Source organism: Girardinichthys multiradiatus, chromosome 21 (genome assembly GCF_021462225.1).
Source record: "Girardinichthys multiradiatus isolate DD_20200921_A chromosome 21, DD_fGirMul_XY1, whole genome shotgun sequence".
Classification (NCBI taxonomy): domain Eukaryota; kingdom Metazoa; phylum Chordata; class Actinopteri; order Cyprinodontiformes; family Goodeidae; genus Girardinichthys; species Girardinichthys multiradiatus.
Genome location: NC_061813.1, coordinates 33,198,920 through 33,341,797, shown reverse-complemented (window position 1 = coordinate 33,341,797; position 142,878 = coordinate 33,198,920). Strand labels below are relative to the sequence as shown.

Below are 142,878 nucleotides of genomic sequence, written 5' to 3'. Positions count from 1 at the left end.
GGGGGGGGGGGGGGGGGGTTCAGCTGGATATCGGTTGCCGAATGTCATTCTTCCATATTCATGATAAACACCACAGAACAATGTTTAAACACATCTCGCAACACATTTTCCAAGGCTTTTCTTGTTCCAAATGAGACGAGCCCCCAGTTGGCATCTATTCATGCTCAGTGATTGATTGCACCAAATTATCATAAACCCAAAGGGCTAATAGGCAGTTTATCTCAGTGGCTGACAAGAAGGTGCCATTTCTGGCTCTTCTCTAATGTCGACTGACTAACATAATGGATTTGGCCCAAAATGAAATGTGATATTTCAGGAGATGAACTTCACAAATATTGGCCATCAATGTTGATGCTACTGTCATTGAACCCCTCAGCCTGAACTCCTCCCTTCCCTGCTGGAGCTTGTTTGATATTTCTTAGCACGACTGGATTTGTTGCGTCTTTCCATGTTTAAACACAGCAGTACCAAAGATGCAGAAAAGACGAAAAACAGATCCGCAGTAATTATCTCCTCTCACTAACAGCAGGAATATAAAAATGTGATCTTGGATGAGGAGTTTTCTGGGCACAATGTGCTAAGAAAATGTGTTGATTGAAGAATAGCTGAGTCCTGTCTGGCTGCAGTTGTCTTCTCACACTGTTGTGATCAACTCCAGCAGCCTGATGACACTTCTCTCCCAATTAGGGGACGCCTTTGGCTCAGAGGAAGCCGCTTGTCTGTGAAGTTCCCTTATTCATCCTGTCAGGCTGCCATTTGAAGACGCAAACAAAGACGCTCTGTGAAAGTGATGCTCTGGGCCTGAGTCTCTTATTCACTGTCAGACACCATATGCAATTTTGGATCATTTTAATCACTGATGTCCATTTTTTGGATTTTATCTTAAAGCGCTAAATATAATAATCTCAAATAAAATTAATCTCCTACTGTGAAATTTAGCAAATCTAAATTATTTTAGTGATTCAAAAGGACCTGAAACAGGAAATATTTGATTTAAAATCAGAAGGTAAGAAAACCGTGTCTTTTTATAAACTGTATGTGAATATCTTGTTTCAACTGTAGATCTTTTAATATACTTATGTGCATCAGAAGACCATTTGTACAAGAAGTAAGTAATTTGATGCTATATTTCTATGCAATTAATATACAGAGCTTTACAGAAATATTCATTCCTCTTGAGCTTTTCCTCATTTTGTCACATTACAACTGCAAATTTCATCGAATTTTATGTCAAAGACCAAGTTCAAGGCAGAGCATAATAGCGACGTGGAAGGAAAATGAAGCATGGTTTTCAAAATTTTGGACAAATAAAAATCTGAAAAATGTGGTGCACTACTCTGAGACCCTGAAATAAAATCCAGGGCAATTGGGAGCTTCAAGAAGTTGCCTTATTAGTAAATAGAGTCCACATGTGTGTAATTTCACCTCGACATAAATCTGTGAAGTCCTTAGGACGACAAACAGCATCACGGAGACCAAGAAACACAACAGAGATGTCAGGGAAAATGCAGGTTTAGGTTATAAAACAATACCTCAAGATATAAACATCTCACAGAAAGCCATAGAAGGTCTTTGCCACAAGCTATGTAGGGAACACAGCAAACGTGTGTAAAAGGTGGCTTCATTCAACAGAGACCAACATTTTTGTGCTGTGACCTACATCCAAAGAATTACATGTGGAGACAAACTAACACCCTGAACACACCGTGAGGCATGGTGTTGGCAGAATGCTGCTGTGGGGATGTTTTTCTTCAGCAGGGACAGGGAAGCATTCTTTATTCATGACTGAATACAAACACAAGCCACACTCTTCAGGTGATTTATTTATTAATTTATTGTAAAATATGAAGAAAATTATTTAGTTTTACAGTTTGTGTTGGTCTACATATAGATAGATAGATAGATAGATAGATAGATAGATAGATAGATAGATAGATAGATAGATAGATAGATAGATAGATAGATAGATAGATAGATAGATAGATAGATAGATAGATAGATAGATAGATAGATAGATAGATAGATAGATAGATAGATAGATAGATAGATAGATAGATAGATAGATAGATAGATAGATAGATAGATAGATAGATAGATAGATAGATAGATAGATAGATAGATAGATAGATAGATAGATAGATAGATAGATAGATAGATAGATAGATAGATAGATAGATATTTATTCTTATTCGGCATAATTTGTTTGTGATCAGCCTGGAGTTTCTGTTTTAGCTGCGGAGCGCCCTCTAGTGACGAACAAACACAGCGCCGTGATGGTTAATGACGCAGATGACGTCTGATTCGACGTTTTCTCTTCATGTTTTTGTTTTTCTCAGAAATTTGAACGCATACAAACTAAACGTTTACCTGCCTGCTGGCATTGTACCTCCGTCTGCCTCGCTATTTGTTATTTTCAACCTTTTAAAAGCCACCGAAAAGCCGAAACTTTCAAGGTAAATCTGTAAATGTTTTCAGCATCAAGTAGTGAGAACTATTTCTAGTTTTTTAGAGTTAGACGTGTTGAAATGGACTAAATGTTTAGTTTTGAAGGTCGGCAAACCTTTTAAAATTCAGTTTAAAAGTATTGGAGATGTTGATTGTGATGTGATTTATGTTTGAAGTTCTGTTTGTGGTGTATGAATGAATGCACCTGTCTGTTTAGGGTGAAAGATGGAGTTTGAGGGAATCTCACAAACACACTGTTCTCAGTGCCCAGCTCATTCTGCACTGGTGAGTAGTACAGGTAATACTGCAAATTACCACATTAACACACCCTGCCCCTCATAGGTGAGAAAAAATGTCAAAGATTTTTAATCTTTTATAAAAATGTGGTCAAATATGAACTTCTGCATCTGAAACTGTCACAGAAAATCTACCAATGGAAATCATGAGGGCATTTAGGATTTCCATAACTGCTTGATAACCTGTTGATAAGCCAATTCAGCATTGTTTTTCTCATAAAGTGTGTTCTAGGACTCTAGGCTGTATTTTTAATTATTTATTAATATTTAACTTGTTCGTGATTCTTTTATAAATCTAATTCTTTGTATGTTTAGCTCTGTTTTCCTTCACCAAAGACAGCTGGAATAAGGCAAAATGGTCAGACAAGTTTAAAAGCAAAACCCCAGATTTCATTACATTACATCACGACATTATCAATCAAAGTTGCTGAGTTGTCACTAACCCTTGTAGCTTTATTAATAAATGAACAAAAATCATTTGAATAAAGAATATTTGAAAAATCTCCAGCATATTAATCCAAGTTACTGTTGAAGAGATTAATGGTGAAATCTCCTAATAAGTTTATTCTTCTGAACCAGGTCAAGTGTCTTAGACAGACTATCATTAAAGTCATTGACATTAGAGTCGGGGTGATAAATTCAATTCAGTTCAGTTCATTTATATAGCGCCAATTCACAACACCTGTTGTCTCAAGGCACTTAACAAAGTCAATTCATTGGAATCATACAGATATCAAGTCTGGTACATACATTCCAATTGATCCTAGTTATCAAACAGTGCCGTCAAATTCAGTTTATTATTCAAATGAATTAAAAAATATTTCTGTGTAAGGAAACCCAGCAGATTGCATTGAGTCAGGGACTTGCAGCATTCACTCCTCCTGGATGAGCATGTAGAGACAGTGGACATTGACCTTGCAGCGATCCCTCATACTGAGCATGCATGTAGCGACATTGGAAAGGAAAACTCCGCTTTAGCAGGAAGAAACCTCCAGCAGAACCAGAACCAGGTTCAGAGCGGCCATCTGCCACGACCGACTGGGGATTTGAGAGAACAAAGCAGAGGGACAAAAGAACACAGAAGCACTGATCCAGGAGTACTTTCTATGGGAAAGAAAAGTAAAACGTTAAAGACAGTAGTAGCTCCTATCTTTTTATATTTAAATGTAAAGTGGTGAATATATTGGAATCACACGAATCATTAAACTGAAACTGAGTAAAAACTGCAGAGGTCAGATGCATCAGATGATCTGGGTCAACATCCAATTATTAACGGTTAGTCCTGCAAGAATTAAATGGCTCATATTCAGTTCAATTAAAAAATACTTTATTAATCCCAAAGGGAAATTAAATGTTGTTATAGCTCATATTATGAAGGTTTCTTCAAAGAGCCGTTGTAGATGCTGATGGCTGTGGGCAGGAAGGATCTCCTGTAGCGCTCCGTCTTACAGCAGATCTGAAGAAGCCTCTGACTGAAGACACTCTGTTGTTGTAGGACAGTCTCATGAAGAGGATGCTCAGGGTTCTCCATAATGTTCTTCATTTTATGAAGAATCCGTCTTTCCACAATGATCTCCAGAGGTTCCAGAGGAGTCCCCAGAACAGAGCCAGCCTTTTTTATCAGCTTGTTGAGCTTTTTTAAGTCCCTGGCTCTGATGCTGCTTCCCCAGCAGATGATGGCAGAAGAGATCACACTTTCCACAACAGACTTATAGAAGATATGCAGCATCTTGCTGCAAACACCAAAGGACCTAAGCTTCCTCAAGAAGTACAGTCTGCTCTGTCCCTTCTTGTAGATGGCTTCACAGTTGCATCTCTACTCTAGTCTGTTGTCCAGGTGAACACTGAGGTATTTATACTCCTCCACCACCTCCACTTCTTCTCCCATGATGGAAATAGTTTTTGACTTATTCCTGTTTCTCTTAAAATCTACAATCATCTCCTTTGTTTTAGTCACGTTCAAGATGAGATGATTATTTCCACACCATGCCACAAAGCGGTCCACCACCTTCCTGTACTCAGCTTCTTGTCCATCTCTGATCCACCCCACGACTGCAGAATCATCCGAATATTTCTGCAGATGACAGGAGTCTGTCTTGTACTGGAAGTCTGAGGTGTACAGAGTGAAAAGGAATGGTGAGAGTACAGTCCCTTGTGGTGCTCCTGTGCTGCTGACTACCTGGTTAGACTCACAACCCTTCAGTCTCACAACCTGTGGTCTGTTTGTCAGATAGTCTTTGATCCAGGAGATTGTTGAGGCCTCCACCTGAGTCTTCTGGAGTTTCTGACAAAGCAAATAAGGTTGGATTGTATTAAATGCACTGGAGAAATCAAAGAACATGATCCTCACAGTGCTGCTGGCTTTGTCCAGATGACAGTGGGTTTGTTGAAGCAGGTGGATGATGGGATCTTCAACTCCAACTCCACAGCGATAAGCAAACTGAAGGGGGTCCTGATGTTTTCATTGTTTGCTTACTCAGGTGGGCCAACAGGAGTCTCTCTAGGACCTTCGTGATGTGAGATGTCAGGGCAACAGGTCTATAGTCATTGAGGACTGATGGGTGAGTTTTCTTTGGTACCGGAACAAGACAGGAGGTCTTCCACAACGCCGGAACCTTCTTCTGGGCCAGACTAAGGTTGAAGAGGTACTGCAGAATCCTACAGAGCTGCTCTGCACAGCCCTTCAGGACTCTAGGGCTGACATGATCTGGACCTGCAGCCTCATTCCTATTCAGTCTCTCCAGTTGTCTCTTCACCTGACTTCTTGAGACACACAGGTGGAAGGGGGAAGCAAAAGAAGCAACAGCATCTTCTGATATGGTTGAAGGCAAACATGTAGAAGCAGAAGGGTCTAAGCCTGAGGTGGAAGATAAAAAATTTGAGGTGTTACTGGACAGCTGTGGGTCCTGTGGGTCAAAGGAGGGTGGAATGTCTGTTTGGCTGTGAGCAGGAGAGGAGGATGCGAAGCTTGTTTCTGAACTGAACCTATTGAAGAATGTGTTCAGTTCATTGGCTCTGTCCAGACCTTCATCGGTCCGATCATCCTTCTGCTTGAAACCTGTGATCTTCTTCATCCCTGTCCACACATCTCTGATATTGTTTTGCTGGAGCTTGCTCTCCAGCTTCTTCTTGTACACCTCCTTGCTGTCTCTTATCTTGACTTTAAGTTGCTTCTGTAAAATCCTCAATAATTCTCTGTCTCCCTCTCTGAAGGCTCTTTTTTTCTTGTTAAGCAGGTCCTTCAGGTCACTGGTGATCCAGGGTTTGTTATTTGGGGAAGCATCTCACGGTTCTGGTGGGGATGATGTTATCCACACAGAAGTTTATATAGGCGGTTACACACTCAGTCATGGCATTGATGTCCTCTCCATGTGGCTGGCACAGTGCGTCCCAGTCTGTAGCTTCAAAGCAACCTTGCAGAGCTTCTTCAGCTTCCTGTGACCATCTTCTCACAGTCCTCTTTATTACAGGTTGTCTCTGGACAAGGGGCTTATATTTCGAGCAGAGAAAAACAAGATTGTGATCTGATTTGCCTAGAGGAGGTCTTGCTGTAGAGGTGTATGAGTCCTTGACATTTGCATAAAACAAATACAATGTTTTATTTTCTCTGGGAGAGCAGCTGACAAACTGTTGAAACATTGGAAGTGTAGCAGAGAGTGAAGCATGGTTAAAATCACCAGAAATTGCCACAAAAGCATTGGGGTTTTGTGTCTGTAGCTTAGCAACAACGGAGCTGATGGCATCACATGCAGTGTCAGCAACAGCTAAAGGTGGAACGCATACTGTTGCCAAAATAACACTGGTGAACTCTCTGGGTAAATACTCAGTCAGTCAGTCATTTTCTACCGCTTATTCTATAGTGGGTCGCGGGGGAGCTGGTGCCTATCTCCAGCAGTCTATGGGCGAGAGGCGGGGTACACCCTGAACAGGTTGCCAGTCCATCGCAGGGCAACACACAAACAACCATGCACACACTCATTCATACACCTAAGACCAATTAACCTAACAGGCATGTCTTTGAACTGTGGGAGGAAGCCGGAGTACCCGGTGAGAACCCATGCATGCACGGGGAGAACATGCAAACTCCCTGCAGAAAGACCCCCGGGCAACAGTGCTACCAACTGCGCCACCGTGCAGCCCATCTCCAGCAGTCTATGGGCGAGAGGCGGGGTACACAATAATATGGACGAAAACTTACTGCCAACAGTTCAATATCTGGACTGCAGAGATGTCACTTCACAGTAACGTGTCCTGGATGACACCATCTGTTGTTCACAAGTACTGCCAGTCCACCTCCTTTACATTTGCCGCTCCTCTTTAAATCTCTGTCTGCTCGTATGGTTAAAAAGCCCGTCAGAGAGACGCTGGAGTCGGGGATATGATCCTGCAGCCATGTCTCAGTAAAACACAATACTGCATGCCCGGTACTCTGGCTGGGTCCTTTGTAGGGCTTGGAGTTCATCCAACTTGTTTCCCAACGATCTCACATTGCCCATCATAATCGACGGAAGAGATGGTTTGAACTTCCTCCTTCTCTCTCTTCTCTTAGCTCCTGCTCTGCATCCACGGCGTCTCCTTTTCATCTCATTAGGGATTTGGGGTTGTAGTTGAAGTATTACTTGAGCTTTTGAGATATTAATCAACTGCTCCCGGTTGTAAGAAACAACCCCGTTGCCATGGCAATGCATCATAACAAATGTCCAAAAGTAGAAAAGTATTTGGAAAAATCCTCCAAGCTGCACAGCATCCGACACCGGAGAGGACAGTTGTCCAAAAAAAATCAACTGTATCAACCACAAGAGGAATAGTTCCCAAAAAAGAATAAATCAGAATCAAAAGTAACAGAGCTACTCCAACCTGCTGCCACCATGAGCGGCGCAATTCAAGAAATGTCTTTTTTGTCATATGTCTTTTTCAAAGTGCCATTGTTTGTGGTCTATTGTGTGAAGAAGAAAAGATGAGCAATCACACCAATCTAAATTTGGAGAAAGTGAACAATATTAAGACCAGTGAGTCTACATCAGACATTTGATTTGTTTTGTTTATGGGATTTTTGTGTTGGTGAAAGGATGCTACTTTTGTCTCAAAGATGCAATGTGGCCTTTCTGTTGAGCTGCCTTCATGGTGGTGCTGGAGGCTTTGGGGGCCATGATTTGGTCCTGTAGGCCTACCAGTCTGAAGACCAGTTGAAAACTCCGCATGAGCCAGAAGCATCCAAACTGCTTAAATCTTTCACAATTTTCTGAGTATAGATAAGTTTATTCTTCCTTTTTCATGAAGGGAAACTGCCAAATGATCTTGGTGACTCTGGATGGGCTGTAGAGCTGGACAACATCCGTCCGTCCGTCCGTCTGTCTGTCTGTCTGTCTGTCCGTCCATCCATCCATTCAAGGGTTCCTGAACGTTTCTCATGTCAAAATGTCACTTTTAATTTCCAGAGTCATTTAGGCGAAACTAAAAACAGTTTAACTTTATTTAAGGTATATCAGATTCACTATAATAGATTTTAGAAGACTGAATGTTGGCATTGGATTAAAAGGTGCAGATAACTAACATTTGGCTGAGGGAGGGTACACTTATGGAATCAGGTTTTTACCGTTTTATTTGCTTTTCCATTTTGCTTTTCCATTTTGCGTTGTCACATGAAGGGTGGAAAAGGTTTTGAAATAATTTGCTGTGATCTCATTTTTTAAATCACAAAAATCCTGACATTTTAACAGAGGTGTGCACAGTTTGGAAATCCACTGTATGTTATGGTGACATTAGATGATCGGATCTCCTCAGGTCAGGAGAAATGTGGAAGTGAGACTTGTGGAGTCCAGCAACAGTAAGGCCGGACTGGCGGCATCCGGGCCCAAAGTGTCCTTGCAGCTTTCCTCTTATGTTTGCAGGGATTGTGGAGTCTGCATGTAAGTTGCATACAGTCCAATAATCCTCCTGAAATGTAGTTAGTGAATTAAGTGGATGATTTCAGGGCCCATCATTATCACGATGAGGTGGAACGTGAGGACGACGTGGTCTATGTAACAGGGGAGGACATGGAGCGGGCAAAAGATGAAGGCAGGTTCACTCTTTTGATAAGGGAACATGTTTTTACTCCAGGCATCTCTCTCACTCTCCGTCATCGTTTTGTCATCCAGCGGGGACAGCTGCCGCACAGATGCCAAAGACAAAGCCCAAGGCCAGGGCTCTGGTGAGTCACAGCCTCACCGACGTGTGTGAATGAAGTTGGTTGTGTTCCAAAGAAAAGGGAGAAAATTCTATCATTTGACATCATCACTGTTAATCACTCAATTATGGCAATTTCTAGAAGCTAAAGTCTGCGGTTTATTGGCTGTCTCTGCCTCCAGGTAGCACGCAGGCAGCTGAGTGATGGTGACGAGGCGGACTCTCTCAGGGAGATCATTCACGGTCTGTTAGTCACTTGCTCCGATTCATTTGTTCTGGAAACACCTGAATCATGAAGCCAATACAATTATCCATCCACAGTGCTGCTAAAACAAAGAGAGATGATGCCGAATGAACTACTGTGTCCTTCAGAAGCATCATAACTCTTAAACTTTTTGTCACATTATAAAAACAAAATGCAATTCTTTTTACTCGTACTCGTCATCTTCCGCTTTATCTGGGACCGGGTCGCGGGGGCAGCAGACTCAGCAGAGACACCCAGACGTCCCTCTCTCCAGACACCTCCTCCAGTTCCTCCAGGGGGAGCCCAAGGCGTTCCCAGGCCAGCCGAGAGACATAGTCCCTCCAGTGTGTCCTGGGCCTCCTCCCAGTGGGACGTGCCTGGAACACCTCCCGAGGAAGGCGTCCAGGAGGCATCCGGTATAGATGCCCGAGCCACCTCAACTAGCTCCTCTTGATGTGGAGGAGCAGCGGCTCTGAGCTCCTCCCGGATGGTCGAGCTCCTCACCCTATCTCTAAGCGAGTGCCCGGCCACCCTACAGAGGAAGTTCATTTCAGCCGTTTGTATTCGGGATCTCGTTCTTTCGGTCATGACCCAAAGTTCATGGCCATAGGTGAGGGTAGGAACGTAGACCGACCGGTAAATCAAGAGCTTTGCTTTTTGGCTCAGCTCTCTCTTCACCACAACGGACCGGCACAGCGCCCCCATTACTGCGGCAGCCGCAGCGATCCGTCTGTCGATCTCCCGCTCCATTCTTCCCTCTCTCGTGAACAAGACCCCGAGATACTTAAACTCCTCCACTTGAGGCAGGAACTCCCCTCCAACCTGAAGAGGACAAGCCACCCTTTTCCGGTCGAGAACCATGGCCTCTGACTTGGAGGAGCTGATCTTCATCCCAGCCGCTGTGTGTGCAATTCTTTTTATTCAACCCAAAATAGAGTATAATTGTTAAGCGGAAGGAAAAGCATACATGGTTTTTATATTTTTACAAATAAAAATTGGAAACGTGTGGCGTGCATTTGTAAGAAACCCCTTTTCTCTGATACCCAGAAATAAAACCCACTGCAAATGTCACCTCACTAGTAAATAGAGTCCACCAGTGTGTTATTTCATCTCGGTATAAATCCAGCTGTCTCATGAAGGCCTGAGAGGTTTGTTAGAGAAGAGGTTTTAAAGCAGGATTAGATTGTAAAACAATCTCCCAAGCTCTGAACATCTCACAGAGCTCTGCAAGCTGCAAACCCACAAAGATATGTGCACCTACCTAAATTCTGGAAATAAACCTGTTGGGGGTTTACTTATCCAATCTCATCCAATCTGAGCTTGGGGTATTTTATAGAGAACATACAGAGAAAATATTTCAGTTTCTAGAAACAAACTGCTAAAGACCTGCTGCTATAATTTCAGAGAAATTATTGACTATAGGCGGCTGAATCTGTAATTGTGATAGAAAAATTGTGTAAGATATTACCACTGAATGAGCTCTGTCATCAGGCTGAAAGTAGGTACAGAAGTCCCTGCCTCCATGGCGATGCCACCTCCTCCGCTCACACACACACACACACACAGCATAGAAATCCACTCATAGGAGGCCTGGGGGGAGACTGCTTATTGTGAGTGGGCTTTACTACAGTAGGAGCTAAATGGATAGCTGTGGCTCCCACAGAAAGCCTCCTTTTTTACTGTTGGTGGAGCCTGTCTGTGATGCAGAACAGATCTATTGATTTCTTTTTCTGTAGGAGCTTAATAGAAACCTCTCCCACAGCATGCAATAAAATAATATCTGCTAAAATGATTTTAGAAAGTGTGCTGTTAAAAATTTGTAAAGATGCCGGTTTACAGACACCATTAAGAAAAGGAGACAGAAACACATCGAATATTGTGGAGCTTCACGCCGCGCAGTGGAGATTCAATGCTTAAGTTTTTAAACGTTTAATCATGGTCGGTGAGACAACTAAAAATAGCCACAATAACGATCAATAAGTTCTGCATGACTTCTGTACAATAATTCGTTCACAAATACAGCATCCTGCACAATTATACACACCAATGGTACAGTAGTGTAAAAAACCTTAAATTTCAGTAGCATAATCTACCACTGGATGGAGTCGGACCAATTTAAACTTTAATTTTAGGACATTTATTCACTGAGGCAACATTAGGACATAATATTGCCTCAATTATTGGCCCTTTTAACAATTCCTACAAAAAATGTAACAGAGGTATTGTTTTATTTATAATAAATTTATTTCAAAGCTGATCAGAGTGTCTGGGAACTTTTAATAAGATATAAAAAAGTGACACAGAGGCCAATTTCTCTTTGCCACGCTTTAAAATGGGAACAACACACAACATGTTAACGCAGATGTGAGTTGGTCTTCATAGAGTGAGGAAATTTGCCCATACCTGTTAGAGCAATAGGACAAAAGAGGCTGGACAGGACTTATTTATCTTGGTATCGTGCCCAGAACCTGTGACCTGGGTCTGGAAGATAAACAGATACCCAAAGTTCACCGTTAGAGAAGTACTGCAAAGAGTTACATCTTGGGGTCACCAAGTCTCCGTAACAACCATTAGATGATATCTCCATGACAACTGTTTGTTTGTGAGGCATGCAGAAAAAAGCCCATTCTGTCCTACCATCACAAACATAAACGTGGAGTTTGTTAAGCACTACTGGGACTTAGGGCAAGTGACTATGTTTGGTCACTTCTGCAGGCATTTTACTGATGTCATCGCAGCACTTCACAAGTTTTTAGGGCTGCATAATGTCTCCCGGTCAATAAGCAGAGATCCAGCTTCATCACAGAATGCACCACCCACAGCATTCAACCCATCCCTGGTGGTCCGTGATGCTCTAAACTTTAGTTTGTGTCTGGATCCTGAAAATGTGGTTTTCCTGCTTGGTTTCCCCCCACACTTCCGGTCAGTTCTCAAATACCAATGATGGTTAGTTAATGAAACTCTCATATTACATGGTTGAGTAGTTGTGGTAAATAATGATAAATGTGTTGTTTGTGTTGGACTTCATGGAACTGGTAAAATAATGATACAAAACAATGCGCCATATTTGCTCATACATGGAAATGGTTTCACCGGACACATACAACCTTCTTTTGTCATCATCTCAGTCCCCTGTCCTCAATGTTGTAGAAAACCAGTGGATTGAGTTGAAAAGAAGAGGATTTAAGGGAAAACACAGGACAATCTTGAAAGATTGTGCAAACAGGAATGGACAAAGATCCCTCTCCCTGGTCCAACCTTTTCAAAATATAGAGGATTAAGTGCCATCCTAGTGGCAAAAAGGGTGTTAAGGCTACAGTTATTTATGTTCAGCAAAATGATTTCTTTACAAATGTGGTGAAATTAAAGGCTGGATTTTTCTACATATTTCAGGGTGAAATTATGCTGCTGCAATAAAATATGAATTTGTTAAGATGAAGGCTTTTTTACACATCTTTAAAACGAGTCCCAGTAAGTCCCAGTGCGGCACGTGGTGAAAATAACAGGCAAACACACTTCCACCGAACAGTATGCCTGTTTTATTTTATTGCCATGGATTTATCATTTCATTATCATGTAATTACCTCACTGATCTCTCATGATTTCTGTCACGTAACAACATAAACTTTGCTGGCAGATCTTAGAGTGACCGCAGCTGTGAAATGGGCCAACCCCAGAGGAACCTCTTCCCATCAGGCTACTACCTCTGTAAGTTTCACACTAAATCTATTTAAAGGCTATTTCCCCACAAATAAAAGGATATTTATACTGTTGACCTCCACCGGTTTAATAATATAAATAATCTTCTGTGCTGACATTTAAATATTGTCTATTTTTGCTGATTTCATGTTTACTTCATCCATATTCTTAGTTTTTTTTTTATTTATCAATAAAAACATATAAACACATATGAAACAAAAAAGAGAAAAACAACAAATCTTCACCCAAAGTACACATGAAACAGCCAAGGAGAGGGCGGCAAACACACAAAAGTACTAAAAGATGTCAAAATAAAGGTCTAGAAGCAGAGTTTAAAACACTCAGCTAAGATCTCCAGTCAGTGGCTCGTTAATTAGGCTGGATGCCACTTTATGCTGTTATGATACATGCACACACAAACTCAATGACAGAGAAACCATGATCATTTTTTCTTTTTGCTTAAGATGCTTATAAAAATGTTAAGTATGCTGTAATAATGTTTTAAAAAAAGGCTTCAGCATGTTAAATAGGTCTGCAGAAATAGAAATAGTACATCAGCAAAATATGTCATTTTGTTATTTTATCAAGTGTAACTAAAGGAGAATGGAATGAAAAGCGAATTAATATGAATTCAAAACATCTCTGAAACTGTGATGCTGTGTGATCGGCCCAAAATAAACAAAAAAGCTTTTTAATTAAGAGAAAAGAACCTTATGTTTAAAAGAATATGAATATTGATCAGTGAATAAATGAATTGTTATCTTTAAATTTTGTGACAGATGGGTGGAAAGTTAGTTTTCCCAGGGGGCCACATGACTTAATAGGAATGAGGGCTGAAATCAATTACGGTACTTAAAAAAAATAAATAGATACAGAAATGTATACAAATGCAAAAATAATGCCAGTGTGTTTGAAAGTTTGTAAAGCTCAGTATAAAAGTTTTAATTTCCATACATTCAAATACGTTGCAGATTTTATTCCAAATCTAAACAGACAAAAATTATCAAATTTGTTACCAAGCTGCAAAAATCGAAAAAATAGGGCGAATTTTTGACTGTTAAAAAATGTCAGTGTCTTCACAAGCTCAAAAATGTATGCATTGAAAAATGTTTAGATATTTGGCTTCCCTGTGAATCACTGGACTAATATTTAGTTTTGTCCCAGCCCCGGGCATGTAGACTGCGTTCCACATTTCCTCCACATTCCCTGGTTTTACAACTGAAATGACATGTTTGGCATCACCTCACAAATTTACGATTGGATTAAGGTCCAGATATTGGGCTGACCTCTCCACAGCGCTAATATTGTTGGTACCGAGGATAAATGAATGGATGGAGGCTGATTTAATTTAACATTTAATTTCCCTTTGGGATTAATAAAGTATTTTTGAATTGAATTGATTTATTCATTTTAAGCTGCAGAGACTAAATATGACCACTAGATGGAAATGTCGCTCTTTAAAATGATGCTAAAACTCAGTTAATAAATTAAGGTTAGCAGTTTGGTCTGCTCTCCTTTCTTTCTTATTTCTTTCTCTTTGTCTGTCAATCAAAAAGTTAAAGGGAATCCTGCCTGGCTTACTGAGTTTCTTACTTAAACAGTTTAAACTGAAGTCCCTGACTTTAAGGTCTCTGTAACGTCATCACTTAGATTGTAAAAAGGTGAAGGCTAACTTTATGGAGCTGTTTCAAGAAGGTACCTGTATCTTTTCCCCTACAGGACAGAACAAGTCAGGCTTACTCAGATCTTTGCAAGCAGCTGGACGATCCGAAACTACAGACTGAGAAGGAGAGAAGTAAAAATACCAAGGATGTGCATGCGGTGTGTTAAAACGTTAAAATGAGCACTACATGTAGCGTTGCTTTTTTATTAAATGTGCACACTTAATCAGAATTTATTTTACCTGTAGTGCTCTGAAACCATGCAGAGCTGCATTTGGTGGCTGCCGGGAAGCAGAGCCCCACACTGTCCCCTGGGCACCGCGAAGAGGACCAAATGCCTCCATACAGCAGGGATTTTACCACAAGAGCAGGTAACCAATGCATGCTCCGCATTTTTCTCTACAGCAAAGTCATGTTGTGCTTAGATGGCCTCATGATCACTAAAATTGACCAGTCATGTGCAAACATCTGAAAATTGAGGTGATCTTTTTAATATACATCAGATTGTTTAAGGCTAGGGTGGGGGAAATAGACAAATCAGTTTTTTTAGACAATTAAAAGTTTTCTAAATAGATTTGTAAATTCATTGGTTGTCACCTGCATTATCCTTCTAAGCTCCTTTCTCCACACATTGCATTGGGTCAGCTGGTAAACAATCCTCTGTCTGTGAATATTGACAGTAGGACTTAGTCAGGCTCCAAACAAAAGGTGTTTGAGGTCCTAACAGGAGCCTGGGTGCTTTGTCTGCATTACATTACAGTCTACAGATTCTCAATGCGTCCTTTGTTCCCTCCACAGATCCGTGTTAAAGGCTTCAGCGGTACCCCGTTCCGCCTCCCATAAAGCAAGGAAACCGACACCCCGAAACTGGGGCGCAGACTGCAAAATGCTTCTGTGTCCTTCCTCCTATAGTAATGTTAGTTTTGTTCATTTAGTAATATATATGAGTTGTTTCAGCAGCATATTATATTAGAACGTAAATAAAAAAATATATATCATAACTAAATAAGAACTTAAAGCCTGCATAAGTGTTTTAAAAATGAAAATCTGAAAAGGTGTGGCATGCGTTTGTATTTAAACCCCATTTACTGTGATACCCTAAAATAAAATCCAGTGCAACCACCCCTGTGGAATTTATCTCAATATAAATGCATCTGTTCAGTGAAGGCCTCGGAGAACATTAATGTACAGAAAAACCTGACTGAAGATATGGAAAGGTTTAAAGGGGGGTTAGGTTATAAAACAATATCTCAAGCTTTGAACATCTCAAAGCCTGCTGTGCAATTCATCATCTGCAAATGGAAGGGGGACACAAAGAAAGCTATTGTTTGAAGGAAGACATAGATTTCTCACTGGGAGTTTGCCACAAGCCATGTAGAAGAAGGTGTTCTGGTCAGATGAGACCCAAATGGACCTTTTTGACTTGCATGCAAACTATGTATGGTGAAAACTAACGCTGCACATCATCCTAAACACACTATCACCAAATGAAAACGTGGTGGCAGTGTCATGCTGTGGGCATGCTTTTCAGCGAGGACATGGAAACTGGTTAGAGTTGATGGAAAGATGGATGGAGCCAAATACAGGGCAATCTAGGGAGAAAACCTGTTGGAGACTGCAGAAGACTTGAAACTATAGGGTGGAGGTTCGGCTTTCAGCAGGACAACAAACCTGAACATACGATCAGAGCTACAATGGATTGGCTACTGGTACTAATTCAGCATACCTGAATGGGAAACTCAAATGAGGGATTTGAGTTGCAGTCAGAAATCTTAATGAATAAAATTGAACTCGCAAAGAGATGGGAATTCTCACTTTGAAAATCTAAGATTTCCCTGACAGTGAGACTGAGGAGTTTGAAGTAGAGGCTTTGAGGGACGGACTGGGTCATCTTAATTGGGTGCATGGATCTTCCAGGGTTTTGTCCAGGGTGTCTGGTAGCTTGAAACTCAGACCAACCAGGCCTGTTGAATTCACTGACCAAGTTCACTCTGTTGTCTGGTAAAAAAACAGCTGCAGGTTAGAATTGTACAATTAGAACGCACTTGATTTGGTGATGTCATTCCTGATCTGAGTTCCAACTTTTAAGGCCAGTTAAAAGCAGATGTCGTGTATCCCTAGTAAAATAAATAAACTTACAACTGAAGAAATCAAGTGAATCAAGAATGTATTGCGCTCAAAAACAAATGGCTTTTAATTAAGATTTAAAACAGATAAATAAAACATACTCAAAAGAAAAGGTTTACTTTAACATACAGTGGCTCCCAAAAGTCTACACACCCATGTTAAAATGCCAGGTTTTTGTGCTGCCACATATAGTATGACATGTTTTTTGTGCAGATCGAGTAAAAAAATCTAATGTGTTAGTTAAAGACAGTAGAACAGAAAAAGCTCTTTTGATTCAAATTCAGCTGTACTAGTAGTGTTTTCTTTTATTTTGGTCATTTCCATCCTTTAGCTACAGCTGTAGTCTGCAGATAGGTTGCAAAGAATAAAAATGATCTCATAGTGTAAAGTTTTAGTAACAAGACATGCCAAAAAATTCAATCCACAGCCTTATTTATACAACATTGCAGTGAAGGCAGTCTGCCATAAAAGGGACAAAAACTGGACATTTATCCAAACTTTATTAAAAAATGGGACAAAAACTGGGCAACACTGAAGCCCCCCTGATTGTCTTCTAGATGAGACAGCAACCTCCTAGAATCTCTATACATCTACCAAAATTAACGTGAGAAAATTATTAAACTAGATATGCATTTTTGTGGCTTAATGGTATGTTTGGGACATAAGCACATCACCTGAAGAACATTGAACCCTCTGTGAAACATGGTGGTGGCATCGTCATGCTCTGGGGTTAGTTTTCTTCAGATGTAACTGAGGTTTTTGTCAAGGTGAAGTTGTGCATAGCTCAAGATATAAGTCCGATTTTGGCCCAAAACAAGGACAAAGAGAGCTTATTTATGTATTTATTATCACTGTGAGTCCAAGCAAACATCCATATCAACAAAGAATGACTTCATCGAAGGAAAATTAAAGTTTTGCAATGGTTTACCCAGAGTCCAGAGCTAAATCTGACGGAAAATCTGTGATGTCGCCTAAAGATGGCTGTGGACAAGAGATGTCCTCACTAACTGAAGCCTCTGGAGAACTTCTTCAGGGTAGAGTTGGCAAATCAAGATGTCGATATACTCCGACTGAAGGGGGCTGAATGCTGAAATTGAGTCAAAAAGTGCTTCTAAAAGATTTCTATTTCTGGGTTTGCACACTTATTCATACGGATTTGTTCATTTATTTTTATTTATTTTTTACTGTACAAGAACACCATGTTATATGTGGAAAATGAGCTATTACATACAGTATAAATCATAATATAGTATTTTATTTTACAATTGTAAATTTCTGTATATTCATTTGATCTTTTATTCTAGTAACTCGTATAGATATGGTTGAAAAATAACGGGATAGTTGAGGGTTTCATGCTTGTGGGAACGTAACAGTTAACGGTCCGCGGTGACGTCACGCTCCGGCTCCAACTGCTTTTCGGGTCGCACTCAGAAGGGGACGAGTTTTCCCAAGAAATTAAATCCACCGCCGCCGACCGCTCCCAACTTCCGAGACCCTCCGCTACCGCCGGATAGAAGCCGCCGAAAAATGGGCAACTGTCAAGTAGGTGCCGTTTGTGATGTTTGACTCCCTGAAAACGTCCTCAGTTATCCCAGTTTTAGTGTAATCTAAACCGTCACCCTTCGGGTTTTTTGCTAGTGCGCAGAGTGACGCAACAGATTTCGAGTGTATGTTACGTTTTTACGTAAGCTGCTCGTCGCACTGAGGGCGTAAAAGAGTTTGTTTCAGATTTATTAGAAGTGATGTTTCTTTACGGGTTAAACGGCCACCGAGACACAGACGCCGTGTCGGAAACGGCCACTCCTCTGCAGACTGCGTCACAGCCCCGTTCCGTGAGTGGGGTCTGTGTATCCCACCCGTGGGTGTTTCATTTAGATCTCAGGCTTTTCCGGCCCTTTTCCACGTAGGCCTCATTAAAAAAGAAAACCTGCTATATACGTAGGAGATTTAGCTATAATTATATAAAATCATTTTGAGAATTAGATCCATAATTATAAGACTTACAACCAACCATAAGTTCATACTGAGGCGATATATAAGGTCATAATTCTAAAAACATAAAGTCATGCCTATTATATTTAAATTAATAAATATAGTAATAAAAATGAGATGTTAATTAAAATTATGGAAAACCTAGAGTTATGATAAATGAAGTTATATAAATACGAAGTAGACATAATTATGAGCAATTAGGTCAAAATTATGAGACTTAAAAAATGTTTTATTTATATATAAAGTTCTATTTATGAATTCATACATACAGGTATAATTATGAGAAATAATCTCGAGACATAAAGTCATTATTAGGATGTAAAAGCCATAATTATGAAACGTGGTTATAATTTAGAGAAGTTGTCATAATTATGAGATATAAGGTCATAATTATAGGATTTCAATTCAGACATTTGACATTTTAATACAAAATAATTGAGAATACAAATTCGTGGTTATGAAATAAAGTAAGAATGTTGAGTTCAAAACTCAAAATTCAGACTTTTTCATCATAATGGATTTAAAACTTTCCCTCATGGCATACAATGTGGCATTTTTTATTCTTTTAAGTGGTGGAAATAGGTTTTCACACTCATCCAGAAACCTTCCTAACGTCTCTAAGCCATAATTCCTCCTGTTTCATTAATATCTGTAATAAAAACAATAATAATTGTGAAAAAACAAAAGCTGAAATGTCATCCTGCATTTTCATTACAGAAAAGAAAAGTGAAACCGTTGTGTTAGTCAGTTTCTGTTGCCTTTAATTTGAAATAACAAATTCTTCTTGGCCCTCTTTTGGGTTTTAAACTGCTTTTAGCACCCAGACAGTTTTGCTTTAGTACTTTTGAGTCCGAATTCCTCAACCCAAAGTCTTAAACCACCCTCCCCCCCACCATCTGCCAGCTGCTTCATTCAGTCTTGAATCTCTGCTCAACTGATAATTAGCTTGATACAATCAGTGTCTGTTGCATAACAACCTTATTATCTTCCTGCAGCCCACGGTTTTTCCCTATGAGGATTTCGACGTGGTGGCAGACATCAAGGCCATCCGCAAAGCCTGCAAAGGGTTCGGTAGGTTGGAAATATTATAAATGTTATACAGAGCACTACTTTTTTACATTTTGGCTTGTTATAAAAACAATCTTCAAAGTTTTTTCTTCAGATTTTAGGTGATTGAGAAAACATAAGTAAGCACACTGATGTGAACTGGAAGGAAAATGATGTTCCAAAGTAAAATGTTTACACATAAAAAAAATAAAAATCTGAAATGTGTGGAGTTTTATTCAGGCCTCTGTACTCTGATACCCCTGAATAAAATCCAGTTCGACCAACTGGCTAAATAGTAGGTAGAGTCCACCTTTGTGGAATGTAACTTCAGTATAAATCCATCTGTTCTGTGAAGGCCTCAGAGTTTTAGAGAACAAGAGAAGCAGCCAAAAGGCCCGTGGTAACTGTGGAGGAGCTGCAGAGATCCATAGCTCAGATGGGAGAATGAGTTGACAGGACAACTATTTTTCACATACCTCACATTTCTGGTTTTGGTGAAGTGGCAAGAAGAAATCAGTGTTGGAAAAAGAACTGTTCTGCTTAAACTTTAAAGCAAGCCATGTAGGGAACATGTTAAGGAAGGTGTTCCGGTCAGTGAAACCAAACCTTTACATTTGGGCTTGCATATTAAAATAGCATATGTTGCAAAGACCAAAGACTACACATGACCCTGAGCATACATCCCCTCCACAATTAAACATGGTGGTGGCAGCATGATGCTGTGTGGATGCTTTTTCTTCAGCAGAGACAGAGAAGCCGGTTACAGTTAAAACGGGAAGATGGATGTAGCCAAATACAGGGAAATCCTGGAGTAAAACCAGTTGCAAAAGATTGAGACTGGGGTGGAAGTTAACCGTCCAGGAGAATAACGACCCTAAACATACAGCCGGAGCTACAATGGAATGGCCCAGTCAAAGTCCAAACTTAAATCTCATTAAGAATCTGTGGCAAGACTTGACAGTTGTAGTCACTCCTTATCAAGTGTGATTGAGCTCGAGCTGTTTTGCCAAAGTGGTTGTGAAAAAAAGTCAGTCTGTAGATGTGCAGAGCTGGTAGAGACATACCCACGAAAGACCTGCAGCTCCAACTGCAGTGAAAGTTTTTTATTTGTCAAAAAAAAAAAAGAAAATTTAACCCTGTGCCAATTTCCTTCCACCTCCCAGTTGTTCGCTACGTTGTGTTGGTCTGTTACATAAAACCTAGATAAAAAACACAGATGTTTGTGGTTATTCCAACAAAATGTGGAAATGTTTAAAGGTGCGGATCATTTTGCTCTGTAAAATGTTCCTGAGTTTTTATGATTTTCTTTCCCTGTTTTGTTGTGTGGTTTTTCTTTCAGGAACCGACGAGCAGACCATCATCGACATCCTGGCGAACCGCAGCGCAGCTCAGCGTCAGGAAATCAAGGCAGCTTATTTCGAAAAATATGACGACGTGAGAACCGTTCTATGTTGTTCCAATGCAGCCTGCTTTAAATGATAAAGGAAGTCCTCATCATTTCTGAGTTTGTTTTCAAATTGATTGATTAAAGCTTTGTTCTTTTGCATGGCAGGAACTGGTGGATGTGTTGAAGAGAGAACTGTCGGGGAATTTTGAGAATGCCATCCTCGCGATGCTTGACCCGCCCATCGTCTACGCTGTGAAGGAGCTTAGGAAGGCCATGAAAGGACCGGGAACTGATGAGGACGTCCTGGTGGAAATCCTCTGCACTGCCACCAACGCTGTAAGTTGGCAATTTAAATTTTACAATGACTCCTACACACCTTTGTTGAAATGGCTGTTTTGTTATGCAACATATTTTCAAAACCTGTCGCACCTTCAGTGCGGCACTATCTAAAGATTTGGATGTGTGGTGGGGTTCAACATGATCCTCTGAAGCATTCAAGCAAATACTTGAAGGTTTTGGATCAAAACTGCGGTATTTGGAACAGTTCAATCTGAAGAAAAAATGTTGCTTCCACTTCTATGTTTCACAACAGTGAAACATGGTGGTGTGTGTTGATGCGCTGTGGTATTTTTGTGTCCTTTCTTCACACCTTGGAAGACCGAGTGCTGAAATTGAATCAAAATATCTGTCAATAAAGTTTTACTTTAAGGATGTACACCGCGTTACTGCAGCTATTATTTTTTCCGGTGTTTTGCTATTTCCTTCAAACAGATTGGTTTGTTTTTCAATTTATTTATATCATTTCAAATGTGTGAAAATCTTTGACATTATTTCTCCTAGTCTGATGTTCTAAATGACCAGAACCCTGCATTTTAATAACGTGTGTGCAGCTCTAAGAACCACCGTAGTCACTCTCTGCAGGCTAATATTTAGTGGAGTTAATCAGTGATTCTAAAAAACATGTCTGCATTTTTGTTTGCTGTCAACAGGACATCGTCATGTTTAAGGAATGCTACTTTCAGGGTAAGTTGTGCATTCTGATAATTCAGAATATTGAGATAAGCTACTAAACTGTTCATCTCCTGCTGCATTTCCTGTCACTGTATTGTGAACTTTTAAAGGAAATAAGTCGGAGTGTCTCATTCCGGCTCACATTAGTCTTGTTCAGACTGATCCGCAGGGTATTGTGGGGTCAAGCTTTCTTTAGTCAGGACCCACCCTGCTCCAACCTCCCCTTTAACTCTGAAGCTAACTGATTGTTGGTAAAGAACAGCCCTGTCCAAGGCACTCTAAGCAACTTAAAAAAGCAAATTGCTTATCTGTGTCTATTGTCTATTGATTTTGATTTGATTTAATACAGATTTCTAAGCAGTTTTTAGGGTGGGGCTTTGTAACGCAGGCAGAAAGTTACTTGTTGGTGGTAATCATCTAATGATAGACTGCAAAGCAGTTGTTTTCATCATCCCATCTCACTACAGTTAGTTAATTATAAGTGTTCACATTAAGGAGTCTGTGTTGCTCCAGCAGTCTCTCATTGTACTGTTATTTTACAAAATCACCTGAGTTCTTCATGCTGCTTTAAGAAACACTAGAGACTGTATCATGAACTGAAATGAGCCCCGCTTGGTTTGATTTCCTTATTACTCATCTGTCTGGGTGGCTTGTTGGAACAAATTATTCATGTCAATACTTGTGTTTTTCAGCATTTCTGTTCAGTGTTTAATTTGATTCAACTTCTGTTCTGACATCTTATTTAAATCAGTTTTTTGTAAAGCTTTGAAACCAGTTAACCGAACATGCATGTTTTTATCACTCCTTTCAGAAGTGAAACTGATATATAGATTCGTTATATATAGAGTAAAATATTTCTAGTCTTTATTTCTTGTAGTTTAGAAGATTATGGCTCACAGATGATGAAAACCCAGGATTAAGTGTCTCAGAAAATCGGAATATTGTAAAAAAAAAAAAAAGTAAAATGTTGGAAACTCATTGTGTCACATCTTAAACAGTCAATTAACTCAAAACCCCCACAAAGGTTTCCTGAGCCTCTAAATGCTCTCTCAGTCTGGGTCTGTAGGCGACGCAGTCATGGGGAAGACAGCTGACTGGACAGATGTCCAGAAGACAGTCATTGACACCTTCATCAAGGAAGGTAAGCCACAAAAGGTCGTTGCTAAAGAAGCTGGATGTTCACAGAGTGCTGCATCCAAGCATATTCTTAGAAAGTTGAGTGGAAGGAAAAAGTGTGATAGGAAAAGGTGCACAAGCAGCGAGGATAGCCGCAGCCTTGAGAGGATTGTCAAACAAAATCCATTAAAGAATTTGGGGGAGCTTCACAAGGAGTGGACTGAGGCAGGAGTCAGTGCCTTAAGAGCCACCACACACAGACGAATCCTGCACATGGGCTACAAGCATCTTACCTGGGCTAAGGGGAAAAGAGTTGGAATGTTCCTCACTGGTCCAAATGCCTCTTTTCAGATGAAGGTAAAGGTTGCATTTCATTTGGAAATCAAGATCCCAGAGTAGAGATGAACAGAATCTGCGTTGCTTTAAGTCCAGTGTGAAGTTTCCACAGTCAGTGATGGTTTGGGGTGCCACGTCATCTGTTGGTGTTGGTCCACTGGGTTTTCTGAAGTCCACAGGGAACACAGCCATCTACCAGGAAATTCTAGAGCACGTCATGCTTCCTTCTGCTGACGATCTTTATGGAGATGCTGATTTCATTTTCCTGCAGGACTTGGTACCGGCTCACGCTGCTAAACATACCAAAAGCTGCTGCAATGACCACAGTGTTACTGGGACCGATTGGCCAGCAAACTGGCCTGACCCGAACCCCACAGATAATCTTAGGGGTATTGTCAAGAGGAAGATGAGAGACACCAGACCCAACAATGGAGATTACCTGTAGGTCGCTATCAAAGCAACCTGGGCTTCCATTACACCCCAGCAGAACCACAGGCTGATCGCCTCCATGCCTCTCCGCTCTGATAAATTAATTCATGCAAAAGGAGCCCCAACCAAGTATTTAGTGCATCCTTTCAGAAACCTGATATTTCTGTTTAATTTTTTATTGATCTTATGTAATATTGTAATTTTCTGAAACACCAAATTTCGGGTTTTCATGGTCTGTAATACAGTATCATCAAAATTACTAGAAATAAAGGCCTGAAATATTTCATTCTATGTGTAATGAATCTATATATGTTGGTTCCTAAAAAATCTAAAAATGAGTCACAAAAATATTGGAACTATTTTATGATTTTCTACTTATTTAGAAGTACCCGTCTTGTATTCATGAAATTAGGGCTGGTTATGAGTTAATACAATTAACTCAATAATAAAAGCTCTTTCTGAACTTTCTGTCATTTGATGTTGTAGTGCATGAGCGCGATCTGGAAGCAGATATAGAGAGCGATACGAGCGGGGACGTTAGAAACCTTCTCATGGCTCTGCTGCAGGTAGGTAGCCCGCAGTTTCCACTCTGCTCATGTAACTAAATTCTTCCCATCTACCCATGCAGTGAAACTGAGCTCACTCTCCCTTGTGCCCCATCTTAACCCTCACACTTACACGCACACACATACACACACATTGGCATCTGTCCAGACACCCTCTGATTGCTGGACAGAGTCATCTAATATCTGACAGAACGATCTCACTGCAGAGCTCCTCTTCTTACAGGGAACCAGAGATGAAAGTTACGAGGTGGACGAGGACCTGGCGGATCAAGATGCCACTGCCCTGTTCGAGGTGACACTTTCATCCTTCACGCTAACGCAGTTTATCAACCCTGATCAGCTTTAATAATTGCTCGTCTCCTGCAGGCCGGTGAGGGTCGCTTTGGAACAGATGAATCCACCTTCAGCTACGTCTTGGCCACCAGGAACTACCTGCAGCTCCAGGCAACCTTCAAGATATATGAACAGGTGTTTGCAGCTGCAGCAACAAAACAAATCCCATTACGAATATGACACAGCGTCTCTTCTTCAGTTCACTTATCAGCGTAAAGTTTCCTCCACATTTATTGGCTCCCTTAGTAAAAGATGTGTAAAAATCTTAAAATGAATGAATCTTTTCCTCAGCAGCAAAATCTCACACTTTTCTTTTTCACTGTATCAGCAGTGGCAAAATTGTTTGCACCCTGTTTTCCAACCGGATGTACTTAGTCTTCTCCTCAAACAATTCATAATGTTGAAGCCTATAACAGGAGAGAGGGATCTTTGACCTTTCCATCTTCCAGAATCCTGGGTCCTCTTTTATGCTATTGTGTCTTCAGCTCATCCCACAGGTTTTCTGGCCAGGAAGCCTGGAAGAAGGTTACATTTTGTGGTCCTCAGATTTTAATTGAAAATGTCCTGGCATTTAGAAAAGGTTCTGATACCATGTATTCTATAACGGCTCCCAGGGCCCTTGGAAGAGAAACAGGCCCACAGGGTCATATAGCCTCCACCATACTTTACAACGGGCATGAGATGCTTTTCCAAATATAGCAACTTTGTCTACACCAGACCCTCCTGTCCAGAAGCTCAATCTTAATGGCCAGTGAACAGAAAGGGTTTTTTACTGGCATGCTTCCTGAATAGCCAGTTAGCTTGTAGATAGCGTCTAATGGTTGTCAGGGAGACTTGGTGACCACAAGATGCCACTCTTTACTGTAGATCTAGTGAGTAACTGGAGACTTTTTTACCTTCACCATCCTGTAGTAGCTGTGTGTAGTAGCACGATAATTATAGATCTTCATGAAGTCTTGTTTATTACAGTTCCAAATCTTTTAAACTTTTTAATTGTAGCGCTGCCTGTAGATTTCAGCACGTTTATACGGGTAAGCCGTTTTTTTGTATTCGTTCACTAACTTTGGTATATTTAAACAGGTCCACATGTCTTTAATGCTAGGTTTTCTTGCCTTTCCCAATTTAAATTGTTTTTTTTGTGTGTCCTCCTCCGGCATTTTAGTCCTACCTTATATAGAAGCTGGTTGCCTGCATGTGCCCAGGCAGATTTGCTCTACAAAAAGGATGTCTCAAGATGGGATCCTAATTAAATGAATAACTTTATTAAATCAAGACTGGATCCAGCATCAAAGTAGACGGGCCACATTGATGTAATAGTGACCTGAGTTCGTATGACCTTCAACCATTTGAATTATTTGTGTGTCCGTGGTTTAGCATATGTGTAGGAATAAGTGTGTTTGTGTTAAGTGGGTGTGAGTTTGTCACCTGGAGGTGCATAGTTGTGGCAAGAACGGTAGAAGGCCTGCGACACACAACACCCAAGAGCATCAAGGCATCATATGCTGTCCTTTGGGGCAGCCATATGATGGGCTGCCATATGCCCCGCACAGAGGTAGGTCGTCAGTGAAACCAGGAGCAACAGCCCCCATTACAAAGAAGCACAGGGTGTGATATAGAGTACTAGGCCCCCTTGACACAGCCACACTGCCATCTCCCACCGTGCAGGGCAGGCCCGGTACCCATTTCCCTTGTCAGAAGGACCAAGGTAGGGATGGTCCCACCTGGTGAGCTAGACCCTGGGAGGTCAAAAAAGAGGGATGCCCACCAGAGCCCAGCGTAGCTGGCCAGACTTACCAGGGAGCCATAGGCCATTAGACTTGAGGCCACTACTCCGGGACACACAAACAACACCCCGCCAAGGGGGGTAGCCCCCCGCCATCCCCCCCATGATGCCATCAGAGACCCCCAGGCCATCCCCGCCACACCAGCACAGGCACTGGGGCAGGAGCAAAAGAGGACCATGTTGTCCCCTCCGAGATTGAGCTGCTGAAATAAAACCTGAATTTATTTTACATATTTTCATACAACTTTACCAAAGCTGCCAATAAATGTAGTCAGCACTATATAAGTTCCTCATTTTACCCTTAAGATGTCAGACCAAATCTTAGATCATTTTTATAATGTTTGAAGCATACTGTAAAGACAAAGAGACACTTTTAGTTCTGACACAAATCATTTTCTACTCTCTCTAAGCTCTCTGGAACTGAAATTCTGGATGCTATTGAGAACGAGACATCTGGAACCCTGAAAAAATGTTACACTGCACTTGGTAAGAAAGATGGAGGGTTCTGAATGCTCAAAATGTTTACTGAAAGGTAAACCCAGCAGTCAAATGTAAATGTTGTCCTTTCTTTATCCCACAGTCAGAGTGGCTAAAAATCCGCAGCTCTACTTCGCCAGACGTCTGCACAAAGCGATGAAAGGAGCAGGAACAGATGAAGACACCCTGATTCGGATCATCATCTGCCGCTCTGAGGTAATTGCTCTGATATCCAGCAGGTGGAGCCAAAGCTTAAAGAGGTCAGTCAATCAGTTTCTACCGCTTATTCCATAGTGGGTTGAGGGGGAGCTGGTGCCTATCTCCAGCAGTCTATGGGCCAGAGGCAGGGCACACCCTGGACAGGTTGCCAGTCCATCACAGGGCAACACACAAACACTCATTCATACACCTAAGGGCAATTTAGAGAGACCAAATAACCTAACAGGCATGTCTTTAGACTGTGGGAGGAAGCCAGAGTACCTGGTGAGAACATGCAAACTCCATGCAGAAAGACCCCTGGCTGGGAATTGAACCCAGGACCTTCTTGCTGCAAGGCAACAGTGCTACCAACTGCGCCACCGTACAGCCCAGCTTAAAGAGGTGTACATTTTTAAAGTGCACTTCCTCTTTTTTTTTGCTGCCACCAAATATTTTGCCCCCACTATGTTCTAACATGTATGTATTGAAAAAAACGTTTATACTGGTTGACATTCAGAGCTATTGCTGCTTTCTTCACGCATAAACATGGATCAGTTCAAACAGTATGACCAAAGATAGGTAAAAAGGTTTAGGAATCTAACACCTGATCTGGGTCTGACTAAAGTCTGGCAATTTAGGATCTCTGCTCTTAAAACATTTTTTATGTAAAAATAAAAGTAAAACATTTAATGGATGAACTTTTTTTTTTAAATGGTGAGATAATGGGGCTTGACGGTGGACCATTTGTTCCACCACTCTGGAAGGATGAGCAGCTATAGACGATGGGCAGAGGAAAGGGTAACATAATGGTGCTAAACAACAATCATGTTTTGTCAAAACCTAGGTTTAGACCAGTAAATTGATTAGTAAAACGTACAAACATTTAGTTCTGTATGGTTTCACTAACAAATTGATCCTTGCTTGTCATGTTTGAAATCCGCCTGTTGTTTTAGTGATTGTTGTTTTTTTTTGGACAATACAGATAATAAAAACTCGAGTATAGCTCAAACATTTGTTGTAAATATAAAGTTAACATTTGTACCAACATGTGAAAATCGGCCTTGGAATTAACTATAAACAATCAGAAAGTTGAAGTCTAGGAGAGTTATGAGTTTTACTTGGAGAATTGTAAAGGAGGTCTGTCAATATACACTGCTCAAAAAAATAAAGGGAACACTTAAACAACACGATACAACTCCAAGTAAATCAAACGTCTGTGAAATCAAACTGTCCATTTAGGAAGCAACGCTGACTGACAATCAATTTCACATGTTGTTGTTCAAATTAAATAGACAACAGGAGGAAATCTTTGGCGATTAGCAAGACACTCAATAAAGGAATGGTTCTGCAGGTGGGGACCACAGACCACTTCTCAGTATCTATGCTTTCTGGATGATGTTTTGGTCATTTTGAATGTTGGTGGTGCTTTCACACTCGTGGTTCATGAGACGGACTCTACAACCCACACAAGTGGCTCAGGTAGTGCAGCTCATCCAGGATGGCACATCAATGCGAGCTGTGGCAAGAAGGTTTGCTGTGTCTGTCAGCGTAGTGTCCAGAGCCTGGAGGCGCTACCAGGAGACAGGCCAGTACACCAGGAGACGTGGAGGAGGCTGTAGGAGGGCAACAACCCGGCAGCAGGACCGCTACCTCCACCTTTGTGCAAGGAGGAACAGGAGAAGCACTGCCAGAGCCCTGCGAAATGACCCCCGGCAGGCCACAAATGTGCATGTGTCTGCAAAAACTGTTAGAAACTGACTCCATGAGGATGGTATGAGGGCCTGACGTCCACAAATGGAGGTTGTGCTCACAGCCCAACACCGTGCAGGACGCTTGGCATTTGCCAGAGAACACCAGGATTGGCAAATTCGCCACTGGCGCCCTGTGATCTTCACAGATGAAAGCAGGTTCACACTGAGCACATGTGACAAACGTGACAGAGTCTGGAGACACCGTGGAGAGCGATCTGCTGCCTGCAACATCCTTCAGCATGACCGGTTTGGCAGTGGGTCAGTAATGGTGTGGGGTGGCATTTCTTTGGAGAGCTGCATGGCCCCCCATGTGCTCGCCAGAGGTAGCCTGACTGCCATTAGGTACCGAGATGAGATCCTCAGACCCCTTGTGAGACCATATGCTGGTGCGGTTGGCCCTGGGTTCCTCCTAATGTAGGACAATGCTAGACCTCATGTGGCTGGAGTGTGTCAGCAGTTCCTGCGAGATGAAGACATTGAAGCTATGGACCGGCCCCCCCGTTCCCCAGACCTGAATCCGATTGAGCACATCTGGGACATCATGTCTCGCTCCATCCACCAACGTCACGTTGCACCACAGACTGTCCAGGACATTCAACTTTGTACAGAACTATCCAGGATCTTTTTCCATAGAAATGACTTCAATAGTTTAAGTTTAAGTACCCCTATTGTCTTGGCTGTGTTTTTTTGAGACTTCAGCCCCTGGTAGGGTCTGCTATGGCAAACATGGGTCTCAGGGGAGTGGTAAGACACCATTTATGGTCTTGATGCAAGTGGGCCGTTTTTGCTTGCGATCGGATTACAGAGACTGGGACACCTTTCTGGGGTCAGACCTATTGGAAAGCTCTTAGCCCAAAAAAAAAAAAAGAAAAACTTTCTTCCTGTGGTCAGGTATCACGCAAGCTGCGTGGCAAACGTGGGTGTGAACGTACCGATTCCTGCGGTCAGAAGCCTTGGGTGAGCCTCTCCATTCTGTGAGACAAGGTCTTCAAAATAATGAAGAATCTTTTCAGAGTCAGATACCAACTTCAGTGTCATTAGGCAGTCTCATTGTATTAAACTATTTTCTATAAGTGTGCACAGTACGAAGAACACAGGGGACCCCCAGTGCCCCTTGACTGGAAATGCAAATAAGCAATAGGAAACTTGTTTTGGGCTAAACTAACTGACTTTTTTTCTTCGAGGGCTCCTGCCGACCTTGATGAAACGCCGCCCTGGTTAGTGTGTCATAGGGCCATAACGCGGTTTTTGGAACATGCAACTGTATTATTACATTTGTTAAATCAACTGATAAATGGAGGATTTTCTGGAGTGTTTATCTTTGCAAAATCATTGCTTTGCGTTGAATCGATGCAACATAGATAATTCCCTCCCTTTTCCCAACAGTATGATTTGGAGACAATCAAAGACATGTACCTGGAGAAGTACGACGTGTCCCTGAAGGACGCCATCCGGGACGAGTGTGGCGGTGACTTCAAGCGCCTCCTGCTGGCCATTTGTCACTAGAAGCTGAAAAAGTTTTCTGTCTAACAGACTAACTTTCCTCAGTCCATGTAAGGCATTAAGGAGCAGGAGGGTGCAGAAGTGACGGAGTTATTTTTAATCTCACTTAAATGTGTCGTTCATGTTCTTTGTCGACATGTAAGATCCATCAGTGTGTAGAACTTTGATCTGATAATTAATTCCCATTTCCTAGTCTTGCTTTTCAGCCCTAACTCCTAACCTTTATAACAACACTAAGATTTCTGAGTTTCTAACATAGATAAAAGCCCGCCGATGGCTCACTGATGCAAATACAGCTGAGGTGATGTCATGAGATGCTTTAGGGCTTCATAAGATAACTTTATAAAGTAATTTAGTGTTTTAGCCTCAGTGTGACCCTTCTATGAGATAATTACATTTGTAAACTACTCAGCTAAATCTCCCTCCACCCCTCATAGACCTCTTACTCCTCGCTGCTACTACGACTTATGCAATCACACCATGTGGAATGAAGTTTGTGCTTTTAATGAAGGATTGTGAAGGTTTAGACTGTTAATGAAGGAGTATCATGGAAGAAGTTACTGAAACGTTTCCACAGATGACCCAGAGCAGAGTTTATGTATTTTATCAGTTGCTTGCTGAAGGAAATTATCATAATGTTCTCTTTGTTGTATTTTTTTAACCTGAACTATAGTGCTCTGACAAATCCAAGTATACTTCACCATATTATACCTGATTATATTCTCGTTTTGTATTTTATTACTAACAGAGATTAGTATTAATATATATAATGACAGAGCTGGCTGTTTTAGGCAGTCCGGAGGTTATATTAACTGTGTTTAGATAAATTGAACTTTTAGCACCGGGATAATCAGGTGGTTTTTTTGTGTGTCTATTTATGGCAGCTTAAATTTGTTCCACCACTTTTTAAAACTAATAGAAACTCAAGAGCACCACATGAGATACTGGTAACATAAACAATCTGTAGCCAAAGAGTTTTAACCTAGTAAAGTTTACTGTAGAATCATCCTTTCTGGTTTTTGTTTTTATTTTTTAGTCCAGATTTCACCTGTTTTACCTGCTTTTACTGCAATCAGACTTGACCACAGAAAACTTGATTTGGCTTTCAAAAACTGCATAGAAACTACTTATCTGTAGTTTCTATTCAGGTGCATCTTTATAAACTATTATTAAAACATTTATTTAGTCAATTTTAAAAGACAGTGATTTGTTACTAGTGTTTATTTATGTTCATTTTGATGATTATGGCTTCAGCTAATGAAAACCCAAAATTCAGCAGATCAGAAAACGTAATTAGCTATTGCATAAGACAAATACAGAATTATTTTGTAACATAGAAATGTTATGTTATGGCCCACACAGGTCATTGACAGCCGCCCACCAAAGAGGGTAAGCCACAAAAGGTCATTGCTAAAGACATGGGCCATAAAATGGATTTTCTCTTTGTTTTTGTTTTTTTTTTAAGTGTATTTTTTTTTATCTCTAGCAAACACAGCTGGGTAGTGAATTATGGATTTCCACTGCAGGATTTCACAAAATACATTTTTAACACGCTTTAAAACGAAGAATGAAAACTCTGAAATCTACTATGTTTTTTTATTTTATTTTTTTATTTGGGTTGATGACATCACAAGAGTCGCAAGAATCAAGTTGATCAGCTTCCAAGTGTTTTATTGTTGCCAATTTTCTCTGAAATGACGACAGAGTTCCTGCATAGGGCTCAAAACATTTACAGCAGCATTCAAGAACAAACATTTCAAGGAGGAATTTGATTAAAATCGTGAATAAAGAGGAAAAAACATCAAGATAAGTACAAATCAGTTACCTTGTGCTCACTGAAGCTTGCTTATATTAGCTTGATTTACTAACAATTTACAACAATATAGAACAAGTAGGGGGAAAAAAAACAGCATGACGTGTTCTAAATGTGACCAACAATATCTAAAGCATTTTTGACAGTCTGGCTGGCAACTTTAACAAAAGTTCTGGTAAACAGTGAAGAATCAACACAAATCGGCGCCTTCATTTTAAATAAACTGGTTGTGAGAATTGCGACATTCAATGATGATGGTACGATAGCTTCTGATCCATGCTCCAATGTAGAAGGTGGCCGTAATGCATCTAAAACGTGTTTGCCAACCGCCATAAAAAGAGAAGAAGACGAATTACGACATTCTACGAAGCACCTGAATGCAGCCCTCTAGCCCCGCCCCTTCTCGCAGACATGCCTGTTCTAGTGTCGCATTTTAGTGTCCTCTTTTTATATTTCCATCAAACGGGGACTTTTATTTGGAATTAACAGTTGAACAAACCCTGAGACATAACCAGGCTCTATTTGAGCATCTGGACTCAGTTAAAGGTAGGTTGTTTTGCGTGTTTTATCGGCCGTTTTGCTCCGTTTTACCCCGTATTTTGATGGTAATTACATTGATAAGCATCCATGTTGGTTGGATTTAATTAAAGCCGCTGCAAGGAAGAACGATTAGCTCGTTTAGTGGAGATTTAAACACCATATGTGGATGTTTTATCTTTTCTGTCATATATCTACAGAACACCTATTCATAGTACTAGAAAATATTAAGACCTACGGTTATAGGAGGCAAGCCTACTTTTAGTGATTTAACCCGGTGTGAAATGTAAAAAAAAAAAAACACATATAAATGTGTTCCGTCATTTGGGGGACGTTAATTTCCCTTTACATGCGTATAAATGTTACATTATGCCAATGTTATAAGAGAAATACAGCTGTTATAATGAATCAGCAGGTCTGGTTTTTTAAGTTAACACCATCTGATATCCAGGTATCAAAACACCTGAACGCACCACCTTCCTCTGTGACAGAGCATACCTACAAACATATACTAAACTGAAGGCAGACTTCATTCATGAATAAATGCAGCTGCATGGTGTAGATTCCTGGGATTTAAACAAGTTGGTCACAAACAGACCAATTATTCGCCTCTCACAGTGTATTTTAATGCTCCTCTGAATATGTGAGGTAGTTTACTGTATGTCCCTCAATTTACATTAAAAACAAACAAAAAATGCGACTGCAAGGAAAATGCTTATTTTTACGAGGCCTGCAATGTTTAATAGATAATCTAAACAATCATCTCATTTTGAACGTGACTAAAACAAAGGAGATGATTGTAGATTTTAAGAGAAACAGGAATAAGTCAAAAACTATTTCTATCATGGGAAAAAAGTGGAGGTGGTGGAGGAGTATAAATACCTCGGTGTTCACCTGGACAACAGACTAGAGTGGAGATGCAACTGTGAAGCCATCTACAAGAAGGGACAGAGCAGACTGTACTTCTTGAGGAAGCTTAGGTCCTTTGGTGTTTGCAGCAAGATGCTGCATATCTTCTATAAGTCTGTTGTGGAAAGTGTGATCTCTTCTGCCATCATCTGCTGGGGAAGCAGCATCAGAGCCAGGGACTTAAAAAAGCTCAACAAGCTGATAAAGAAGGCTGGCTCTGTTCTGGGGACTCCTCTGGAACCTCTGGAGATCATTGTACAAAGGAGGGTTCTTCATAAATGAAGAACATTATGGAGAACCCTGAGCATCCTCTTCATGAGACTGTCCTACAACAACAGAGTGTCTTCAGTCAGAGGCTTCTTCAGATCTGCTGTAAGACGGAGCGCTACAGGAGATCCTTCCTGCCCACAGCCATCAGCATCTACAGGTCCTTCTCAAAATATTAGCATATTGTGATAAAGTTCATTATTTTCCATAATGTCATGATGAAAATTCAACATTCATATATTTTAGATTCATTGCACACTAACTGAAATATTTCAGGTCTTTTATTGTCTTAATACGGATGATTTTGGCATACAGCTCATGAAAACCCAAAATTCCTATCTCACAAAATTAGCATATCATTGAAAGGGTCTCTAAACGAGCTATGAACCTAATCATCTGAATCAACGAGTTAACTCTAAACACCTGCAAAAGATTCCTGAGGCCTTTAAAACTCCCAGCCTGGTTCATCACTCAAAACCCCAATCATGGGTAAGACTGCCGACCTGACTGCTGTCCAGAAGGCCACTATTGACACCCTCAAGCAAGAGGGTAAGACACAGAAAGAAATTTCTGAACAAATAGTCTGTTCCCAGAGTGCTGTATCACGGCACCTCAGTGGGAAGTCTGTGGGAAGGAAAAAGTGTGGCAGAAAACGCTGCACAACGAGAAGAGGTGACCGGACCCTGAGGAAGATTGTGGAGAAGGGCCGATTCCAGACCTTGGGGGACCTGCGGAAGCAGTGGACTGAGTCTGGAGTAGAAACATCCAGAGCCACCGTGCACAGGCGTGTGCAGGAAATGGGCTACAGGTGCCGCATTCCCCAGGTCAAGCCACTTTTGAACCAGAAACAGCGGCAGAAGCGCCTGACCTGGGCTACAGAGAAGCAGCACTGGACTGTTGCTCAGTGGTCCAAAGTACTTTTTTCAGATGAAAGCAAATTCTGCATGTCATTCAGAAATCAAGGTGCCAGAGTCTGGAGGAAGACTGGGGAGAAGGAAATGCCAAAATGCCAGAAGTCCAGTGTCAAGTACCCACAGTCAGTGATGGTCTGGGGTGCCGTGTCAGCTGCTGGTGTTGGTCCACTGTGTTTTATCAAGGGCAGGGTCAATGCAGCTAGCTATCAGGAGATTTTGGAGCACTTCATGCTTCCATCTGCTGAAAAGCTTTATGGAGATGAAGATTTCATTTTTCAGCACGACCTGGCACCTGCTCACAGTGCCAAAACCACTGGTAAATGGTTTACTGACCATGGTATCACTGTGCTCAATTGGCCTGCCAACTCTCCTGACCTGAACCCCATAGAGAATCTGTGGGATATTGTGAAGAGAACGTTGAGAGACTCAAGACCCAACACTCTGGATGAGCTAAAGGCTGCTATCGAAGCATCCTGGGCCTCCATAAGACCTCAGCAGTGCCACAGGCTGATGGCCTCCATGCCACGGCGCATTGAAGCAGTCATTTCTGCAAAAGGATTCCCGACCAAGTATTGAGTGCATAACTGTACATGATTATTTGAAGGTTGACGTTTTTTGTATTAAAAACAATTTTCTTTTATTGGTCGGAAATATGCTAATTTTGTGAGATAGGAATTTTGGGTTTTCATGAGCTGTATGCCAAAATCATCCGTATTAAGACAATAAAAGGCCTGAAATATTTCAGTTAGTCTGCAATGAATCTAAAATATATGAATGTTAAATTTTCATCATTACATTATAGAAAATAATGAACTTTATCACAATATGCTAATGTTTTGAGAAGGACCTGCACAACAGCTCTTTGAAGAAACCTTCATAATATGAGCTACAACAACATTTAATTTCCCTTTGGGATTAATAAAGTATTTTTGAATTGAATTGAATTGAATTAGATGAATAAATACTGGTTGTTAGAATAAATGACAGTAATCAGCCAAAGGGTCATGTTCTGTACTGTAGTATAGGGATTGGCCAAGACTGTGTACACAAACAAGCAATTTGACTTTGGTTTCATGGTATACACTTTAGAGGAAATAAAATAAAAGATAAAATGAATAATATGTACTTGTATGTGTACTTACACACATTTTTTAAAGGCAGGTTGAATAGTTCAACAAAGCTTGTTTTATTTCACAGCGGACTACTCAGGCTTTGAGGTGTTTATTGTGTTCATCAGTGGCGGCTGGTTTTTGCAAATAACACCCTGTAGTGCTGAACTGAAGGTAAAGGTCCAAAAGGTTTGTGTCCAGGATGTGTGGGGTCTGCAGGGATGTTAACTGCCCTTTTTCCGACTCTGGGCGTGTACAAATCCTGGATGGAAAGAAGGTCAGCCCTGATCATCTTCCCTGCAGATTTGATTGTTGCAGTCTGGACCTGTCCTGTTTAGTAGATGAGCCAAACCACACAGTGATGGATTTGCACAGGACAGACTGAATGATGGCAGTGTAGAAGAAGACCAGTAACTCCTTTGGAAGGTTGAACTTCTTGAGTTACCACAGGAAGTACAATCTATGCTGGGCCTTTTTCTAAACGGTGTCTATGTTGGAGGACTACCTCCGAACCTGAGAAAGAGTGGTTCCTAGGAACCAGAAGTGTTTCACAGCATATAGTGTTGTTAAGGATGGTGAGTGAAGGCAATCTGGGTGGTTGTCTCTGGAAGTACACGATCATCTCCACTGTCTTAAACGGGTTAAGCTCCAGGTGGTTCTGAGCACATCTGTGGATCAGCTGATCGCCATCCTATTTGTATGCAGACTCATGATTGTCCTAATCAGACCAATGACAGTAGTGTCAGGAGTTTCACAGACAGATCTAAGATCTTCTCACCATTAAAACAGTGACAGAAAGTATAATAAAATATAATAAAGCATGTGCTCATGTATAAAATAGTTTTTTGTATCTGTATAGATACTTAAAAAACATTAATTAACAGACTGTTTGGTTGATTTAAATGATACACATTGTATTCAGGTACATTAAACACGATTTGTCAGACCAAATCTTCAGCAATATACTCTTGAGCTTGAGTTCATCCTTACCTAACCATCATTGTGGCGACCATTGACCTCTAGAGGCTGTCTTAAGGAGAGCTCTGTATTAAACAGCTGAAATGTGCTGCACCTTGTCAGTTACTCTATATAGATCCATTACTAAAATTTGTGATGACCTAACTCTGAGTTAATGATTACCAAACCATTAGTTACCCCCTCCTGAACTCATTAACACCTGATGGTGATGATGTGTCATTTCACAAGGGGCCACACAAAAAGTGTAACTAATGGTTAGGTAACCATTAATTTATAAAAACTAACTGCAATAATTGTTATGTTATTATTTTATCAGGTGATTGAATAAGTTGCTTTTCAGTTTTAAATTAAACAGTTTGAACAGATTGTGTTTTAAACCTTTGTATAAATATTGTGAAACTGGGTTATTTTTACTGAAGGTCATTTTAGGGTGACCATCTCACACCAACCTAGGCCTGTTATTGGCTCCTGTTGCTAACAGCTATTAGCCTAGTCACCGACCACATCAAATCTCTGTCTTTGGGTTGCAAGTAAAATATAGTTAACTTGGATGTGACCCTACTGACCACTGAGGTAAATACAATGTAACATAATCCAACTGTATCTTGATTCATAACACCTGCTATATTTCAAAGAGCACACTAACACTCAGAAGGACATAAGTAATAAAAAACATATGTATGGACCTATGGGAAAAGCATCACAAGCAATATTACATAATTAAAGTGTCCAGTAGCAAAGTCAAACTATTGTATTTTCAAGCAGGTCAGCTTTAAGTTAAGTTTTGTTGCTTCAGCACAATAACACATCAGTAACCTGTTTTATTTAATATGATATCGTTTGATTTTTTTTCATTTCATTGCAAATAAGTTATATGGAGGATTCTTCCTCTCTACTCTCAAGAATTGGGAAAAGTTTGGTTTTGGTACTTTTAGGATAATGGATAAGATGGAATTACTTTTCTTTGTTTTGGTGGGGGTTTCAAATGCACCTGGCCACATTTAATGCTTTACCATTTAAGGTATTTCGTTTTATTCTATTAATTTTCTAGAACTTGCCATTAATAAAATCCTGGTAGCCTTAAAATAGTTATTGTATTTTATGGAAGCATGTTTTTATTTTGTATTCCTTTATCAAACTAATTGCAGCTTTGAAATCATTCATTATATACTTATTTTGTACTTGTTTGTTAAAGATGACCCATGATTGACAGGTTGACAAGAGCCCAACACCAGAACTTTATAAATGACCAGATGTACACCTCTACATGTTGCAGCGTCTAATGTTTGATCCTTCTTAAGGTCAACACTGTTTTGCTTTGTTACTCTGAGGAAGTCCACTCATGACTTACCGTTATGAGTTACTCTAAGTAGGGTTAGGCATCGGTAATAAAAATATCATATGACCTTATGTGGCTGTGGATTAAGAAATGATTAACTTTTCTATTAATGTGGTGGATTAAATCACTACAAAGGTTTGCTCCATGCTGTGGTGAAACAAAGGTAAACTCCTAACATTTGCCTGCTTTTGTTTATAAAAAAATACATGCTGCCCCCTGTAGATCTTAAAACAAATTGAATGTACAACAGTTTGAAACATCCCTATTCTTTAAAATATGATTCACAGAAACCAGACTTTCTTGTAGCCTTTTTTCTTTTGGCATTGGGTGCATTTTTACGTTTCAGTTCAGTGTTTTTACCTGTGACAGAATATTGTGCTTTTGGTCCTTAAAAAATCCTGAAGCTGTACAAGTAAAGTATCAGAACAAAAAATTAATCTATCTACAACAAACAGTACATGAAATACATGTCTTAAGGAAATAAAAAGAATCATGGAAAGACCTGATACAACTCCTGAAAGATGCATCATCTATTGGTCAAAGGGTGTATGTAAAGTTCTGGCTTTGGTAATCACCTTGTTGGGGCCAAAATAGACAGCACTTCCCCCACAACACACCCTGTTAGCATAGAACTAATATAAATCCATAAAGTAATTGTTAGTAATGGTTACCTAACCATTAGTTCATGGTTCCCTAACCATTACATCATTGTGACCTAACTATTAGTCCATGGTCACTTAACCATTGTCTGTGGTCAACTAACCATTAGTTTATGGTCACCCAACCATTAATCCATGGTCACCCAACCTTAGTTAGTCAGTAGTTGCTCAATCATTAAGTTCACAATTGTACAACTATTAGTTCGTGGTTACCTAACCATTAGGTTATGATTACCTAAGCATTAGTCTGTGGTCACCTAATCATTAGTCCATGGTATCCTAACTATTAGTTTGTGGTCACCTCATAATTAGTCCATGGTTACCTAACCATTAGTTAGTCAGTAGTTATCCAAGGTGATATTTACCTAATCATTAAGTCCACAATTGTACAACCATTAGTCCATGGTCACTTAACCATAAGGTTATGATTACCTAACCATTAGTCTGTGGTCACCTAACTTTAGTTCAAGGTCACCTAACCATTAGTCAGTAGTTTAATTGTTAGTTCATGGTCACCTAATCATTAGTCAATAGTTTAATTGTTAGTCCATGGTCACCCAACAATTCGGTTATGATTACCTAACCCCATTTGTTTGTGTTTACCTAACCATTAGTCCATTGTCACCAAACCATTAGGTTATGATTACCTAACCAGTAGTCTGTGGTCGCCTAACCATTTGTCCATGGTCAACCAACCATTAGTTAGTCAGTAGTTACCCAACGTGAAAGTTACCTAATCATTAGGTCCACAATTTTACAACCATTAGTTCATGAGTTCATCAAGTAATATGTTTTACTTATTATAGTTTAAAGAGGTGACAAACAAATTTTGATGCTGATGTTACACTCGACTAAATGGGTCACAAAAAGTTTCAGTAATAGTTAGGTAATCATTAACTAATAGTGTTATGATTTGGGGTTGTTTGGTTTCTGGTTTTTTCCTTATGTTTTTCACTGCTCCAGTCTTTAATCATGTCTCTGTTTATTATTTTCCTAGTCATGTTTAGTTTTTGTCTTCTAGTCATGTGCGGTCAAGTTAAGTTTTTGGATCTGGTTATGCTTTCGTTTCATGTTTTTCTAGTTATATTTCTATTAGTTTGTTTCCTTGGATTTGTGTTCTGTTCAAGCCATGTTTTGCTCCAGTCACGTTTTGTTTTGTCAATTAAGTTTATTCGGTTCACCTGCACCATGTTAATCAGTTTTGTGTTCCACCTTTACCATGCTCCATTTAAACACACCTTGTTCAGTTAGTCGTCGCGGAAACATCCTTTCATTTTTCATGCTCAAGTCTTGTTTTTTGATCATGCCATGCCTGTCTTGCCTGCCCGTTTATTGTTTTGTTCCTGCCTCTTCTATGAGTGAGTTTTTTGTTAATTAAATCATTTTACACTTACCGTCATGCTGCCTTCTGGTCTGCATTCTGGGGTCCTATATCTGGCTGACCATAACAGAATGTTTCCGCCACACTTGGACCCTCGCGGACAGTAGGCAGGAGAGCGCCAGGGATCGATGGGTTCAGCAGCTGATGGAGGAGGCAATGAGATATCTACCGACCGACCTCTCCGCCTGCTCCCCTGGCTGCGCACTCTGGTCCGGCAGTGAAGTCTTCACCCTCCTCCCGCCACAAGAAACGTCGGCGCGGAGCGCCTTCCTGTGGTTCGGCTGCCAAGGAGGTGGTTTCCCAGCCAGCCGACGTGAAGGCTGCGGCAAGTAAGCTAGGCCTGCCACAGCACTGTCTCCCAGGCTCGCTGTGGCAAGTGAGCCCGCATCTTCGCCTGCCACAGCACTATCCCCCAGCCTCGATGCACCTCTGCCCATGCCGTCTGCGCTCGCTCCAGCCCGGTGTTCTGAGGCAACACCTAACGAGCTGGAGCAACGCTTGAGGTTCTACGCACGCCAGATACAGAGCTTCAGGAAGACCAGCCTCATATATTCCTCTCCTGAGTTGATGGACAGAATCAGGCAGATGGAGAGGGATTATGAGGCTGCAGTAAGGCAGTTTTACTGCCGTCCACGTCCTTCCACGCCAGGACTCCAGGGAGCTGCTGTTGCTGCTGCAGAGCAGCCCACGTCAGGACCTCAGCCTGACACACCACAGCCTCAGCCTGACACACCACAGCCTCAGCCTGACTCCAGGCCAGACCCTAAGTCAGCCTCAACCCCCTCCACACGTCGCAGAGGACGTCGTAAAAGGGACGCCCCGGCTCAAGTCATCGGGGGCCCCACAACGCCTCTGCTCACGCCTCTGAGGGTCCGGCTGATGCCTCAGCCTCTTCTCACGCCACTGAGGGTCCGGCTGACGCCTCAGCCTCTGCTCACGCCACTGAGGGTCTCTGCGATGCCTCAGCCTCTGCTCACGCCACTGAGGGTCCGGCTGACGCCTCGGCCTCTGCTCGCGACGCCTCAGCCTCTGCTCACGCCACTGAGGGTCTCTGCGACGCCTCAGCCTCTGCTCATGCCACTGAGGGTCCGGCTGACGCCTCAGCCTCTGCTCACGCCACTGGGGGTCCTGCCGACGCCTCAGCCTCTGCTCAAGTCACTGGGGGTCCTGCCGACGCCTCAGCCTCTGCTCAAGTCACTGGGGGTCCGGCCGACGCCTCAGCCTCTGCTCACGCCACTGGGGGTCCTGCCGACGCCTCAGCCTCTGCTCAAGTCACTGGGGGTCCTGCCGACGCCTCAGCCTCTGCTCAAGTCACTAGGGGTCCTACCGACACCTCAGCTCCTGTTCCTGAAGGGTTCAAGGAGCAACTTGTCCTCGTTCTGGCTTCTGAACCCTGCGACGAGGGGTTTGAGGAGGAAGTGCCGCCGAACCCTGTTCCTGAGGGGTTCAAGGAACGTTTTGTCCTTGTTCTGGCCTCTGAACCCTGTTCATGAGGGGTTCAAGGAACAGTTTGTCCTCGTTATGGTCTTTGAACCCAGAGCTGAGGGTTTGTCAGGCTCTGCTTCAGCCACTGAGGGTTCGCCAGGTCGCCCGCCGGAACTCTGTGCCTGCTGGGGCCCCCACCGCCCGCCCTGGTCGGGTTGTCTTTTGTTTGGACTCTTGTGGGTGTCTGGTATCTTGCCTGCCCGTTTATTGTTTTGTTCCTGCCTCTTCTATGAGTGAGTTTTTTGTTAATTAAATCATTTTACACTTACCGTCATGCAGCCTTCTGGTCTGCATTCTGGGGTCCTATATCTGGCTGACCATAACAAATAGTTAGGTGATTGTGACTCTAGGGGAAGGCAGAATCTAAATGAATTAACATTTAGGTAATGATGAACTAATGATAATGATTACAGACATCGTTACCCTAAAATTTGTCAAGGTTTGTTGTTGGATCGGACCAGAATGCAGGGAGACTCTCGGGAGCCACATGGTAAGATGGAAAAGTCTTCTTTTAATGAAGTTTAGCACAAGGACTTACAGATAAAACCAGGAGATACAGTGAAACGACAGGAAGGCATCAGGTGGTATGCAGGGGCTAGACAGGAACTAAACAGGACGGACCGACAGGGAACCAGGGAAACCAGAGAGTAATTATACAGATGGAAGGGTAAGGTGGACCAATGGGAAAGGGAGGTGGGTAATCAGATGAGTACTAACAGGTGAGATGACCAGGTGTAGGAAACTGAGGGAATTTGGTTACTATAGAAACTGGAGGCCGGAGTACACAGAGACATGAGGAGAAACATAACTAATGACAAACTCAGGAAAAACACATCTAGGGTAGACTATAATAAATACATCACTAACTGGGAGGAGCGGAGACAAATAATAACCCTAAACATAAACAAAACATAGGAAACAAATCTGGAAGGTAACAAAAACCCAAAATAGCAGATCCTGACAAATATGATATTTTTTCTTTCTCAGGCTGTGAAGTATTTGGTTTTTCATAGATTCAACCCAAGAAATTGGAATAAAGTATGTCTTTTGAACAGAAAATGAGTTAAAAAGCAGCCATTGATTGACTTCAGCAGCATTTCACTGGAATTACAGCATAAAGAGGCATCATAATAAAGGTGGATCCACTTTTTGTTAAAGATCCGCTAATTACAAGGTCTTCTCTTAATTATCTTAATTACGAGTTACAGATGTCATGATTACATGGTCTGTTTCTTGTTGCTATGGAAACAGCTTCAGTCAGAGTGTTATTTTCTTGGCAGGCAGTTGTTGATGGCAAACAGTGATTTTCCATGAGTCACCTGCATGTGGTTGATGCTGCTGTTTGGAGCAGGGAGATATGGTTTAGGGGCAATAAATAGATCATGTTTGAATGTCTGATTTCCTTCAACAATTCTCTGTTTTTCTCATCAAATTTTCTTTGTAAAAAATTTGTTTATATGGACCCTGCATAAAGAGCAATATGTCTTCTTTTTATATTGGTGCAGTTCAATAATCGGCGCACATGAGCCATACACAACTCTTTCTCAAAAGCTTCAGTGCTGCGCAAAATATAGAGGCCAATATACAGCCCTGTGCTTACAGGTCCTTCTCAAAATATTAGCATATTGTGATAAAGTTAATTATTTTCCATAATGTCATGATGAAAATTTAACATTCATATATTTTAGATTCATTGCACACTAACTGAAATATTTCAGGTCTTTTATTGTCTTAATACGGATGATTTTGGCATACAGCTCATGAAAACCCAAAATTCCTTTCTCACAAAATTAGCATATCATTAAAAGTGTCTCTAAACGAGCTTTGAACCTAATCATCTGAATCAACGAGTTAACTCTAAACACCTGCAAAAGATTCCTGAGGCCTTTAAAACTCCCAGCCTGGTTCATCACTCAAAACCCCAATCATGGGTAAGACTGCCGACCTGACTGCTGTCCAGAAGGCCACTATTGACACCCTCAAGCAAGAGGGTAAGACACAGAAAGAAATGTCTGAACGAATAGGCTGTTCCCAGAGTGCTGTATCAAGGCACCTCAGTGGGAAGTCTGTGGGAAGGAAAAAGTGTGGCAGAAAACGCTGCACAACGAGAAGAGGTGACCGGACCCTGAGGAAGATTGTGGAGATGGGCCGATTCCAGACCTTGGGGGACCTGCGGAAGCAGTGGACTGAGTCTGGAGTAGAAACATCCAGAGCCACCGTGCACAGGCGTGTGCAGGAAATGGGCTACAGTTGCCGCATTCCCCAGGTCAAGCCACTTTTGAACCAGAAACAGCAGCAGAAGCGCCTGACCTGGGCTACAGAGAAGCAGCACTGGACTGTTGCTAGTGGTACTTTTTTCGGATGAAAGCAAATTCTGCATGTCATTCGGAAATCAAGGTGCCAGAGTCTGGAGGAAGACTGGGGAGAAGGAAATGCCAAAATGCCAGAAGTCCAGTGTCAAGTACCCACAGTCAGTGATGGTCTGGGGTGCCGTGTCAGCTGCTGGTGTTGGTCCACTGTGTTTTATCAAGGGCAGGGTCAATGCAGCTAGCTATCAGGAGATTTTGGAGCACTTCATGCTTCCATCTGCTGAAAAGCTTTATGGAGATGAAGATTTCATTTTTCAGCACGACCTGGCACTTGCTCACAGTGCCAAAACCACTGGTAAATGGTTTACTGACCATGGTATCACTGTGCTCAATTGGCCTGCCAACTCTCCTGACCTGAACCCCATAGAGAATCTGTGGGATATTGTGAAGAGAACTTTGAGAGACTCAAGACCCAACACTCTGGATGAGCTAAAGGCCGCTATCGAAGCATCCTGGACCTCCATAAGACCTCAGCAGTGCCACAGGCTGATTGCCTCCATGCCACGCCGCATTGAAGCAGTCATTTCTGCCAAAGGATTCCCGACCAAGTATTGAGTGCATAACTGTACATGATTATTTGAAGGTTGACGTTTTTTGGATTAAAAACAATTTTCTTTTATTGGTCGGATGAAATATGCTAATTTTGTGAGATAGGAATTTTGGGTTTTCATGAGCTGTATGCCAAAATCATCCATATTAAGACAATAAAAGACCTGAAATATTTCAGTTAGTGTGCAATGAATCTAAAATATATGAATGTTAAATTTTCATCATGACATTATGGAAAATAATGAACTTTATCACAATATGCTAATATTTTGAGAAGGACCTGTATGTTGTTTTTGTACCTGTTACTGCAAACCTTTTGTGTCAATAAAATAAAATACAAGATTTAAAATGCAAATATGTGTACATAAGGTAAAAATAGGGTTAAACATACAATTAAACATTACAACTATGTTATGATGATGTGGTTTTATCATTTCACAATTTAAAGTTTTTTATTAAACAATTTTTATATGAATAATTTCAGTAATGCTAAAATCATATTTTTTTACTTTTATTGTTGATTATAAAATAGTTCTGTAGGTAATTAAACAAAATAAAATGTTATTCTTATAAAATAATAAAGCACAATAAAATTAGGGTTGCACGATATATTGGTGTTAGTAATTATTTAACATATCGGTATCGGTCCTATAAGTAAAACTGGGCTGATATTAAACAACCAATGTTTAAATACCGGTTATTGGCCATAACAGCAATATCAATATTGGTATCGGCCCAAATATTCATTTCATATTGCATCCATAAGTAAGATAATAAAAAATATGTATAGCTACAGAAATAAAAAATGTAATAATTTCAGTAAATGTTTCTCTTATCTGCTCCCTGGTTGGGATAGATGTCGTCCATGTGGCAGCAGGAGCCATCCGGTTATTCCCCCTGTGTGGAGATCGACTCCAGCTCCGTCAGGTCCAAGGACCGGCTCGGCTCTTCGAGCTGGCTCAAGCAAGAGCAGGATGAGCTCCGGATAATCAAGTGGGAGAACTTCCAAGGTGGAGCCTCCTCTGACGCCGTCCAGGACAACACTCCCAGCAGCGCCATGTCTGGTAGGAGCTGTTTGAGCCAGCTCACAGACACCATGCTGTTCTTACACACATTTTTAGAACATGGTCCAATAGAAGTAAATATTTTTTATAATTTTAAACGTTTTTTTGTTTGTTTTTGCCATTTAATTGTCATCAAATCAAAAAAATCTCACAAAATAAATTTGTTTTCTGCATTTAAAATTTCCTCACTTGATTGGAATTTGTCACCAGCAGCTTCAACATTCGAGGGCTTGCCCCCGAGAGTGCTGCTGACCATCACAAAGCTGCAGTGCATGCTGGAGAGCAAACAGGAGCGCATCGCTGCGCTGGAGCGACAGGTGGAGGACCTGATGCAGGACCGCAAGTTTCTGCGCAGTCAGATTGAAAACCTCACAACCAATCGCTCCATGCCGTCGTTTGCTGCACCCAGCTCAGCAGCTGAGGGTCAGTAAATACATAAAGTGAAGCTGAATGAAGGTGTCTAAACAGACTGAGTGGTCTCATTTGTGCATTTTATCTCTTTAGCTCCTAAATCAAGCAAAGTGCAACATTCAGAAAACAAATCTCGAAAGAGAGAAAGAGCTTCTTCTTCTTCTTCGGCCAGCAGCGACAGCGGCTCAGAGGTGTCCGACTCTTCGGAAATATCGGCGGCTTCAAGTGAGCACCGACGGAAAAAACACCACAAGGACAAGAAAAAATCAAAGAAAGGGAAGGACTACAGTAGGAAGAGAGGTAATCCAAGGATGTAGGGCTAATAAAACACACCCCAGATCAACTTCAAGGCACCCTTATCCTGACCTTATGGTACTTCATCAGATCTGTGTGAGCACTTTGGAGATATTTCCAGATAAACCGTAATACAACCGTAAACAAAAGCTGCTTTTTCATAAAAGTTCCAACAGAAAACCTACTTTCATCCTGAATCAGGTTGAGCACAGATGGTTTCCTCGGTAATGGCTATGTTTAAACTGCACTAGAACTCGCCCAGTTGCACTTTGTTGATGAAAAAGATTAGACATAATTTAAAAGAAAGTAGGCCAGCCTATATATACACATATACAGGGTTTGGACAATGAAACTGAAACACCTGTGATTTTAGTGTGGGAGGTTTCATGGCTAAATTGGACCAGCCTGGTAGCAAGTCTTCATTGATTGCACATTGCACCAGTAAGAGCAGAGTGTGAAGGTTCAATTAGCAGGGTAAGAGCACAGTTTTGTTCAAAATATTGAAATGCACACAACATTATGGGTGACATACCAGAGTTCAAAAGAGGACAAAGTGTTGGTGCACGTCTTGCTGGCGCATCTGTGACCAAGACAGCAAGTCTTTGTGATGTATCAAGAGCCACGGTATCCAGGGTAATGTCAGCATACCACCAAGAAGGACGAACCACATCCAACAGGATTAACTGTGGACGCAAGAGGAAGCTGTCTAAAAGGGATGTTCGGGTGCTAACCTGGATTGTATCCAAAAAACATAAAACCACGGCTGCCCAAATCAGGGCAGAATTAAATGTGCACCTCAACTCTCCTGTTTCCACCAGAACTGTCCGTCGGGAGCTCCACAGGGTCAATATACACAGCCAGGCTGCTATAGCCAAACCTTTGGTCACTCATGCCAATGCCAAATGCCGGTTTCAATGGTGCAAGGAGCGCAAATCTTGGTCTGTGGACAATGTGAAACATGTATTGTTCTCTGATGAGTCCACCTTTACTGTTTTCCCCACATCCAGGAGAGTTACGGTGTGGAGAAGCCCCAAAGAAGTGTACCACCCAGACTGTTGCATGCCCAGAGTGAAGCATGGGGGTGGATCAGTGATGGTTTGGGCTGCCATATCATGGCATTCCCTTGGCCCAATACTTGTGCTAGATGGGCGCGTCACTGCCAAGGACTACCGAACCATTCTTGAGGACCATGTGCATCCAATGGTTCAAACATTGTATCCTGAAGGTGGTGCCGTGTATCAGGATGACAATGCACCAATACACACAGCAAGACTGGTGAAAGATTGGTTTGATGAACATGAAAGTGAAGTTGAACATCTCCCATGGCCTGCACAGTCACCAGATCTAAATATTATTGAGCCACTTTGGGGTGTTTTGGAGGAGCGAGTCAGGAAACGTTTTCCTCCACCAGTATGACGTAGTGACCTGGCCACTATCCTGCAAGAAGAATGGCTTAAAGTCCATCTGACCACTGTGCAGGACTTGTATATGTCATTCCCAAGATGAATTGACGCTGTATTGGCCGCAAAAGGAGGCCCTTTACCATATTAATAAATTATTGTGGTCTAAAACCAGCTGTTTCAGTTTCATTGTCCAACCCCTGTATCTACTTGTGCACACACTCATACTCATAAAAAGGGATAAAACATAAAGTTGTGGGAAAGACTACGTTCAAAGCCCAAATCATTATCCCTTCGCCATCATGCAGCTGTTTTTAACAGGTGTTTGTGCTGATGTGCTGTGTTTGATTTTCTTCTACCATGGTGCTATGCATTATGGTCTCATCTTTCCCAGAACCAACTTTATGTAAAACAGTAAAACCTGCAGGTGCTGAAAGCCAATTCAAAACTCTGTAAAAGCCTGCATTACTCTGGAGCCAACTAATTAAATGATGATATCATCTGCATAAAGGTGTACTTTGGCTGTAGATTAATTCTGTCTGGTGGTATTAATAATAGCTTTGGTCTCATCTGTGTAAAGGACGTTGTTCCAGTAGTCTAGCCTCAGTCATGCTGTCATGCTCTTTTTAAAAAAGAGGCTTTCACCTAGTCACCTTTCGAAACAAGCCAAACCTGTTCAGTCCTTTTTTAATTATACTGTCATTAATTCTAGTAGTTAATATGCTAACTGCGTGAGGAGATCATTCACAAAACATAGTCAACTTTAACCATTCCAAAACCAGTTTAGATGGGGACATTGCCCTGTTAATACCACCAGTTGTGCGACAGTCTAGAGGCAGCCCTCCAGTACCACTTATAGTGTAACAGTCAACAGCATGATGCTGCCACCACCATCCTTGACAACTGGCAAAGCTAATGTTTGAAAGCCTTACTTTGTTTCCTCCAACATATTTCTCATCAGTGTGACCAAACAGCTCAGTCTGTCTCACCTGTCTATAAAACCTTTTTTCCAGAGGGTATTTGACTGGTCCATCTGGATATTAAATCAGAAGGTCAGCACCCTCTCAGTTCATGTTGATGGTGAACTCACTTCATTTGGACAGGGCTACTGGTGTTCCAGCAGTTTCCAGTTTGATGGCAGACATGAGTCTTGATGGCTCATGGGTTGTTCCTGACCCTCCTAACCAGTTTCCTTCCATCTGAGGGTGACAGATTAGGTCAGATGGTTTAAATCTGTGTCAAGTGTGGTGTGGCGGAGGACCCCAGAATCCAGACAGACAGGCATCGTAATCGCAAGTAAAAACGGTTTATTTTAAGCAAAACAAATATCTCCAAGTTGGAGACAGGAACAAACCATTAACAGGCCTTACAAACAGAAGTGATGTTTCTGTGATGAGTAAACAGAATGATGGTGTATAAATGGAGCATGGTACAGGTGAAACGAAAGACTGATTGCATGATGCAGATGGACCGAATGAAGCTGATTACTGGTTGACAAATACAGGGAGTAAAAACGAAACGTGACTGGGGCAAAACAGAAATCCAATAATACAAACTAATAAAGACAAACATAACTTGCAAGACATGAACTAGAAAACAATAAGAAGAAACTAAAGCACAACCAGGAAAATAATAAATGGAAGCAGGATCCAAACCACAGATGGAATAAGAACAAATAAAACCCAAACAAAGACCCAAAGCACCCTCAACCATGACAACTTGAGCACAGTTGAATGCTACAACCAGACAATAATCAAAAATGCACATTAAAACTGTCTCCGCCGACAGTCCTTCTGGAAATGTGTTGACTATGGCTAAAAGCTGGGTCTGTGCAAGGAAACCAATTAGATTTTAATTTATGTATTTAGTCAGAATTATGTCAGAAGATTTTTTATGGCTACAAAAAGTGTGTTTAAGGTGACACTTCTTGAGGAATGTTTAACCAAATCTAAGGGAGATGGATCTATATATTTGATTCTGTATGGTTTAATGAAAATCCACAATGTGAGACAGATAATGAAAAAAGTTAAATAAAGAACAATATCTTTTCATGTAACATCCTGTTTTGTTTTTTTCCCCCATCAGCCACTGGGGTCCTGTACGTCATTAACCGCTACAAACAGGTCCTCTCGGCCTTCATCAAGAAAAAAAGCATGAGCGAGGCCTTCCGTCACCACGGCATCGACAGGAACACCATTGCCAACACGGCATCCATCGCCGAGCTGCACCTTGCCGGGAAGGAAATGGTGCCCCTGGTGGGCCAGTTTCGCCAAGGAGATGAGACTCTGGTTAATTATGCTCAGAGGTGCACCTTGGTCATCGACAGCGACCCCGAACTGTCCAGAAAAATCGACCTGATGAAGGCGAACGGCCAGCTGTTGCCCATATCAGGGAAGAGGTCCAGGGTGTTGCATTCTCACATGCAACCACTGCGGGATGCTACAGAGAGCATCTTAATAGGCTGATGATTCAAATGCTTTCAGAGGAGGTGGATAAAGGTTTTCTTTCTGTTAAAGCTGCTGTTTTATGTCGCACATCCTTTAAAGATGCTTTTTTTTTTATGTCTCACTGCGATTTGATTCTTATTTTTTCTGGGAAAAATGTAGCAATTTCACTCATGGAAGTTTTTGTCTCTGTAGTAAAACAAATATCCAGCAGATGGCAGCGTGCACATGTTATTTATTACTGATAAATCGCTTGTCATCTATTTCAAAATGGTGGACTTTCAGGTTCCTTTTTTTCAGGATTTCACTTTTATTGAAGATGTTTTAATTGTTTGTTTGTTACACTTATCTGATTTCTCTTGTGATCAAGAACAACTGAAATCAGTTTAAAAGGAAATTTGTTTCTTCTTTATATTCAAGATGATTTGGATGAGAGTCTGTGACAGAAAAATATATTTATTAAATTATAATATGCATTGTGATGAGGTTCGGTTTTCGTAATGAAAGTACCTTTTGAAAATAACGACTTTTAAGTACGTATTAAACATACTTTTCATTACACCTACGTTTCTGTACAAAAAATGTTTTTTATTGGTCTGATGTAATATTCTGATCATAAATGTTCTGTTTTCATTAGCATAAATGGAAAATCATAAATAAAGGGTTGAAAACACCAGTCTGTGAAATAAACCTATATGTGTTTCACTTAGTGAACTGAGTTACTAAAATAGATTAACCTTTTAATAATATCCTAAATTATTTAAGACTGTATATATATGTATATTTGTGTATATATGTATATATACACAAATATACATATGTATGTGTATATACACTCCAGCCTAGTGCTTGTTAACGCAAATTTCTAATAAGCGAATCACATGGCAGCAACTCAATTCATTTAGGCATGTAGACACGATCTGCTGCAGTTCAAACCGAGCATCAGAATGGAGAAGAAAGGTGATTTAAGTGACTTTGAATGTGACATGGTTGTTGGTGCCAGACGGACTGGTCTGAGTATTTCAGAAACTGCTGATCTACTGGGATTTTCATGCACTACCATCTCTAGGGTGTACAGAGGATGGTCCGAAAAAGAGAAAATATCCAGTGAACAGCAGTTCTGTTGCCGCAAAGGCCTTGTTGATGCCAGAGGTCAGAGGAGAATGGCCAGACTGGTTCGAGCTGATAGAAAGACAACAGTAACTCAAATAACCACTCGTTACAACCAAGGCATGCAGAAGAGCATCTCTGAATGCACAACACGTCGAACCTTGAGGCAGATGGGCTACAGCAGCAGAAGACCACACCGGGTGCCACTCTTGTCAGCTAAGAACAGGAAAGTAAGGCTACGATTCACACAGGCTCACCAAAATTGGACAATAGAAGATTGGAAAAACGTTGCCTGGTTTGATGAGTCTTGATTTCTGCTGCGACATTCGGATGTTAGGGTCAGAATTTGGCGTCAACAACATGAAAGCATTGATCCATCCTGCCTTGTATCAACAGTGCAGGCTGGTGGTGTAATGATGTGGGGGATATTTTCTTGGCACACTTTGGGCCCCTTAGTACCAACTGAGCATCGTGTCAAGGTCACAGCCTACCTGAGTGTTGTTGCTGACCATGTCCATCCCTTTGTGACCACAGTGTACCCATCTTCTGATGGTTACTTCCAGCAGGATAACGCGCCATGTCATAAAGCACGAATCATCTCAGACTGTTTTCTTGAACATGATAATGAGTTCACTGGACTCAAATGGTCTCCACAGTCACCAGATCTCAATCTAATAGAGCACCTTTGGGATGTGGTGGAACGGGAGATTCGCATCATGGATGTGCAGCCGACAAATCTGCAGCATCTGTGTGATGTTATCATGTCAATATGGACCAAACTCTCTGAGGAATGTTTCCAGTACCTTGTTGAATCTATGCCACGAAGGATTAAGGCAATTCTGAAGGCAAGAGGAGGTCCAACCCGGTACTAGCAAGGTGTACCTAATACAGTGGCTGGTGAGTGAAAATGTGTGAGTATATATATATATATATATATATATATATATATATATATATATATATATATATATATTAGGCTGCTTCAGTTAAACACCAAACCCCTCCCCTCCCTCTCCAAAATATAAATATGTATTATATATATATATTTATTGTTAATATTATTTAATATTAATAGTGGAATTTGAAGCTCTGCCCCAACTGTCCCCACATCACTATGCTACCACCACCACGTTTCACCCTGGGCATGATGTTTTCAGAGTTTTGGTTTTGGTCTCATCTGACCAGAGCACCTTCTTTAACATCTTTACCCTGTTCCTTTACAAATTTCTGGTTTTCCAACAATCCAACAATACGGCTGCTTTTCTACCGAGCCCAGATTTGATAGGAGAAACGACACATAGTTGTCATGACAGCAGATTCTCCAACCTGAGCCGTGGATCTCTGCAGCTTTTCCAGAGTAACCATGGGCCTTTTCTTTCTGTAAAATGTTCAAAGCTTGGAATATTGTTTTATTACCTAATACTGATTTAAGCTTTATCTCTGATGTTTCTGCTGTGTTCCTTGGTCCTCATGATGCTGCTTGTTCACTAATGTTCTCTAACAAATGTCTGAGGCCATCATAAAATTACTGGATTTATACAGAGATTAGATTACGAACAGGTGGACTCTATGAACTGATTAGGTGACTTCTGAAGGTATTTGGTTGCATTTAGGGGGTGTCAGAGAACAAGAGCTAAAATAAATGCCAATCTGTTACATTGCTTTTTTTGTGTTGATTTTTCACATTAAACTGACATGAAAACGTTGAAGTTTGTGGCTATAACCCGACTAAATGTGAAGGTTTGGTATAGGGCGGTCTGTTGCAGCTGGATACGAATATTTTTAAGTCCTGAAGGAGTGTGGGGATGACTTTGAGGCACCCTCAGCTAATGGTGTCACAGCAAAGCGTTGCCGTTTGCTTTTCACACTGAGTGACAAATTACTCGTGTGAAGCCATTACAGGGGGGCTGCACCCTCGCAGTTTATCTTTGCACGGGACTCTGTCACTGTCACTCTCATTCACATGCTTTCCATCCACCTATTTGCCACGCCCCTCCATCCTCCTCTGTTATGAACTGATTCAGTCATTTCTTGTTACTATTTAAATCCCCCTTTTCTTTATTTTGTTTGGTTAGGAGGTTAAAAGCCTACCAGGAGAGGAACGAAGCTGCAGCCAATCTGCTCACAGCCAGAGAGGGGACAGGTGCATGCTGGTGATGTGGGTGCATCTCTCTGCCAGCATTCTTCTGGTCCCCACCTCCCCAGGCATGCATGTCTCTCCTGCTCTCTTTGTCACGAGATTTAACCGACTCAGTTGTAGTGGCAGATATTATAGTGTAGCAACTGGGACTGTGAGGCTAACGACTCGGGGTGATGGAGACGAGGATGTGGGCCTAATCGAGCCTGAAGCAGTCTCCGCTCCTCCCCCAGCTCTTGTGCGAGGCCATCTGGGACTCCATTTTGTGCCTTTTTTTGGCTGCAGGTGCTACGTCACTGCTCAAAATTCAGCCCACCCTCCTCCTCCTTCTCCTTCTCCTTCTCCTCTGTCTTTCCCCTCCATCCTATCCACCTTTATGCGCCTGACCTTGACAGAAAAGAGCATCTGGGCGTTCGCACAGAGAGCAGCTTGTAATCACCACCAATCATTGACTTAATGGTGCAAGTAAAATGCATGTGAACTGGTGAAATCAGGTTTGCTTGTGCTAAACCTGCTGTACAACAAAGGCTTGTTATGTAAAGGATTACAAGGCTTGTAATACAGCAAACGAGCTCAGACCGCTGAGTAAATAGAGCCAGAGAGATTAAAGTTTGATATTTGTTTCTAATAATTTAATAATAAAAATAAAGAATGCTTCGGTTATACTGACAGGAAGGGACAGGTTTTGTTTTTTTATAAGGAAGAATTTAGATTCCCTGTAAAAATATGCATAACTCCTGAAATTCTACATTTCTTTAGGGGTATCAGAATACAGGAGGCTAAACACAAAAACAACCACACTTTTGAGATTTTTGCTTTTACTTGTAAAACCATCCATCTTTGTCCTTTCACTTCACAGTGACATACTTCTTTATGTTGGTCTATGTCATAAAATCCAAATGAAATACAAATCGAAGTATAAGGTTGTTACATGTGAACCACCTTGTAACTGACCCGATCTTCTAGACATAAGTATTTGGTCGACATGCTGTGTGTCCGGGAAATAAAGTGAGGCAAGGTGATGGCAGTGTCATGCTGTGTTCTTTATGAGGAAGGGGAGGGATGCCGGCTAGAGTTGATGGGATAAATTATGAAGTTAAACTACGGCAATCCTGAAAGAACCCTTTTAACAGCTGTAAAATCATGTATGGTTTTCCTTCCACTTTGCATTTACACTTTATTTTGTCTTGGTTTATCACATCAAATCCCGAAGCATTACACTGAGTTTAACAAGTAGGGGTTCTTTTCAAATCACTAAATGTTTTTTGTAGGTTTCATTATTAACTCTCAAAATACACGTTATTTCAGTTTCAGCTCTGGGCTGATATGGTGTTCAAACATGATGCTGTGGATTAAGGTAAAACATCTCTAATTTAGTCTTATTTGTCCAAAGGACATTGTTACCGAAATTGTGATTCATTCAGATGAGACTTTACACCTCTGAGCAAGAGGAAAAGGGCTTTCTGCTGGCAACCTTTCCAAATCAGAATCAGAATCAGAATCAGAAAAGTTTATTGCCAAGAACGTTTTTGGACATACAAGGAATTTGTTTTGGCGTAGTCGGTGCAATTCAATACAAATTAAACAGTATAAACATATCTACAATATAATATAAATATTATATTATATTTATATATAATATAAAAAACAAGCCATACTTGTTCAGTCTTTTCCTAGTTGTATTGTTATGAACTTTACTACGCATGATGGATGGACGCATGGACAGACAGATGAATGGATAGATGGATGGACGGTTTTTTTGATAGTACATCAGAGATATCTGAGTTTGTGTTCTAAAATGAAATTCATGATTCCTATCAAGAGAAGACACAAGAATGAAAACAGTAATGCCATCTGTCTGACACCTGAGGTACTCTATGGAGGACGAATAACATCCTGGAAATCTAAAATGTTAATATAGGCAACAATATATGTTTGGACAATCCCAAAAAGATATGATAAACCGGCCTGCCATAGTTAACCTCATCAGTTTAAGGTTTTTTTCCCACTAATGTCTTACACTAACACACTAGATGTGGAAAAAAATATTCTCAGCACTTTTGTCCCACAGAATCAGTGCACAGGCATGGCATAGGATCCCTCTTTGTTAGAACTGATGTGTGCATACTGGTGATTAACTCTAGTTATTGTCCTTTTTCAAATTCATCCTCTAAACTTTGTATGATTATTATTTCTTACTGCATGATGCAGCAGGATGGCAGCATGTGATTCACCCATCTAACTGGATGAAATAAGAGGCACTAGGGGACAGTGTTGCATCCATTACACCCAGCTCAATCACAGTCCACTAAATGGATTCTCATGTTCTAACTATAAACCAGGGTGCTATTTGGGTATATTCTTTTAAAAACCCCAATAAGTCTGTTTTTTTCTGTTTGTGTTTTTCTGTTCTTTCCTCCCTTGCTAGACTGACAAAATGCCCAGAGAGCAGTTATTAATAGAGATTGCTCTTCGTTGTTTGAAAAAGAGCAAACAAAAAGACATAAAAGATGCTAATCTCAAATCGCACAACCCTCCTCACAATTACAGCCTTTTCTGCCTACGCTGTTCAATCAACAAGTCTGGAGGTGCTGCTCGTGCGCTCTCCATCTGGTTGTCACTGATAAGAACTAACTGCAGGCGGCTGGATAATAGTCTTGCAAGCTTAAAAGCATAGAGAAGAAGGAGGGGTACCATCATGCAGTCTGGGGGGACCCCATAGAGCAAAAAAAAAAAACACGACCCTCAATGCGAATGATGGGGCTGGAGGGGGTGGGTGGGGTTGTCATGCTGGCAAACACATATTTGGCCATGAATGTGGGGAAAAAGATGGCTGCATTGAATGTGTGAGTCACAGGATGTTTACACTGCAAGATGTGAGTCATATAGTGGAGATGTAAAACCTAATGTGACCTATTTCTGCCCTGTTGTGGGAAATACATGAAGCTGGAATGGGTTCAAGAATCAGGCCGCCAAAGCTACTGACTATGATCAGGGTTAATGCACCCCGAGAACCCCCTAACCCCCACCACCCCCACCCTAAAACACCATCAAACAATCTGTTGCAGCTCTATAAAGACAAAGAAACCAGATACACTATCATGTCCTGCAAGCTCAAACTGTTTTTTTTTTTTTATAACATCTGAACATTTTTATGTAATGAAACAACCATAAGATCTAAAACTGCATCCTCGGATCCTTCCTTGGAAACTAACCTGCGGACTCATGTGGAAAGATGACGCAGTGTGACGCAGACAAACACGCAACATGACGGCACGGAGGAACCCCAACTGCACCCTCCAATCAAAGTTGGTTTCTCATCCAGTGACGCAGGAGATCTTTGGCACCAAATGAGGAACAGGCTGACACCTACTTATAAATTAAAGGCACAATCTAAATTTTGTTACTTCGTTTGAGTCACAAAAAAGTTGCATCCTTTCAGCAGCATTCACTTGTCTCCTTCTTAATCTGAATGTTTCTGCTGGCTTCTCACACTTTTTCTTGTCCTACAGTTTTTCACAAGGTTGAAGCATACAGACAGAGGGATCTTTTTACACACTCTCTCTAGAAGGCCCAGAATCCTCGTTGCTCTTTTATTTTCTCCTCTCTTCAGCTTACCTCACAGATTTTTAATAGGATTTATTTCTGAGGACTGATTTGGGCTTAAAGGAATGTTAATTTGGTGTCTGGTGAACAATTTATGTGTGGATTTGGCAACATATTCTGTAAAAAGACCCAAAGACGACCCATTTTCAGTTGTTTGGCACAGGACACCAGATTTGTATTTATTTAGTCTCATCTGATCAGAGCACAGTTAGTATTTAGCAGACTCCATATGTTTGCATTTAGACAGAAAGGCTTTTTCTGGGCATATAAAATTTGTGTATTTAATTCTCTGACTGTAGACCTGGACTTGTAGTGATTTCCATGTCAACATTTCAGTGCTCGTGAAGATCAGCTTACGTCTGCTTTACTTGAATGTCATGTTCTTTTATATTTCCCATTTTGAATAGTGGCTAAGTGAAATCTCACATCAGATATGTACCCTAGGGACACAGAAACTAAAGTGTTACTAATAAAAAAAAGACACCGAATGACCAACAAAGTTGAGAATAAACCATAAAAAAGCTCCAGTTACATTTTGTTAGGGGTGCCAATAAGTTTGATGGTGCTGTATAATCATGTGTCACAAACCACTGCATTTAAGACATTTTTGCTAAAAGCTTTTTTTCTCTATTTGCCTCAAGGTAAATTACAAGTGGAAATTACATGATCGGATCTCCAGACTGGAGCAAATGCTGATATCTGAACCTCAGAAACATTTTTCGCCCCTGAAGTTAACCTTCATGGCTCATTGTCTGAAAACCTCACTTTTAAAAGCAGCTATGGCAAGAAGTGACAAATGGAAGCTTGAGAAAAAAAGAACATGTTCTCTTGTTTTTCCCATTTGGAAAAGAGGCTACAAGATACGGACGTCTGTGTCCTGTCATATTTCTACCCCAGAGAAACAAGAAGACATGGATTACTAATTAAACGTTCCTAGTTTCTCTGATACCTTTAAAAAAAAAAAGGAAAACACTTTAGTCACATGTTATATTTTAGATAGGAACAACTCTTTTTGCTGTGTGTTATTTTTATGTGTCAGTTGTAGAAGAGGCCGCCTCTTTGAGAAGATGATGAGGAGCTCCAATAATGTAAACCCTCCTTGTCCCAAGTGCAAAAAAAACAAAGTCATTTCTGTTTCACATTGGCCCCTAATGAGCAACTTTTACCCACTTAATGCAAAAGCCTGAGCACTCAAACACAAACATGGACCTGAACACCGAAGAGCTAAAGAAAGCATTTACATCACAACTCCTACACACTGCTCTCTGCTTGGATGATGAGTCACTGTTTGGACCGTTCAAGTGCAAGTCATGAACTCTGCTGATTGTGTAGAATGAAAGAGGGGTGGGTAATAATGGTCAAAACCACTTGGTTGGTTGTGTTGTACTTTTTGTATTTAGTTACATTTCATGGGATGGTCATGCTGTTTCCAGTCGAGGGGGTTTACCTTCAGATGAAGTAAAGTAGAACTTGCTTTTGAAGAAGGTTGAAGTTATGCAAACTAAATTTTTGTGCACAGAAGGTGAAAAGAGAAAATTAGAATCACTCAAATAGGCTCAAATGAATGAAAAAGGTACAAAATTCAACTAATATACAGGTACATTTAATTTTTTATGAATAAATATACTTTCACTGGTTATGATGACTGGGCCTTTGTTTTGTTTTGGGGGTGTTTATTTGTCAATAACAGTACTGTCGTGTTAAAACAGTAACTTTTCTTGGTCAGTGTTTGGTTTGCATCTTTTCTGTTCTGATTCAACGTACACACCTGGTTCTTGTGTAGTAATCATCACACTTGGTTTGTATAGATTTGGTTGCTCCCTATATGAACTATTTGGATCAGTTCTGATCATACCAGCCCAGTCTCGTTAATCCAGCCTCTCTTGTCCCCTTGTTTTTTTTTCTTTTTTGTCAAAACGTTTTTGGTTTTCAATATCTAGTTAACCTGTAAACCTAGCCGACCAATTAAGAAAGACTCTGACACACCCATGTCTTTGCAAAGAAATATAAAACATTTATGATACATTCATAGTCACAAGCCCCAAATTTTACCAATCTCATCAAAGCATCCTGGGTTTAAGTTTGGTAATGATTATAAAGTATTAACAGACAATCATGATCCATGGGTGTTTGTGGGAGAAGGTTCTGGGTTCCATTCCTGGCCGCGGGTCTTTGGATTTTGTTAGTTCTCTCTGGGAACTCTGGCTTCCTTCCACAGTCCAGAATCATTACTTTTAGGTTAACTGGTCTCTCTAAATTGCCCTCAGGTATGATCGGGTGTGTGCGTGGTTGTTTGTCCAGTGTGTCTCTGTGTTGCCCTACGATGGACAGGCGGCCTTTGATGAGTCACATCTGGTTCCCATGCACCTCATCAAGCCTCCCAGATTCTTCTGTTATCCTGTGCCAGTTCCTCTGTTTTATGAAACCAGAGGTCTGTGATTTGACCAGGTAAAAAGGCCTGATGCATTGCACCAAATTTAATACATTAATTGGATTTTCTTATGTTGTTTTTCTCCCTTTAAGGCATGTTTGTCTCTACATGATGAGAATCTTCGCATAGCAAAGGGCTGAAAGTGTAAACTGCGCAACTCATACAACAAAGCAGGAGTAAAAGTGCGTCAGAATACACATAACAATGTTCAAGGTCATTCGGTCAGCCCAAGAAAGGAGGGCCAAAATGGAGCATAATGCATGTATATGGTTCCGGCAATGATAGCCTAATGATCTTTTTATCAACTGTGCATTCCCAATTCTCATTTCATTAGCCCATGATGTCCTATAGAGGACAGCTGGGGAAGTCATGGTCCAGCACTTCGCCACAATAGCCAGTCATTGACGCAGGCCACGGGCCTGTCAGTTATTCACACCACGTAACTGTGGACACAATAGCATCATCAGTGGCCTTATTCAATCAGTCTTCTCAGGCGGTGCCTGACTTGGCTGCTGCAGAGCAGACCCATCCAGCCGTCTGTGGATCTGCATCACCGAAGCATCAACAATCAGAGCGCGCCCCTTTAAATCTCTTTCACGGGTTCTCTGATTTCTCCTGATTGGGTCTGACGCTCTGCCATTGCTCCACTGGCCGCTCTCGAGTGTGACAGCGTGTTTGGTCGAGCAAACAGAAAAGGACAATGTTTTTACTGCTTGAATGTTCTGTTACAGCAGCAAAATGAGATGAAAGATGGGCTTAAAGTCCCTCTGTGTGAGCTAAACAGGCAGAGTTGCAGGATGTGACCATGGGACGTTGGTGGATCCAATAAAAATGAGAATCAACCCTGTGAAAATGCGGCATAGCACAGCAGGGTGTGTTCATTTGTAGGAGGTTAAAATTGATTTTGGCATGCTGCATTCAAAGAGTGTGAGACAACACAGATCAATGTCCTTATCAGTCAACCAATCAGCTTTAATGAACTGCAGCGTGTTCTTCAGCTCACACCTAAAACAAATAATGTTTATTCATTCTAGTGTGGTGCAGATCCTGAAGTTTACTGTTTTAAAAAAATGACAAAACCTGAATCTAGTTTACTTTCATGGAGCAGCAATGCTTGAGTAATCTGGCCCAGAGTCTTAAAATTACATTGTGAAGACATTTATGGTAACAGTGAAGGGTTCAGTGAGTGGGCCTGAGGAGACAAAGCTGAACTCTTTGCTCGTCAGTCCAGAACCACTTCAGTTTCAAAAGCATAATTGTCCTCAAGCCTTTTATTAGTGTTCTGAATGCCAACACGTTTCACATTTTATCTGTCAGAGGAGCTGGGCTTAAAACCTGTCTGAGAGCAACGCCTTTAATCTCAGGTAAGACTGTTCTTATTAAACTGCACGAAATTTACCTCCGTTCTAAACTACGACTTCTTAGTAATTTAGTTTTCTGTGAGCAGTTGCTATTCAGGTGTTGTTCTGCGGTGCATAGAAAACAAGGCACTCAGATTACGTAATTATGTGCAGAAACATTTAACTCTAGTCAAATGTGCCGTCATGTTTGACCTCACAACTGTTAAACGGAAACTAGGAACGGCTTTAAGCTGTGCAAGAGGATTACTGGATCATGTCCCCATCCAGAGCGTGCCATAGGAGGAAATACTTTTTTTTCCCAGCAGTATGAAGGCTACCTGTCGTGAAAATTAAGCTCATTAACTGTTTATGTAATATCTCATACGCCATGTTGAGTTCTCTAATATGTCACGTGTTATTCAGTAGAGCTCGTTGGTAAGACTTTCTATCCAGGATGAAGTTCTGACACAACTCAGACAAACTTCTAAATTTAATATTTAAGGATTCATAATGACCAGAATGGATTCCATTGAATAAAATGCAGCAATTCATTGTTTATCTGCAACATGAGTTTGTGTTGTTCGGTTATGAACTGAGATATGATAACAAGGCCATGTTTGGCACCTTATGCTGAATTATTAGCATAAGGTGCAGTTTAACAAGTTCAGAGAGAGAAAAAAATATTAGTGGAGACATTTTAAATTAATAATCATTAATAATCAAATTACGAGTCCATATTGATTCTTTTGAGGCTTTACTTCTTCATCCTTGTTTTCCTGCCATTGAGCTAAAATATTCATTCCCTCTTGGTACAGTATTACTCACAATATCTGACCAAATGCATATGTACCATTAACCCCACATTAACGCTGCATTCTCTCTGTACTCAGTTCTCAGTCAGAAATACAACAAGAACCCTAGCAAAATGTTGTTGAGCAACCCTGGGTTCAGTATCCAGTATGGCTGAGCGCATAAAATTGTTTTTGTCAAAGTGGACAATATAAACGGTTTATTTGTAATTCTAAAGGTCTGTATCTTTGTAAACCAGTGGGAAACATAGTGGTGTAAAATATCTACTTGCGAACATGTTTCTTTTGTGTTTTAATATGTAAAATGAAGAGAAATGCTTTATTATTGGGTTGTATTACCAACAGTAGTTGCCTCATAGGCCTCCTATGAAGCCCAAAGTGTCAAATTTGGCCCTGTGTCATGTCATCAGCACCCATGTAATATACGTAAATAGGTTAGATAATGAGGTGGGGACAGGGGGGCTCCGTACACCAGTGTGGACCTTTGTCTGCTCTAATCATACGGCTAGAATAGCCATCGGTGCATCTCTATCCTTGGTCTGAGTCCAGCGTTGTTTGAGCCATTTGTAAAGCAGCAGAGCAGGAAATGAGGTTGGAGCTCTGCAGTCGTCGGAGCCTGGAGGATGAGCCTGAAGGAGTCACATTTTAGTTGGAATGCCAAATACGCCTGGCCCCTCCCACACAGACGGGAGTAGGGCCATCAGTGATGGGTGGGGGTGTGAATACAGCAGAAGTGATCACAAAGTGGTGTTAATGGACAAAGACATCTTTGTCCTCCAAATGTATTACTGTAGAAACCTGGGTGCCCTGAAGCAAAATTATTGATGAGCCACTGTCCAGTGCTTATCCTCTGTAAGAATTAGAAGGAGCCCTTCGACACGAGCGGTTGTCTGGTGTCTTCTCCTATATCTGAAATCCTCTTCTTGTCTTATTTACCTGGCTCTCTTTCATTTTAGTTTGTGGAGCTAATAACCATCTGTAATGGCACAAATGTATCAACGTATTTTGTTGTTCCCTTCTTTATTTACTGTGCTGCACACTGTGAAAAGGGCTAGGGGTTTCCTCTAAACAATAAAAAGTAAGTAAATAAACACAATACAAGAACAGAATTCCAAGGTAATTATTTTTTTCCAAACAGTTTTATCTTCCTAATTTGCTTGGTAACTAGAAATGTCTCTTTTTAGGGTGAAAATAATCACGGTGCCATCTGTTAGTTTGAATGATAAAATATCAACTCCGCTGCCACAGCAATTAGTTTCTGACAGTTTGAGCAGAATCAATAATTTGCAGAGACTAAACCAGAGCTGCATGAATCGCTCCTCCTGCTCAAACAGGGAAGAGCGATAATTGAGCGAGTTTTGTCAAATAAAAGCAGTTATTAATGTAAACAAATATGACAACTGAAGGAAAGAAATTGCCTTATTTCAAAGATAATTTCAGACATAACACTGGTAGGGGCAGCTTTTCAGAATTACTCTCCTGTTATGTTCTTAGATATTATATGTTGCTCTATTACTGTGCAAAAGACTTGGGTCACCTATCATTTCTTTGGGGTCTTCTAGGGTTTAATTTGGACTTTGGCTGCTTTTTGCTACTTTTCTTTTCATCCATCCATCCATCCATCCATCCATCGCCTGTCGTCCTTGAGTAACATTCTGTTTTCTGGAGAGACAAGAAGCTCTCAGCTTGTTTAAGGAATTTATTTTGAGAAATATTGATATCTAAGGCATGCTCATGGAAACTAAAATCTTTAAACACTCATTTATTTTTCCTTCCTCAATTTATTTTCATACTTATTCAGAGCTGGAAAGAGTGAAAAGTAAATTCCAGACTTTGCCATACGTGTCACCCTGAAGGAGACAGTGTGTGTTAAAGGGGTTAAACAGCAGCCCTCTGAGGTGAACTCTCCAGTTCCAGCTCGGCCTCCCAGCAGCTCCTTCCCCCTGTGCTGCCTGTGTAATGGGACACTGCTAAGTGATGCTGAGAGCACCCTTGTGCAGTCATGGCCTGTTACACCTGACTCGCTCCTCGCTGCTGTTGTTAGCTTATCTTCCACTGGGCTAATTTATGACCCTATCAGACTCACAGGGCTGCTGGCTATCTGACATACTAAAACTAATTACTTAAACTAATTACCTGAGTCTAATAACTCTAGTATGCTTATTTTGATCTTTGATATATAACGAAGGTTCTGGGCTGCATGGGGACCACTTTAACACCTGGTGTTGCTATCATCTGATCATCAAGCATGTTGAATCACTTAAAAAACTGTAAGTATGTTGATAATTTGTTTCTCAAAACCAAACGTATATGTTTATTTTTTGGCTAGCCTTCATGTTTTCCTTTCTTTCTTTGTCTTGCCAATAAAATAGCATGGCTCCTTCATTTGGATTCCTTATTTGCAAACTCTGGGAGTGGCTTGGCTGAACTGCATGCTTACAGTGTTCGTTTTAAACTATCTTGGTGCCTTTCTTTGCTTTAGCCTGTTTCTCAACAACAATCATTAAAGGTCAGTAAATGAATTGATTATTTTGTAAGAAAAAAGGTAATGTTTAAGATTAAATGGCGTGCTGAGTGAATTGAAAATTTAATGCCACAGTGCTTTTCTACCTTTCCTTGGTCTTAATCTGAATTTCTGCACAGTCAAGTACTATTGGTGATACATCTGAAAAGTCTTTAAGTGCTGTTCATAATGTAAAAAATGCAAATTTGTAATGTTTTGGGATTAGATTATTCCAGAGAACATTTTCCATTGCATAGCAATTTAAATCTGTCATAAATTAAACAGTTTGCCTCCTTTTGTTGTACTAAATGTAATTAACAAGATTAATATGCTTTCAGATGTTTTTTATGCCAAGTCATCTAAAGGTTAGGCTTTATTCTTAGCCAAATGTCTTCATAAACAATATTCAGATATTGATAATAATATAAATAATATCTATAAATATATAAATACATTTAAAATCAACTAAGCAAATACCAACACATATCTGGTTAGCTGTAGCACTGTTCGGGAGAAGGACATTTAAAAATAAAAGAAATCAGCTGAGACTGAATCCCTTCTTGTTGTTTATGTTTACATTTAAGCTAGCGCCAGCACTGCAGCACAGCTTACTATTAAAGGAAGTTAGAAAAGTAATTTTCAAAAATTTCAATGAGACATTGTTTTAAAAGTCATGGAACTGCTAATGAAAAGTTTTATGATTACTGAAATCCGGCAAACATTTACCAAGAATTTTATTATTCTCCTCTCTCATTCCAGCTGCTATTATGTAAAATACAATTCGGTCCAAATACAGTTTATTCAAAAACAATCCAATGAAACAGTCAGATACGAATCAAATACCATACAGCCCATGTTTAACCAAATTATAATATAATGTATTATGTGTGTATGGGTTCAACATTATTATAAGGGATGCCTTCGAGTTATTGTGTTTGCTATATAAACACAATAATAAATGATTTAAAAAGCCCAATCATGTGCCTGTTTATACAATAGATACAAGCTGAGTCTCACATGTGTAGCTCATTATATGTGCACTTGTACACAGACTGTGGTTAATGCCACATCCCAACACAGTTAATGAAAAGCGACATCCAGCCAGCGCTCCAGGGCACACAGGGTTAGATAACCTTTCACAAACAGACATACACACACACACACTGTCTTCTCTGAGGGATTATTTCCTTGCAGTCTGCTTGTGCTTCGTTTGGAGGTGTCCAGTGTGAGTCTTCCGGTTTCATCTTCCTGTCTCATGTGTCAAAGCGTGTTGACACATTCAGGGGCAGTGATGTATTATGGAAAACGGCCGCACATTGTTCGGTACTGTACAATAGATGTGCAAATACCTGCACAGGGATTCACAAAGAGGAGTCTAATTGCTCTGTGCAGATAAAGGATGAAGATGTTTCTGCTAAATAATCAGTGGATCTGTCAGTTTTATCTTTCTACATGCACAGATGCATGCACTCAGATTTGAATCATTGTGATGATAATTAGTTTAGATAAAACAAAGGCTGAGAGAAAACCCTATACAGACATCTGAACATAAAGATGGCCTTTTGCACCAGTGCATGCCATAGGCGTGTAAACAGCTTTCCTTTCTATATGAATGAGCATCTATATGGGGAAAGGCTCATGCTGCAACACAAGCTAATTCCTGTTAATCCCACTGCAGCTCCTACTACTTACAGAAGGTTTCCAACGGTAGCCCCTAAGTAGGAGACTTGCTGGTGAGATTAGCTCCCGTGTTAGCTCCTCCTCTGCGGTTTTCATTCACGGCCGGGCCGGGCCTGCCCTTCACTGCTTCCATGCTGACCCTTCGCTCAGAAATGGATTAATTTGTTTTTTCAAAATGTCCCGTGTCTTATTGGGAGAATAATGTAAGTGTGAGTCAGCTTTTCGAATATGCCATTTTATCTTAAATAGAAGATTGGTAGATGTAATCTAGGTGTAAAACACAAATGGATACCCTTGAGAGAAGCATAAACATTTATTTGAAAGGGTTTTAAGGTCTAAGCAATATTGTCCTTCATTTTTTTGTTGGTCTTTTCTTCTGAACATTTCCACATAAATTTAGAGCTTTCAGATTTTTATTCTTGTGTTTGTCATGTAGACTTTCTCCTGGTTACAAAAAAATTACATTAATTGATCATAGCTTAAAAACTGAAAGGCTTGTTCTAAAGAAATATGTAACTAACTGATTATGCTGTGTATTCTTAAGAATGAGGAACATCCTCCAGTTCAGTTAGAACAAATTCTTCTTTTATCACCTGCTGGTACCAAAATGTCTGAAGATCCATTTTAAAACAGTTTTTTTGCTAAGTCATCTATAATGTATTCACACCATGCTCCTTCATCCATTAAGTTTAAGAACATTTTTTATGTCATAGGTCACAATTAAGTGGCTAACCAAACTCAAATAAACCAACAACAAAAAAACAAACACTCATCTGAAACTGTCCGTGTACTAAAAAGGGTGAAAAAGCAGCCCAAGATCATCTCGAGATGAAGATCTGTTTAAAAGATTACAGGAAAATCTGGATCTCTGGCAGCAGAACTTAAATCAGCGATGAGTTACTGAAAGCATTTTTCACAAGCATTGTAGTTTTTACCAGTTATTATCCTTTGGTTTAACAACTAACCTTCCTTCCAGTTTCAAGAAGTTTAAGGACATCATTTACACAGTTTCAAGAAACAGCTTATACAGTATTGGGAGGTAGCTTCAAGAATGTTTCTACAGTTTCAAAGCAAAGTTTTAGGAAACAGCTTATGTAATTTTAAGACAAACGTTTTAAGAATAATTATAAACTTTCAAGACGTGTGATCCGTGGTGGTTTGTTTTTTCAAGAACATTCGGATTGCCTTCAATGATGTTTGGTTTGTTGTGGATAAAGGGCAGCTTGACCAGTTCCTGAGGGGTGGCCCTACTTGGGTTTGCTGGGTGAAGAGGCACGAAATGCGGAGTGCTTGGAGGGCCGGGAGGCGGTGTAATTGGCTGAGCGTGGTTTAGAGCTGACAATAAAGTACTCACGTAGGATGTACATCCCCAAGTTAGAAAGCATTTTCATTTATGACTGTCTCCATTTCCACGTGTCTACCAGCTGATGACAAAGTTATGGTTCTGCTGTGAAACCTTCATCCTGATACGGTGGTCATTGTCTGATTTAAACCGAATGCACTACCATCACTCTTTGGTCAGTGCAAACAATGGTTACCATGGAGAACTGTGCAGATATCCAGTAATTATTGCTGGGCAAGGATTTATGCTGATTTCTTAGGCAACACCTTTTGCTGGTTGGATGTAAAGAGATATAATCCCAAATTCTGTTTGTTCCAATACAGCTGAAGGGAGACTCCACTTCATCTATATACTCTGGACTAGATTTTTCATGTACACTTTACTTTAATTTTTCTCCAGATAACCTCTACACTGATCTGTGCAAAATTACCTTCTTCTGCTAGTACATCATCTGTGATGCTTTTGTTTTGCTTTGGTTCATTGTGTAGGAGATCTCTCCTGAAGATGTTTCCACAACCAGGAAAATCGATTGTCTTTGACAACTTTCCAGATCCCACCGACACCTGGGAAATCATTGAGACAATTGGAAAAGGAACCTATGGGAAAGTCTACAAGGTGCTAAACAAAAAGGATGGAAGCAAAGCAGCTGTGAAGATACTAGATCCCATTCATGTAAGTCGTGTTTGTTCACTGTTAGAAAACTGCAATATTGTTACAGACATGACAAATACAGTGTAGCCTTTGCAATTAAGATAAGATACATTTAATTGATCTCACAAAGGAGAAATTAAGCAGCAATTAGTAACACACAAGTAGAGTGCAGATAGTTATGAAAAATGTGCAAAATTACTGTAAATTATTTAAATAGAGGTCATGTTAATCGCAAAACCATAATAAATTTAAATACACTCTTGCATTTTCTTGTAATCTGAATCCAACAGCTAGGGTTTAATTTGCAGTAAGCCAAATAAATTTCTGAACAAAGTCCTATCAGATCTTGTCAGCTTGTGGAATGGGTCTAGCTTGTCAACTTTACTACAAACAACCCCATACATCTTATTCTTTGCTTGCCAAGGAATAAGGCCATCAGCTGTAGAGAAGCACACACGCCTCCAAATTGTGCCCAGACTGAGCTACGGTGGGTGCTGGAAGACTGAAGGAAGAAATTATTTAATGCTGCAGTTTAAATACAACATTTACCTCTCAGTGAAAGGCACTGGTATTGCACTGAGTGAAGAGAATCAGAAGAAAAAAGCTTGAGCAGTGAAAAATAATCCCAGTTTAAGGGTTCACAGCGTTCTTGTAACTGGCTTGTAGGAAAACGCAAATCATGCAAATTGTTGTATTTTAGTGTTTAATGTCTTCTTCTGAGAAAACTTGCCAGGATATCCTCACAGTGCTGTGCTGAGTTCCAATTAAGGTGCAGGATTGCGTGCATTCTCTAATGCTGCTAATTAGCAGATGAAAGTCTAGATGACTTGTCCATAACTGATGGTGGAGGTGCAGAAACCTCACACATATGAAGAGATAAATGCTTTAGATTGTGAGAATTCTTCTTCCTAGGACAAATGTATTATAAGAGCGTTTGAATGTGGAGTCATTGAGGTCTTGGAGACTGAAGGATGATGTGAAGAGGGCCTAAGCAAAACAAAACTTGTTTAAAAAGACCCAAGGTTTGTTTTATTCCAGTAATAATTAGTTGTGTGTCGAAACGCTCAAGCAATGTCAGAGGAGAAGAGGAGATAGTTTTTTAGGACGCACAGGACTAAACAATGCTGAAATTAAATTTGATAGAAATCTGAGATTGCCCGGAAAAACACAAGGGTAAATCTGACCAGGAATCGTTTGATCCTTCTTTATTGTTACATTTGATGGCTTCTGAGCTGCTGACTCAGCCACTAATATGTTCTATTATGCCTTCATCTAGCAAAGTGTATTTGGAGATCTATGATGAGTCACACATGATGAGTATCAAGCCTTCAGTTACATAAACCCCTTTCTTCTTCTGCTTTCCTCTTCTTTTCACAAAAATCTGCAAATTGTCTCAGCAGATTAGCCTCCATGATTTCCATTTTACTATCCTAAATATTTAGGAGCTTCTTTGCTTGTGTCACCTTTCTTCATTGAGCCAAAACACATTTGAGACTAAATCTCTGAGGTATCTACACTGGTCAAAAAAATAGGGAACACTCAAATAACACATCCTAGATCTGAATGAATGAAATATTCTCATTGAATACTTCTTCTGTACAAAGTTGAATGTGCTGACAACAAAATCACACAAAAATCATCTTTATCACACAAAAATCAACTTTATTAACCAACCTGGATTTGGAGTCACACACAAAATTAAAGTGGAAAAACAAACTACAGGCTGATCCAACTTTGTAATGTCCTTAAAACAAGTCAAAATGAGGCTCAGTATTGTGTGTGGCCTCCTTGTGTCTGTATGACCTCCCTACAACGCCTGGGCATGCTCCTGATGAGATGACCTGGACTAAAGCATCCACCAACTCCTGGACAGTCTGTGGTGCAACGTGACGTTGGTGGATAAGCGAGACATGATGTCCAAGATGTGCTCGATCAGATTCAGGTCTGGGGAACGGGCGGGCCAGTCCATAGCTTCAATGTCTTCATCTTGCAGGAACAGCTGACACACTCCAGCCACATGAGGTCTAGCATTATCCTACATTAGGAAGAACCCAGGGCCAACCGCACCAGCATATGGTCTCACAAGGGGTCTGAGGATCTGAGGTACCTAATGGCAGTCAAGCTACCTCTGGCGAGCACATGGAGGACCATGCGGCCCTCCAAAGAAATGCCACCGAACACCATTACTGACCCACTGCCAAACCGGTCTTGCTGAAAGATGTTGCAAGCAGCAGACTCTGTCACGTCTGTCACATGTGCTCAGTGTGAACCTGCTTTCATCTGTGAAGAGCACAGGGCGCCAGTGGCGAATTTGCCAATCCTGGTGTTCTCTTGGAATGCTCCCACGAGTGTGAAAGCACCACCAACATTCAAAAGTGACCAAAACATCAGCCAGAAAACACAGGTACTGAGAAGTGGTCTGTGGTTCCCACCTGCAGAACCACTCCTTTATTGAGTGTGTCTTGCTAATCGCCAAAGATTTCCCCCAAAAATAACAGTTTTTTGTCTAGTAAATACAAATATTAGCTTTTATCACTCTTTTTAAACATTTAAAGTCTGATTATCTGCAGACTATTATTCCTTCACTTTAGATTCTTGCACTAAAAATTTTAGTGAAATATTTAGTGAATTAGATCCATCCATCCATCCATCCATCCCTAAAGTGAAGGATGAATACAAATGCACCCTACACTTTTTTGATGTATGCTTCAAAAACTTGTATCATTTTCCATTCACTTTAAAAATTGACAAAATGTTGTTTTGTAATATTTTGTAATTCTAACCAATCTTCGTTGTCTGATTTTGCAGGATATAGACGAGGAGATTGAAGCAGAATACAACATCCTCAAAGCTCTCTCTGACCACTCAAATGTCGTCAAGTTTTATGGGATGTTCTACAAGAAAGATCTGAAATGCGGTGATCAGTTGTGGCTTGTACTGGAGGTGAGGACAACAAATCAGTGTGATATGGCAGGACAGTGGTGCGTGGTTGTGTTGTAAAAGTCTGATTGTACATCTTGTAGCATGTCTCGCCATATAAATGCACGGGTACCTCAGCCTGAATGGGGATTATGTAAGATTTAGCCACCATGGGCATCCCAGGGGTTAACTTACAGGCTACCTAGGGGATTTGGTCCCATGCCAATTCACATCACAGAGAAGGAGGTTGGATTGCGGCGCCTTACCTGTGAGCAGCAGAGCAGGGATTTCTATTCACCAGGGATGTCTCAGCCGATTAATTTACAACATTTCAGGCTGAAATGCCCACTTGGCTTTATGGTCTTGCACATGCTGTTGTACAGGTTTGGTAAGATGCCATAGGTTGTTTTTTTCAGGAAACGTCAAGGAGACCTGCCTGCTGCTTCTCTCTTTACATGTAAAAACTCCCTGCCTTCAGCCCTTTCTTTCTCCAGCTTTCATCTGTCACCGCCTGCCATATCCCTTCATAAATGTCAGGTTCTAGACAAACATGTAATGCACGTCCCACTCAGATGAGAATTGTGTTTGTGAGGTTGGGCGAAACGTCAGATTTTAGTGTTTGCTCCCTTTTGGAGAGGTGACCAAGTTATTTTGGCTTCTGCATGCAGGACAAAGCTGGAGACATTTGATGAAGCTGAAGGGATTTGATGCCAAAGCATTTGAAACAGAACTTTTGTCACAACATTCTTGTTCCCTGGGGCATACATATGGCCAAAAAATATCTATTTCTTTTAGACACTCTTCAAAATGGGAAAAACAAAAACACATGCCATTCAAGTAAGATCAACGTGTATTAATTTAAGCTGCTGACCCAAAAATTGCCCATATCTACAGTCAGAGCAACAAGTGAAAAGCAACTGGACTGAATGAGTCCTATGTTTCTCTTTCCAGCATTCACATTGACTAAATATCTCCAAAGCTAACTGTTGGAGAATGGTAACAGCGAGTGGCATCTTAATCGTTGTGATCTCGGTCTTTCTGCTGCTGGAACCAAGTTTCCATATTTTTGTAATCCAGTCTGAGAGGGTTCTGCATTGAAAACAGTGGCGTTATGCAAACTCTGACCTTTCCTTATTGTATTTCCTCCCCATTTTCATCGGCATTCTTCATCTATCTATCTATCTATCTATCTATCTATCTATCTATCTATCTATCTATCTATCTATCTATCTATCTATCTATCTATCTATCTATCTATCTATCTATCTATCTATCTATCTATCTATCTATCTATCTATCTATCTATCTATCTATCTATCTATCTATCTATCTATCTATCTATCTATCTATCTATCTATCTATCTATCTATCTATCTATCTATCTATCTATCTATCTATCTATCTATCTATCTATCTATCTATCTATCTATCTATCTATCTATCTATCTATCTATCTATCTATCTATCTATCTATCTATCTATCTATCTATCTATCTATCTATCTATCTATCTATCTATCCATCCATCCATCCATCCATCCATCCATCCATCCATCCATCCATCCATCCATCCATCCATCTGTCCGTCTCATAAATATTACATGTTTTTGGGGTGTAGAAGAAAGGACTTACCCAGGGTAGTGTTATTCAAGCACCACCACTGAAGAAAGGGCAAATTTCCTATGGTTAAAGATGAAAATGTCATGTGACTTTTGTTTACTCCTTGGCTGCATATTTGCCTTGCAGGAAGTCTGCCGGCTGCAATATAAATCCGACGGCTAATGCTGAGGTTGAAATCTCTGCCTGACGGTTTAGTGAGTGGTTGTGGTTATTAATGTGTGTGTGTGTGGACTGTGAAGTAGGTGCATATGGACTTTCAGGAGGTAAATGACAGTAAAGCATGATGATAGGTGGTCACTCACCATGGTTACTGCTCCTCCTTTTGAAACTATAATTTGCCATCCTCTTGGAGCGTTGAGAGGAGCCTTTTGCGCTGACAGCAGGCCGCTCATTATGAGCCAAATTCATAGAAACTGCATCCTCTTCTTTGTTGGCCGCTTCATTGAGATCTGGGAGTTTTTGGCTTTGACTCTGTAGTGGTTTCCTTTATGATTGCAGATGTAGGCAGAAATGAGCAATCTTTCATGTGCGGAAGCTTGCTTAGTGAGGTTAAAAATACTTCCAGTGGATCCATGATGGAGCAAGTTTTGTTCTCTAATTGAGACACTGATTTGGGTTTGCTTTTCATTTGCGCGACCAACGTTGCATCAAAAGGAACCTTTTAACGAAGGTCAAACTCAGCATTTTAAAGATCATCTCATTTTTTTGCATTTCACTCTATCTCTATATTGTATTTTATATTGCTTACTGTTTTTTAAAAAACATTTAAAATGTAAATTAACCAAAAAAGGAATTTGCTATATGTTTGCCCCATTACAGATTTCTCTGGTTTTTAATGTTCTTGTCACACTAAAATGTTTTAGATCATCAAACTCATTCATAATAACCTGATTAAAAACAAAAAGCTACTTTTAAACGATACTTTGATTTATCAAGATTAAAAAGACATCCGACCCACCTTGACTGTATGTGAAAATATAATTAAGCTATACAGCAGAACAATGACATGAAGCACGAATACAAGTCAAACTCTGAATGGATCAAAAGCAACAAAATAAAGGTTTCGAAGTGACCTAGTTAAAGTATAGACTTAAATCTGATTGAGATGCAGTGGCATGCTTGGAAACCCTTCGGTTTTGCTGAATAAAAACGATTCTTCAAAGAAAAGTGGGTCAAAGGTCCTCCACAGCGATCTTAAGACGGACTCAGTTAAATTGATAGCAGTTGTGTTCTTCCAAGCGTTGCACAACTAGGTATTAGATTCAGGGGGGAGATGCCTTTTTACATTGGGCCAGGTTGGTTTGTGTGTGTTTGCAGGTACTGTTGTCCTCCTTATAGAAATAGGCTTTTGTATAATTTTTATGACCTCGGGAACCAAGATGTTTACTAATTGGACCTTCCCAAATTCTTTGATCAACTTAAAAAGTAAAGTATAAAATCAATTATATTTATTTTATAGGGAGTTTACTATTAGGATTACCAATAACTATGGCATCAGCAGTTTGTTTGTCAAGAACCATAATTTTTTGAAGTGTAAATTCTCCCCTTCTGAATATTTGTACTCACATTAAAGGGTTGTTTTCTTAAGGGTGAAATGATGATGCTGCTATGAACGATGGATTTTTAATTTCAAGCTTCACCGGGGAGGGTGCTGTGTTATCAGAGCATGCTCAGACGACCAGGACACCCGTAGAAGACACCAAAGAAACTTGAAGATGCTGCTATATTTAGTGATCCTTGTTAATAATACATTAGCAAAAACAAAAGAGAAACAGGAAATGAAAACAAAAACCTATATATTTTAACCTATTTTGTCTACAGGCATGACTCTGCATAAACTCAGCTGTAAACTTCTCATGCCCCCCAGCTTCTGAGGATGTTAATTAACAATGAGGTTTAAAAGTTTGATCCTCATTTAGACCTTTTAATAAACGCAGCCTGGAAGTAGATACCTCACCTGTAAATGCCTGAGTAAATGATAAGGCACAATAGGGCTGCTTTTTTGCGGACATGATCCAGCATGTGATGCACACACAAACAAGCAATTTTCCTCCAACATTTCATTAATGATGAATTAAAGATTAAAAAAAAGCAAAACCTCAATAAATTTTTTCTGGGAAGCGTACATCAAAAGACGACTAAATTTGTTTCATCTTTAGATTTGTTTCATCTACTTCTTCTGCTTGTCTTTGATGGACTGCTTTCATTTACATGACTAAACAAACACCTGACCCGATCTGAAATGGAGGCCATTCCTCTTAATATTCAGGGTATTCGTCCCAGTCTTTGAAACTAAAAGCTCTGTGAAAACTAACAGACGATGTCGAAGGAAAATGATCCTCAAGGACCTTACAAATTAATCAGAAACATTCTGATTTTAAGATGTAAAGATGAACGTTTTAGAACAGCTTTTCTTTTCTGTAGTTTTTTTTTGTTTTTTTTACCTGAGTTGTATTCAAGTTCCTGTTTCCTGTCCCTTTCTTGTTGGATTCCCTGTTGCTGTCTCCTTGGTTCCTGTGTTTCCTCTAAGTTCATCATTTTTTCATCAAAATATATCCATCCACCATGGCCTCCACTTTGGCCCTTCATAACCACAAACTGTGACACTCACAAGGACAAGTGGGTATAGACAATGGACATATGGCTAGATTGATAGGCATGGAAATAACAAAATTGCCTCTTAAATCAGGGTTTTCAACTGGTCCTGTAGTTGTTGAACTGGTCTGGTTTAGACTTCAAACAAAACATTTACATTTCTTTCTTTCTTAGAACATATACAAACAGAATAAATGTATTACAGATCACAAACTGTGAGGTAAAGACTTTATTTAACGTAGGATAATCCAGTCTATATTCAAGTATAAGCAGTATGGATTTTGAAATGGAGATGATCCAAACTGACCCAGATTCTAGAAAAGCTGTGAAATAGTCCTTTACCACACTGCTGAATTGGAGGCCATTTTAGTGAATTGTTTGAATGATTTGTGGACCACACAGCTCATAAAAAATAATACAATTTTTTGTAAACTTAAATGTCAAGGATGACTTTTTTAATGGTCTAAAAATGTATAAATCTGAGACAGATGAAGTCTGGAATTTTGTGATAAAAAATGAATATTTTTGTGTTTTGGAAACTTACTTTAAGAGATTGAAATCAAAAATTGGTCCATGTTTATTAAAGCTGATTTCACCTGTGAAATATTTTTCATGGTAACCACAGAAACCTGTAATGTGTCCCAAAGCCCGACATTTGGAAAAATGAAAAGAGCTTTGTCATTTTGCATTGGATATGGATAATTCAGTAGAGTTCAACCTGTCAAAGCAAATTATTTTTTCTTTCTGTGCTAATGTGAACAAATTGTATGTTTACCCTCAGATTTATCTGATTATTAATAAATCTAAAATGAATGTCTTGAGCATGGCACAGTCCAAACATCAGATCTAATAAAACATGTGAAATGATCATGATTATGAAGGTGACATTGAAATGAAATTTTAATCTTGTTGCCTTTATGTTTGAAAAGGTCATTTTAATTAGGTTTAATTTAAATTAAACAACATCTGAAGCTTCTTGTGTTGCCTCCTCCATACAGAGATTTGGCCTTTTAACACTTGTCTAACAATTAATGATCATTTCCAGCTCTGGCTTTTAATAGTGAGCTCGACAAGACCACAAAACTTTATCTCTTCTAACATTCAGAACATCATAGTTCTGGGTAAAAGAGAAGTGATTCTGGTCTGCTGATGCAGAGTCGGATTCATAGACAGTTAGAAAACAGACATTACACCTTATTCCAGCTTTCAGTCAAGGCTAGAGACTCTCAGGAGCAAATAAACGGAAATTTTACTAAAGTCAGCTGAACCTCTGTGGCTCTGGGCTCTAAATTTCAATTTGAAGTTCTTTTTAAAAACTCTGCCTGTAAGTTCTAGTTAATATGAGAGAAAAAAGACACAAAAATTCATAACAAAGACATTAAAATTCTAGTTCCGTGTAAAAGTATTTTGCGTTCATGACACACTTGAAATGTTTCAGATCATCAAACACATTTTGTTGTTAGACAAAGATAACTCGAGTAAATCCACCTTTGGCAGCAAAAACTGCCATCAAGCATTTGCAATAACTGGCAATGAGTCTTTGATGTTGCTGTGGATGGCTTTTGGCTCTCTGTTCCTTGCAAAATAGTTTTGTTTCAGCCACATTGGAGGATTTTTCAACATGAAGGGTCTGTTTAGGGTCACCCTACAGCATTGGTTTTGACTCCAGACTTTGATTAGGCCACATACTGCTGTGCAAACCAAGTGTGCTGGAGCCTAAGGTCATGACCTGTTAAAGAGCTGAATTAATGGCTCCATAAGTTACGGTGTTCCAGGGCCTGAAGCAGCAAAGCAGCCCCAGACCATCACACTTCCTCCATCACATTTGACTGCTGGTATAATGTCATTTTTTCGGATGTTGTGTTAGTTTTGCACCTGAAGCAAAGACTGGCATCTTTGGGAAGTTTCCGTCACAACTGGTTGTTTGGAAGCCATTGGTTAGATAAGACTAATATTGAGTTTTTTGGCAGCAAACACTTCAAGTTGGTTTGCTGTGAAAAAAGTATGAACATGTGAAAAAGCAACTGATTTCCACTGTTAAGTATGGAGAATGATGATGTGGGCCTTCTTCTCTTCCAAAGGGCCAGGAAAATTGTGCAAAATCCTGATGCTGTGAGTAACAATCTCAGGGCTTCTAGCAAAAAACTGAAACCTGAAAACTGATTAAATCAAACACAAAAACGACCTTGTCTGTCTCAGTCCCCAGAGCTAAATCCTATAGAAAATCAGCGAGGCGAGCTGAAGAGAGGAAAAAAAAGGAGATGACCTAGAAAGACCTAGAGAGAGGACTAGTTGTGTCATGAGTTAGATGTTTATGTTATAGAAACAGACAAGGGTTGTTCTGGTAGTAAAAAAGAGTGAAACAAAGTACCAACAGCATTGTGGTTCTGAAAACAACAATAAATTTTCTCTTCAAGATTTATGTCTAACAGTATTTGCTGGTTTTGATAGTTTAACCATCTGATATTTTTCCACTTATTTCCACTATCAGAATAGCTAAGCAGGTGACAGATGTCATGATAATATTAAAATCAGCTTTTTACTGTTCTGATCATATCACCATACACTCTGAAATGAATAAAATCTAGTTTACAGATATTTGATTAGCACTTCTAAATCCAAAATCCATTACTGGAATTTTTAAGAGACTCTTTATAAAGTCCTGTTGTACTTAAACCCTGTTGGCTGACCTGTATTCTGTTGAGAAAATTGTAAACTGTTTAGAAATTTGTGCATACAAATATTAAGATCCTATTTAAGGAGACATCTGTATGATTCGTTTATGTAAAATGTCTCCTATGGAGGGAAAACATCTTTTCTCTTGATCAGTTGGATAAATATTGAACTGAAAGCTGCTTGCTTAGCTTTTGTGTGCATTCCCCAGTCATTTTGAATGTGCATTGAAATATGTTAGAGTTGTATTATCACTACAGTGTGGAAGCTATTCGTTAAGTACATTTTTTGGTGAGTGCTTTACAATCTTTGTACAATCGCCACAGGGAGTAATTTTTATCTTCCGTAACCACGTAGCATTTCAATTTTCAACAGAGGGGGATTTTTGTTCATATTGCCAATTTCAGCAGCCAAGGTAAATAAGTATTATTAAAAATAAGTACCTAGAACAAGACCGTAGACCGCCACCCATTCTAAATGCACCATAGGCGTACGGGACTGCAGCTGCTATGTGTGAGTTTTCCTGCTGTTGCTCTGGCTCAAACAAACAATTCACACTCTCCACTGCAAAAAAATAATGTCCCAAGATTCCACATAGTAATCGGCATGTGCTTGGCTACCCACAGGAGTAGCACTCTCAGCTGGGGAGGAGCGCAGACCCCTCCATGCTGCACCTAGGCTGTCCTTTACCAGTTGCTGGAAGACTGAAGGAAATATAAATATAAAATATGCCTCTCAGGCTGTCAAAGAGATGTTCTAAAATGTATTTAGTGTTGATGGGGAAGGGAGCAGGAAAAAGCTTGAGCAATAACTCACAAGATCAATAATAAAATTGTGTGTGATCGGTTCACCAGGGTCAGCATGATTCTTGCTGACAGGAAGCTTATTTGTGTACAAAGCACATTAGAGGTGGTGTTTAATCTTCAATAGTTAGGCTGGAACTGCTGGTGGAAGTTCAGAAACCACTCACAAAAAGTGGTGGTGAGAAGTGTACATGCACTATTCAGAAGCAAGAATTTCTTATTGATTTAGAGCTTTTAAAGACCAATTTGACCCAAGCTTTATTCACCATCTACACCTTTTCAAAGGGTTTTGGTTGGGGCTATTCCAGAAGTTTAGTGTTAGTCTGTTTTATCCATTCAAGAAACTGTTTTTATGTATATGTGGGATCACTGCGCCGCAATTGTGCCAAAGTTTGAACTGTCTGATCAAACCTGTACCCCTCAGAGGGCAGACGATTGGTTAGAGTAAACCAGAAGCTATCAAAGATCAAGCCTAACATAAACTGGAAGTTGCTGGAACACCAGTTTCACCGTCCAGAGAGAGGCAAGTTTTGTTATTGCCAAGAAGCGCCTGCTCCTAAATCAAAATTTCCATGCCTTACTTGAATCTGCTACTTTCTATGTGTACAAACAAGTGCCTTCTGGGGAAATATATGTGGTCAGACAAGAAAAAAAAAGTAAGTAATTTGATTATAGTGAGATAAAGAAAGTTAGGATGAGTCAAGGTATGGCCTTCAAACATAATAAAGTTGGAGGACTTCTTCTAAATTCTTCAATTTGTCCCTCAATCAACTGCTGCATTGTGTCCCAAATACACATCAAACTGGTTTGGAACAGGATAAAGCAGGTTTACATTCAACTTCTAAAATGGCACAGCAAATGGCCCTAGAAATTGTACGGACTGGACTGTATGTGTGCTCATGTGTATATTTGAGTCTGCATTATTTTGATCATGTGTGGATAAGAGAAATTTCATTATAAATTCACATTTGTGGAGTTAATTCTAGTTTAAAAAACAACCATTGAAGTCATGAATTGTGTAATTGTAATTGTAATTCATTTCTGAAAATAGACTTTGTGTCCTTAAAAGCTAAAAATGTATATGATGCTCATGCTCATGATAAGTGTAAGTAAACTTCTCACTGGCACTGCAAATGTGCAAAGGCAATAGATAGTGAAAAGGTCAAGAAAAAATCCTTGTTCATGCATGATACCTGCAGGACCATTCGGATACGCTATCAGGGATACCTGGAGGGAAAATCATTGACATTGAAGGAGGGTTTCCAAACTGATTGCAGCAAATCCACATTCAAACATTAGTGGAAGTTGCAGAGACCCTAGAGTTCTCTTAATATTGAGTGAAGAGGACCACAGGTGCAGCATTTGGGTTACCTTCAACAGACGTGACTGATGAAAGGACGGTTTGGGAATCTTTAAAATTGTTACCCCAATCTCAGAAATGCACTGCAGCAGAAAATGATTGAATGGTTATTACATAAAGTAACATTATGGAAGCAATGTTCATTCAAATGTTTTTTTTCCATCCAGTTACAGGTAAAAATAAGAATTAAAATTGAAATATTTTCCAAACTAACAGAAGAAATGGTTGATTTATCCATGCAGAAGGATTCTCAAACTACACTTAGGGAACATTTGTGTGCACAAGAGGCATTTCTGCATAAAATTAACACTTTCTGCTCGATCTAAGCCTTTAGCACAGTGACTGACATCCCTGATGTTTTTATTTCTCTTATACCTTTGGCATCTCCTGAAGACAAGCCCAAATTAGGGGTTATTATTGTTTCCAAGGCAACCTACAGGGTAATTTTCTATAATTTTCCAAGAGAGAGAGATATTTATTGACAGCAGAGTCCAAACACTGCTGCAGTAAAGAAGAAGAAAAGACCTACAAACACACAAAGGAAAACACTTGGTGCCTGTCTGTTGTCTGGACCATTCTGCTATAGTAGAGCTGTTGATATGGGTGCACCTCAGTAAATTAGAATGTCATCAAAAAATAAATAATTCAGTTCAAAATGGAGATCCATAGATTATTACATAGTAAGAGGTGTATTTTAGTCATTTATATCTGTTAATTTTCTATAATTATGAAATAGGGTTAATGAAAAGCCCTAATTCAATGTCTCAGAAAATTGTTATGCTATAAAAGACCAATACAAAAGGATTTTTACAGAGAAATCTCCATGAATTACAGGTATTGGTAGTTTTGGCAGGTACCAAATCCTGCTGGAAAGTGAAAACCCGCATCTCCATAAAGCTTGTCCGCAGAGGGTAGGATACAGTGCTTTATTCGAGAGGGCTCCTCAAATCTCCTCACTAGACCTCCAACAGCTTGGATTCTGTGGCTCTCCACTCTTCAAAATGTTGCCCAAGACTCTGGCATTCTGAGCAGGTAGCACACATTAACTAAAAGTCATATGTTATCACTCAGGAGCTGGATGCAGTTTGTGGCGCTGGAAGCTTAACATTTGTTCAGACCTTCTGAAGTTCTGCAACCACTGTTTGTAACCAATGTTTGTAAAACCAGGAACAATAACGTCCCACCACTGGGAGGCTTGGCTAAACGGCCAGACTGATGATCAACAGCGATACATTTTCTACTGGACAGTGATTTGAAACACATGCACCATACATATTATAATAATAAATATCTTCAAACATTAAACCGTTGTACGCCGGACTTATTGTGTATATGACCACTATAGCAAGCTAGCGTTAGTTACCATTAGCTTACCGTCACATGTTGTCCAGCTCGTACCCTTTGGTTTAGCTGTGCTCATGCTCGGTCTTTGGACGGGCAGGCCGGTGCTGCTGAAGTTGGCCGGGTGGTTGAGCGGGCTTGGGTGCGTGTTGCTCCGCTTGGTGTCATGTTTCAGTTTGGGGGGGGGTTGAGGCGGTGGCCTGGAGGGTGGCATAGAGGGGTTGCAGCGCGTGGGGTGGGGGGTTGTGTCCTCTTTCTGGATGTGTGGTCGCCGGTATTTGGATCGGCTGAGCGGTGACGGTGAAGCTGAACTGGTTGGTGTTATTCCCTGGGCTGTCGTTGCAGTGGCGAAAATGTGGTGTCTTTGTGTGGTTGCGGCATGATGGGGGCTGTTGGCCCCGGATGTGTGCTGCCAGCCGGGGACTGCTTGCAGGGTTAGTGTGTCAGTCCTAGTGTGAGGTCAGGGGGTCTGTTGTGAGTACGTTGCTTGGTGGTGTCTGCTCTGTTGCGCTTGTGGGCGGAGACTGGAGTGGCGTTGTGCAGGCCCCTTGCCTTGCCATCGCACCGCACTGTGTGGTGGAGGGGTGCTTAGAGCGGGGGCTGTGTGTGGAGCTTGCGCTGTTTGGATGTATCTTCATCGGCGGGGGTGGAGCTCATCATTGGTGGTGTGCCCCTGTGGGGAGGGGATTTATGGCATTTGGGTTCAGGAGCATGTGTTCAATATCTGTGTCCTGGTTGTGGGGAAATTCATGTTGGACTTCTTGGGGGGTGGGGGGCTCTGGTTGGTGAGCTTGTTTGGACCAGGTAGACCCCTCTTCTGTTTGTGGCCCCCTCTCTGGATGGGGATGGGGATTGTTGGAGGCTGGGGTCGTTCAGGTTCGGACAGTTCCGGCACTAGTCTGGGCTGGTGCTGGGGCGGTCTGGCTGTCTCCACCTCAGAATGAAAGGGACCACCTCCTGGGTCCGGGAGCTGGTTGCCCCTCTAGTGTATCGGAACCTGGACCTGGGAGCATGGGGTATATATGGATAGTGTGAGTGAGTGTACGACGTCCATTGTTGTCTGTCTTTACACAGGGTGTGTGGCTTTGAGTATTTTTATGTGTACACCTGATGGTGGGAATGTGTGATCATGACTGTGTGCTCCTGTTTTTGTGTCAGGCTGGGTCTTGAGCTGCTCTCTCTCCAGGATTAGCTTAGCTTCAGCTTGGGGGTTGATGTGTCCTGGGGCCTTGGGTTTCTGGATCCATGGCTGGATCTGCTCCGACATAGACGGCTGCCGGCGGGGCCTGTGGGCTCTTCACTGCAGCTCCCTGGGCATCTGCACTGTGGCTGCTGGGGCTCTGCTTAGTCCCGGTGGTGGTCCTCCCGGGGTTCCCGTGCTCTGTTTGGCCTTTAGATGTCTGTCTCTGTTTCGGGTGCTAGGAGGCACCTCACATTTGCTATTGCATTTAGGGAGAAACCTTGTATACACAAGCGCGCTCACACTTCCTCCCTCAGGTGTTTGGATTCAGGTGTTAAGAGATACACAGATGTTCTATGTTGAGCCACAGTTACCACTAAATACACCTTGTATTCATTAGTACTGTGCACTTTTCGGTAACATTGCTGTTGTTATATATGCATTTCTGCAGGTGTAGAAGCAGTTATCTGGGTGTTCCTCTTGTATTCTCTTCATCCTTCTTTTCTCCTTCTCTCCTTTTTTCCTTTTTGCCCCACCTCTCTCTCTTTCTTGCTTCTTTTTTTTTTCCTTTTCCTTTCCGTCTCTGTGTCTATTGCAATTGCAAATGATCTCAAAGCAGTTTCTCTTAAACTGCTTTATATACAGTACAGACAAAAAGTTTGGACACACCTTCTCATTCAAAGAGTTGTCTTTATTTTCATGACTATGAATATTGTAGCTTCACACTGAAGGCATCAAAACTATGAATTAACACATGTGGAAGTATATACTGAACAAAAAAGTGTGAAACAACTGAAAAAATGTCTTATATTCTTGGTTCTTCAAAGTAACCACATTTTGCTTTGATTACTGCTCCACACACTCTTGGCATTCTGTTGATGAGCTTCAAGAGGTAGTCACCTGAAATGGTTTTCACTTCACAGGTGTGCCCTGTCAGGTATAATAAGTGGGATTTCAAGCCTTATAAATGGGGTTGGGACCATCAGTTGTGTTGTGCAGGAGGTGGATACAGTACACAGCTGATAGTCCTACTGAATAAACTGTTAGAATTTGTATTATGGCAAGAAAAAAGCAGCTAAGTAAAGAAAAACGAGTGGCCATCATTACTTTAAGAAATGAAGGTCAGTCAGTCTGAACAATTGGGAAAACTTTGAAAGTGTCCCCAAGTGCAGTCGCAAAAACCATCAAGCGCTACAAAGAAATTGGCTCACATGAGGACCGCCCCAGGAAAGGAAGACCAAGCGTCACCTCTGCTGCGGACAATAAGTTTATCTGAGTCACCAGCCTCAGAAATCGCAGGTTAACAGCAGCTCAGATTAGAGAACAGGTCAATGCCACACAGAGTTCTAACAGCAGACACATCTCTAGAACAACTGTTAAGAGGAGACTGTGTGAATCAGGCCTTCATGGTAAAATAGCTGCTAGGAAACCACTGCTGAGGACAGGCAACAAGCAGAAGAGACTTGTTTGGGCTAAAGAACACAAGGAATGGACATTAGACCAGTGGAAATCTGTGCTTTGGTCTGATGAGTCCAAGTTTGAGATCTTTGGTTACAACCACCGTGTCTTTGTGCGGCGCAGAAGAGGTGAACGGATGGACTCTACATGCCTGGTTCCCACTGTGAAGCATGGAGGAGGAGGTGTGATGGTGTGGGGTTGCTTTGCTGGTGACATTGTTGGGGATTTATTCAAAATTGAAGGCATACTGAACCAGCATGGCTACCACAGCATCTTGCAGTGGCATACTATTCCATCCGGTTTGCGTTTAGTTGGACCATCATTTATTTTTCAAAAGGACAAAGACCCCAGACACACCTCCAGGCTGTGTAAGGGCTATCTGACCAAGAAGGAGAGTGATGGGGTGCTGCGCCAGATGACCTGGCCTCCACAGTCACCGGACCTGAACCCAATCGAGATGGTTTGGGGTGAGCTGGACCACAGAGTGAAGGCAAAAGGGCCAACAAGTGCTAAGCATCTCTGGGAACTCCTTCAAGACTGTTGGAAAACCATTTCAGGTGACTACCTCTTGAAGCTCATCAACAGAATGCCAAGAGTGTGCGGAGAAGAACCTAGAAGTCTACCTAGAAGAACCTAGAATATAAGACATATTTTCAGTTGTTTCACACTTTTTTGTTCAGTATATAATTCCACATGTGTTAATTCATAGTTTTGATGCCTTCCGTGTGAAGCTACAATATTCATAGTCATGAAAATAAAGACAACTCTTTGAATGAGAAAGTGTGTCCAAGCATTTGTTCTGTACTGTATATATATATATATCAGGTGGAGCATAGCGTTAGCCGTAATGCTCCACTTGTGAAAGTAAATCTGTTGGGCTTCTTCTTGGCACACAGACATCAACTTTTTTCTTCCATTTAACTTTCCATAAATATGCTTGGTTAAAGCACTCTGTGAACAGTCAACTTCTTTAGCAATCACCTTTTGTATCTTACATTCCTTGTAGACAGTGTCATGCCTACCTTCCCAATGATTATGTTGGCTATGAAATACCCATCACACAACGTTTCTGTGTTTTTCTTGGCATTATCTAATATTCTAATTTTCTGAGAACACCATTTTGAGTTTGCATTCGCTCTAAGCCATAATTATCAAAACTAAACAGTTAACAATCTGCCTCACTCTGTGAAATGAAACAATACAAGATATGAGTTTCTGTTTTTGATGGAATTGTAAATAATATACAAATTTATTGAGCTGAACCTACAGGTTTTAATTTCTAATATAAATTTTAGCTGTATTTGGGGATAATTTGCATGTTTACACTCCTTAGTCATTAAAGTTCAGATTAAACCGTACACATTCTCGCCCACTAAGCTGTCACTGGAGGATAAGCCTATACAGGCTGACAGAATTACTTTTTTTTCTGTGAAATCTTCTGATTTCATCCCTCACTGGTTCTCTTTGTGAAAATTCTCCATATAAATTCAAAATATTGTAAAAGCTGCGTTGTTCGTGCTGACTCATGTTGAGTTTTTCCCCTTTCTCCTCTTGACTTTGTGGATTTATTTTGTATCCCTTTCAGCTCTGCAATGGCGGCTCTGTGACAGATCTGGCCAAAGGCATGCTGAAAAGAGGAGAGAGGATGGAAGAAGCCATTATTGCTAATATTTTGCATGAAGCTCTGAAGGTAAGGGTGATGGTTTTAGCATGCACGAAGGGAGAGGAAGGTGGTGAAACAGTCTAAATGGGGTAATTATACTGGCAGGTGCTTGACAGAAAGAAAACAAAAAAGTTAACCCCTTCTATTCACAGGGCCTCCAGCACCTGCACATCAACAAAACCATCCACAGGGACGTCAAAGGCAACAACATCCTGCTGACAACACACGGAGGGATCAAACTCGTGGACTTTGGTATGCAAAGGGATCTTTTAATGTTATGGGTTTTTTTTGGCACTAATCCGCCCAAATCTTGTTCTGGCTCTATTTAACAGAAGAGGGTCAAATCCATTACCGAGAGCTGCCTGCCAAATAAACTGTGCTGCCAATTAGTTTCCTTGAGAGGGGGCGAAACAAAATTACACCGGCTCAACAACGCGGCTGATGATTACACTTTTCATTACACCCTATCTTTGCTATTGTTCTCCAGACAGCAAAGGGCACCGCTGCTACTATTTCTCTACTTTTGCTCATTTGCTTTTTCAGCTTTCTTAACCAAATGAGGCAACCAAACTGAAGGGCTCATGATAAGCAAAGTGATTCTGACTATTTACAGGAGATGACTCATTCCTAGTTTTCTTCAGGCGCTGTAAAGGGAAAATAAAAACAGCTGCCTGTTTTTATTACAAATAAAATCCTACCCACCTCCCCACTCAACTTGTCTGTAGGTTTTCATTTTGTCTGCTAATTGTGGGGCTTCTCTTAAAAGCCTTTCCTGGAAGCTCTGAGTGTGCAGCTCTTATGTAAAAAGGAGGGGAGTAGAGGGGGCTTTAATGGAATCGCTAATGTGCAGCAGGTCCATTGCAGCTTTTTGGTTTCACTGTTTATTGCAAAGGTTTTAAGCTATATAACGTCTAGAGTAGCTAATGGTAAATTGTTGGTCTTTTATTAAAGAAGAGCATGCATTTTCAGATAAATAGAGTACAAAACTTGGTTACAAATCTTATTTTCCAAACAAGTTGGTTCCAGGCTCTTTGTCGGGACTCTCTGATTTCACACAGAAGCACAAATATGTCTGTTTTTGCTTTTTACCCTCTAGGACTGACGAAGTGACACAATGTATTTTTTAAGCAAATGTGGTTTTGAGCCTAGACATTCCATAAACACCCACTAGTTCAACAGCTCAATTCAGTTCAGTTCAACTTCATTTAGTATAACAACAAACTCACAAAGTACTGCATGACATGAAGGAGAATTAAATCATTACATAAAGCTTGGTAAAACAAAACAGTTTTCAGTTGGTTTTTAAAAACACCCAAAGCAAACTTTCAGGGGAGTTACAGACTGAAAGGCCCTGCCCCCCTTTAAATTAATTAAATTCAGTTTATTTATACACTCACTGACTGCTTTATTGGGTACAGACTGGTAGTACCTGGTTGGACCCCTTTTGCCTCCAAAACACTCTCTAGAGATTTTGCTCCATATTGACATGATAAGTCACACAGTTGGTGTAGATTTGTCAAAATTGCCATTTGTCACATCCGGCGCACAGCAGGCACACCTAATAAAGTGACCGGTAAGCATATTTGAAAGGAAAAACATTATGCAAAGTTTACTAAGTGAGGGTAAAATGCAAAAAAAATGTCAGTGACTCAAAGGAAAGCCCAAATGATGAAAATGACTTTACCTAGAAGCATTTGAAAGCTGAGATGAGATATGCATTTTTTTTTTTCACATAAAAACTGCAGGATGTCATTTAAATAAAAGACTTCCTGGGCCAAGTTTGCTGCAGCACATTCTAGCTTTGCTCTCATGCAACACATAATGTATGAAGAAAAGATGCTCTGCTACCACCTTTTATGTGTAAGGTGCATTGCTTTACATTAGAAAGATTGCAAAGACACATCTATCTCTTAGCATAAACACCAAAAAATGTAGCAGAAGAGCTAAGAGGTTAGAGTTATTTGGGATATTTTAAAAGTGTTCCCAAAGTTTGTGTAACTTCATTACTTGCATTTTAAAGCTAAAACCTGGACTTCTCCCCCTTTTATAATATTAAAGGTCATGTGTTAGTGTTGAAACAAAGGTGGCAGAAAACTGATCTAAATCCCCTCTTCAAAATATAGCTTGGAGTGGGGCTGCCAGTTTGATAATGGGTAAAATATTCCAGTTAAACCAAACATTTATATAATATGCATAAGACAAAATTTTTCCATCGTCTAACATTGACTAAATGTTTCCTGTTTGAGGTCAGGATTACCAAAATTACTTTTATTTGCGAAATTCTTTAATAATGAGAGAGATATTTACTACAAATTCAGAGGTTTCTTTGATTTCTTTAGTATTTGTCAGAATTGTCTTTTAAACTGTACAACAAATATTTCTTGGTATTTTTGCACATGATTCTCACAGTAATTTACTGGAAATGTGTCCCATTGCTCACTTTAGAACTCTGTAGCTGGGTCAGGTTTTTAGGCACACACCTGTACACACTATACACACATTTTCTATGGGATTGAGATCAGTACTTTGTGATGTGTTGTCCTTAAGCCAGTTTGTAACTAATTCAGTGGTATGCTTAAGGTCATTGTCCATTTGGAAGACCAGTTTGACCCAAAGCTTTATCTTCCAGGCTGACATCTGGATATATTGCTTTATATTTCAAATAGCCTCCTTCTGTCATGATGCCATTTATTTTGTGGGGTGCATCAGTCCCTCTTGCAGCAAAACACCCCCACAACATAATAGTGCCACTACCGTACTTCACTGTTGAGATGGTGTTCTCCGACTAGCAAGCTTCTCTCTTTTTCCTCCAAATGTAACGATGGACATATGGGCAAGCACTTCTATTTAAGTATCTTCCAACCATGGGACACATCTCTAAAAATGATGGTCTTTGTCTCTGAGTCCATTTGCAAACTGTAATCTGGCTTTTTATGTTGCTTCTGGAACACTCACAGAGTGACCTGTTAAGTCTTTTTGGTACACGACTCGCTTCTTTGTGGATGATGACACTCTCTAATTAGCTTCAGTCGCATTTTCACATGGTCTTTTACTTTTGTTATGGGGCTGATTCCCACATTTCACATCAAAACACCTTAATCTCTTGATAGCTGAACATTCCCATGGTGTTTTTACATGCATATAATTGTTAGGGTATCTAGAAATTGCACCCAAGACCAAAGGATAAACCAGACTTGTAGAGGTCCACCATTCTCCTCCTGATGTCTTGGCTAATTTTTAATGATGTCACAGAAGGAAGCAGCATGTTTGAGGAGTTGACTTAAAATACGTTTACAGGTGTGCTTCCAATTACTAAAATGTTGTGAATTAACCAGAGACACAAATCTATCATCTACACTGTCCCATACTATTTAAAGACATGATGTTTATATAAACTTCTAAATCTGAAGAACGTTAAGGGTTCTCTAAAAAGTACGTCCACCTGGACACAGCAAACATTTAGTCTGATTTAATGTATTTTCATATAGTGCATACAAATATCTGCTTTCCCCTGTTCGTCCAGTCTTTGACGTCATCAGACAATTAAAGATGGAGCAGTTTGAAAAATAAGACGGATGGGTGTCACAGCTTGCACAGTGATGAAAAATGTGATTCAAAGCCAACTACTCTGCGCTGCGTCGTGCTGGGATTAATGTAGGGTTTTTTCATGTGGAGGGGTGGATGCTACACTAAGCAGCTGAGGAGATAAAGCTCCTGCTGTGACTCATCACCAACGGAGATACAAAATACAAAGTAGCAAAGAGATGGACCAAAATGAGCAGTGGAAGAATGATGATAGACCTTCGTTCATTGCTCTCTCATGAATATTTTAATTGTCAGCATTATCTCTGTGATGATTATTAAGTGGGGTCCATCGGGCTCCACTCCTGGCTAATGTAGCAAAAAAAGAGAGGGCTGCAGGAGCTTCAATATGGGTCATTTTCTTATCTGTACTCTTGCTTATTCATTTATCTCACATTTATGTCCAACAGGATGTATGTGAATGATTGTGGAATTAGTAAAGATGTTCAGATGAGGGTTTGTCTTGACTAATGTTGGGTGATTCTAATGTTTACTGATTTTGGGGGGTTTTAACAACACAACTGCCACTGCCTCTGTGTGTGTCAGCTTTGTGCTTACATCCCCTTCTGCACATGATTATAATCCTCTTTGATGTTTCTCACAGAGACGTTTTGCTCTAGTATTTTCTTTCCATCCTATGTTGCCATAGTGATTCAGAAGGTGCCCAGAGTTGGGTTTTACAATACATATCTGCTGAGGAGGTAGTTTTATTAGTGATTATTGTTTCTGGATTAGACATGAAGGTGTTTTCTGTGATTTATTTCAGTTTTAATCTTAATCACACATTAAAACATCTGAACGATCAGCCCTGCTTTCCCTAAGGAGATCTTTTAGCCTACTTCACGTTGTCAGACAGGTTCTATTTAAGTGATGTCTTGATTTTACCGGTCAGGCAGTAATTAGGTCTCAGTAATACTGATGAAACTGAAGTTAACCACAGTTTATTGGTGATTTAACAAGGGAGCACTAATATTTTCATATATTTTCAATTGTTTTGGATAGCTTTTTCCATTAATAGATGAAATCGTCAAAGGAAAACTAAATTTTGTATACTCAGGTTATTTTTGTGAGATGTTGAAATTAGTTTGATCTGAAACATCTAAGTTTGACAAAGACTTCCAAAACGTTTTCCACACATTATATTTATTTCATGATTGTGTATATTTTATTTACACCAACTGTGGATTAATACCCTCCCAATCCTGATTTAGGTTTAAGGCACACAAAGGCAGTACACTTAACTCTTTAGCAAAGAGGGCAAGACCACCCTTACCAACTGTTTGTCTTTTTTGCTTTTTTAATTTCAAACAAAAAAGGACAATGAAAATATGACTCATGAGATTTAGGCTGTTTTCTGCAGCAACCTACATTACCTTCAGTGTGTCAGCGGCTGATTTTTTTCTGGAGGCCATGCCTTTGTTCTGGGTTCAGCTCCCTCTTCAGCTGGAGCCAGCCGTGGGACACATCCCAACATGGTGTAACACTGATTCGTCTGGACTGGACCGAAGTCACATCTGTGGGTCAACATATTCTGTGCTGGGCTGTTTATTGCAGAAATAAGGACACATGAGCCAACTCTACCTATCTGTTTTATCTCAGATCCTTATACCGTCTTCTAATATAAGCTAACAAATCACTCTGTAACAAAATATCTTGTCCTGCGACAGTTGAATGTCTCCAGCCACCAAGGCCTATCTATATTTGAATTATATTCAAATGTTGTTCTTGAGATGTCCAAGACATTCAGCTGCAGTTCCATGAGGATTTGTAATTCAAAGTGATCTATCATTTTAATGTTTCTGTCTGCATGTACCATATATGTGTATTTTCTCCTTGTCAGCATAGTGACATACCTATCAGAACAGTATAAGAAAGATCTAAAAACTTCCTTGTACTGTTTGGTCTTGTAACACTTGAACAGCATACCCCTGTTTTTCTGTAAAAAGTTTGACAAATCATCACTTTAAGCTGCAGCTCTGAAACACATAAATAGACAGATGCAATGCATTACCTCCAGTGAGGCTCGATGCTAAGATGACTGACGCCTGTATCTTCATCCCTGCAGGTGTGTCAGCACAGCTGACAAATGCCCGTCTGAGGAGGAACACCTCTGTTGGAACTCCTTTCTGGATGGCACCCGAGGTACATGAAAACGGCCCCATAAGCGCCCCACCAGCCTCATTTTTTTCCACTACATTAGCCTGCAGCAGATCCCAGTGGGCAGTTCAGTTCATAATGATCAAAGAGATAACACTGTCAAACACAATGTGCAGGGAAAAATGACAGCCTCCATCATTCATATCTGATCATGGCTCAATGCCCTCAAAGTACATGCAGCCATTGAACAGAAATGATCATATTTAAAAGTTACCATTTTCTGTCATTACACTTTCATGTCAGTTTTTCTTTTTTATAGTAGGCTGATATAGATTTTGTTCCCGAGTCATATCACTCAAGTTTGCAGTTGGCAGCTTTGGGTTTGTTTCCTCCAGCTACACAATAAAGAAGTAAAATTCTTTGTGATCATATTTTTTTGTAATATAGCCCCGTTTACATTGCAGAGCCCTCTGCAATTACCGGGTCCACACATTCCTTGATAGAAGGTCCTGGTCTGGGGGTAGAACTTTCAGTTTATCCTGCCGAAAAGGGGCGGGGTTATGTGCTGAGCAAAGATCATTGGTGGACCGTTTCTTGCAGTGTTCTGGCTTGGTGAAAAAGAGGCCTACGCTGCTTAACTTGCAGACAAATATGCAAAACATATAATCAACTTAGTGAAATTATTATTTGGGCGGGATATGTTCTTAGGTTTTTCACAGAAGGCCAGTTTACCAAAGTAGTGTTTTATTATATATAGAAATGTGTGTAATGTGTCTGGAGAAAAGTGCACCAGGTCCAGCTTTGAAAAGAACAACAAAAATAATTTCACTTCACTGATGATGAAGCATTAAGTGTGTATTTAAAGAGGGATAACAAACATGAATGAATATGTGATCATGTTGAATATAGGCCTCATGTTTAAGAGTTAGCCAAAATGCTAATGTTCATCTTAGTTCTATTAAAACTGTATGGGCATCTAAGGTTAAAGCGTTGTTAACATGATCATGAGATGGTTAAAACATTGTTTGAATATATACAGGAACAAGAACAACAAAGTTGTAGAGAAAGCAGAAAAAAAGATAGTGTTAACTCTGCACTACATTTATCTGCAGGCAAAAAACTGCTAAAGTCATTACTTTAATGGATTTCATGAGCTTGCTTCATTGATTGTTCCCCTTTTGCAACCATTTTTGCATATAATTACTATTGTGAGATCTGTGCCAACAGCATTTACTAAAACTACCAAGAGGCACAATGGATCTTTAGTCTAGGTTTTCAGAAACAGAAGCTCCACCTTTGGGCAAACCTTGTAACCTTTCATTTAAGCTTCATTGGACTGAATTGGCAAAACCGCTATTAAACCACAGAGGTAAAGGCATCACATAACTAACTATTGGCGCGATTAACCTCAACACTTACCAACTGTACAACAGAGGAGTAATTTGCAGCCACACCTTGTAACCACAGCACTGAAAGCTACATCTCTGTCTGAATACCGTCTCCTGAGACTCACAAATCACAAGGAACATTTACATACGGTTTGCATGCTCTGCAAACCAAGTATTGAAACACAGGTGGTGTGACGTAATAAGAAGGGATTCAAGGATTTTAATTTAATTTGCCTGTTTTATCGACAAAGTCCTAAGAAAGAGCAGTGCTTGAAGCTCCGTCTGTCAACAAACAATACTTTACTGACTGATTTAGATCTGAAGAAGATATAACTGGTTTGGTTTCAGGGTAAGTTGCATATTTCTGGTCAGCTTTTGTTTTTTAACATTTAAAACCCAATGTTTATCTTTGCTAATTGGTGCTCTTAGAAACTGACTCGGTTCTGACTTTGTTGTTGTTTTTACAAATCCTGGGAGTAAATATGATAGGGGTTGTTTCTGCTTTGTAACACATGAGTACTTGTGCGTCTCCATGGTAAGATGGCAATGCTTTCTTTGCTCATCTTGTCTGTGTACAGAGGTTAATGCCCGTTGAGAACAGGAAACACAATTGGTATTGATGTCAGGCATTTTGCAATAATGGCAAAGCAGGGTGTATTTTTTTTTTTTCTTTCGTGTACGTGTGCTGTGTTCACTCATGCCTCATGTTTTTGATTGGGTAGCATGTTACCCCCAGGACAAGTAAGATTGATTGAAGGAGTGTGTTTGCTTTGCAAAGAAAATTATGTTAAGTAGTTGGTTTAGGCTGAGCAGTAGCTGCCAGTAGCAGCCCTAGGCCATCTCACTACCACAAACATGTTTTACAGTAGCAGTGACATAAGATGGGGTTCATAGAGCCTTGAGTTTCAAGTTTTACCTTAATTGAAACATTTAATTATTTTAAAAGCTTTAATCAATTCCATACATTTCAACAATGCGATAGGAAGAAAATCAAAAGAAAAGAGTTTTGTATAGAGTCAAATTAGATTATTTAAAATTATTTATTCATTTTGGCCGATCTCTCCTTTTTTTATTGAAACTGAAAATTGTGTATAATCGTTAATGGTATATGAAGTCCGTGGAAATCCATTAAAATCTCCAGGTTCTCCCTTTAACCATGTTTTTAAATCAGCAATTCTGGAAATTCAGCTATTTTGACCATAAAAATGTTACCTCACCTATCTCCTCTGAGTTCTCGTCACTGCACAGGAGATATGATGTCCTTTTTCTTAAACACTGTTAGTTTACACCAGGTGCAATAGGACACAAACCTTTCAAAAGGTTCCACTTTGGTCATTAAGATGTTTTCTGGCAAATATGAGAGAGGCCTTTGTGTTTTGGAGAACTGCAGAGCTTTTAGATGTTGTTCTGGGTTCTAATGTGACCTCCTGGATGACTCGTTAATGAGGTCTTGGAGTGATCTTAATTAGCTGGCTACTCCTGTAAAAGTTCACCACTGTTTTCTCCATTTGTGGATAATCCAAATCCAATTCCAATTTATTTATAAAGCACATTAAAAAACAGCAACTTTGCCAAATTGCTGTGCATACTAAAATAAATGAATAAAAGATAAAACAAGACATCCAACAGACATTAGAAAAGTCAACTCACAAAAGGTCAAATGCTTTTGAGAAAAGATGTCTTTTTAAAAGAGACTTAAAATAGGAAGTGAAGATGTCTGTCTGATGTTTAAAGACAGAGCGTTCCAAAGTTTGGGAGCCATAACAGAAAAGGCTCTGTCTCCTCTAAATTTTTACCTAGTTGTTGGGACAACTAAATGGCTATCACATGAGTTTCCTAAAGTCCCAAAGCCTTAGTGGTAACCTTTTCCAGACTGGTCAACGTCAATTATGTTTTTTTCCCATCTGTTCTTGAACTTCTTTAGATCGGGACATGATGTGTTGCTTTTTATGGCTTTTAGCCTACCTCATGTTGTCAGACAATGTTGTCTTGATTCCAGAGGCCATGCTGTAACACATATGTCACAGCAATGACCCGACAACACTATTTTTTAATCTGGAGCTACACTTCACTGGTTCTCTGTTTGAATTCATGAAGAATCGCTCACCTCAACGTTCTGAATGCTTGGAGAACTTGTTCTATTATGCTGTTCACTATTTGAAACTCAATGTTCTATAGACTCATACACTAACCGGCCACTTTATCAGGTACACCTGTCCAACTGCTTGTTAACGCAAATTTGTAATCCGCCAATCACATGGCAGCAACTCAATGCATTTAGGCATGTAGATATGCTCAAGACAATCTGCTGCAGTTCAAACCGAGCATCAGAATGGAGAAGAAAGGTGATTTAAGTGACTTTGAATGTGGCATGGTTGTTGGTGCCAGACGGACTGGTCTGAGTATTTCAGAAACTGCCGATCTACTGGAATTTTCACGCACTACCATCTCTAGGGTTTACAGAGAATGGTCCAAAAACAAGAAAATATCCAGTGAGCTGCAGTTCTGTGGGCGCAAATGCCTTGTTGATGCCAGAGGTCAGAGGAGAATGGCCAGAATGGTTCGAGCTGATAGAAAGGCAACAGTAACTCAAATAACCACTCGTTACAACCAAAGCATGCAGAAGAGCATCTCTGAATGCACAACACGTCGAACCTTGAGGCGGATGGGCTACAGTAGCAGAAAACCACACCGGGTGCCACTCCTTTCAGCTAAGAAGAGGAAACTGAGGGTACAATTCGCACAGGCTCACCAAAATTAGAAGATTGGAAAAACTTTGTCTGGTCTGATGAATCTCGATTTCTGCTGCGACATTCAGATGGTAGGGTCAGAATTTGCCATCAGCAACATGAAAGCATGGATCCATCCTGCCTTGCATCAATGGTTCAGGCTGGTGGTGGTGGTGGTGTAATGATGTGGGGGATATTTTCTTGGCACACTTTGGGCCCCTTAGTACCAATTAAGCATCGTGTCAACGCCACAGCCTACCTGAGTATTGTTGCTGACCATGTCCATCCCTTTATGACCGCAGTGTACCCATCTTCTGATGGTTACTTCCAGCAGGATAACGCACCATGTCATAAAGCACGAATCATCTCAGACTGGTTTCTTGAACATGATAATGAGTTCACTGTAAAATGGTCTCCACAGTCACCAGATCTCATTCCAATAGAGCACCTTTGGGATGTGGTGTAATGGGAGATTCGCATCATGGATGTGCAGCTGACAAATCTGCAGCATCTGTGTGATGCTATCATGTCAATATGGACCAAACTCTCTGAGGAATGTTTCCAGTACCTTGTTGAATCTATGCCATGAAGGATTAAGGCAGTTCTGAAGGCAAAAGTGGGTCCAACCCAGTATTAGCAAGGTGTACCCAATAAAGTGGCCGGAGAGTGTAGACTCTGTATAGAACATTGAGTTTTCAATCAATAAACAAGACATCATAATAAAAATAACTTACTCTATCCTAACCTTAGACGGACACTATAAATTCTACACCCTTCATCCCTATACACATGCCCTCTTCAAAACTGAGAGTGCCAGTCATGTTAAAATACATATTTAAGTACATCAAAATATGTGGCAAGATAAGAAAGCTTCATGAAGTAGTAACTTTATAAAGGAAATAGACTCAATTTTCTACTTTTTCTTGGCCCAGACAGTACAGCTTCTGCCCTCTGCTCTGTCCTTGCAGGTCATAGCTTGTGAACAGCAGCTGGACTCAACCTACGACGCTCGCTGTGATGTCTGGTCCCTGGGCATCACTGCGATAGAGCTGGGAGATGGAGACCCCCCCCTTTCTGACCTCCACCCAATGAGAGCCCTTTTTAAAATTCCTAGGTAAGACTTCTTCATTTATAATTATTATCAGCGAGCTTGGGCTGGATTTGTTGCACATCCATGTCTGACTATGATGTTGTAAAAAAAGTAACAACCAATTAGCCACAGAATTTTTTTAGCTTGAATTAGAAAAAATCCAATTTGTGGCTCTTGGAATTATTTTGTGCGGCCAGAGTCCAACGTTTCAGAACAATTTCAGAATTATTTAAATTATAGGCATTGTAGGAGGCTGATACAGATGGATGCTTTTGGAAAATTAGATTCTTCCTGATAAGAGGTGCTTTTTGGTTTCTTTTTTTTAAAAAAAAACAATGTAAAATCCTAAAATGAAAACATAACAACTCAAAGTACTTTTTATTAACATCATTTTCATTTTTATTGTTATTTCAATGTAAATAGAAGCAGAAACATCCGTTGATTTTTGCTCAAAATAGTTTTTGGTTGCTCCCATTCATTACACTTGGATAAACAGAGCGAAGGTTTTGAAAGAAAGTGACTTATTGTTCTTGTTGCTGAGAATGGACTACAAACATTCTCTGCAACAAGAAAATACAAAAAAAAAGTACCCAAAAAATTTTCCTTTTAATCAGGATGACATTTTAAAATTGTTTAGGGTTCTAAACTACTTTCAAATCGTTGATTTTGGCTCACAACACTAAAAGTTTGTACATCACTGCTGTAGAATCTGATTCATAGATATAAAGTTTCTGTTTACTGAAGTTTGACTTTTTTATGGTACCATTTCTGTAAGGTCTTGTTAGGACTTTGCCCATTTTTTGTAGGTTGCCTAGAATAATGGTTCCCGAGCCCTTCAGTGTCTGACCCAAAAAATAAGGGTGGTTGATACTGACTTCAACTTTTGCTTCCTGAAGTATAAAATCCTCACTAGTAATGCCATTTAAACAAGGGAATAATGACAAAACAGTAATTAGATGTTATCTATTCATTTCTGAGAACAGCTTTTAATCACATAATTATTATAAAAATGTACAATGACAAGATCTAACAGACTGTAACATATTAATTTTTGAGCTGTGATTGACAAAAGTCACTTTGTTGTTTGCATTTCTATATAATATAACTTGACAAATTACTGCATGCTCCTCGCAGAGGCTTGTCCACCTTCCCAGCACAGATCTCATCTTGCCTTTTGGTGTACAGCCCCATTTTTTTCTTATCTTTTTTGTTTCTTCTGAAGGTGAAAACTAATTGTTTATCGCCCCTGAATCTGGTGTGAGACCTGACCAAGCACTTCCCCTCGCTGTCACCCTATCTGCTCTGTGTCCGTTGTTGGCCTGATGTGCACATGCACATACATACCAGTGAAAAAGGGTTTGCCATGGGGGTCGTGCTCCACCGGAGCCATCACACAGACCTCTCTGAATCTGTGTGACTGCTGCAGCCAGAGCTCCAGGCTCTCTGTTCGCGCTCTCCCTACCTCCCTCCTTTCGCAGCTGTGGGTTTATTCGGGAGGCAGACTTAGAAAGAGAGATGCTGGGGGCATTAATTCAACCACTCTCTCTCTGATTTTATCTAGATGACACAAAAATAAGATCACTGAGGTCAGCTCCCTCATACCCATGTTGAAAATCCAAATTATCTCTTTTAACCCTTTAGGTTCATGCTTTCAGTTTTCTGTTCAGTTTAAAACTAATTTGTGTAAAAACTCTTTTGGAAGTGGAGGTTTTAAAAACCTCAGTTTGTGGTGCATCCATGAACTAGACTAGTGTAAGGATTATGATTATTGATTAATATTTGTCAAAAACTATAATTAAAAATAATTTCTTAACCAAAAATCATTAATTACAAATAGAAATCAGAGATGTCCTCTGGTTGTGTTTATGTGCTCAAATCCATTAATAATTACAATTAGTAATTTATTATTAATAATTGATCATTATTAACCAAAACCACACTAGATGTCACTGTTTATTCAACAGTTTTGCCAAAGGTGGGAGAACCTCGACTTTATTTTGACAGATAAAACACTCATGCACGAATTAAACACAAACACTTCTCTTAAAGATATATGTGAAAATTTATTGAAGCAAAATAGCCCTGATATACTACCATTCTGGTCCAAAAACCTTCACCTAACTAACAAGCACTATTCTACACAAAGGGGATAAAAATGACTACCTAACAATAATAATAAAAGAAAATATATGTGTATTTAGTGTCTATGAAGATCAAACCAGCAGTTTATGGACAAAATGTGAAATTTGGGTTAACTTGGAAAGAGAAGCCCTCCTGGTGTGCTGATGTCTCGATTTTCGGCGATCAGCTTGTAGATGGTGGACTGCGCCCAGTAGCAGCTGAGTGCCCCAAATCTCGAACAAAGAGTCATAAAACTTTGAGGCAGGACAAAAAACTCCTGTAATAAAACCGGGACAAAGGAGTAGTCAGGCCACAAGGCCCAAACAGCAGTTGCTTTGAATGGAAAAACTTTAAAAGTCCATCTTCTAACTCCTGGCTGATTTGGGATCAGCCGGACAAAAACATGAACACGCACCTTGCTGATCGCATCCGCGCTCCACGAATCAGCAGCGCTTGCACAGCAAATCAAAACAGCTCACCATAAAACACTTCAATCGGTATTCCATTCAACAAGTTGATACCTTGGATTAACTACTAGTGATTCTAAATCACCTTAACTATGCCTCACCCTGCCCAGACCTATAAATTCACCTATCCGATTTAATTTGACATAAAATCTCTGGGGTTTTCACCTGCACTGGGTGTCGGCGTGGTCTACGATCAGTATATGAATGTTCTGACCTTCTTGTATCAGACAGATTTCCAGCTTTCAAGCTCTTCCAGGAATGGCCATGTGGAGGAAAAGTTAAAAATTTGACCTTTCACCACTTGGCCAGCTTGTTCTTCACTTGAAGTATGATATAAATGTATTGTCAACATTCTTTCCACATCCTGACATGGCATAGTTATTGCTGCTGTAACATCTGAGCCTGTGTAAATAGAAAAAAAATTATAATTTGTTTAAAAAATATGTGGAGTAGAAACAATTGGGTCTATAACTCTGATTACACAAAATCTTTTCAGAGTCAAATAAAACACCCCATAATTTGTGCTGCAATATCTTTAGGTGAACAGTTTGTTTTATTTACTCTATTTTCTAAGAATAGTTAATTGTAGCGCCCCCTTTATTACCCACTTAGCTACCTTAAACAGAAACACTGCGTAAATTATTATTATATGTAAGAAATTGATTATTACAGTGATAATAATGTAATCTATTAATACAATTGTTATCCCTTTGTTGCCATTCTGCTATTTATGGAGTAATCCCAGGAGTATAAATAGCTGATATTAGCTGGTTAATTAGCTGGGCTTCCTGCTCAGGTAATGAAGTAGCCTTTCCTTCAGTTTCCACGCTTCGATTGCAGCATTTTTCAACAGCAGAAATACAAACAGCCAAATTTGTGTTGGTGGTAAGTGAGAACTTTTTCTTCAACCAACTGACATGCAGTTCACAGCAACAAGTGGGGGAGGGGGAAACATTGTATTATTCCATGCTCCAAACTGAAAAGTGAGTTTGAGCCATTTTCTGGCATCTTGTTGAAGGGACTTCAAACTTCCGGAAAATGTTTGCAGTTTTGAACAGCAACCTTTTTAAACCTGAAATTTAGCATTTAGTCTACGCCTTGGGATAAAAATGATTTCTATTTGGCCGCCCCAGTGTTTGGGTCTTCTTAGTTTTTTTTTGTTTTGTTTTGGGAGAATCAAAATCTATAACTGAACCTCTTGTTTTTTTTTCTTTAAATCAAGATTAAAAACGTATTTGTTTAGAGTGGCCTTTGACTGTGATTATTATGAAGTTTTCAGTCCAACTTTTCTTTCGTTTTCTTATCAATCATTTTACCATTTTTATTTTTTTATCTTATCATTTTAATTATTAATTTTTATTCTCTTTAATTATTTGTGTTCGTTAATTATTTAATTACCTTTATGCCACTGTAATGTACTTCTCCTATTATGTCTCTTTTTCTTTTTTTATGTACAGCACTTTGAATTGTCTTACTACTATAATAATATACTATAATATACATAAACTTACCCTGCCTTGGATTATTATTTAGTTTAGCAAAACTTTTATCTTATGCAATCTAAAGGATTTACAATTATACATGATTGCACATTTTATTATTAGCAATATATTTTACTTCGGACCCATCTACTGTACATACAACCAAAGCAAATAGGTAGCACAGAACTCCTCTTCTTTCCAAATCATTTCTATCCAACCCTGCTTGTCTTTGGGATAAGAAAACTCTTTAATAGTCACCACATTAGCTGAACACAGTCCAAATAAATGTCTGATGCATCTGCCGTCTGTATTTGGTGTTTTGTTTGATAAACAGGAGATGTATGTCCTCTCATTAGAGCAATTTATTGCTGTCAGAGCTGCCGTTAGCAAGGCCGGGTGCATTAGCAGGCAGCACTGACTTCTCTACCATGTGCCAGAAACCCTCTTGTAAAAAGGTACTTAAAGCCGAACGGGGAATTATAGTGAGTCATTTGACTGTTGTGAAGTCTTTTTAACCATGAGTGCTCAGTATGTCTGTTTAACAAGTTTTTTTTTTTTCCAGTAGAGGCTTTTATGGAAATCTGCAATGAAAAAAAAGTGTTTTCATATAATAAATCAACTGTGTTCATGCCACCCAGACACACTGTTTACTTATTGCTTCAGTCCACCTAAAAGAAAACACTGCTTGATGTCCTCAGTGACAAATTGTTCCAGTGTTGAGATTTCACTTCGTCATTCCCCTGGGTGCCTTTGTTCTCTGCCCGCCTGCCCAAATCCCATCTTATCTTTCTATTTATCTTTCCCCTTTCTTCCTTTAACAGAAATCCTCCGCCTACTCTCCACCAGCCGGAGCTCTGGTCAGATGACTTTAATGACTTTATCTGCAAGTGAGTGTGGCTGCAAGTGTCACTGCTCCTGTGAGGATTAAGATATTTATACTGAATGTAAATGTGAGGCACTTGTTTTGTTCTTCTGCATCACAGATGTCTGATAAAGGACTTTGAGCTGAGACCCAGTGTGTTAGACCTCCTCCAGCATGTGTTCATCAAACAGACTGTCGGCAGAGAGAAAATCCTGCAGAAACAACTCATTGAACTCATTGATCTCAATCAGCAAATTGGATTAATTGAAAAAACAAGGTATTGTACCCATAAGGAAAGCGTGTTCCCATCCTTGCATCCCACATTTCCACCTTAAAATGTGTCGTATTGCCTGTAAACCCCTTGTAAAAAGACTAACCTCCCCCTTTATGTCAGTCAGTTTTTAAATGGCACGCTGCGGCTTAGCCTTTGCAGGCTGTATAATCCAAATTACCCTCCTTTCCGGATGTTTTACAAGCCCTGTTGTCCCCAAACAAACACCACCTCAATCCAGCAGCCACATCCGTGAAGGTGCGAGCTGTGCTCTGTTTGTAACACATTGGTCTGTACCTGTATGATCATGCAATGTTAATCCTATTTCTGTCATTTAAGCCATCATGGAAAGACAGACAGACGTACAGACAGTAATGACAGGTAATGGATGTATTGGTGGCCTTATATATGCCACAGTAGGAGCTTTTTAGGTCAGTTAGATCTTGCAGATGTGATCGTATTTGTATTTACCAGATAAATGCTTTATCCGATGTAGACTGTTTAAATGGTCCCTGTTATTGTGGAGGTTGTTTATTGTTTAAGGTTGTTTGTTGACATCATTTCCCATTTACCTACTTTTCATAGTCCTAATATTTAATTCTCTAGTTTACTTGCTTAAATGTTTTGTTGTAACAAAAGTAGCAAGTGCAGATTAGCTTTAAAATGCCAACAAAAATCCTTATTAATCCTCGAATAATAAGCATTTTAACACATAGTACCTCACAAAGTTCTTTAATGGAATTTATTGGGATTTTATGTTAGACATGAAGTAGAGCATACTTTTGAATGGGAGGCAAATGATGCATGATTTTTAGCTTTTTTTATTTACAAATAAAACAAAAAATGTGTGATTCTGAGTCAACACTGTAGAACCAACTTTCACTGCAGATATAGCTCTTTTGAGAAATGGTGTTACCACCTGTATGCACCTAGAAACCGATTTTCTTTCATTGCCTCTTTGCAGTTCGTTGCAGTTGTCAGTTGTATTTGGGTCTGGACTTTTACTGGGCTATTCTAACATGTAATTAGGCTTTGATCTAAACCAGTTCATGGCAGCTCTGGCTGTATGTTAACACTTGTCCTGCTGGAGGGTCCAGTGGAACGTCTAACATATTTACACACAACATTGCGCATTTATTTAGCTCAATCCATCCTCCTATCAACTCTGACCAGTTTCTGTCTCCCTGCTGAAGACAAGCTCCCCCACAGCATGATACTGCCGCCACCATGTTTCACAGTGGGCATGGTTTACTATATTCAGTGTTATTGTGACTGGTTGTATTATTTTTATTGGATTGTTTGTAAAAAACATTCATAGCTCTTCTTTCACAATTATGCTCTACTTTGCGTTGATCTATCACAGTGGGATCCAAAGTCCATCCTGAACGGCCAGTGTCCTTTCATTTTTTAGATTTAGCTGTCTGATTCAGGTATCCTCACACAAAAAGATTGCTCATTTTATAATGAAACCTGCAGGATGTCTGCCCCTGAGGACTGGAGCTGGAAACCTTGATCTAGCACATCAAATCCCAATAAAATGCACTGAAGTTTGTAGTTTTATACAGGTATGAATATATTTGCAAGGGTCCATGAGATGGAACTGGAGAAATGTTCTGAAGTTTGAGGTTCTTTATAGTTGGTTTTTAATCTACTGCTCCCCTAACATTGGAACCAAGGGCTGAAATAAATATCTAGATACAAGATTTCATTTTTTAAACTACACAGACTTCTATATTTAATATTACTTAGTTTACTAGAAGTGCTCCATGTGTTTTAAATAAAGTTTTAACCCATTAATGCTTGTAAACAACTATGCATGACATACATTTTAAAAAGTAGCAAAGTTGTATAAAATATTAATGAAGACACAATGCCAAAATATAAAACTCATTGAATTCCCTTATAGGTATTTATTTTAAACTGTTATAAAGCCTGAATAGAGTTTTATAGATTTGAAATGTAAGAACCGTGGCATCTTTGTAGAATTTTTAGTAAAATCCAGCTTTTTGTCCTGTTCAAAATCTTAGCATTTTGTTGTGAATTTCAGGCATGAACGTATCCACACAAAAAAAGGAACCCACATGAAGACGCAAGCCGACACAGACGAGGTTGATGACCTCGCCACCCTCGAAGTCCTAGACGAGGTAAAAAAGTTAAAACTGAACATTTGGGATACAAGAACTGCACACAGCAGCAATCATTTCAAAACCTTTACGCCTTTAAGATAAGTCTTTATTGTCAATGTGTAGTAGTACAACAAAACTGGTCTACTGATCCATGTAAGGTGCATAGAAAACAAAAACTATAAAAATACAGTGCACAAATAGTGCAGCCATTAAAAATTGGAATTGAACTTGTGTGTTGCACATTGCCCACTTCCAGGAAGTAAAGTATTGATGAGTTATTGCACTATTGTAAAACACCTGGTGTCCTTGGTGTGAACGGACCCCCAGAACGCTGCGTGCCCTCTTCAGACAGCAAGCTCTGAAGAGGTCCTTCAGGGAGGGAAGAGGGTAGCCGATGATCCTCTGGGCGGTGTGGATGCACCTTGATGTAGCCTGGGAGAACATTGTTTAATGGTTGTTCTTATTCTTTTCATCTCTGCTCCTACTTTATTTTTGTGACATCTGTATTTTATTTTCGTTTCAAACAGGTGAGAAGGTCACTGACCTCTATCAGTCCGATGCCGTGCATCTCTTCTCTCGTCAGATTTCTGTACCCGTCCTGAATAAATAAACTCAGATCTGTAAGGTTGCTGTGAAAATACTTTTTCAGAGGAAGTGTACATGTAACTCATATAGATTTATACTGTGCAAAGTATTTATAGTTATGCCAATATTATTGTTTCTTTTGCTGTGCAATTTATCAAATCTGGTCACTGCATTAATGTCATAAATGATGCAATCAGCCTCGGTGGCCAGCGGATATTTTTTCTCCATCCATCAAACTCAGGAGCTCAGCTGTTGTTGATTAACCTGGAAGTGTTTAGATATCAGTGTTGATCACCAATAAAATACTGACAGAGCTGCAGTCACATGGCTCTGACTTGAGACCAGACTACGGGAACGATTCATTCATTTCTCCTTCATGGTATCAATTTGATGATGATTCAGGAAGAAATGTCATTTTCTTCTTTTGTGGTAATTTTTTTGGTCAGAACACAGTCACAGAGCAGCTCCAGAGCCGGTATGCCAGAGATCAGATTTACACCTATGTTGGAGACATCCTGATTGCAGTGAATCCTTTCCATAAAATGGAGATTTACACACCTCAGGTCAGTGAAGGAACTGCAGGTTTTCTTCTGTTTATTCTTTCTAAGAATACTTGCTCCAACATTTAGTCACTGGTGCTTTTTAAAACTCTTTTACGCTGATAATCTGTCTCTTCTTCACCGTATTTTACCCGTTAATCATCATGTATATCTTCCACCTTTGTAGCAGACATTTTGTATTACATTTAACAATAAGCCATTAGATATTCATGTGAATATATTTTTAAATATTTGATATTGTCTCGTCTTTAATTCTTCGTAGCACACTAAGATGTACATCGGAGCTAAGCGCACAGCAAACCCACCACACATCTTTGCGGTGGCGGATATGGCCTACCAGTCCATGGTGTCATACAACACCGATCAGGTAACACACTTCTTTGGACTTTTGCTTTTTTGTCACTTAAATGTTGCAGATCATCAAACTAAACTTTCAGATAATATCACCTGAGTAAATACACAAAGCAGTTTTCAAAGGATGGTTTAATTTTCCTTTAAGTGTAAAACATAATGCTAAATCATATTTTCTCTGTGCTAAATCACTGCTTTTGGTTTAATTTGACTAGCCATGCCAATATCCCTGTGCTTTCTGACCTGTAGAATCAAGAAATCAATCAAACCGATTATTTTACACGACTTATGCTAAAAGATCTTAAAAAGCAACATGTCATGCCTCACCATTTCTAACACTTTGGGGACTCAAGTGAACCATAGTGAGAGCCACAATCTACAAATAGAGAAAACATGGAACAGAAGTGAACCTTCCCTGGAGTCGGGGGATGATCTTGGAGTAATCCATGATTACTCCAAGAGCAGTTTGGCACCTCATCCAGGAGGTCACAAAAGAAATCAGAACAACATCTAAATCACCACAGATCTCACTTGCCTCAGTTATTACCAGTGTTAATGATTCAGCAATAAGAAAGAGAGTGGACAAAAATGGCATCCATGGGAAAGATCCAAGGACAAAACCACTGCTGACCAAAAGGAACATAAAGGCCCGTCTCACATTTGCCAGAAAACATCTTGTTGATTCCCAAATCATTTGAGGACATTTTCTCTGGACTGACTACACAAAGGATTAACTTTTAAAGTGTGTGTCCCGTTTCAAATGGTGTAAAACTAACATTTCAGAAACAGGACATCAAACCTACAGTCATGGTGGTGGTAGTGTGATGGTCTGGGGCTGCTTTGTTGCTTCAGCACCAGGTTGACTTGTCATAACAGATGGAACCATGACTTCTGCTCTCTAGAACAAATCCTGAAGTTAAATGTCCGGCCATCAGTTCGTGACCTCCATCTCATGCAGGCCTGGCTTCTGCAGCAGGAGAATGATCCATAACACACGACCAAGTTGTTTTGGGATCATTCTCCTGCAGGAGAATGATCTTAATCTCTCTAAACAACAAAATAATATTTTTTGATTAGCATAGACAAAGTCTGGTCTTGAATCTAATTTAGATACTTTGGAATGACCTTAAACAGGCAAACCCCCCAGTTTGGCTAAATTGAAACAATTCAAGCGGGTCAAAATTCCTCCACAGTGATGGAAAAGACTCATCGGCAGTTATCATAAATGCTTGACGGCTGTTGTTACCGCCAAGGGTGGAACAACCAGTTATTAGGTTAAGGGGGTATTTAGTTTTTGACATATGGCCATGTTGGTTTGGATAGATTTTTACCTTTAATATATATAAAACAACTATTAGAAAACTGCATTTTATATTTAGTCAGGATATCTTTGATATTAAAATTAGTTTCATGATCTAAGTGTGATACAAAAAAAAAAAAAAAAAAAAAAAAACAGAAATGATTTATAGACCTTTACTGTTACATGTTAAAGTCAAATCTCACTCCAAGCTTGGCCACTCTGGTTACCATGCAAATTATTTTTTAGCTAATGCTAGTTAGCAGGCTTTGGAATTGTATGTCTCTACATGATTTGTGTTTGAGTTTGAAGTCTTTGTGACTTTCTGTGTGCAGTGTGTTGTGATCAGTGGGGAAAGCGGAGCAGGAAAGACAGAAAGCGCCCATCTGTTGGTGCAACAGCTGACGGTGCTCGGGAAGGTGAGTAAATCATCCATCATCATCACCATCATCATATCGTCGTTTTTGTCCTCTTTATTCGGCTTTTTTAGTTTAAACATTAATTTGAAATCAATATTAAAGCCAGAACATTACTGCTTTGACAGAGCAATCATCGTTTTTACTTTTAAGTCACCACTGTTTGATTTATTCTGTCTATTTAAGTGCTTTCTAAGTGTTTTTTTTTTTTTAGCATTTGCAGTTATATAGAAACATTGTAAAGCTACAAAAGAAAAACCAAGTGTTAAACTGTGCAGCAGGCTGCAAATATTTAAAGAATGCGACTTCCAAAATGATCTATTCAGGCAGTTTGACTTTATGATGAATTTATTGATGTTCCAGCTGGTGTTGGTCATGATTCACAAAATTTAATCTCTATCAACCCTTTTTATTGTGCCGACTTGGCGTTTTTCCTCCACATTGACCTGGAATAATGTTTTATTCAGGCCAACAATCGCACACTCCAGGAGAAAATCCTGCTGGTTAACAGCCTGGTGGAGGCCTTTGGAAATGCCTGCACCGTCATCAACGACAACTCCAGCCGCTTTGGGAAATACTTGGAGATGAAGTTTACCAACGGCGGAACGGTGGTCGGAGCGCAGATATCCGAGTACCTGCTGGAGAAATCCAGGGTCATCCACCAGGCGATGTAAATACCACCTCCTTCATCCTGTCTTTGACTTGTCTTTGTACCTTTCTGAAATTCATCTGCACTGACATTTATAGAAATTTAAATCACCCAATGAGAAAACAGCGCCACAAAGGTTATCTTTCCACTCACCGTCAGGGATCAGTGTGTAATGCACTGTCTCTTTCTTTCCCTTCACCTTTACTTACCCATTTGAAACTGGTGACATTTCCCTTTGCCCTGAGCTTCAGTTGCTCCGTCTTTTCCTCTTATCAGGTGTCTGGGGATCGGGCCAGGTCAAGTGCAGTGGAAGGCCCGTTTCTTGTTTGATCAAAGATTGTTTTCTAGCGAGCTGAACTTCAAAGACGGACTCGAGTATTTCATTAGAAGATAGACACAGGGGTCAGAGTGGGCTGATTTGGCAGGATGCACTGTGTGCAGCTTCTTTTCTGGAGCTTGTTATTGGCAGGGAAGCAAACAAGGTGAATCCGCTTTAGGCTGCAGGTTCTTTAAAAGCAAGAAAGATCAAAGCGGTGAATTTACTGCTTTTTGTGTCTGGTAGACACGTTTGATCAAGATCCGTTTATCAAAGAATCACAGGCTTAGTTATTCTCCACTGCATATGAAATCATTACGACTGGATCTAGAATAGAATAGAATAGAATAGAATAGAATAGAATAGAATTTGCATGCGCCTTCACTGAGAAAATAAACTATATACAGGGTTGCAGAAATAGATTAAAATGTGGAATAGAAATAAAATAGAATAATATTCTAGATAACACAGTAGTAGAAATTGTAGAAGATCACTAGCCCTCCCCGCGACTCACTATGGAATAAGCGGTAGAAAATGACTGACTGTTTTTAAACTCTCTGTGATCACCTTAAGACAATCTCCACCAGGTTTGTCCTGTACAAGTCTTAAAGATGTTTTTTTTAACTAACATCCGAATAAAAGTATCTGGTAATACTTTTATTCAGATAAAACTAGACGTTTTGTCAATGTGGATGAAACCATACCATTCAGTTGTAACTTAAAACCTTCAGGTGTCTTCTAGAAAGCTGAAGATTGAGATGTTTTCAGCATCACAGTGAGTACAAGCTTATGTCCAGATAAGCAAAGGAAGCATATCATGAGAGGAAATGATTAGGAATGACTTAAACAGAGTCTAGAACATCTGTGGGGACTCCCGAAGGAGACTGTGGACAATTGATGTCCTCTGGATCTGACAGATTTGGAGAACTTTGCATGCAGAGTGGGCAAATATTTTCAAATCAAAATGCAGGATCTTGAAAGACTCCTGGTGAAAGAGGCTGAGTATTTAAACTGAATCAATAGGGGGTTCAACAAAGTGTTACATAAAGAGGGTGTTCACTTTGTCAACCAGGCAACTTTTTGATCATTTTTTCTTTAACAAATTTGTTTGCTTCTTTTATTTTTCCTTTGTTTTCACTTCTATTTTGCAGGATATATGTCACAATAAAAAACTTTAAATCACCAGGGTCTAATTTGTCATGTAATGTTCCTCACAGGGGAGTGCATACACTTTCTATATCCTCTATAATGTTACAGCTAACATGGCAACCACCAGTCTGTTATTTTTCCATCTGTTAATGAGGATCCAAGCTTTAATTCAGTGGTGAAACCCTGAAACCCTGCAATTCACAACATGACTTCAATCAGTCGCTGCTTCCACAAAACTAACCAATCAGAGGAACGTTCTGTAATCTCAAATGTGATTTGGTTTTTGTGTTTTCCACAGAGGTGAGAAGAACTTCCACATTTTTTACTACATTTATGCTGGTCTGGCTGACAGGAAGAAACTTGCCCACTACAAACTTTCTGACAGCAAGACACCTAAGTAGGTTTTGACATTCCTCAGTCCTAACTACGTTTACTTCGTTCTTCTTTGGAGCCCAACCCTTACCTTTGTGTATCCTCCTTGTTGTGCAGGTATCTTCATACCGAGCACATGAAATTAGGCCCTGACATAGTGAGCAATGCCTTCTACAAGGAGCAGTTTGATGCAGTGGAGCAGTGTTTCAAAGTCATTGGATTCACCCTGGAGGTACGAACTGCTGCAGTGAATACTGGGCAGAGAGCTTTAAGAAGCCCCTCTTAAAGCTTGCAACACAAACACATTGATCTCAGCTCTCATGATCCAGGCTATGACCAAATTATTTTATGCATATCGTCCAATAAAATGCAAACAATGACACTTAAGGGGGATTTTGTCACTGGAAGGGCCAACGAGCCTCAAAGAACTGACCTCTACTGGGATCTGTACGTCAATATCACTTAACTTGTAATCACTCTGTGGAGCTATAGTACATCACAGAGTATGAGGCTGAGGAGGTATTTGCCAACTTAAATGTTCTGCTAACGCTTTCTTAAGGGTTTTCTTAAGATTGTGGCTGATTTTTGTCCCCTAATTGTTTTTAATTTTTTATGATTTAATTTGTTTGTTTCCTCATAAATCATTGTGAAATACAAATTCCTTTCAAAGAGCCATTCAAAAAGCTGCCTCATTTATATATATATATATATATATATATATATATCCTGGGGTAACTTGCTTTATCTGGGAAAATATAACTTGCAGAGACGATAGTGTGAGATCTGGAAAGGCGCATTTAACTTAAACATCACATAAACATGGGCTATCTATGTTTATTTTACTTGAATTACCTGAACAAGCTTTCTGTCTAACATTTAGCTCTGCTTTATTTGTCATTAGAAAAGTGCATCCAGATGCTGCTGCATTTTTTGCTGGCTAAAACTGGTAATTTTGTCCTTTTGAGTCACCTCCCACTCACTTCAAATGAAGCATATTCCACTGCAAATAACCAGCTCACTATATACTAGGGGCTTATATGAAGGCAGTATGGACAGCTCAGATGATGTCTGCAATATCTGATCAAAATTATATAACAAAAAGCTTTGCATGCATACTCTCCTGCTCCTGTGCCTGTTCTCATTCTCATCTGTGGAGAACCAAAAAATACATTGTGTGTGCATCTATGTGAAATAGCAAATAAAAAAATCACAAATACTTTTAACTAATGCTCAGATCCCCACATTTGTTTAAAAGAGCTGGTGAATTGGGACTGAGAGCCTGTTAGACAAACAGGAAATTAGTTCCCCTTTCTTATGTTAAAGCTGTAGAATATGCTAAACATAGCACAGCTTGACAGAAAACATGATTTTAGAACCAGTAAGGTAATTTTTAAAGAGCTATTAACTGAAAACTTGCATACAGAAGATGATCAACTAAAATTAAAATACTTTTGCCAGTATTTGATTAGATAGTCCATCGCAAAGCATTGTTCACAAGTAAAACTCTGCTAAGTGGGATATGAATTTGTATTTCATTTTTACTTTTATACCCCCAAGTGAATAATAAATTCAGCTCAGTTGATCCCCTTCTAAATTCCCCTAATCCCAGGCAGATCACAGCACACCATTAGTGCAACACAGTGGTGGCAGCATCATGATGTGGAGATGGTTTTCTTCAGCAAGGACAGGGATGCGGTTCAGAGTTGATGAGAAGATGAATGGAGCTAAATACAGGGGCAATCCTTGAGGAAAATCAGCAAACTCTGATAAAAATGGGCTAAATACAAATGCATGCCACACTTTTCAGAGTTTAATTTTTAAAAACATAAATCACAGAATAATTTCCTACTTTGTGTTGGTTTATCAGATAACATCTCAGTGAAATACCCTAATGTTTGTGCCTATACATAACCAAAATGTTGAAAACATCTAAAAAAAAAAAAACGCTAAAGCTACCAAAGTCCAAAGAAAGCTTGGAAGGGCCTTCAGGAAGCCTGCATGACAATCTATGTGGACCTCTTTAAAAAGATTACCAGAAAGTCTGGTTTCCTAAAGGCAAAGTATGTAAAAATAGTAGTAGTTATTAGTAGCAGCTTTACTCATCTACAGCAGCTGTTTATCTGTCATTTCTGCAGGAGCTGGGCAGTGTCTACAGCATTCTGGCTGCCATCCTTAACTCAGGCGACATTGAGTTTTCTGCAGTCGCCTCAGAGCACCAAACCGACAAGAGCAACATAACCAACATTTCTGTCCTGGAGAACGGTGAGAGAACCACCGGAGGCTAAATGTATGACAAGATTGTAAATTTGTTCTGCTCTCCTTTTCTGTCCCTCTTTTGCCTTCCTGCATTAACTCTGCAGAGAGCTCCATTTGGAGTGAGGATAAATATAGAACAGCATTACTGGGAAATAAATTATACATCAGCAGAGACATGCAATTCACTGAAAAGTATTAGCAAACACATTTTACAATAATTAGATTTTGCACTGTGTGGTTTACATAATCTTCTCTTAATATTAACACATGTTCTAGGTTGGTTATTTCCAAATGCTTTAATCCATTCTGTTTATGTGACAGTTTTTTTTTTCCTGCTCATTTGTACATTCCCCTACTCCAGTTTTCACCAGATAACTTTTACCGGTCCCTTATCTTGCATCTCCCGCCAGTGGCGTCCCTGCTGCGTATCCGCTCGGATGAGCTCCAGGAAGCCCTGACCTCCCACTGCGTTGTGGCCCGGGGCGAGACCATTGTCAGGCCCAACACCGTGGAGAAAGCAGTGGAGGTGAGGGATGCCATGGGAAAAGCTCTCTACGCCCGGCTCTTCAGCTGGATCGTGAACCGGATCAATACGCTGCTCCGGCCCGACAACCAGCCGGGGTGAGTGCAGGAGCAGAAAACGGGATGCCTTGTTGTTGGCTGATATAAATGGGTTAATCAAGTTTATACTTATGCTTAAACATGACTTAGTCAAATATAAGCATATATATTTGCAGTCAGACACTCTTCATCTGGATAAATATATAAATTCTGATGTTTGAATTATAGTTAATTACTTTAGTTATTTTTTAAAACCAAAACATTAGCTGCTCAAGTTTAAATATAATACAAATGTTCCCAAAATTATACATATTTTATGGCTCAAGTATACACCCCCAATAATACCTGATTCATTGTCCTTCACCAAGCTGCATATAAGCTGTTTTCCATCAGCAAGCTTCTGGCGTAGTTCTGGCAGGATAGTGGACCGCTCTTCTAGGCAGAATTAGTAGAGCTCATTGGTTTCCAGGTACGGACCTGGGTTTTATGCATAGTCCATAAACAGGGATGAGATGGAAGCCATTCCTAAAGCAGATTTAATGTGTTCAAAGTCATTGTGCAGTAGAAGCAGCGGACTGGATCCAATTTTCAACCAACTTGTTGTGGATTTTGAGGTGAAGTTTAAAAATGTGGTGGTTGTCATCCTTCTTTAATATTGAACCCAGTTAGTGCAATGCTGCAGTACCACTGGCAACAAAAAAGCCCCTCAGCATGATGCTAACATATCGTTTATTTTGTTATGGGTGAGTGAAACTTGGACGCAACTGGGTGTACCAACAGGACAATGACTCCAAGGTTTGGGCTGCTTATTTTAAGCTTCCTGAATTGCCTTCCCAAAGCTCCAACATCAAGCGTATTGAAAATTCTTGAATGATGCTTAAACACCTGGAAATGACAGTCAGTCATTTTCTACCGCTTATTCCATAGTGGGTCACAGGGGAGCTGGTGCCTATCTCCAGCAGTCTACGGGCAAGAGGCAGGGTACACCCTGAACAGGTCGCCAGTCTGTCACAGGGCAACACACAAACAACCATGCACACACTCATTCATTTACCAATTAACCTACCAGGCATGTCTTTGGACTGTGGGAGGAAGCCAGAGTACCTGGTGAGAACCCACACATGCACGGGCAGAACATGCAAACTCCATGCAGAAAGACCCCTGGCTGGGAATCGAACCCAGGACCTTCTAGCTGCAAGGCAACAGTGCTACCAACTGCGCCACCGTGCAGCCCTGGAAATGAATCAATTTAAATGAGCTCTGCCAATTCTGCCAATAAGAGTGGTTAAATGTCTTGTGAAATTCTGTAGCAATTAACAAAGTACTTTATTGATGCTTACAGGTTACCAGTTCAAATAAATATTTAAAAGCCAAAAATGAATATTTAATTTATGACACTGATTAGCGTAGTTAAACTTCTAACTAGAACTGTGTATAGAAAATTGGAGCAGCTGCACAAACCTTATAACATTTATAACATCAGTAATGAAAATGAAGCAATCTGTGTTCTTTTACAAAATGTGTCTAATTACTAACAAAAACTGTTCACAAAACCCAGAACAATATCTTAACTGACTGAAACAGCAATTTAGTTCATTAAAACAATGCAAATCAATTTTATTTAAGCTCTTACAGAGAAAATATATGAAGCATCTGTAAGACATCATTTTTGAATAATACATTATTTAAAAAATAGTATAATATTTGTTCTTTAGTAGAATTTAGGAGAAAGAATCAAGCAGGAAATGTCCTGCGAGGCGGCATGGTTTTAACTAGCCTGAACAGGCATTCTTTATCGTTCTCCTCACCTCCAGAGAAAATGATAAGGGCCTGAACATCGGCATCCTGGATATCTTCGGCTTTGAGAACTTTAAGAAGAACTCCTTTGAGCAGCTCTGCATCAACCTCGCCAATGAGCAGATCCAGTTTTACTTCAACCAGCACATATTCGCTTGGGAACAGGTAGAGTTGCACCTGAACGACACATCCTGTCAGTTAGATTGAATACTGCCTTCAGAGTACCTTAATCCTTCTAAAAAAGCACTCTGTCTGCAGTTTTTCCCATCAATTACATCTAAACCCCACTAACATGCCTTTCGTCTGTCTGACCTTTCAGAGCTTTCAAAAAAATCTGCTGCTGTCTTTATTTATGGCAGAATGAGCTTCACAATTCTCCCTTTGTGTTGTCTCGTGGGAGTGTTTGCCTTGAGGGGTCACAGAATGGTTTGCTAATGTTAAACGATTTGGACCTACCCTCAGAGCGGGGCAATAAATCATCCCAAATGAGGGTCAATTAGGAGCTGGAGACACTTAATGTTGGACTTAAATTCACTCTTGGGGATTGTTGGAATCGGGCCCAGAAATACATTGTCCTTTACTAACTGAATGTACACTGAGAGCATATGTGAAATGTTCAGTACTGAGATTAATTAGCATTTCCTTAGAGTCCAAAGTACTGTTATATTAGAGAATAATATGCATTTGGCTTCTCTCCAATGTCTTCTCATATTTCCTTTAACATGTTTCATGTCTAAATCTGTTTGCATCACCATGTTTTTTCTTGACATGCCTTATTGACGTAACAGTGTTGGTTTATGCTACAACAAGCAGATTGATTTGAGGCAGTTTGTTCCTATATTGTCCTTTTCTTCATTGAAGTCTCTTCTAATATTGTGCTGAGTCATCACAGCTCGTAGTCACACAGATGTGAGAAGGGTAGCTGAAATTGAGGCCACCTTGCCCCACAGCAGTTTTATTTTAACAGGGAACAGTAAAGTTAGGATAAAACACAAGATTCCAAGTTTCCAACTGATCTCATTTTCTCTGTTAAAATTTTCTGAATAGTTAAACAAATAAACAAATAAACCTAAATATGAGCAAAAAATGCTTTACGTTGATTATGTAAAACAGTCTTTTACTTACAGAGTACTTGTAGGTACTTGCATGCTACATACAGGGTACTTGGCTAACAAGAATATTTTCTTGCTACTTGCAGGGACTCACAGGGTACATTGCCATTTCCTACAAGGAACTAATGGGTTACTGTACTGCTTCCTACAGGTTACTTATAGGATTTTATTGCTACTTACAGGGTACTTTACTGATGCTTACAAGGTATTTATGGGATTTGTTGATACTTACAGGGTACTTATGGGTTACTTATGTTGACATGTTACTTATGGGATTCTGTCGGTATTTTTCACAACCTTTAATGATGCTTACAGGTGAGGATTTTATTGCTACCTACAGGGTATTTGTGAGTTAGTTTACTGATGCGTACAGGTTACTTATATGATTTTATTTCTACTTACAGCAAACTTATGGGCAGAGGTGGGTAGTAACTAGCTGCATTTACTCAGTTACATTTACATGTACTTAAATAAAAAAATTACTTCTAAGAGTAGTACATACACAGGGTGCTTACGGAGTAATTTGTTGCTGCTAAGAGGTTCATATGGTGTCTGTGCTACTTATGAGGTACCGGCAGGGTGCTTAAAGGGGACTATTGGAGTAGTTCGCTACAACTAACAGTCTCCTAATGGGTTTGTACTGTAACTTACAAGATATTTCCCCACTACCTATAGAGTCTTATGGGATACTTCACTTATGCTTACAGGGCACTTCTAAGCTACTGTATTGCTACTTAGGCAGTACTTAAAGGTTATTTTCCAGTACCTATAGGGTGCTTACTGGTTGCTGATAGGTGACTTTACTGTGGCTTGATATTTACAACGTACTTTACCGCCACTCTACTTAAAGGGTACAGGCTACAGGATATTTACAGGGCACTTACAGGTTCTTTTCTCCTATTTACAGGGTACATACACCACGCCAAAGATGAACTTTCCCTCTACTTAAAGCATACTTTTGGAATACTTCAGGGTCATGTTTCTGCTACTTACAAAGCAGCAATGGTTACTTTCCCTCTACTCATGGGGTGTGTTCGAATATATCTTAATGTCGTTTTTCCACTACCAACAGGGGGTTTGCAGGGTATATATTGTGAGTACACCTTGTACCTACAGGGTATTACAGGGGCTAGTGAATTTAACTTAGATGCATACCAACATTCATAATGATAAACAGACTTAAACGGCTTGTATTCAATATTTAAATACTGAGAGAATTTAAAACTATATATAAAGAGTTTTTATCGTTTAATTCAATTCAATTAAAAAATACTTTATTAATCCCAAAGGGAAATTAAATGTTGTTATAGCTCATATTATGAAGGTTTCCTTAAAGAGCCGTTGTAGATGCTGATGGCTGTGGGCAGGAAGGATCTCCTGTAGCGCTCCGTCTTACAGCAGATCTGAAGAAGCCTCTGACTGAAGACTGTTGTTGTAGGACAGACTCATGAAGAGGATGGTCAGGGTTCACCATAATGTTCTTCATTTTATGAAGAATCCTTCTTTCCACAATGATCTCCAGAGGTTCCAGAGGAGTCCGCAGAACAGAGCCAGCTTTCTTTATTAACTTGTTGAGTTTTTCAAGTCCCTGGCTCTGATGCTGCTTCCCCAGCAGATGATGGTAGAAGAGATCACACTTTCCACAACAGACTTATAGAAGATATGCAGCATCTTGCTGCAAACACCAAATGACCTAAGCTTCCTCAAGAAGTACAGTCTGCTCTGTCCCATCTTGTAGATGGCTTCACAGTTGCATCTCCACTCTAGTCTGTTGTCCAGGTGAACACCGAGGTATTTATACTCCTCCACCACCTCCACCACTTCTCCCATGATATAAATAGTTTTTGACTTATTCCTGTTTCTCTTAAAATCTACAATAATCTCCTTTGTTTTAGTCACGTTCAAAATGAGATGATTGTTTCCACACCATGCCACAAAGCGGTCCACCACCTTCCTGTACTCAGCTTCTTGTCCATCTCTGATCCACCCCACAACTGCAGAATCATCTGAGTATTTCTGCAGATGACAGGAGTCTGTCTTGTACTGGAAGTCTGAGGTGTACAGAGTGAAAAGGAATGGTGAGAGTACAGTCCCCTGTGGTGCTCCTGTGCTGCTGACTACCTGGTTAGACTCACAACCCTTCAGTCTCACAAACTGTGGTCTGTTTGTCAGGTAGTCTTTGATCCAGGAGATTGTTGAAGCCTCCACCTGAGTCTTCTGGAGTTTCTGACAAAGCAAATCAGGTTGGATTGTATTAAATGCACTGGAGAAATCAAAGAACATGATCCTCACAGTGCTGCTGGCTTTGTCCAGATGACAGTGGGTTTGTTGAAGCAGGTGTTTGATGGCATCTTCAACTCCAACTCCACAGCGATAAGCAAACTGAAGGAGGTCCTGATGGTTTACTGTTTGCTTACTCAGGTGGGCCAACAGGAGTCTCTCTAGGACCTTCATAATGTGGGATGTCAGGGCAACAGGTCTGTAGTCATTGAGGACTGATGGGTGAGTTTTCTTTGGTACCGGAACAAGACAGGAGGTCTTCCACAACACCGGAACCTTCTTCTGGGCCAAGCTAAGAAGAAGGTACATCAACAAACAAACTTTCCGAAGTTAATTTAGAAGTTCTCCCCTTCTGATCAGGATGAGTACCTGAATGAAGAGGTCGACGCTCGGATGATCGAGTACGAGGACAACCGGCCTCTCCTGGACCTGTTCCTGCAGAAACCCATGGGGCTGCTTTCCCTGCTGGATGAGGAGAGCCGGTTCCCACAGGCCACGGATCAGACACTCGTAGGTCAGTCCGTCAAGACAACACCGGTTTCAGGGTGGACTTGTTTCTGTCAAGTGTGGATTCAAATATTTTACATGCAAATATGTATTACTATAAATTAAATTTAGTTTTTATTTACCGTCTTAAGTCATTCATGGAGAGTTTATATTCAGAAGTATTTATCTCCTGAGAATAAGCCCTGTTTGTTTAGTCACACTCAAAACTTCATAAAGAGCAAGAACTTGTTAAATGTCTGAGAGTGAGTATTCTGAGAATACTGAGAATTAAACTTCCTACTGGTAACAGCACAACCAGCACTGCAGTTGCATGACTGATGTACAATTTTGTATTTTAGAGAAATTTGAAGATAATCTGAAAACAAAGAGCTTCTGGAGGCCTAAAAGAGTGGATCTTGGCTTTGGTATTCATCACTATGCTGGGAAGGTGAGTTCTTTTTTATTAACTTAAAAAATGTACATTTTAAATTGTTTCTAGGCGTCTTTCTGTCTCATATATATTTTTTTTCATCCTTATGAACTTTGAGGTGATTTACAACGCGGCTGGCTTCTTGGCGAAAAACAGAGAGACCCTTCCAGCAGACATTATCCTTCTCCTGAGGTCATCGGAGAATGAGCTGATCCGCAAACTGGTCACTCATCCTCTCACCAAAACGGGTAAAACTAACAGCTGCTTTGTGGAAATTAAATCAAACCTTTTACTGAAAACAATGTGTGCAATTTTAACAAAAACAATATCCTGTTCTTTTTGATTCACACAAGGCTTGTCTCCACTGTTTGCAAGATATTTGTTGTGAGAACAGAGGTTTAGCTGAGTAGTTTGCAGGTAGTTTAGGCTTCCAGCAATAATCTAATCACCTTAATAAAAGCCTTAAAGCTTTTATATCAAGCAGTGGCATTTCATAAGACTCTAAGAGTTTTATCACTGAGCTAATGGTTCTCTCCGGGTACTCCGGCTTCCTCCCACAGTCCATAAACATGACTGTAAGGTTAATTGGTCTCTCCAAATTGCTCTTAGGTGTGAATAGGTGTGTGCATGGTTGATTGTCTTGTGTGTCACTGTGTCGCTGCAATGGACTGGTGACCTGTCCAGGGTGTACCCCACCTCTCACCCGTAGACTGCTGGAGATAGGCACCTGCTGCCCCTCAACCCTGTATGGAATGAGTGGGTATAGAAGAACATTTTTGTGAAAAAACAAAAACAAAATTAGGTGACTGAGATGAATACATCGGTTGATACAATCTGTTTAGTTTTAAACAATTTAGTTTGAAAGATTTAATAAACCATAAATACAATTTGAGTTAAACTTTAATTAAACTTTAATGTCTGTTCTGTTTCTAAAATGTCCTATGAGAGTTTTTCTGTGAAAAAAACAGTTATTTAATGCACTCCTTCTTTTATTGATTGTTTATTTCACAGGTAACCTTGCCCACACTAAGGGTAAAGGCATAAACACAATGCGAGGCCCACGGACTCCTACGCGGACCATCACCTTGGCCAAGGTACAGCATACTTATCTGCATTATTATCGCTGCATCATCTCCTTCATAAGCACTTTTTACTGAGAGCTCATCATCTACTCTTTCTGACATATGTCCTCTGTGGCAGACAGAAATTATCTTGACTTAAAGTTCAGTCTCTTGTTGCAAAGTTTTCTGTTTCTCTCACTGTTTCTGCTTTAGTAAAAGCTTGTTTTATATATTTTCTTTCCCCTTTTTGCCCTCATCTCTTTCTCTGTGCTTGCATTGGTTTCGTAAAAGATGGGGATGCTGACCTTATACAGCTCTTTTTCTTTCAGTGAGGTAATCAGCATATTTTTTATGGATTACATTCTTTCATTCCAGAAACCTATACTCCTCTTAAAGATCCCCAAAACTAAACCAATAGATCCAGATTTCACACAAAGGTTGTCTGGAGCTACGTTAGAATTGATGTTCTTGTCCAAAGTCATACCTACCTCTCCTGTAAGCCTTGCTTTGTGTGGTAGAGCCAGTTCCTTCCACTTCCTTGTGTAACCTTTTTAATTTGGTTAATACCTGCTGTTTGGATCTCTCTCTGTAATGGATTTGCATTCATAGCACTATGCTTCATTCTAGTAACTGCACCACCATGCAAAGGTATTCATATACCCCAACACCACCAATTTCAATTATCTGTATTTGAAATTTAATTGGTGGATAAACACAAAGTTGTGCATTATTTTAACGTGGTACTGGGTTTTAAATTTTTTTTATGGAAATCTGAAAAGTGTGGCATGAAGTGTCTTAATTCGTAAATATTGTGCACCTTTGTGTCATGTTTTCTAAGTATAAATCCAGCTGTTCTATGAAGGCCCTAGAGGTTTACTAGAGAACAGTGGTGAACGGAGAGCATCATGAAGATCAAGGAGCACAGCAGACAAGTCAGGGTTAAGATTTTGGAGGAGTTTAAAGCAGAGTTAGGTTAAAAAAAAACAGTATCCCAAGATTTAAACATCTCAGAACATGCATGGCCGTCCACCTAAACTGGCCAGACTTGGAGAGAAGTGATCCGAGCAGAGGACCATGGAATCTCTGTAGGAGCAGCAGACATCTACAGCTCAGATTGGAGAATCTGTTGACAGAACAACTATCAGTCAAGCACTAAAACATCTGGCCTTTATAGAAGAGTGACAAGAAGGAAACTATGAAAGGCATGTAAGGGACCCGACAAAAATGTGGAAGAAGGTGTTCGATTAGATGATATTTTGGACAACATGTGTGAAAACCAGCCCTGCACATCATTCTGAAGATACCATCCCCATGGTGGAATGTGGTGGTGACAGCATCATGCTATGGGGTGCTTACCTGCCCCTGCTAAAAACATATCCCATAGCATCATCCAGTCATGCTTTTTCCATTAGAAACAAGGAATCTGATCAGGGCTGATGGGAAGATGGATGGAGTTACATATAGGACAATCCGGCAAGAAAACCTGTTAGGCTGCAAGACTTGAGAATGAAGTGGAGGTTTACCTCCCAGAGGAAAAATTATCCTAAACACACATTTATGGCCCAATCAAGAAGTTGCTGTATCAGAAAACAATCTATTTAAATATATCGATGTTTTTTGTTGAAAAAAAGTGAAAAAGTTGAAGGAGTGTGAATACCTTTGCAGGAAGCTGTAGTTTAGGTCAAATAGCTCCAAGGTTTCAGAAGCTCATCTAAAAAATTTCAGTTTCCATTTTTCAGCCAAAGCATTCAATAACCCAATCTGCTGCTGTCTTTTAGCATCCTCCAAATAAAACCCCTCCTGGCAAATTAATTATGGTATTTACTTGTGTGATTTGCTTTAGATTACAGCCGTATAGGCTGCACTCTTTGGTAAATGTAAACCTTGAGGTGATTTGCTAACCTCAAAGCAATTGGCACAAGCTACATGCACTGTTTTTGATGAGTTCTTGCATTTATTTCCATTCATTTGCATATCTTAGAGCCTGAAAAGCTCATCAAAAGCTCGGCTCTTAAGAGGCAAACAATGAGCAGTTTAAGAAAGCAAAAACTGTATTAGGCTGATGGCCGACTCAATAATGATTTCCCAGTTCTGCTAGTGTGTGGATTTAGGTGTGTTGTTGCAGCCTTTCTATTAGTTGTGAAACATCAGTAGGACTTCACTGTGTGTTTTTGTTAATCATAGTAGTTTTGTAAATTTTATGTTAGTATAAATTTGAAATCCATGTATAAATGTATCCGCTTTTGAAGCATAAGATGTAAACAAGTATTCAATTAGCCTACGCTCTTGATTTGGCACTTGTCCGTTTATCTCTTTTGCAGCCTTCTTGGATATTAAAGCACACTCCAGAAAAGCATTGCTTGCTTGGTGTGCCTCTTGAAGACACAGTGCAAGTTCAAAAGGTGATTGGTGATTTTTCAGAGGCGAAAGGTAGAAGCCATCCCTGTTGCCGGTGTGATGCAATATGTGGATCGGTCAAACTTTACTTCAACTTGTACAAAAAATCTTTCTAGTGATTCCCTGTCTGGGGTGTGTGCCCTCACTATATTTTGCACATATACAATATAGTGTTCTGCCTTTTACAAAAGTATTCAAATAAAATTAACAATCTATGTTACTATGGTTGGATTCAGTTTTCATTAAGACTGCTTCCCTGTGGAAACGTTTCTATTTTAAAATTAAACCAACTAACTGACCGCTCTCATTGGCTCCCCTGCTGTTAATGCTTGGTAAAAATCTCTTTAGCCAGTAGGAAAGCATTTTATCTTCTCCTAGAACGTTTTACATGAACGTAAGGAGGGAGCTTTGATCATTCCTTCTTACGCGCGAAGACACTCTCTCAGGACTGTCCAGATAACCCTTGGTCTCATCCTATGGTTTCTTTTCTTCAGCTCAGTCCAAAGGTTTTCTACAGCATTTGAATCTGAGCTAGTCATGGAAGCAGGTGGATTTTTGTCTAATGAAGAATTTCTGTGTTTTGGATCCTAATCCCACTGATCCAGTGACAACCGATTTTCAGTCCTATATTGCAAAGGTCACAAGCTTTTTATTTAAATAAATGCCCTGGTATTTCAGAGAGTTCGTGATGTCATGCTTTCTTGCAAGGTTCCCAGCACCGTTGAAAGAGAAGCAGGCCCACAGCATCACAGCTTCTCCACCATATTTTAGAAAGAGCATTAGGGGCTTTTCCCTGTATTCATCCCTCGCTTTGTTTCATCTACACTTTGTCCTAGTTTTTGTTTAGCAAAGTCCACATGTCTACATTTGTATGGTAAAACTGAGATGTATTTTTCCTTGCATTCCCTAAAAACAATAACTTGACATGTAGCATCTCATGGTTGTTATGGAGACCACAGACGCCACCTTTTGCCTCACATTTATCCATCCATCCATCCATCCATTTACTATACCCACCTAATCCCTCCAGTTCATGGGGGGCTGTTGCCTACTTCCAGATCACCAGTCCATCAAGGTGTCACAGTTCCAGTTGTTTTAAACTTTTTATTATCGCCCTCGCTGTAGATATCTGTGTAGCTATTTTCTTGTTGACGATTCAAAATGTATGAAGATCAACCCACCTCTGCCTCTTCTCAGTGGCATATCCTCGTCTCGTTCCCATTTTGAAGAGTGTCTAAAAGAAATAGGTCTCTATGCAATATCATGGATTACTAATTAAAAGATGCCTGATGCTCTGATCAACAGAAAAAAGTAAAGCCTTAATTCAGTTACTTTAATTAGGATTTTTTACCCCATATTATATTAGCACCTCTGCTTTTGTTAAAACGATAATTTCTTTAATTGGATATTTCCCCACCCTCACTGAAATTAAAGATTGGATTTTTCTAAATTTCTCAGTATGTGATTATGCTACTGCAGATTAAGATACATTTATTTTAAGGCCTTTTACACATCTTTATCGGGGGGCCAATATGTATGGAGAATTCTAATAGCAAAAACTGAAGTGCAGACCTAGGAAAATGTCATATGGGGGAGCAACAGATTAAAGTCTGGCAGCTTCTTGCATGCATGTTTTCTCCACCACTTGCAACATGCTGTGGGAGGAAAAAAGGTAAGTTTTTACCAACATTTACTTATGGCCTATTCATCAAAGGAACCACAAATGTCACACTGAAGACAAAGATGAAAAGGGAGATAACGCAGCTTTTTAAAGGTTGGAAAACACTACAGGAAGTCTAATTACAGGATACACATGGTACTTTTTGGTTGTTTTTGTTTTTCAGCCAACAGAACCTGGCGACACCCCATACCATCCCAGAGAAACCACCAACATGAAGACACAGACTGTGGCCTCATACTTCAGAGTAAGAAATTACTCCACCTTCAAACAGTTGTTTTTATGCAGCATTGAACAAATGTTGACCTTCCTTTTTCTGTCAATGCAGAGATGCGGTGTGTTCAGCGTACCTCAAATCATACCTTATTTCTACCTTATTACCAACAAAAAAAAAGATTAATTCTTTTGTAGGACATGCACTTTTTGCAACACTTAAATGCAACACTTTTCAATTTATAATCAAGTAAATATTTAAAAAGGCTTAGAATAAAACAAGCAGTAAAATTTCACATTTATTCGGACATTTATATGTTGGGAAAAAAATGTCATGTTCAGAAATACTTTTTCTTACTGGTCACTGGTGCCTCAGTCAGTCAGATGCCAGTAACCTCCTTTTCTCCTGCCCGTTTTTGCTTTCAATAAACCTCTTCATGTCGTCACAGTACTCTCTGATGGACCTCCTGTCCAAGATGGTGGCAGGGCAGCCTCACTTTGTGCGCTGCATCAAACCCAACAACGACCGCCATGCCAACAAATTTGACCGGGAGAAGGTTCTGGTTCAGCTGCGATACACCGGCGTCCTGGAAACCGCCAAGATCAGACGGCAAGGCTACTCCCATCGCATCCTGTTTGCTAATTTCATGAAGAGGTCAGATTTTCACAGAAGAACCTTGTGAACTCAGCAGAAACTTAACATTTTTTATGTGAACAGTTGTATGAATGCAATGATTCTTACAGGTACTACATCTTGGCTTTTCATGCTCACGAGGAGCCGGCTGTGACTCCAGAGATGTGCGCTGCCATACTGGAGAAGGCCAAACTGGAAAACTGGGCAATGGGGAAGACCAAGGTGCACAGAGATTGTCTTTAAACAGATTATAGATTCAGATGCTAAACTAGATCTAAAGGTTCTATTATGTTTGACCTAATCTGTTGTACAGTAATACTTATACTGATCATTGTGACCTCTGTGCACTTCTTTTGTCTAATATTTTAAATTTATAAAACCCTAAATATAACCTCCTGAAACAGATCTAGGACTGTGTCTTGGCAGAATAAAACCTATTTTACCATATAAAGTGGCAAGCAAAGTGCAAAGTGAATGCATAACTTAAAGGGATATTTCAGAATGGGTACCGTTCTGTGGTGGTGTTATTAGCAGTTGCAGAACAATAAACTGCAGTCTGAACAATCTCAGCTTGAAAATTAGAACAGAACCCCACATCAAAATATCCTGAACTATTCCATTAACCTCCAGCTGTCAAAGTAAGTCTGAATAACACATGCCGTTCCTCCCATGTTGTGCTTCTCAGGTGTTCTTGAAGTACTACCATGTCGAACATCTGAATCTGATGGTGCAGCAGGCCACACACAGGATAGTCCTGCTTCAGGCTTGCATCCGAGGCTGGCTGGGAGCCAAACGGTACCAGAGGATGCTCAGAGAGCGAGAACAAAGTGCTCTGGTGCTGCAGTCAGGTAGGTCAACTCTACTCTGAGGTTCTTTAAATTTAGTTAAACTTAGATTAAGTTTGTACTGATTGATGCTTTCATCTGCAGCTTACAGAGGTCACAAAGTTCGGAAGAAGGTAGCCGACGATAAAAGCAAAGCAAAGTTTGACGCCTTCATAATCCAGTTTCAGGCTGGTAAGAAGATGATGGAGACAAAACCTAGGATCTATGTGTGTGAAAATGGTTATTTTACTTTTGTTAATTGCTTGCTTCAGTTTGTAGGGGATATCTTGCAAGAAAGACGTACAAGGAGTTGGTAGATGAGAAGAACAAAGCAGCAACCAAGATCCAGGCTCGTTACAGAGGTCACAAGGAGCGGAAAAGCTTCCAACGAAAACGGTAGAAGAGACAGGAAATTTTAATATTTGTCCCCTTGCTAAAGTATTTGCACCCCATTGATCTTCTTTACATTTTGAGTCATTAAAACCTAAACCTTCAATGTATTTTATTGGGATATTATGTGATGGATCCACACAAACATGTATTGTAAAGCAGAAGGAAATGGTTCCCATTTTTTATTTAAATACAATTCTCTACAAACAATTGGCTCAAAGCTACCTATTAGCAATAATTTAATCTCAGGTTCAGGTGTTCTCTGAAGGCCTCAGAAGTTTGTTTAGTGAACAAAGAGCCAAACATGCCCATCCACTTAAACAGCATTAATCTGAGAAGCAGCCAAGAGGGATTCTGTAACTCTGGAGAAGCTGCAGAGATCCACACCTCAGGCGGTTGAAGTTGTTAAAAGGAAAACTATTAGCTTTTCACTTTACTAATCGGGCCTTTTTGGAAAAATGGCAGGAATGGTAAATTGTTAAAGAAAGACATAGGAAGTCCCCAATGCCACTGGCCACAGACCACGTTGGGAACAACTCAAAAATGTGAAAACTATGACACATCCTCACAATGAAACATGGTGATGGCAGCGTTATGCTGTGGGACAGGAAAACGGGTCAGAGTGGTTGGGAAAATGAATGTGGTTAAATTCAGAGCAATCCTGAAAGCAAACCTTTTAGAGGCTGTGAAAGACGTGGGACAGGGGCTGAGGTTTGGCTTCCAGCAGGTCTGTGACCCTAAACAGCTCAAAGCATATCTATGTGTTCGGAGGGCAGAGTCAAAGTCCAAATTCAAATCTAATTGCACATCTGTGGCTATTGAAATTTGCTGTTCACAGGTGCTCTCCATCCAATCTGACTGGGCTTGAGCTTTATTGCATCAAAGAGAAATTTTAATTTTGACTCAAAGGAGGCAGACTACAAATCTATGCCACAGTGTCTACATTTTTAGACGTAAAAAAATTGGTAAATAATTTTCCTTAAACTTCACAAATATATATCATATTGGTCTATCACATCGAATCTCAATAATATAAACTGCAGTTTGTGGTCATTACATTACAAACGTTGAACGTCGGTGCGAATACCTTTTCAAGATATTGTAGCACAACAAAAAAATCTATTTCATGCTTTGTGACAAAGCCAGAAATTTTGTTTGTAGAGAAGCCAAAGAGAAAGCGAAGAAGGCTCTTAAAGAAGAGGAGGAACAGGTGCCTGCTGATGAAACAGGCTCTAATATAGTCAACAATGAAGAGGAAGAAGCAAAAGCTGCTGTGGTTCTTCAGAGCAACTACCGGGGTTTCAAAGAGAGAAAAAAAAACAAGGAGAGAAAAAAGACAATGGCCTGTTCAGAGCTGGAGATACCAAATGAGGCAGAGGCACACGAAAATGAGGCAAAAGACCCTGAAGACAAAGAGAAGAACATAGCTAATAATCAGGAGGAGAACAATGAAGAAGAGGATGAGAACACCTTCGAGGCTGAGGAGAATGATGACAGTGATAACACTCAGGTACCAGAAGACGAGGAGAACACAGAAGTGGGTGATGAACCTGTGATTCAGGATGCAGATGCTGGAAATCTAAGTGGACAGGAAAGGGCTCCAGGAGATGAAGCTGTCAATCTAGAAGAGGAAACCAAAGCAGCCACTGTTATCCAGAGTAATTTCAGAGGCCATAAAGAGAGGAAGAGGTTGCAGGAGGAAGGTAAAGTCCCAGCTAAAAAACAGAGAGGAAGCAGCCAAAAGAAGGAGGAGGAAGCAAAACCAACAGAAGCTCAAGCTGAAGCAGATGTTTCTTCGAACTATGCCAGGCTAGAAGACCCAGATGAGACTAAGGCAGCTGTTGTGATTCAAAGCAACTTCCGTGGTCACAAGGAACGAAAACGACTAGAGGAGGAAGGAAAGATTCCCAAGAGAAAAAAGGAGGAACCTAGAAAAGGGGAGGATGGTGCTCAGACCGAGGAACCTGTTCCTGATAACCAAGAGGACATTTTACCTGTGAGCCCAGAGGAACCGGATGAGGAAAAAGCAGCAACAGTCCTGCAGAGTAATTTCAGAGGACATCGGGACCGAAAGAAGCTGAAAGCTGAGAAAGAAGCACAACACAAAGCCAAAGAGCAAAGTTCTATTTCTGACAACACGGCGCTGGATGTTACCGATGTGGTAATTGAGCGCAAAGAGGAGGATGATCTTGAAAAAGAAAGACAGGAGGAAGAAAATGCTGCTGTCAAGATCCAGAGCAACTTCAGAGGCTACAAGGACAGGAAGAACCTGAAGGCCAACAAGGAAGCATCAAAGAATGAAGCCGAGCAGCTGGAGAGCTTCTCCAAAGAGGTACAGTGGCAGCCAGAACCCATACTAACATTTGCTTAAATATTATGTGGACAGATTCTCAAGGTGTAGTTGTGGAGGTTTTGGGACCTTCATGATCTTGCTTTGCTTTTTGCCAATGATGTGGTTTTGTTGGCAATTTTAGTCACCTCCAATATGCAATGAATCTGCCAGGATACGACTCAGGTCTTTAAGTTCAAAGCCATGATTCTCAACCAGATAATGGTAGACTGCTCCCTCCAAGTGGGGGATCAGTATCTATGTTAATCTATGTAGTTCATGTATCTTGAGGTCTTGCTCTCAGGTGGTGGTAGGATGGAGCAGATGATAGATAGATTGATTTGGGCCTTATTTGCTGCTCCAGTCTGTCATTGTGGAAAAAGCTGAGTTAAAAGTCAAAGGTCCTATTTTACTGGTCTGTCTATGTTCCAGCTCTCTCCTATGGCCATGAGATATGGATCATAACTAAATAAACATGATTGTAGATGGATACAAGAGGTGAAAGTTAGCTTCCTATGTAAGGATGGCTGGACTCAACCTTAGACATAGATTTCCTTTAAAAGGAGTCAGTTGAGGTGGTTCAGGTATCAGATCCAGTTGCCTGTTGCAGTCCTCCCTTTAAAGGTATTCTCCCACTGGAAGGACACCCTACAGACTGAACTGGAGAGGGTTGCTAGGAGGAGAGATGTATGGATTTTCTTACTGGACCTGTTAACCCTCGTGATCCAATCTTTGATCAGTAGAAGACAATGGGTGGAGGGTTTCCTACAAAGAACCACAGATCTTATGCATAGTCCAACAATTTTTGGCCATCCACCAGGCGTGATGCACTATTTCTCACTGGCAACCAAACAAGCCTCACAGCATGATGCTGCCACCACCATGCTTGATGGTTTGAAAGCCTCTTTTTGACTTTTTCAAAGATTTTTCTTTTCAATCTCGCTAAATAGCTCAAATGTTGTCTCATATGACCATAATACTGTTCTCTGGGTGGCATTAGGTTTGTCCATGTGGCAAACTGCAAGTTGAGTTGGTGTCAATTTAGGAGCAGGGCCTTTTTTGTTCTGGTTGGTGCCCTCTCAGTCTATGATGAACTTGGCATCCTTACCAATGTTCTTTCATTTGAGCATGACAGTTTGGGTCTTCTTCCAAATCTTGGCAAAATGGTGACATTAATAATTCGTACTTACAAACAATTGGTTTCCTGGCTCGCCCTCTTTTAATCCATGGTAATGTAAAGCTGGCTTCAATGTGAATAGTGACACTGGTTTTGTAGTAGATTTTCAGTTAATAGCAGGCTTAAGCCTTGGTGGTTCCTAATTAATGATTAAAAGCCTAAAATGAATATGACATTTAAGTCAGTGATTAGTGTATTTAAACTTTTGACCAGAACTATATTAGCTATAAACATATTTTCCTTCCAACAGCCCTGTTTGCTGAAAGGAAACAACCTATTTCTTATTCTAGTCATATCTTCATATAATCTCTCCAACAGATCACAAAGACTTCCCAGGACTTTGCGGCCCTGCAGCAGAAGCTGAACGAGATCATCCAGGCCCATCAATCAAATCCTGAAAACAATGGCATGTTTGTGAGAGGAAAACCAATCAATGGCTACGCCCCACAGATTCAGTCAGGTAAGATAAGTGAGATTGGCTGAGTGAAAAACAGATTATCAAGCAATAGATATCATTCATATTCCCAGCAGACATTGACCTGAGGTTAATGTGAACTTTAGGCTTTGTTTTTGACGGTTTAATGCATCAGATAATTAATACTATCAGTTAAGAGAGAGATAATTCAATTCTTTGCAGTGTACACATTTTTCAGCCTGCACCAAATAGATATGACTCCAGGCAATAATGACTCCTAATACAATCACCTTAAGAGTCCCCAAACACAAAGTCACTAACTATAAATGTCTTCTGAGACAGGAGGAGATGCTCATGATGATTTCATCAAGTCCCCGTTTTCTTTTTTCCCCCGCTGTCATGTAACTTCATCAGATCAGGAAAACTGAGAAAGTCAAGTGCCAAAACAGGAAGCACCTCACCACTCGATGTGTCATCAGAAGTGAAATTTGATTTGAACAGATGATAGCTGTAATTGGTTTGAGGGTGGTAAGTGAGAGAAGCAGAAAATGGAAAGTCAAGAAACCAGAAAACCGGCACCTCAAATTTGACAGTCATAATACGTTCAGGTGTCTAATGGAAATAATGGAATATTATTGTAATTAAAAAGTATGTGTTGCAATTACTTCATCATTTGCTTTTTATTCTTTTTGATTTATGTAGGTATGATTTCACCCTTGTATACTATGTCTAAATCTCAACAAGGTCTTTGCACTTTAAATACATTAGAGTATTTTCACTACTTATAATTAAGTCTTACAAGTGTAACTTTCCCACTCTATTAACTCCCTTGGCACCTTAGAGCTGTAACAACACCATGTTCACTTTAAGTGCCTGATGCTGCGTCAGTATTATCAAAGCTCTCACCAATACAGGAAAAAAGCCCCCATGGGTTGATTACCGTAATAACCTAAGGGTTATAATTGTTTTACATTTAATGAGTAAAAGCATCTTCATTGCTGCAGGAAAACAGGGTTGCAAAGGGTAATGTAGGAAAAAAACTGAATATGATTACAGACTACTGTGCATCTTGTCTACCTACTACACTAAAGAATATGTCATATTTGAGTAGTTTTCCAACAAAATTTCCTGCTAGTAAAATGCACTTAATAAAATTATTTTCATTGAATGGTTAAAGTATTGTACACAGAGCCTGCAAATTAGATCAAAATGAAATTTTTACTTTTAGTGGTCAAAACTGTTGCCAGATAAAATCAAATATATCAAATGTTCTTTCTTGGAAAAAACTGCTAGGAAAACCAGTGAAATTCACGGCATTTTATGCATTGTTTTTTTATTTGCCTAATCTTTCATTGATTGAAGTATGTCTTTCTGTTTCTTGCTGGGTAATGACTTTAGTTTTAAATGTAACTTTTCAGAGGAAGCATATTTTGTTCTTCAATTAAATCCAAACTGGAAAAATACTAAAATTAAAAACAACAAGATGGAAAACATTTACAACCCTTTCAAATGCCTGTGACACATTTTTCCCACAAATACGGAAACTGAAAGAAAACACCTTAATATTGAAGAAATTGGGTAGTAATTGACATGATATTACGATTAAAGATGTGACACCGTGACACAAAATAAGCATATTTTGATGTTAAAGTTTGCAAGTGCAAAGTCGACGTCAAAGGGGAAGTCTCCAGTCATTCATTGTGTGAGGGTCAATGATAACAGTTCAGGTAGAAGCCAAGTTGCATTAAAAACTGCGTTTATATGGTGAAACGGTGCATTGTTGTAAGTCTGCACTATTTTCCTGAAGTGAAGAGGATCAGAGCTGCCTGGATCAGAGCTGGAAAACTAATGAGCCAGTTGTGATTGGATGACTTCTCTGCAAACTGCTTTGAACAAGAAACCTCTGATGCTCCATGCTCCAGCATCCAGCAAACATAGACTCTGGTCAAATTGGATGGCCGTCACAGCACTTGTGCTCTGCCATCTGATCACAGCTGACTTTCTTCTCCTGACTCTGCCGCATCTCTCTGTGATAGTGACAGAAATATATCTAAAGAAACATCAGATTTTTCGCTACTGTCTCTGTTGTCAGCCATTGTAGCATCATTCAGTCCCATGTGACATCATAAAAGAGGGCCAAGGAGTAGTCTGGAAGTGCCTTTTAGTGAAATTGATGACCATATTTCAACAACTGTTCATTTTAGTGGCATGAATTTACTTTTTATTTTATCAGTGTTTCCTTTCCATAAATGTAATTGGATTTATCATAAAAATTTGATGTCACGGGTACTTTAACCAGTAGGTGATTAGCTTAGCTGCTTTACCAAACAAAGAACTAGTCTGGTTCTGGTAAAAGTCCACAAATCACAAAGTTTGCATTCTGAACATCTCATATAACACAAGTGAAGTTTGTCACGTTTTTGCATTTTTTATTTTTTGTATCAGCATTAATTTTGACTTTGTGTTGTTTGAACATTTATGCTAGGCTAAGCTAACAGACTGCTTGCTTCAGAGACATGTTATGAAGATAGAGTGGTCTTGTTTTAACAGAAGAACATTTGGCTAACCAAATATTATTGTATTTTGTATTTAAACTGAGTTTTAGTTTGTTCTTCAGATAGGTTGAATCAAACCTGAACATGAACAATGTTTATATTTTAGCACTATAGATGGCTTCTAATAGCTTGTAGATGATTAGCTTTGCTGCTAATGTTACACAAAATCACAAGAATGTCACCTTAAATGTTATGTCACACAAATGAACTTTGAAAACATATTTTTTTACTTTTTATTACTATCACACAGCTTATTTTATCCCGATTTTCTTTTGAGTAGTGATGCTAGGCTAAGCTAATGTGCTATTACTTTGGCTTCGTATTATTGGAACTTCAGATTGAACACCTTCAAATATTAGAGCCATTTTTGGCTAACCTTAAATCAAATAAATTGCTAGGATTTATATATGTATATATACATATATATATAATTTAGCAATATAGAAAGCTTCTTAGCTACTAAGTATTGAACTTAGCCAACAACTTTGCCAAAAATTACTAACCTGCTCCTGAAAAAAATCACAAAAATGCAACACGTGAACTTTAAAATGACAATTTTATAGATTTTGTTACTATCACACACAAGGATTATTTTGTAATGTTTTATTCCGAGTATGCTAGGGTAAGCTAACATGCTTGGTGACACAATAAGCTGAACCAGAATCATTAGCACCACACACAATGAAAGCAGAGGAATGTTGGCCACACTGTTCTTCATAGAAAAGGTCAACAAAAGTTAATCATGTTTTGTGAGCCAACAATTATGGCAGAAATTAATATGACAGTGTTTAAAATTAGCGTTACTCGTCGGTGTGAAAGAGAATGACCTTTTACAGGAGTTGTTTAATAACATTAGACACTTTTCATCTTCTTTACCTTGGAGCCTCTGCACATGATGAATTGTTTTTCTGGCCAATTTGTGCATTAATAATAAGCAGCAAGCAAAGGTCAGTCTAATATGTTTATAATTGCAATAACATAGATGAGTGATATTGTCTAGCGGAGCACTGAAGAAAATTCTGACAAATTGCAGCTTGGGTAGTTGTCAGGCATCTTGTGACAAGCACACACAGCATGGATGGTAAGTAATTTATGGGATGCTTCGTTTCAAGACTTATTTCACATATATTTATGAAAACCTGACAACACAGAAATGCTTTCATGGATGCTCATCAAATACAGTAAATTTCAAATGTCAGCTGGTTTGCTGTATTAAAGTGGCTCCAAAACGATTAGATCATGATAAACACCCTTATTGGCTCAAATAATACAGAATTGTGATCTGATACTTAATGGTCAATATTTAATGCATGTCCAAGAAATTTCAGTTTTAGATTAAATCTACATAATGTTTTATGTAGCAATTTTGCAGTGTGTTTCTGTACATATGTAAAATAAATCCCTTAAGGCTCTAACGATAAAGTAGAATGTAACTGAAAAGTTAATTTATGTAACTGATTGAGATGAAAGTGAAATTTATGATACACGGTATTATACATTTCAAGTGTATATTTCTGTTAATTTTGATGATTACTGCTTACAGTTAATGAAAACCCCAAATTTAGAACATCACATTACATGAAACCAATTAATAAAAGAAAACAATTGTTACAGAAATAAAATGTTATGGCCTAAAAATCATGAGCAAGACTGCTGACCCAGCAAATGTCCAGCAGGCAGTCACTGACACCCTCCACAGAGAAGGTAAACCATTCATTGAAGGTCATTGCTGAAGAAACTGGCTGTTCCTAATGTGTTGTAGGCCAACATATAAATGTAAAGTTTAGTGGAAGGAAAATGTGTGGCAGAAAATGGTCCACAAGCAGTGGGGATGACTGCAACCTTGAGAAGATTGTGAAGCAAAGCCTATTCAAGATTTTGGGGATTCACAAGATGTGGACTGCAGCTGAAACTGTTGCTTCGAGAACCATCACACACACGCGTATCCAGGATAGGCTACTGTCAAATTCCTTTTATTAAGCCACACCTAAACCAGAGACAACCACAGGAGCGTCTTACCAGGGCAAAAGTATGCTCAGTGGCCCAAAGTCCTCTTCACATTTTGCATTTCATTAGGAAATCAAGGTCCCAGAATCTAGAGGAAGAGTAGAGAGACACAAAATCCAAGTTGCTTGAGGTTCAGTGTGAAGTTTCGAGAGACAGTGATGGTTTAGGGAGCCAAGTCATCTGCTGGTGTTGGTCCACTGTGTTTTATCATGTCCAAAGTCATAGCACGCACCTATCAGGAAATTTTAGAGCCTCCATGTTCTACTGCATTGATGCAGTACATTATGCAAAAAGAGCTCCAACCATGTATTTTATAGTACATGGACATACTTCAATAGGTGCACATTTCTCGGTTAAAAGTTTTTCTTTACTGGTTTTATTTAATATAAACATTTTCAGACAAACTTAATTTTTAGTATGCATTAGCAGTAAGCCAGAATTATCAAAATTAACAGAATTAAAGGTTTGAAAATATTTACCACTATGTGTAAACATTATAAACAATACATGAGTTTCACGTTTTGAACCAAATTCCTGAAATAAAATAACGTTTTGATAATAGTCTAAATTATTGAGATCCACCTCTATGTGCTTTTTTTTACCTGTATGTCTTACGTAAGCTGTGCTATTTTTCATAGAACAACTTTACTCGTTCACGTGTGCACGTTACGTTACTGTTTGAATGTTGGGCTTTCTGCATTGAGCATATTTAAATCAATATATCTACAAATGTTATCCTCATTTTGGTTTTCAGCAACTAATATTAACAAAGTAGTTCTAAGTTGTAAATTGCTTTTTTCACACTGTAAGGAACGCTTTTCGCCTGAGAAATTAATGTTTATGCATTTTTAGAATGGATTTGTGTTAAACATTTCTATTTTGTATGCAGAAAAAATCCACAGCTGGATAATTTCACATGACAACAAAGCTTAATTTAGAGTTATAAACTTTGCAGTCATAACTGATAATGCATCGATTAGCCTAAACTCTGATGACACTAACTGGACCCCACAAACGGGGAGAGCCATTTTGTTTTTCTCTTTTGTTACATTTCAGCTGTCTGAAGCTCCAACCGGCAGAACTGCCACATGACGTGTTTTAAATGCCTTTGTTACTTTTCAGCCGAGAAGAGATTTTCGAGAACCCCCCGCAGAACGCAACAACCAAAGACCCTGAACACACCAGAGGACTCCACTTATTACACGCTCATTCATGTGAGTAGCAGAAAAGATAGTGATTGATTCAGGATACTTTTGATGGCAAACTTTTGAAACTGTAATTGCCTTCCCAGTTGCTGGTTTTTACAATGCACCGTTGATTGGCTTGTTTTTTTCATCGTGCTGGTGGGGTGTTTACTGCTAATGCTCCCAAATTGTCTTAAAAAAAAGTTTTCTGTTATTTGAACATTTTCTGAAGTGGTTTGTCTTTTATATTCAAGTATTTGATTTTGTTTTTCTGTCCTGTATTTGTAACTTTTAATTGTTTAAGTGCTCAGCAGTGTGACAATTTGATAGTTTCAAAGTATGAATTCATTAAATAACATTAATCTACAAAAACAAACAAAAAACCTAAATACATCTTCATCCTACTTTGTAATTACAATCAAACTAGTTTGAAAAGAACTTACTGGAGATCCTATTAAGGTACTCACATACATAAGTAGTATTAACACGTTATAGATTTAGTTAATAATAATAAATGCTTTTGTCATTGATAACACTGTTAATGTCACATTTTTCTGACATTTCCTTAGAAATTATGAACTTCTGATATAAACATGGTGGCATATAGCAAGAGCCTATTTAATCTCGGCACCCCTGTCAGTTAAGGCGGTTGTGATTTAATCTTAGCAGCTTGCCTCTTTGTTTCGGTGTCTTGTAAAAATGTTTGACCTTGGCTTGATGGTTGAAATGTTTGTTAACTCAAACTAGTTATTATTGCCAGGTCTAGGTTGCAACCAGGTGCTTGATTTGAGGCCTGTCTTGTGTAGCCGTAAAACATTTGTGAGCTTCTGAAGGCGGGCTCCGAAGTCTCGCTTAGGGAAATCTTTGGCTTGTTTAGTTTGATCAGAGACTGAAAGCTTTTTGTATTCGCTACTTTGGTTAATAATACTTTTGTAAATTTAGTTTTGGTAAACTTTATTTTACTGGAGACCCTATTTGTTTTAATCTGATTATTGTTTTTATTTATCTTTGTTAACTGAAACTGATGGTAGTTTAAACCAGTTCTTGTACCCTCCTTTTGTTCTCCTTTTGTCAAAACCTGAAAAGACAAAACAATAAATCACATTTTATAAAAAAAAGAAAGAAAAACACCTACATCTGGTTTAATGTTACTTCAGCTTTTTTCCTGGCTGAGTTGGGTCATAACACCATGGCAAAGAAACAAAGATAATACATAGTTATTCACGCCATCCAGGAAACCAACCAACTTTAATTCACCTACTACTGTTAGAGGCTTAGCCGTTTTCATAAAAACAAGTCCTCTTGCTGGTTGTAATGCACTTTTAAGCTTTATTGCACGAGAAAGTTAAAACATTGTGATGATGTATCATGTTTGATGCTCAAACTTGTTACAAAGTGGTCCAGTTCTCAGAAAGACAGTCCAAACTTGATCCGGGCTGGTGTTAATGCTGCTCACAATAATTTCAGGAGGCAAACCCAAATCCCTGAAGTGTTTTCTGTTGTTGTTGTTGTTATTGAAGAACATGTTCCAACCTTTTCAATTACGCCTCAAATAAAAATTGTGGATAATCAGAAGGGTCTCCAGGATTTCTCCTGTTAGAGTCAGGAAGGCCTGAAAAGTGTCATAAATGAGGCTTTAGGACTATCTTTTGTACTCATGTCAATGCTTGAGCTATTATTGGAGATTCGGCTGTTACAGACTATTTCATTAGAAATGTATTTATTAATTTATTCATTAAATAATTTATTCAGTGTTTCATGGATTTTTTTAAAGTTTGTTGTTATTATTATTTTAAATAATTTTTCTATTTATGTTTTATTCATTTTGTTAAATGTTTGTCATTTTCTAAAATTTAATGTTTAATTGGTTAATAATTATTGTTTATTTCACATTTGTCCTTTATTTATTCATTTATTTATTTATAATTTACAGTTTGTTTTTCTTTACTTTTTATATTAGTTTTTTTTTTTCATTTATTTTTCATTCATTTAAACCAGAAAAATAGTTTTTCTCTTTTTTTCCCACACAGAGATCTCTCCAGGGTGATAAACGGAAGCCCAGAAAACAGGAGTAAGTATTTTCTTCTTGCTTCAAATTTCTTGTACAGCTAAAGCCCAGCTAAATTATGATCACAACACACATCATCTCTTAACTTGACTCTTTCAAGTAAGCTATGCTGGTAATTATCAGACCTGATTGGTGGATGATTTTTTTTACACAGTTTCAGGAATAAGTCAAAGAACTTCCTGAAAAGTGTGTGTCCGTGTGTGTATTCATGCATATGTATGTTCTGCACAAACCTCAAGGTGAGTTTACCGCCCAGAGCGAGGGGGTGAAGATAGACAGATAGGGATGGCTGAACAAGCAAGAGGCCAGGGTGCTTTATCACAACAGCTTGAAGAAGACCAACACACACACACAGACCAACCACGATGTGCACACACCCACACACGACTCAACGACGCACTAAACATCAATGGGAATAATTTGTTGGCAGATAAATAAAGCCAGGAATGGACAGGAGCAGTTTACATGCATCATTAGGAATGAGAAGGTCAGGAGAAACGATGACAACGCCTGATGGCTGACAGCAGAGGAGCACAGGAGATGGGAAAACATTTGCTGATAAGGAGTGAATTGTACTGTGCATAAATAATAGTAAATACGATAGAAGTCAAAAAGAAGGAGAAGCAAGAAGGGAGGCTGTACTACAGGTATATGCCACAGCTGCTTTATATTCTGTCTCTGCAAGATGCAACATGATGGGATGTAGCCTCCTGCAAGATCTTGGAATGTTTCCACCTATTCTAAAACAGGGGGTTGCAAAGGGTTTATGATTTAGCGTCTTCTGAATCTAGTCTCTGGAGATATAGAATGTGGATATAGCTCCTGCTTTGGTTATACAGGGTAGGATAGCTTTTTAAAATGTTAATGGAAACCCTTTCTCCCACATTACCTTTCACAAAATGCTGTGGGGGGACACTGTAATAGGGTTTCTCCAGGTCCACAAACGACTTGTTAAGCAACCCTCAAACATGAAGATCTGGTCCACTATTTTATTGCCAGTAAAAAAGAATACATTGTTACGGAAAGTCCTGGAGTTTTCTAGTTGAGGCCCTAATGGGTCAGGAAGCACTGCTGTGAAGCACCTGGGGCCCAGTTTGTCTGGAGTGAACTGTTAAAACAGTTGGTTGAACCACAATATTTAGGTAAACTTTAAACAACGAACACTTGATGGTGCATGTAGCACATACCAGTCTGTCTCCCCCTGCCCCAACCAAATGTACATTGATAACCTGACATTCGACTTTGCTTCAATATCCTGCAACCTAATATTACAGATTCAGGAGTAAGTTGAGGGGATTTAAGGATCTGATTATGATGCTTCTTTGCACTTCACTTAGTAGTTTTTCCACCCCCACCCTACTGAGAAGACATCCTGAGGCAGATGCAGAACTTGCTGGACGGACTATATACAGTGCATATATATATATATATACCTTCTGGACTGGGAACACCTTGGAACCCCTAAGAGAATCTGGAAAGTGTTCCTAGAGTAAAGATGTCTCGATTTCTTCTTGGACCTGTTATTTCAATAGCCTGATCTTGGATAAGTGGAACACATTAGATGGGTGGATGGGGAAATTGTCAAGCTAGCATCTACTCCCAGCATGGCTCATTCAAGATCAAATATCCACTCTAAGATTGTTTTTAGCATTGGTTTTATGTGTAAATTGATAAAGTCTCAAAATCCAACACCTATACTGTCTTCCTCCATTTGTTCTCCAGTCCAGGGAAGCTGCTTGATGTGGACGACCAGTACTACCACACCCTGTCCACCAGTAGGTCTGTACCCTCCATGACCACAGAGAACACCACACTCAGGGGCATACCTGAGAGAAGACAGTCTGTAGAAAGGAGACAGTCCATGGAGCGAAGACAGTCCATGGACAGGAGACGATCCACAGTCAGGAGTCATCACGGGGACAGACAGCTGTCCACAGTGCAAAGATCGGCAGGTTCTAGTCGACAGATGAGAGAGAGGGCTGTCACTGAACCCGAGCTTCCCAGACCCACAAAGCAAGACAACAGGTATCTTTTCAAGGGTTCTTGGTGTGGAGAGGACCCAAGTATTTTTAAAGTATATCAGGGCGTCTGGCTCAATTAGACCTTTTTTTCCTTAAATATTATAACAGTTTCTTTTTTGAGTTTTTGGATCTATCTCAAATTGATTGGAACTACTATACAAATTCTGCAGAACATTTGTATTTTGATGTGCAAATCATGGATAATTAAGTGGTCATCCTGTATTCTGTTAGGAAAGTTAGGAAAATACCATAAAACACCCTAATTTACTGCAATGGTTCCATACCTTCCTGGTAAAAATACTTAGTCATTTTAATTTTAATCAAAATCTTAGGTTATCGATTTACATTTTTATTTTCAACTTCCACATGTTTTACGGTTGAAACAAAATCCCTAATAAAAGCATTTTCTCAGATAAAACTGTTTCAATATCATAACTAAGGCATTGTCCAGTTTGATATTCATTGTTGTTATTCCTTCCAGCCAGTGTAGCCCTGATTATTGAGTTTCTTTTCTTTCCATGTCTCTCTTTCTTTCCTTGTTTATTTTTTCATGCTAACAAGCACAAATAGTTTTTTTTATTTCATATGGTTTTACTTTCTAGTAAGTTTATAAAATCCTCACATTTTTGGGATCAAAAACAATGACCTCTAATAGTTCTGCATTGACCTGGAGGAAATCGTGACCCATCTGCTAAAGGAGTTTTGAACTCACAGACTTGGCGACATTAGTGGACTATGGTCAGTTGGTGACACAAAAATATAAAGTTGTATGTCATCAGCTTAAGAATTGTGGGAGATGTTTTAGTACTTTTTAATCTGAGCCAGGAAGGCATGTGGATGGTGTCACAGTAGAAGTCACAGTCTGCCAAATACAATTTGAACTGGTTTAACCTACCAGACCATCCTACACACTTTACCAATTTGCCAATCAGGATGGTTTCGAACACCGTTCTTAAAACAGAGTAACGTAGCACTTAGATCCAGTTGGCTTGAGTGCAAAGACTTCCTGTACAACTCTTCTTCTGCTGATTCTGTTGCGGTAGAGTTTCACAATTATGACACCTGCTGTTTAAGACAAGAAATGCAGTTAGAGATACTGTTCTTAAAATCTTTAAATAATATGCTTGAACCAAGGTGTAAATGTAGTCGCTGCTTTCGTGCTGATGTCTATATTGCTAAAACACATTAGCTGCTACAGTCATGCTTGCATGTAGGATTTAAGAAACAAAATGTTTTTTTATTAATGTTTGTGCAGTTTAACATAAGAACGCAAAGTTGCAAGTTTTGTGCCAATTAAGAAGAATCAAATAACTAAAGATACTTTAATTCTATGTTTGTTGCAAACTCCTTAGTTTTCCTACCTTATCAGTACAAATGAAGTACTATTAATTTGGACATTAAGCTGTCCACTATCATTATTTGTGTGCAACTTCTTTTGTCTGATTTAGGAGAGTCAAACAATGTAAGATACTGTAATTGTATGTAGGTTGCAACCTATTAGCATCTGTCACACCGGTATGTCCTGCTGCAGTCACATGAACCTCTTAAAGTCAGTGTGCACATTGTTGCAGCTGGTCATTTATTTATAATGAAAAGACATTTATATATATTTGATTATTTAAGATTTACATCATTGAATTACGTTGTTCACAAATGTGTATTTTTAAAGAAGACTGGAGGTTTACTGAATAGGTGCTGAAAGCACATATTTATGGACAGAACTGTGCCTGGTGTTGTCTTAGATAGACCATGTCGATGATTAATGGCCAAAGATGATAAACAATATGAAACCCCCTCTCCTGAACACAAATCGCTTGATCTCCTTCTTTTGGTAATTTTCATTTTGTATGTTGCCATCTTCAGAACCATCTCCTGTTTACTTTTTCTTTTTTCCTATCTACACCACCCTATATGTTACTGGTATCACGTCTCTGTTGTGTTACAGGCGCTCCATTCCCAGAATGTCCTCTACAGAAAGCCGAAGCGGAGACAATCCGTACGACTTCAGGCACCTGCTGAGGAAGACGTCGCAGAGACGAAAGCTCATCAAACAGTACTGAACTGAGCAAATCTGACACAGTCTTTGTAACAGACATTCGGCTTATTCTGTGTATTCCAACGCAGATTAAAAACATGGCTTCGGTTTAGCTCTTTAATGGATTCTGCAGAAAACATGTTTCACTGGTTTCTGAGATGCTCTTGTTCAAGAATAGATTGTAAATAAACTTGCATGTAATAAAATCACTGTAAATTTAGATTTATTTATGTTGTCTGTAATGTAGTCGATACTAAATAAACGTTTTGTCTCTCTTTGATCATGGAAAGAGTTGCAGTTGATGCACATTTTCTTAAACTCTTTGCATTTTGATTGATTTTCAAAGATATACCTTTGGAAAATAAGCCTCAGATATGTTGTCAGAAAAGATTTTTGGTGTGATGTCTTGTTTGTTAATTTAAACATGAAGTATTTTAAAATTATTTGTTTCTTTTCAGTCTTATCACATTACTCAAACATAAACTGTCTTATATGAATCCATTTTAACTCTCCATTGCTGTTTTGCATACAGTAACTACATCTCATAAAGGTCCTTTGTTAAAAATGTCAGGTCGATATCAGACAAGCCCCTGTGATTTGCTGTATGATTATTTTACACATTCTGCATTTCTCCCTCTTTCAAACTGTAAACTTTATGTGACATTTCAGAGGAGGAACCCCCCCACAGGGATTGTCAGTAAACCCCCATCTACTGCACAAGCCTACAGGAAATACCCAAAGGAAACACACTGCATTAAAAAGCACTAATTACTAAATAAATCAACAAGCCGGAAAATAATGTTTGTTGTAAGAAAAGACGTACGAGTGGGGGGTATTTTATTTTTTGACATATGCTGCTTGTGGATAAACCCACATGAAACATAGAAACACTGTACCTTATACCAACTATACATTCCCAGGGGTATGAATCATATTGGGCAGTGTATGCTTAATGGTTAAGACAGAGTAAAAATTGTTCAACAAAAGAAAATATTGTCTTTTGTTTACCTTTGAAGCAATAGATCCAAGCCACTCTGTTGACTTCCTGTAGCTGCTAGCTGTGCTGCTGTGCTAACGCTAGCTTAAATAGTAACAAGTGTAGGTTCAGTTTCTCCCCTTTATTTGCATTCTTTTTAAAATGTGCTACTGCTAAAAACATTTCTGCTTTTATAAAATATAGCTCATTTTGCTGCCACTTCATTCTTTTACGTTTTTTTAAATTGTTAACCTAAACTGCTATTTCTACTAGCCACCAAAAGGTTGCAATGTGTGGCTACATCTAGTTTTGATGTTTGCGAGGTAAGCTTCATTGAAACATGACTGAAAAGTTCTGACAGCCGTATTAAAT

The 142,878-nt window shown here is 39.8% G+C and overlaps 4 protein-coding genes across 12 annotated transcripts; all 4 read left to right on the top strand.

The window, feature by feature from the left end:
* The first annotated feature begins 2,266 nt into the window (after positions 1–2,266).
* LOC124857809 lies at positions 2,267–15,635 on the top strand. Of its 3 annotated transcripts, none has more exons than XM_047349279.1 (10): positions 2,267–2,453; positions 2,663–2,730; positions 8,526–8,650; positions 8,716–8,801; positions 8,882–8,934; positions 9,092–9,152; positions 12,791–12,861; positions 14,572–14,673; positions 14,780–14,884; positions 15,312–15,635. In XM_047349279.1, exons 2-10 carry the CDS (start codon positions 2,671–2,673, stop codon positions 15,354–15,356), a joined length of 708 nt encoding a protein of 235 aa, XP_047205235.1. In that variant the 5' UTR covers positions 2,267–2,453; positions 2,663–2,670; the 3' UTR covers positions 15,357–15,635. The 3 variants fall into 3 exon arrangements, with proteins under 3 accessions (XP_047205235.1, XP_047205234.1, XP_047205236.1); XM_047349278.1 differs by having other exon boundaries at positions 2,273–2,453; positions 14,762–14,884; XM_047349280.1 differs by having other exon boundaries at positions 2,274–2,453; positions 2,663–2,743; positions 14,762–14,884.
* Positions 15,636–18,024: 2,389 nt separating this feature from the next.
* anxa13 (annexin A13) lies at positions 18,025–31,577 on the top strand. Its single transcript, XM_047349880.1, has 11 exons — positions 18,025–18,182; positions 19,628–19,703; positions 21,019–21,113; positions 21,232–21,402; positions 22,056–22,089; positions 24,445–24,524; positions 24,748–24,816; positions 24,891–24,992; positions 27,051–27,126; positions 27,221–27,333; positions 30,453–31,577. Exons 1-11 carry the CDS (start codon positions 18,168–18,170, stop codon positions 30,570–30,572), a joined length of 951 nt encoding a protein of 316 aa, XP_047205836.1. The 5' UTR covers positions 18,025–18,167; the 3' UTR covers positions 30,573–31,577.
* Positions 31,578–31,714: 137 nt separating this feature from the next.
* Positions 31,715–51,167, top strand: LOC124858093 (coiled-coil domain-containing protein 106-like). 3 transcript variants are annotated; one of them, XM_047349879.1, is made up of 5 exons: positions 31,715–32,928; positions 45,735–45,942; positions 46,153–46,365; positions 46,447–46,578; positions 50,133–51,167. In XM_047349879.1, exons 2-5 carry the CDS (start codon positions 45,735–45,737, stop codon positions 50,510–50,512), a joined length of 933 nt encoding a protein of 310 aa, XP_047205835.1. In that variant the 5' UTR covers positions 31,715–32,928; the 3' UTR covers positions 50,513–51,167. The 3 variants fall into 3 exon arrangements, with proteins under 3 accessions (XP_047205835.1, XP_047205833.1, XP_047205834.1); XM_047349877.1 differs by having other exon boundaries at positions 46,447–46,653; XM_047349878.1 differs by having other exon boundaries at positions 32,452–32,928; positions 46,156–46,365; positions 46,447–46,653.
* Positions 51,168–66,174: 15,007 nt separating this feature from the next.
* Positions 66,175–142,516, top strand: myo3a (myosin IIIA). 5 transcript variants are annotated; one of them, XM_047348921.1, is made up of 38 exons: positions 66,175–66,310; positions 67,938–68,121; positions 70,909–71,043; positions 85,634–85,738; positions 85,864–85,963; positions 91,359–91,435; positions 96,476–96,621; positions 101,488–101,553; positions 101,650–101,805; positions 102,139–102,180; positions 103,847–103,943; positions 104,957–105,073; positions 105,333–105,437; positions 107,054–107,137; positions 107,602–107,804; positions 109,547–109,645; positions 109,738–109,852; positions 111,756–111,882; positions 112,287–112,497; positions 114,252–114,399; positions 117,987–118,140; positions 118,472–118,560; positions 118,661–118,790; positions 119,554–119,636; positions 119,895–119,936; positions 121,925–122,005; positions 123,845–123,925; positions 124,341–124,546; positions 124,636–124,747; positions 125,211–125,373; positions 125,455–125,541; positions 125,622–125,745; positions 126,901–128,071; positions 129,564–129,705; positions 135,345–135,436; positions 137,437–137,477; positions 139,197–139,499; positions 141,441–142,516. In XM_047348921.1, coding segments are annotated over exons 1-38 (5,535 nt in total). In that variant the 5' UTR covers positions 66,175–66,308; the 3' UTR covers positions 141,556–142,516. The 5 variants fall into 5 exon arrangements, with proteins under 5 accessions (XP_047204877.1, XP_047204878.1, XP_047204879.1 ...); XM_047348922.1 differs by lacking the exon at positions 102,139–102,180; XM_047348923.1 differs by lacking the exon at positions 121,925–122,005.
* The last annotated feature ends 362 nt before the right edge of the window (positions 142,517–142,878 follow it).

Bases quoted from the DNA above. Each gene is read 5' to 3' on its own strand.
- anxa13 (XM_047349880.1), top strand. The intron at 21,114-21,231 runs GTGAGAACCGTT...TTTGCATGGCAG, and splicing joins ATTTCGAAAAATATGACGAC to GAACTGGTGGATGTGTTGAA. The intron at 22,090-24,444 runs GTAAGTTGTGCA...TTGATGTTGTAG, and splicing joins TAAGGAATGCTACTTTCAGG to TGCATGAGCGCGATCTGGAA.
- LOC124858093 (XM_047349877.1), top strand. From the start codon at position 45,735: ATGTCGTCCATGTGGCAGCAGGAGCCATCCGGTTATTCCCCCTGTGTG. The intron at 45,943-46,152 runs GTAGGAGCTGTT...ATTTGTCACCAG, and splicing joins TCCCAGCAGCGCCATGTCTG to CAGCTTCAACATTCGAGGGC. The intron at 46,654-50,132 runs GTAATCCAAGGA...TTCCCCCATCAG, and splicing joins GGACTACAGTAGGAAGAGAG to CCACTGGGGTCCTGTACGTC.
- myo3a (XM_047348921.1), top strand. The intron at 68,122-70,908 runs GTAAGTCGTGTT...CTGATTTTGCAG, and splicing joins AGATACTAGATCCCATTCAT to GATATAGACGAGGAGATTGA. The intron at 125,374-125,454 runs GTAGGTCAACTC...TTTCATCTGCAG, and splicing joins TGCTCTGGTGCTGCAGTCAG to CTTACAGAGGTCACAAAGTT.
- LOC124857809 (XM_047349278.1), top strand. From the start codon at position 2,671: ATGGAGTTTGAGGGAATCTCACAAACACACTGTTCTCAGTGCCCAGCT. The intron at 8,651-8,715 runs GTAAGTTGCATA...GGATGATTTCAG, and splicing joins AGGGATTGTGGAGTCTGCAT to GGCCCATCATTATCACGATG. The intron at 14,674-14,761 runs GTGTGTTAAAAC...TTTTACCTGTAG, and splicing joins ATACCAAGGATGTGCATGCG to TGCTCTGAAACCATGCAGAG.